At 44.5% G+C, this 144179-nt stretch overlaps 1 protein-coding gene across 1 annotated transcript; it reads right to left on the minus strand.

Annotated features, from left to right (window-relative positions):
* Positions 1 to 59872: 59872 nt before the first annotated feature.
* On the minus strand, positions 59873 to 116910 carry LOC309551581 (squalene synthase-like). The gene is made up of 7 exons (XM_082252218.1): positions 116806 to 116910; positions 116295 to 116478; positions 93145 to 93273; positions 86474 to 86665; positions 82390 to 82566; positions 61819 to 61971; positions 59873 to 60055 (listed from the first exon to the last, which is right to left on the minus strand). Exons 1-7 carry the CDS (start codon positions 116895 to 116897, stop codon positions 59945 to 59947), a joined length of 1038 nt encoding a protein of 345 aa, XP_082108344.1. The 5' UTR covers positions 116898 to 116910; the 3' UTR covers positions 59873 to 59944.
* Positions 116911 to 144179: the final 27269 nt, after the last annotated feature.

The following is a 144179-nucleotide window of genomic DNA, read 5'->3' on the forward strand; positions in this document are numbered from 1 at the left end:
ATTGAGGGAACCATGAATGGCAACATGTACTGTGATATACTGAAGCAAAGCATGATCCCCTTCGGGGACTGGGTAAAGGTGATGGACTGGCCAAGCAGGTCTCCAGACTTAAACCATATTGAGCATTTGTAGCCTTACCATAGTAGCAGAGTTTGGCTGTTCCTCGCCCAACTAAGCCTGCTACACAGCTGTTTGTTAGTTAATGACTGTTTCAGCCTACCTTTACATATGAAATTGATGATTATCACCTGCTTGGTATAATTGGTTACTCATACACCTCACTCTAATCTTACAAAACCACTAACTTGTGCAAGTGTAAGAATTGATGCTGGTTTGCAGTCAAAGGATAGTCACACCAAGTATTGATTTGATTTAGATTTTTCTTCTGTGTGCTCACTTTTCATTTTGTAAACTGATAAAAATAAAAAATTAAAATATATATTTTTGAAAGCATTCTTACATTGCAATCATTTTTGGCAAATGTGAAGAAATGCTGTGCAGTGCTGTAGCTCTACCCGCACCTTTTCTAAGAAAGTCATGGACAAGCTGTCTTCAGAAATATCCCTACCTAACATACCTAACATACACACTGGATCAGAGATAAGAGGTACTAGAGAGTCTATAAAAACTCTGAAAGTATGCAAATGCCAAGGGCTAATCGGGTTCTCAGCCTCCTATTATAAAGCAGGGTACACACTAGTAGAAAATCTGCTGAAAATTCCCGCCCGATGTGAAATCGTCCGATTTTCGCCTAGTGTGTACACAACTTTCAGCAGCCGATCCCGGCATTTTCAACAAAAAATAACGGAGGGACAAACACCAAAATTTTTTTCGCCCGTCTTCAGCACGACCAATTTTCGTTTAACCACTTAAGCCCCGGAAGATTTTACCCCCTTCCTGACCAAGGGTTTTTTTTGCGATTTTTTACTGTGTGACTTTAACGGACAATTGCGCGGTCGTGCGACGCTGTACCTAAACTAATTTGACATCCTTTTTTTTCCCACAAACAGAGGTTTCTTTTGGTGGTATTTGATCACCTGTGCGATTTTTTGATCATGCGCTATAAACAAATAAAGAGCGCCAATTTTGCAAAAATAACAATATTTTTCACATTTTTTTTATATGAAATTCCCAAAAAAAATGTAAAAATCTACATTTTTTAACATTTTCGGCCAATTTTTTTTATGCTACATATGTTTGGTAAAAAAAAAAAATCGCAAAAAGCGTATTTTGATTGGTTTGCGCAAAAGTTATCGCGTTTACTAACAAAGGGAAAGATTTTTGTCATTTTTGGTGTTTTTTTTTTTAACGAGTAATGGCGGCGATCTGGGATTTTTTTTTTTTTGCGGGACTGCGACATTGCGGTGGACAGATCAGACCCTTGACTGACATTTTTGACACTTTTGGGGTTACCAGTGACATTACTGCAGTAATCAGTGCTATACATATGCACTGTTACTGTAACAATGACACTGGCAGGGAAGGGGTTAACTGTATTGGAGAGGGAGGGGTTAAGTGTGTCCTAGGGGCGTGTTTCTAACTGTGATGGGTCATGGCTACTAGTGTAAAAACAGAGATCAACGGTCCTACATAGTAGAACCGTCTGATCTCCATTTTTACACAGGGGAGAATGACAGGCGGCTTGTTTACATTAGCCGCCTGCCTTTCTCCCTTCCCGGTGAACGATCGTCGAACGATCTGACTTCTTAGGGAACGACCGGGGCGGGCGCGCGCTCACCCACTATTGGCTCACAAGCCGGTGACAGGCTACTGACGTACCGGTACGTCACTTTGCCTGGCCGGGGCTGACCGCCGCAGTATATGTACTTGCGGCGGTCGGCAAGTGGTTAATGTGTACACTAATGTGTGCTACGACCGCGCATGATCGGAAGTTACTGACGACCCGGAAGTTTATCAGAAAAAAAAACAACTAAAATGGATAATTCGTATCTATCTTCGTTGTACTTGACTTTCTATGTGTATAGCAATTCATAGTTATATTACATGTTTATTCAGTCTACAGGGGATGTGTATTCTATACAGCAATGTATTTATGTCAGCATAGAGAAAACTAGTGTTGTGAAGAATTTACATATCCATTGTCTTTGCATGTGTATTGCCAATTCATTAGTTTCAATACATGTGTATTCAGTCTACAAGGGTTGTGTATATTCTATACACTAATGTTGTTACATGATATTATATTACCATGTATGTGTGTTGGATAAATAAAAACACAACTATTAATATATGAAATAAGTATTTTTTTATTTAAACAAAATCAACAAAACATTGAACACTACCCATCTCAACAGGAAATGGAAATAAATAAATTCATATAATAACTTAACAGAACACAAATAATTAAAAAAGTGCAAATGCAAAGTAGCAAAAAAAAAAACTAATTTTAAAATGTAACTAAAATCATTACCACCTCATCGGCCTTATGATTGCCCTATTGAGCTACTTCCAGGTGCGGAGATTCCTTTTGGGCGAATTTTCCCTCTCCCCGAAGTTGAATTGGAGGCTCTACGCCTTTATATTAATGTGTCGGGATTATTGGGGGTAATTAACTAATAGAAAAAAAAAAATGGATTTTAAAAAGCCCTGTATATTTCATATTATGCATATAAGATTCTGAATGGTGCAGCGTCCATCTTGTTCAGGGTGAAAGGAAGTTCATATATGTTCTGTTGCAAAATGTCTCTTACAAGTTTACAAAGGGTCTATAGTTTCAACAGAGATCTTTGTATCTATGTAATCGTAAATAAGGTAATACATACATTTCATCAGATAAGAATTAATTGGCGAGACATCGTACTAGTCACTCATGGCTAGTCTGGCCTGTAATCTTATCTGTATATATAACAATGAACAATATAGTCAGTATATTTCTTTTAAAGGATTATTTAAAAATAAGTTTTAGAAAACATCATCATATGTAAGATGTATATTAATGATAATACATTGTATTCTTATTAATATAGAAGTGTGAACTTGATACTTATATAATATTAGATATATAATATATATACATAAGTATACTTTTCTATGATGTGTAAGGACTTGTGCGTCTTAAAAACGAATTACTTCATGTTAAGGCATGTGGTAGGAGTGTTTATATAAGAATTGCTTTAGTCTCGTCTAAGTGTTCAAGGTGTTGTAAATCCTACAGGCCAGACATCTTAATTGACAGTGTAAAACACAGACAAGTGATTTAATTGCTTGAAATAGTCTTAGGTCATAGGTCATCTTTAATAGCAGGCTATTGTGTAGGTTATGACGTGTGTTTATTCTGAATTTAATAAGTAATGCAACACTGCCCCTAGTGGTTGTTTAATTTTAATTTCCAATAATTGATTATAGTAATTAGATGCTTTTAGTGACGTGGAGATTATATGGTAATGAGATCCCCGCCCACACTTCAGGGGGGGTTTAAAAGTCCTAGTCAGCTAGTGAGAGGGGGAGAGCTGAGGATTGCAAAGATCGTGAGGGAGTTCTGAAACTCATGGGAGACCATTGATCCTATAACCAAGACAACGTGACTTCTCAGACAATAGAATTTGGCTGGTAAAGTATGTTCCTATTCTTCATATAGATATTTGATCTGCCTTATTTAGATGCACCTAACTGACCCATCACCTAATCTGTTAGCATCAAGATTTGAAGTTAAATCATTCTAACTGCAGTATGATTGGTTTAATTCTTTTATCTTGGGATTTAAGCTGATTCTGGCTTTTAGTAAAATGGTTCAGTTGTGATGTATTCTTTATGGTAGGTTAACTAAATAGAAGCATATTTTATCAATACAATCTGGACTTTTTAAGGCATGGTCCAACAATGTTGATCCATGCAACTGTATTTAAAACATAGAAATTGAATATCTGTTGGACGAGAGAAGTCACATGCCAAATCTGTCATATTGGTTGCCATCTTTTATGCAGACTGTCACTCATATTTAAAAGTCTTTGGTTATGATCATTTTATTATTCTGAGATAACATTCTTTGTTTTTATTCTCATATTACCTTTGTGATATATCTTATTGCATTTTATTGAAACTTTGTGTTTATCACCAATTAAATTTTGACATTTATTTTGCACTGAAGTATTTAATAAATATATATATTTTTGCACAGAATTGTATCCTCTATCTTCAGTTTAGTGTCACTTAAAACGATCTTGCATTTAGTATGATTTATGGAAATAAGTGAAGACTCTCCTAATTTACAGATCTTTGCTTCTTTGCATAAATAAACACTGTTATATTCAGAGCAGTATAAACATTCTGACATAATTGGAGGCCCGAGTGCGAGATAAGTACCTAGTGAAATAGGGGTTATAATTGTGCAAAATATATATTTTATTGCCATTCACATTAATTGATTGTTGCTATTGTTGGTTACAATATTGAACATGGCTGAATCTGTAGGTATGTCAGATGAATTACTTCCCCTTGGCACAGATACAGAACCAGAACCAGAATCAGAAATGGGTCTCCACAATGAACAGACTAGAGAAAAGATCAAATTTAATGTGATGTCTTATGTCAAAGATAGATTGGATGTTAAAGATGAACTCAATAGTTGGGTAGTTGAAATGAAACGAGGAATTGCAGGATATGTAAATGATATCTGGAGTGAAGGATCATGGGTAGCTTCATTTCTTTGTGAAATTGCTGTTGCTAAACATAAGAAAGATAAAGATGGACTGATATATAGATCATGGCCAGTATTTCTTTACACAATTGATGCATTAGCTGCTCAATTGAACAACAAAATTCAAAATGAACTGAGATCTCAGGCTAAGCTTGTTGAACAATCACAACATAAAATTAGTGACTGTAGAAATAAAGTTAAAAATGTGTTTGATGAAAACAAGAAACTTGTTGATCATATATCAGGTCATCAGGAGCAAAGCAATCAGACCAAAGAAATAATTGATTCCCTAAGAAAAGAACTGAGTCAAAAACATAGTGAATTGGTAACATGTGACAGACAGAGGGTTGCTTTAAAAATCAAATGTGACCAGTTGCAATTTGCTAAAGAATTAATGCAACAGGAGTTAGAGGATTCGGCTTATCTGTATCCAGTGCTGGAAAAACATACCAGCAGTGAAAAGGTTACACCTTCTATTTGGAAGGGAGAAAATGTCCCTGAATTTTTGAGCCGAACCTCTGCTGAACATAATGTTTTTAAACATCCCATAAAAACTCAAATGTCAGATTCTGAGAGTGATTCCAATAACACAGTTGAGGAAGAGATATTTAGACCCAAAAGACATTCCCAAAGCGAGGTCAAGAGCTCGTCTCACAGAAGTGAAAGAAAGACTTCTCAGCCTGTATGTGATAGCCCAAAGGTGATAAAATTCTTAAAAGAAACAGTAGGTCTGTTTACCAAGAAAGGTTCTCCTTCTATAATTAATCATTTAGAAGCCTATGAGGAGGCTATGCTGACCCTGAATTTAAACAGTGACAGGCAGAAAATCCAATTCATTTCATGGGTGTTTGAATCAAAATACAGGTTTTTCTTTAATTCCCTACGATATATGGGCAAAAATACCTGGTCTGAAGTTGTTTCAGAAGTGAAAACTGAATTCGGTCCCTATCAAACAGCCACAGCTGCTAGAAAGGCCATGTTTACTTTGAAATGTTGGCCAAATCGAAGCCCTAGGGAATTTTTGTCCATTCTCAAAAATGCCTATAGCCTGACTGAGGAAAAGCCCCACTTTGATAACCCTGAATTTATCCAATTGTTCTACGATGCTCTGCCAAATAAAATCAAAATTATTCTGGCCCGGGAATATAATCCCAAATGGGGTCTAGATTGGTTACTATCAGAAAGTACAACCCTTTTTGCTGTATTGAAAATTAGTGAGGAGACTCAGGATAAGAGGTTTAACAAGCCGAATAATGAAATTTCTGAGGTTCATAATAAAAGAGATGAGGGACACTTTGAAGCCCCCAAAAATGAGTTATGCAGATGTGGTTAAAGACCCCAATACTCCCAAATTAAATAAGGCTAAACCACATCCAGATGATAAAAAGGGTCCAGTTGTAGATAGTGCACCAGATAAAAAGCATCAATGGGTAAAAAGACGCAATCCTCCATTTAAAAGATACCTGAGAGGTAAGTATAGGAATTATCAAAATGGCCCTGAAGAAAATCAAAATAATTGTTCTGGATCAGAAGGTTCTGACAAGTCTCAGACTGCTAATCCCAAAAATCCAGCCCCCAGAGTTCACTGGAAAAATAGAAATAATCTCTATGATAGAATGGATCAGATGCAGAACCAAGTGGGAGTTATGGCAGAACAGATGGACAAAATATCCCAGCTTCTCAGTAACAAATCCAACAATCCTTTTTTAGGACCGAATGCTGCAGAAAGCAAACCCCAATAACAGAAGTTTCCAGTCATGTAAATACCTGTACTGTATCAATGTCTAAAAGTGAAATCATTGAACCTGTTGTTTGTATGCCTGAAAAGAATTTAACCCTTCCAATGCCAGAGGGCAAGGAGGAGGGGCGACTTGTCTGTGACTCTATTTTGCAGACTTCCAAAACTTCCTCTGTGAAACTGACAGGCACACAATCCTGTGTGAAAAAGGAAGGGGGGTCGAGGGGTAAGAGACAGCATGACATTCTTTTCACTGATCATTCTAAATACTTGTGTTCACTACAGGAAATTGATGACAGGTATTATCTGGAAATTAAATTGCATAATGATTTACCACAAATAATGGCTTTATTAGATACAGGTAGTCATGCAACTATATTATCTCAGAAATATTTTCAACAAATCCAGGATTTATCTTCTGAGAAATACAAGCTGAAAAGTGTTAAAGCTAACCTCATAAGTGTTTCAGGCACTGCTTTAAAGGTCAGAGGAGAAGCTTGGTTGCCCATCAACTTGGGAAATAAAATAATTTGCCATCCCACATTGATAGTTGATTTGCCCTATGATCGTTTGATTATTGGCATAGATCTCCTTAAGAGGTTGAATCCCATTGTGGATTTCATTAATAAGGTTATTTGGTCCCAAGCAAAAATGCACATTAATTATGAGCACTCCCAGTCCTATCGCAGTAAACGTAACTGCCATGTAATTGAAGAAAGACCGGACTCCATTGAGATCCATTTCAGGAATTCCCAAATTCCAGACATCTCATTCCTACAAGCCACTCCCACCTGTACAGTTGGTGGACGGGAGGATAACACCATATGTGTGTCCCCTGAAAGAGTTAAAAATGTTTGCTTGGAAAGTGATGTTCTGACCATTCACGTTCATCCCGAAGATCCTGTCCCTACTGGGTTTAGTGATCATACAAAATTCTTAGCAGGAATTGAAAGGGTGAATGATGACATGTTCTTTTCCCTACAGGTTAATGACCTGGGAAGAATTAAAAGGGCTAAACAGGATCTGCGCCAGGAACACAGTTACATTAGTAGGGATCATCTGCTAAAACAAGTGGCCACTCCTAAAGTAATTAAGTATCCTAACCCTCAAGATAACTGGGTCCATGAATTGGATGATAACTCTGATAGTCACAATGTCATTGCGAGATGCATGTTATCTATTTCCATAGGGGGTAAAACAGCCACTCATTTATTCCTGGTACTCAATGAGCCAAGGTGTCAAATGTATATTGGCAATGATATATTACTTCGGTTTGCCATACACGTGGATGTGGTGAATTCCATATTGTGGACTAGATTAAAAGAGGATCCATGTGCTTTCATGAATGAATATGAGGCCCTCAGATCATCCCAGATACTGCCATATGCAGTAAAGGTATTAATACCACAAAATGTTGTCATTCCTCCAGGTTCCAATAATTTCCTATTACCTGTTCAGGTACCAAAAGGCCAAAAATTAAAGAACCTTGATGCATTAATATGCCTCTCAAAGAGGATGCAACAACTGGGAATTTCAGTAAGTCATATCCCCATGGTAAATATTCACCAATCCAAAACTCAAATAATTGTCAACAACAGTACTCCCAATGAAATCCATTTGTCAAAAGACACTGTAATTGGTCTGGCCTTAGATTCAGATTATTATACTTTTGGATTTCAAAATGTAGTCATCGGCCTAATTCCTGAACAATATCTCACCGAGTAACAGATGGTCGAACAAACATTTAATTCTTCTCCTGAAGGATTGTTCACCATTAATTCAATTTATCCTTTTGATCCTGAAAGAGGTACCTGCCAGGTGGAGGAATCTTCCCTTACCTTTGATCATCCACTTAATGAGCAGGAAGCAAAGGAATATAGTGTGTCTATCGGTGAGACTAATAAGCCAAGTCATGACCTCACTGACAAACTTGAAGAAGCCTATGAAATAGGTCAACCTGAAGCTTTTCCAGGGTTTTTAGAAATGGTCCAGCAGGAAGTCTCCTTAGCTGATGGATGCTGTAATGACTCAGAGCGCCAGAGATTAAAAGAAGTTCTCCTGGAGTGTCAGGACATCTTTGCTAAAGATTCCTATGATTGTGGTGAAACAGATATCCACATTGCTAGGATTCAAACTGATCCAGAGGCACCTACCGTTTATGTCAAGCAATATCGTCTTCCACTAGCTTGTTATGATTTGCTAGCGGAAATAAGAAGGCATCTCAAGGAGAGAGGCATTATAAGATCGATGCACAGTTCTTATAATAATCCTATCCTTGGTATCCTCAAACCGAATGGTCAATGGCGTTTGTGTGCTGATCTCAGACAGCTCAATAAACGTGTATATATGTCCGGCTGGCCCGTGCCATATATTGACCAATGCTTGGCACAAATGCAAGGAGCCAAAATTTGGATTGTGCCCAAGGCTATTGGACCATCAAGGTAAGTCCTGAAGACCAATATAAACTAGCATTTACATTTGGCAAGGAGCAGTTCACCTGGAATCGTATGCCATTTGGTTATATAAATACAGGTCATGAATTTGCTGTATTTTTGCATAAGGCGATGCCTGATGCTACCGAAAGGGGAAATTTGACATATGTGGATGACATTTTGTTGAAAAGCACCTCCTTTGAACAGCATATCCAAGAGATTAGACATGTGCTTAACCAGTTGAGAGAGGCAGGTGCTAAAATTTCATTACAGAAAGCCCAGTGGTGTCGTACCAAGGTAAACTTCTTGGGACATGAGGTCACTTCCGAAGGCCTAAATTCTCAAAAGAAGAAGGTAGATGCTGTGTTGAAATCTAAAACACCTACCAATGTCAGTGAATTGAGATCATTTTTGGGTATGATGAACTATTCACGTAAGTTTATTGATAATTATGCAGAAATCAGTAAACCATTGTTGACATTGCTCAAGAAGAATGTACCATGGACATGGGGGGGAGACCAGGAACAATCCATGGTTGAACTTAAAAAGAGACTCACCCAAGCCCCATGTCTCATATATCCAGAGGGGGGTAAACCCTTTTACCTGGAAACTGGTTTTACAAATCTCAGCATTAGTGCTGTATTGTGTCAAAAACAAGACAAACTAAACAAGGTCATCGCATATGCCAGCAAGGCCCTGTCACCTGTAGAGGTAAAATTTAATGACTGTGAAAAAGCCCTATTAGCCACAGTCTGGGCCCTTCAAAACTTCAGAAGTTATATTCAGGGTGAGAAAATGATTGTTGAAACGGCACACCAACCACTACAATATTTACAAAGTGACAAAATTAGAGATGGCAATTTGTCCAACAGCAGAATAACTGCATGGACATTATCTTTACAAGGTTGGCCATTAGAAATTCGGTATAAACAAAATAAAAAGAGTCCAGTAGCTCAAGGACTTGCCGAACTTCATGATTGTGCGGCTCATTCTCATAAAGAGGAGCCAATAGAGGATTTCTTAGAGGAACAAATCTCTTCCCCTTACAAAGCATATGATGAGGATTACTGTCCTTTACTTCCATGTGTGTATATTGATGGTTGTGCTTATCACACCACCACAGGGGAGGAGAGAAAACTAGTAGCAGGTATTGGAATCGCTTGGACCAGTGGATTTCCAGATATTTCAGTAGGATACAGCATTGGTGCTAAGAGCAGCCAAGTGGCTGAATTAGCAGCTGTATACAAAACTGTTCAAATTGCTATAGAGCACAACATCACAGAATTTGTTATAGTCACCGATTCCAATTATGTACGTAATAGTTTTGTTGAATACCTGCCTACTTGGAAAAGAAATAACATGTCCCGGTCCAATAACAAACCTGTAAAACACGCCAAGCTATTCTGTGCCATTGATGAATTAGTCAAAAGTAATGGTCTAACCATTTATTGGAAGAAAACTAAAGGTCATTCTAAAACCCAGAACATGGACAAGGAAGGTAATGATCTAGCCGATCAACTTGCTAAACAAGGTGCCATAAATGGAACAAATGTGGATATAGATCATTTATTAGGACTGATACACATTGAAGCTGTCACTAGACAACGAGCTAGCGCTCAAACTACAAATAATGTGGCACAATGGAGTCAAGAATCCGCAAGTGAGGATCTAATTAAAAGCCAAAAAGACGATCCTATACTTGGAATCTTTTATAAACACATTGAGGATCCTATTAACAACCCCCTATCGGAGGAAGATTATGCCCAAAAGGAAGATCTCCGATTACTTGTGAGAACTAAATCTCAGTTCAAAATTCAGGATGGTTTACTAATGAGGACATCTAAGAATGGTCTTCAACAGTGGGTAGTTCCTAATGTCTAAGCTATGGAAAATCTTGGGGGTTAAACGGAAGTTGCACATTGCATACCGTCCAGCATCTAGTGGAGCAGTGGAGCGCTATAACCAGTCCATTGTCAACATCCTTAAGAAATTCATCAAAGAATCAGGTAAAGACTGGGACATAAAATTGGCTCTAGTGCTCATGGCTATAAGAGCCACACCAAGCGCTGCTACCAAGATGTCGTCCTTTGAACTGATGACAGGTAGGAAAATGATTCTTCCACAACATTTGTTGTATCGCACATCAGATCACAATCTGATCAATGCAGCCACGACACATCAATATGTGGAGCATCTACGTCAACATCTCCAACATGCTTTTGCGCAGAAGAACCTCGAGAAAACAGCTGTAAGTAACAAGACTTGTTATGATCTCAAAACCACCAAGAAGGAGTACGAAACAGGTGATAAGGTGTATCTGTACAATTTTGCTCGGGATCGAGTAAAGGAAAAGAAGTTTCTTCCTTTATGGAAGGGTCCATACACCATCATTGATAAGATCTCACCTGTGGCTTACAAGATAAAAATTGTCAAGAATGATGGTTTTGTAGAAAAATGGGTTCATGTCAATCAATTACGTGCTTGTCATCCTAGGTCCCAACTGAGAATGCTGGACGGTGAGGCTGAAGAAGAAACCTAATGTACTTAATGATTTGACATTGTGATATTCTCTCACTTAACAGATCTTGACAAGCAAAGCTTCGTTATAGTTGTGTGATTTTGAAAAATATCAATTGAGGGGAATATATATATTCATACTGTATGTTTTATCTAATAGGAGGAGATTAACCTTCCATGCCAGGTCGTTGATTGGTACAGACGATGATGTTTGCCAAAGACACAGCGATCGGATAGGTCATCTCTCCTTAAAGCCCAGCTCAGAACGAAACCCCTCATTGAATCGGATCCCTCTTCAGGAATCAAGCTGCGAGACGCCACAGATTCTTGTTGACGGAGAGGAAGATTTGTTTCAACAGATCTTTGTGCATTTGATCCGAGGAAATCCCTTAAGAGGAATCACATTACCTCCTGTTTTCAGTTGAAGGAGATGTGAGAATGGTGCATTGCGCATGTGAGCAAAACCTCAGTCTAGGTGTATGACACTCTAGGTCATGCTGAAACCATTCATTATCCAACCAACATCCAAGGTTGAACGTTCAAACAGATTTCTCGGATTCCTGATTGCCAACATTGTTTTACTGCGCTTTGAATGGTAGTTGCCAATGCCATTGCAGCAGTTAATTTCTGTCTCCATTAAAACTTTGCAAACTGGAGATGCAGATTTCAAGGAACATTTGAGTTTCTTTACCAGGAGATCAGAATTCAAAGAGACTAACAAGGAACAGTTTGTGACATAGCTAACGCTAAGCAAAGTCGCTACGAACTGACATTTTGAAATTATTTTTTTCTTTTCTCATTTTTACCGCTTTAATTAAAAGTTATGAACAATTCTCAATATAAACTATTCTTTTTTTAAGCTTTCTAAAAGCTTTCTCCCCAGGTATGGCTAGGCTGATTACCTGCATACTGGGAAGAAAGGGGGGGGGATATGTCAGGATTATCGGGGGTAATTAACTAATAGAAAAAAAAATGGATTTTAAAAAGCCCTGTATATTTCATATTATGCATATAAGATTCTGAATGGTGCAGCGTCCATCTTGTTCAGGGTGAAAGGAAGTTCATATATGTTCTGTTGCAAAATGTCTCTTACAAGTTTACAAAGGGTCTATAGTTTCAACAGAGATCTTTGTATCTATGTAATCGTAAATAAGGTAATACATACATTTCATCAGATAAGAATCAATTGGCGAGACATCGTACTAGTCACTCATGGCTAGTCTGGCCTGTAATCTTATCTGTATATAGAACAATGAACAATATAGTCAGTATATTTCTTATAAAGGATTATTTAAAAATAAGTTTTAGAAAACATCATCATATGTAAGATGTATATTAACGATAATACATTGAATTCTTATTAATATAGAAGTGTGAACTTGATACTTATATAATATTAGATATATAATATATATACATAAGTATACTTTTCTATGATGTGTAAGGACTTGTGCGTCTTAAAAACAAATTACTTCATGTTAAGGCATGTGGTAGGAGTGTTTATATAAGAATTGTTTTAGTCTCGTCTAAGTGTTCAAGGTGTTGTAAATCCTACAGGCCAGACATCTTAATTGACAGTGTAAGACACAGACAAGTGATTTAATTGCTTGAAATAGTCTTAGGTCATAGGTCATCTTTAATAGCAGGCTATTGTGTAGGTTATGACGTGTGTTTATTCTGAATTTAATAAGTAATGCAACACTGCCCCTAGTGGTTGTTTAATTTTAATTTCCAATAATTGATTATAGTAATTAGATGCTTTTAGTGACGTGGAGATTATATGGTAATGAGATCCCCGCCCACACTTCAGGGGGGGTTTAAAAGTCCTAGTCAGCTAGTGAGAGGGGGAGAGCTGAGGATTGCAAAGATCGTGAGGGAGTTCTGAAACTCATGGGAGACCATTGATCCTATAACCAAGACAACGTGACTTCTCAGACAATAGAATTTGGCTGGTAAAGTATGTTCCTATTCTTCATATAGATATTTGATCTGCCTTATTTAGATGCACCTAACTGACCCATCACCTAATCTGTTAGCATCAAGATTTGAAGTTAAATCATTCTAACTGCAGTATGATTGGTTTAATTCTTTTATCTTGGGATTTAAGCTGATTCTGGCTTTTAGTTAAATGGTTCAGTTGTGATGTATTCTTTATGGTAGGTTAACTAAATAGAAGCATATTTTATCAATACAATCTGGAAGTATCTATTTACTCAGCATAACATCATCTTTCACATTATACTGTTTTTCTTTTTTTTTTATTTATGAAAGTGTATCTCTTCCAAAAAAATTGCATTCAAAAGACCGCTGCGCAAATATAGTGTGACATAAAATATTGCAACATATTGCATAGTGTGTGCTGCTGAGGCGGCATTAAAGTAAACCCGTTGCTTTGCCTTGCATGCATTGGGTAATGTCTTCACTTGGCAAATGGCTTTATTGATGACCTTCCTAAGTAAAAATAAATAAAATACACATTTCAGGGGGTAATGTGCAAAATTCATATTTTTTTTTCCAACCTTATCAACTAAGTAACATCTACAGGTCCATTGAGTTAAACCTATGTTTGTGTCTGTTTTCTGTAATATTTCCCATAGCCCTTTATATTCTTATTCCTAAAGAAGACCTCTAAAGGTTTTTTTATGTTGACACTCTGCTGGTACCACTTCCTGGGGGAGGGAGTTCAATATTTTTACTATTCTAACAACCAAGACTCCTTTCCTCAGTCTAAATCGTGGCTGCGTGTCTGATTCAGTAACCTTAAAATAAACTGTTTATTATTAGGGATGATCGAATGGTTCGGGTCGACCATCGGCTCGACCCGAACATTGGCTGTTCGAGGTTCAGCCAAATTTAGAACTTTTTGCCCAAAAAGTTCGGAATTCGGCAACCAGAACCGATTAAAATGCAATGGGACAGGAAATTGGCTTTAAAAGCCCATGATTGGACCAGAACCATTAGCAAAAGCCAATTGAGGGGGCAGGAGAATGCTAGGAATGTGATTGGAGTGACTAGGGGGTCCATAGACCAATCATTAGTGACTACGCCCCCAGTATATAAGATAGCCCCCGCCAAATTCCTAGCATTGTTATACAGGGACATGGAAGAGAGTGGAAGCAGTTCGTGGACTTCTGCTACAAAGTGTCATTTAGCATTTATTAGTGTGAGGAAAGGGATATCTAGTGTAGTTAGGGTGCTCTTTTACACTTTAGTTAGCTTTAATTATTCAGTTTCTGTAGGGAAAGTGTTAAGTGCCAGGGTGACCGTAGTGTAGTGTAGGGTGAACTGACAGTGACTGCTATGGCAGGGTGACCAAACCCTTCCATATCAGGGTGACCGCTATAGAGAAAAGCTAGTTTCTCTGAAGTCACTTTCGCTGCAGTAATATGGCTTATTAAACAAGCAAAATTGGGGGAGCAAACCCTGAACATGTATATCTAAAGCCGGTGCAGCTATGAACCAAGCGACATGTATATTAAAAAAGAATAGCGCACACATGCATGTGTGCGCTATTCTTTAGTAATATGGCTTCGCCCCCGTCAGCATTCTTTTTGGCTGCAGGCGTCTATAGGGATTTTTTGCGCACATGTTTGGAGTCAGGCATGACATCTGAACATGTGTATAGGGGGTATATATACACACCCATGTATGTATATATACACCTGCACATACAGTGGGTACGGAAAGTATTCAGACCCCCTTAAATTTTTCACTCTTTGTTATATTGCAGCCATTTGCTAAAATCGTTTAAGTTCATTCTTCTTCCTCATGAATGTACACATAGCACCCCATACTGACAGAAAAACACAGAATTGTTGACATTGTTGCGGATTTATTAAAAAAGAAAAACTGAAATATCACATGGTCCTAAGTATTCAGACCCTTTGCTCAGTATTTAGTAGAAGCCCCCTTTTGATCTAATACAGCCAGGAGTCTTTTTGGGAAAGATGCAACAAGTCTTTCACACCTGGATTTGGGGATCCTATGCCATTCCTCCTTGCAGATCCTTTTCAGTTCTGTCAGGTTGGATGGTAAACGTTGGTGGACAGCCATTTTTAGGTCTCTCCAGAGATACTCAATTGGGTTTAAGTCAGGGCTCTGGCTGGGCCATTCAAGAACAGTCACGGAGTTGTTGTGAAGCCACTCCTTCGTTATTTTAGCTGTGTGCTTAGGGTCATTGTCTTGTTGGAAGGTAAACCTTCGGCCCAGGTCCAGAGCACTCTGGAGAAGGTTTTTGTCCAGGATATCCCTGTACTTGGCCGCATTCATCTTTCCCTCGATTGCAACCAGTCGTCCTGTCCCTGCAGTTAAAAAAACACCCCCACAGCATGATGCTGCCACCACCACCATGCTTCACTGTTGGGACTGTATTGGACAGGTGATGAGCAGTGCCTGGTTTTCTCCACACTTACCGCTTAGAATTAAGGCCAAAAAGTTCTATTTTGGTCTCATCAGACCAGAGAATCTTATTTCTCACCATCTTGAAGTCCTTCAGGTGTTTTTTAGCAAACTCCATGCGGGCTTTCATGTGTCTTACACTGAGGAGAGGCTTCCGTCGGGCCACTCTGCCATAAAGCCCCGACTGGTGGAGGGCTGCAGTGATGGTTGACTTTCTACAACTTTCTCCCATCTCCTGACTGCATCTCTGGAGCTCAGCCACAGTGATCTTTGGGTTCTTCTTTACCTCTCTCACCAAGGCTCTTCTCCCCCGATAGCTCAGTTTGGCTGGACGGCCAGCTCTAGGAAGGGTTCTGGTCGTCCCAAACGTCTTCCATTTGAGGATTATGGAGGCCACTGTGCTCTTAGGAACCTTAAGTACAGCAGAAATCTTTTTGTAACCTTGGCCAGATCTGTGCCTTGCCACAATTCTGTCTATGAGCTCTTCAGGCAGTTCCTTTGACCTCATGATTCTCATTTGCTCTGACATGCATTGTGATCTGGAAGGTCTTATATAGACAGGTGTGTGGCTTTCCTAATCAAGTCCAATCAGTATAATCAAACACAGCTGGACTCAAATGAAGGTGTAGAACCATCTCAAGGATGATCAGAAGAAATGGAAAGCACCTGAGTTAAATATATGAGTGTCACAGCAAAGAGTCTGAATACTTAGGACCATGTGATATTTCAGTTTTTCTTTTTTAATAAATCTGCAACAATGTCAACAATTCTGTGTTTTTCTGTCAGTATGGGGTGCTATGTGTACATTCATGAGGAAGAAGAATGCACCTAAATGATTTTAGCAAATGGCTGCAATATAACAAAGAGTGAAAAATTTAAGGGGGTCTGAATACTTTCCGTACCCACTGTATATTGGTGTGAAAGGAGCAGAAAACACTACTTGCGCTAATGAAATAATTAACACCAATATAGTTACGCTCCTATCACATCTATATATATCTAAGTGTAAAATACATATAAGTATGTGTGTATATATACCACTATACACAAGTTCAGATGTTTTGCCTGCCTCCAAAGAACCCAAAAAAGTGCCAAAAAAACGCTAGCGCCAAAAAAAAAAAAACGCCCAGGTGTGTTGTTGCAGACATTTTTTTGGGGTTTTTGGAGGCAGGCAAAACATCTGAACTTGTGTATAGTGGTATATATATACACACATACTTATATGTATTTTACACTTAGACATATATAGGTGTGAGAGGAGCGTAACTATATTGGTGTTAATTATTTCATTAGCGCAAGCATATATTTCTGCTACTATCACACCTATATATGTCTAGGTGTATATATACATATAAGTATGTGTGTATATATACCCCTATACACAAGTTCCGATGTTTTGCCTGCCTCCAAAGAACCCAAAAAAATGACAAAAAAACGCTAGCGCCAAAAAAAAAAAAAAACGCCCAGGTGTGTTGTTGCAGGCATTTTTTTGGGGGTTTTTGGAGGCAGGCAAAAAATGAGCGTATTTTTAACTGCTTTAAGACCGGAAGATTTTACCCCATTCCTGACCAGGCCGTATTTTGCGATTCGGCACTGTGTTACTTTAACGGACAATTGCGCGGTCGTGTGAAGCTGTTCCCAAAAAATTAAATTGATGTACTTTTTTTCCCCAGAAATAGAGCTTTCATTTGGTGGTATTTGATCACCTGTGCGATTTTTACTTTTTGCGCTATAAACAAAAAAAGAGCGACAATTTTGAAAAAATAACAATATTTTTCACATTTTTTTACATGAAATTCCCCCCCAAAAAATGTAAAAATCAAATTTTTTTTAACATTTTAGGCCAATTCGTTTTCTGCTACATATTTTTGGTAAAAAAAATCACAATAAGCGTATTGTGATTGGTTTGCGCAAAAGTTATCGCAGCTACTAACTACGGGAAATTTATGTCATTTTTATTGTAAAATAAACCTGTGTGATATAAATTGTTTTAAAAGTCAATGTTTTGATGTGATTCCAATGCGGAGTATATAAATAAATGTGTAACCCGCTTTAATAATCATACAGTGTTACCAAATATAAAGTGCTGTTTTCAACAATTTATATCACACAGGTTTATTTTATTTTATTTTACATTTTTGGATAGCACACCATACACAGTACAATCTGGATTGGTCACCAATATTGTTGAAATAGCAACTAGGCAGATTTTTACTCTTGCGCAACACTATTTATTGTATTTATAGTGTAAGGGTTATGCCCGCTTCACAGTGACAGTCTGACCAAACTCTGACAGACAAAACTCCCCATTGTCATGGACATGCAATAAATGTCTGGTAGTTTACCTGTTCCTCCTGATCCTCATGTCTGCATTATTAAGGGCCAGACTCTTCCTTCTGGCTGCTTTTATCATCTCTCCTCCCTGTTTGGCTCCACCCCAGGCCATTACAGGAAGTCTATATTAACCAGTGCACTGCAGGTCAGCTAGCTTTGCTGTTCCCTGTTGCTAGTTTCCTGTTTCCTGTGTGCTTGATCTACTGTGTACCGACTTTGGCTTGTCTCTGACTGTTCCTGTTTGGCTGTTACCCCGACCTCGGCTTACCCATCACCATTCCGTGTGTCCTGAGTGGCTGCTTCCCTTCTCTCCCTACGGAGCGTGACCTGGGGGACCCCAGGGGCCGCGACCTGGGCCCAGCTGCAGCCAAGTCCATCCTCACCACTAGAGGCTCTGGTGAACACCTGCTGGGTCTTAGACTCCGCGCCCTGGGGAATCTGGGGCTCATGTTCCGGTCCATCCGCAGCAGTCTGCTATCGGGTTTACTACCTTGCCCTGCACCCCTGCCTCCAACAGGGTGCAGTTGTCACCTGACCCATTTAACAGTCAGTCAGTCCGTCCATTTGCACAACCGCAAACTCCCCACACAAGGTTGGATACCAAGCTAGCCATGTCCCGTTCCTTGTCCTCACTGACGTCATTGAAGGTCTCTTCCTCCACCCAGCCATGTACAACACCAAGGGTCCCCGAAAGGTGACAACAAGCCCCCTGGGACGCCTGCTGTGGTTGGTCTTCCACCTCCTCAAAGCCACCTTCCTCCTCTGACTTTTCTTCTTCAGACTCCTCTCTCTGCGTTGCCACAGGTCCAGCAATCGACAACGACAAGGCTGCTTCTGGTGGTGATGGGGACCACAACTCTTCCTCTTCATGCTCATCTATGGCATGATCCAGCACTCTTCGCAGGGCACGCTCCAGAAAAAATGCATATGGGATGAGGTCGATGATGTTGCCTTGGGTTCGACTGACCAGGTTTGTCACCTCCACAAAAGGACGCATGAGACTACTGCCATTGTGCATGAGCATTCAGTAACACGGCCAAAAAATACCCAGCTCCGCAGAGGCTGTCCTCTTTTTTTTAAACGAAAGAAAATTAGCTGATTGCTTTTGGTCTGTTCACAATGAAGCAACGACCTTATCATCTGGGGTGTGCCAACATTGCCAACACACTCCTAGAGGTGATCGCTTCATTGTGATACGCAAGCCTCTTCACCACAAGATAACGATCACGAAGGGGAATTGACACATGTATGTGCCTTTTTTTTGTTTTTTTGCAGCCACAGTGTAGCACCAGAGGCCAGAAAAATTAGGCATGTACACATGCATGAAAAAGCAGGTATTGTTGCAGCCTCTGCTGTAGCAGCGGCCGGAAAAATTTAGGTTTTCAAGGCAGAAAGTGCACTAAAACATTGCGGCTTGAACCCTAGTTGGTGGCGGAGACGTCACGTAAGTCATCCGGCATGCAGAGATTAAATACAGCAGCGTGTGGACCATTTTTAGCCCAAGGCATCTCATCAGGCCTTTTTTAGTCAAATGCATCCCCCACTGTCAGTCCCTTCGGGATCCATGCCTCATTCATCTTAATAAAGGTGAGGTAATCTAGACTTTTTTGACCTAGGCAACTTCTCTTCTCAGTGACAATACCTCCTGCTGCACTGAAGGTCCTTTCTGACAGGACACTTGAAGCGGGGCAGGCCAGAAGTTCAATGGCAAATTGGGATAGCTCAGGCCACAGGTCAAGCCTGCACACCCAGTAGTCAAGGGTTCATCGCTCCTCAGAGTGTCGATATCTGCAGTTAAGGCAAGGTAGTCTGCTACCTGTCGGTCGAGTCGTTCTCTGAGGGTGGACCCCGAAGGGCTGTGGCAATGCGTAGGACTAAAAAAGCTCCGCATGTCCTCCATCAACAAGACGTCTGTAAAGCGTCCTGTCCTTGCCGGCGTGGTTGTGGTGGTAGGAGGAGGATTACTTTCACCTCTTCCCCTGTTGGATTCCCGTTGTGCTGTGACATCACCCTTATATGCTGTGTAAAGCATACTTTTCAACTTATTTTGTAGCTGCTGCATCCTTTGCGACTGCCAGTAATTCGGTAACATATCAGAGACTTTCTGCTTATACCGGGGGTCTAGTAGCGTGTCCACCCAGTACAGGTCGTTCTCCTTCAGCCTTTTTATACGAGGGTCCCTCAACAGGCATGACAGCATGAAAGACCCCATTTGCACAAGGTTGGATGCCGAGCTACTCATGTCCAATTCCTCGTCCTCACTGATGTCATTGAAGGTGTGTTCTTCCCCCCAGCCACGTACAACACCACGGGTATCAGATAGGTGACAACGAGCACCCTGGGATGCCTGCTGTGGTTGGTGTTCCTCCTCCTCAAAGCCACATTCCTCTTCTGACTCCTGTTCCTCAGACTCCTCTTCCAGTGTTGCCGCAGGTCCAGCAAGCGATGGTAAGGCTCTTTCTGGTGGTGTTGATGGTGACCACAACTCTTCCTCTTCACGCTCATCTACGGCCTGATCCAGCACTCTTCGCAGCAGTGTTAATTTTGGCAGCAAATTTCAATTTAGTTTTAGTCTTAGTCTTAGGACTAAAATGGCATTTTAGTTTTAGTCCCATTTTAGTCTTCTGCAAGTGTTTTAGTTTTAGTCGTATTTAGTCGACTAAAACTCCAGTATATTTTAGTCGACTAAAACGCCCTACATTTTAGTCGACTAAAACTCATTTTAGTCATCTATAATCAAATGGGTGTAGTTCAATTGCAATTTGTAATGCATTATTTAAGCATTTCTCTACAATTTCCAAACTCATTATATACTACTGCTGGTCCTGGAGTGAAAAATCTAATATGTTATTATTTATGCTTTGAGCATGCACCAGTGTTAATTTTTGGCAGCAAATTTCGATTTAGTTTTAGTTATAGTCTTTTGACTAAAATGCCATTTTAGTTTTAGTCGTATTTTAGTCTTAAGACTAAAATGCCATATTAGTTTTAGTCGTATTTTAGTCACCTGAATTGTGTTAGTCGACGAAAACGTTTTAGTCGGTTTTAGTCGACGAAATTAACACTGCTTCGCAGGGCACGCTCCAGGAAGAAAACATATGGGATGATGTCGCTGATGGTGCCTTCGGTGCGACTGACTAGGTTTGTCACCTCCTCAAAAGGACGCATGAGCCTATAGGCATTGCGCATGAGCGTCCATTAACGTGGCAAAAAAATACCCAGCTCCGCAGAGGCTGTCCTAGCACCCCGGTCATACAAATACTCGTTGACCGCTTTTTCTTGTTGGAGCAGGCGGTCGAACATTAGCAGTGTTGAATTCCAACGTGTCGGGCTGTCGCAAATCAAGCGCCTCACTGGCATGTTTCGCCGCTGAATATCTGAAAAATGCGCCATGGCTGTGTAGGAACGCCTAAAATGGCCACACACCTTCCTGGCCTGCTTGAGGACGTCCTGTAAGCCTGGGTACTTCTGCACAAAGCGTTGTACAATCAGATTCAACACATGTGCCATGCACAGCACATGTGTCAACTTGCCCAAATTCAATGCCGCCAACAAATTGCTTCCGTTGTCACACACCACTTTGCCGATCTCCAGTTGGTGCGGGGTCAGCCACTGATCCACCTGTTCGTTCAGGGCGGACAGTAGTGCTGGTCCGGTGTGACTCTCTGCTTTCAGGCAAGTCAACCCCAAGACAGCGTGACACTGTATCCGGCATGTGGAATAGCCCCTGGGGAGCTGGGGGGTGCAGTTGGTGTGAAGCAAGACGCAATAGCAGAAGAGGACTCAGCCGAGGAGGTTAGCAAATAGGATGGAGTAGGAGGAGTAGAGGAGGTGGCAGCAGGCCTGCCTGCAAGTCGTGGTGGTGTCACCAACTCCTCTGCAGCAGAGCCACGCATTCCATGCTTGGCAGCCGCCAGCAGGTTTACCCAATGCGCAGTGTAAGTGATATACCTGCCCTGACCGTGCTTTGCAGACCAGCTATCAGTGGTCAGATGGACCCTTGCCCCAACACTGTGTGCCAGACATGACATGACTTCCTTTTCCACAATAGAGTACAGGTTGGGGATTGCCTTTTGTGAAAAATAATTTCGGCCGGGTACCTTCCACTGCGGTGTCCCAATAGCGACAAATTTTTTGAAGGCTTCAGACTCCACCAGCTTGTATGGTAAAAGCTGGCGGGCTAAGAGTTCCGACAAGCCAGCGGTCAGACGCCGGGCAAGGGGGTGACTCTGTGAGATTGGCTTCTTACGCTCAAACATTTCCTTGACAGACACCTGACTGTGGGCAGATGAGCAGGAACTGCTGAAGGTGAGAGGCGGAGGGGCGGGTTGTTGATAGGGGGCAAGGAGGACAGCAGTGGTTGACGTGGCTGAAGATGCTGGACCAGGAGGAGGATGGTGGCTTTCAGTTTGTGTGCTGCTTTTACTCATGTGTTGATCCCATAGGCGTTTGTGATGTGAGATCATGTGCCTTCGCAAAGCAGTTGTACCTAGGTGGGTGTTGGACTTCCCATGTTTCTTTTGGCACAGGTTACAAATGGCATCGCTGATATCAGAGGCAGACACACAAAAAAAATGCCACACTGCTGAGCTTTGCAATGACGGCATTCTGGTGGTGGCAACAGCTTGCGTTGATTGGCGTGCTGTCTGGCTGACCCCGGGTGCCGAATCTACATGCTGTCTGACTGTGCCACTAGCTCCTTGCGATGACCTCCCCCTGCTTCCAACTCGTCTCCTCCTCCTCTCTGTCTCCCCATCTGAACTTTCCCCCTCTTCTTCTGCTCTTCAAGGCACCCAGGTGACATCCATGGACACATTGTCATCATCAGCCGCTTCACTTGACAATTCAGCAAAGGCAGCAGCAGCAGGTACAACATCATCATCATCATCACAATGTACGTCCATGTGTATAATGCTGCCTGACTGAGACATATCCCCGTTATCTACATCCTCTGGCACTAATGGTTGCGCATCACTTATTTCTTCCAACTGATGTGTAAATAACTCCTCTGACAGATCAAGGGAAGCGGCTGTGGTGCTAGTGTTGGTGGTGGTGCCAGCGGGCGGGCGAGTGGTAAATTGAGAGGTGCCCGAAGCTGAGCTGGAGGAGGATAGTGCATTAAGGTTCCGAGCGGAAGCTGTAGACGATTGGGTGTCCTGTGTAAGCCAGTCAACTATGTCTTCAGAATTTTTAGAGTTCAGGGTCTGTGGCCTCTGAACACTGGGCATTATTCTAGGGCCAAAGGAAATCACAGCACCACGACCACGACGGCCCTTGCGGGGAGGCCTGCCACTGCCTGTCCTTTTTTTTTAGATTTGTGGTACTATGAGTGCAAGGTGCTGTGCCACCCTATAGGAGTGTTGGGCAGTGGGTACAGTACACTCTGTGGACCTGACAGTCACTGGCAGCCCAGGAAAGTCTGCAATTATAAAAAAATATACAGTATATATATTTAATTTGCAAGCTGCTGTGCCACCGTATATATCAGTGGTGGGTGGGCAGTGGCACTGCAGTGGGCACAGTACACTCTGTGGACCTGACAGTCACTGGCAGCCTAGGCAAGTCTGCAATTATAAAAAAATATATATATATCTAATTTGCAAGCTGCTGTGCCACTGTATATATCAGTGGTGGGTGGGCAGTGGCACTGCAGACTGCACAGTACACTCTGTGGACCTGACAGTCACTGGCAGCCCAGGCAAGTCTGCAATTATAAAAATATATATATACATATTTAATTTGCAAGCTGCTGTGCCACCGTATATATCAGTGGTGGGTGGGCAGTGGCACTGCAGTGGGCACAGTACACTCTGTGGACCTGACAGTCACTGGCAGTCCAGGCAAGTCTGCAATTATAAAAAAATATATATATATATTTAATTTGCAAGCTGCTGTCCCACCGTATATATCAGTGGTGGGTGGGCAGTGGCACTGCAGTGGGCACAGTACACTCTGTGGACCTGACAGTCACTGGCAGCCCAGGCAAGTCTGCAATTATAAAAAAATTTATATATATTTAATTTACAAGCTGCTGTGCCACCGTATATATCAGTGGTGGGTGGGCAGTGGCACTGCAGTGGGCACAGTACACTCTGTGGACCTGACAGTCACTGGCAGCCCAGGCAACTGCAATAATAAAACATTTTTTTTTTCCAATTTGCAACAAGATGCTGTGCCACCGTATATATATCAGTGGTGGGCACTGCAGTGGGTACAGTACACTCTGTGGACCTGACACAGCACTCACTGCAATTATGACAGAGGAAAAAAAAAGTTATTTTTTAAAATGCAAGGTACTGTGCCTGTGCCACCCGAAATGAGTGTGGTGTGCACACAGTACAGTCTGTGGTGGGTCTGTGGCCTCTCACACACAGTGGGCAGGCAACTGCAGTGCACAATAGATATATATATATATATATATATATATATATATAAAATACTCAAATACCAGCCCTAATAAGGGCTTTTGGGGACAATAGATATAATATATATATATATATATATATATATATATATATATATATATATATATATATATATATATCACAGAACAAAAAAAATTACACAAATACCAGCCCTAAAAAGGGCTTTTTGGGGACAATATATATATATATATATATATATATATATATATATATATATATATATATATATCCAAAAAAAACCCCTCAAATACCAGCCCTAAGAAAGGCTTTTTGGGGCTCTGTCCTTACGGCAGGAGTGTACCAAGAACACTGACTAACAAGACCGGGAACACTGACTAACAACTGTCCCTAGCTATTAACAGCAGCAGCAGCACTTTCCCTGCTCTCACTAACACACTGCTTCAGAAATGATCTAAGATGGATGCTGCCCTTGCTTATTTATAGGAGGTGGGAGGGTGTGGGAGGGAGGTATGCTGATTGGCCTGGAATGTGTCTGCTGACTGTGAGGTTCAGGGTCAAAGTTTGCCTCAATGATGATGTATAGGAGGCGTACCGAACATCGCATATGTTCGCCCGCATCGGCGGACGTGAACAAGCGATGTTCGCCGGGAACTGTCCGCCGGCGAACAGTTCGGTACATCTCTACCCCCAATACCACAGATTGAAGCGGGGTGTTATCGGAGTATAATTTTATAAGTGTATTTGTGTCCGGCAACAATATTGCCTCTTTTGCTGTGTTAACTCTGATACACACAGTGCCAAAACTCCCTGGCCAATTTTTTGAACAACTGGTGTGATAAACCAGTGACCCCCCAATACCACATATTGAAGTGGGGTGTTATTTAACAGTATACTTTTCTAAGAGTGTGTTTTAGTCCTGCAAAAATTTGGCCTCTTTTGCTGTGTTAACTGTGCTACACACAGTAACAACAGTTATTGGTCAATTATTTGTAGAACTGGTGTGATAAACCTGTGGCCCCCCAATACCACAGATTGAAGTGTGGTGTTATATACCTTTTTCCAGATATACTGCAATTCTCTAGAGACTTTTGTCACAGGGTAATTTAAAAAAATACAGGCAGAGGAAGAGGCAGGCCCTTACACAGGGGTGGTAGGGGTATGGCAGGAGCAGTAGGCCAGGGCCAAAGTGTAAAGTTTCAGAAGGTGAGTTCAATTACATCAAAGGACGCACCAGACTTGGTTGAGTGGCTCACTCAACCTTCCTCTTCTGCACCCTCCTCATCCTGTCTATCTGCACCCTCTTCACTCTCTGCTGTGTGCACCCCCAAAGACACCACCACAAACACCACCACCATATAATCTCCGCTTGAGTCACTGGAATTATTTTCCGATCCATCACAAGACATTTGCGATTCACAGCCATTGTTGGCATCGGATCAGGAAGAGGTGGTAGCAACAGCCGCCACTCAACAGTCTGACGACAGTACCCAGATCAGCCCAAGGAGGTTGGTCCCCACTGTTGCCGCCTACTCCGAGATCTTGAATGTTAGTGGTGGGGAAGGTGACGTGTATGATGACGTGTCTATGGACGTCACGTGGGTGGCCACAAGAGAAGAAGAGGAGGGGAGTTCAGAGGGTTAGACGGACCAGCAGATAGGGAGGAGAGGCAGGCGGAACTTGCATTCCACAAGAGGTACAAAGCAGACTCCAATGTATCAGGAGCGAGCCATCAACCATGTACAGTCACATCTGGCGCTCCCAGGACGCCAGCACATGGCTCCGCTGTGTGGGCTTTTTTTTTAATGTGTCCGCTGCTGACAACAGTGTTGCCATCTGCAGCCTTTTCAGTCAATGCATAAGTCGCGGTAAGCCCAACACTCACCTAGGGACGACCGCCTTAAGAAGGCACCTGAACTCCCATCACCGTGCCCAGTGGGAGCAACACCGTCAGAACCCACAAAGCCACACTCCAGGCTCTCACCGTCCAGCCTCTTCTCCTTCTCCTCTCTCCTCACAAGTGTCCACCACTCCACCTTCCATGATGCCGTCGTCACGTTGTTCTGGAAAAAGGCAGGCTTCTGTGGCCCAAATGTTGGAGCGGAAAAGAATGATGACGCCGGATAACCCTCTTGCCCAACGTTTGACTGCTGGCTTGTCTAAACTGATAGCCCGCCAACTACTGCCATATCAACTGGTGGACTCGGAGGCCTTTCGTAAATTTGTGGCCATTGGAACACCACAATGGAAGGTCCCAGGCAGGAAATATTTCTCGCAGAAGGGCATTCCAGAGCTGTATGGCCATGTTCAGGAGCAAGTGAATATATCTCTGGCACACAGTGTTGGTGCCAAGATACATCTGACCACAGACACTTGGTCTAGCAAGCACGGGCAGAGAAGGTACAGTATATCACTTTTACTGCCCACTGGGTGAACCTTCTGACGGCCGTCAAGCATGTAACCCGTGGCACCCGTGTAGATTTGGTTGTACCGCCACGGATTGCATGCAGGCCTGCCTCTTCTTCTCCTCCTCCTTCTCCATCCTCCCTCTCCTCCTCGGCTGACTCCTCCTTTTCCGCTGCTACCGTCTCTTCCGCTGCGCCGCCCAAGATCCCCAGAACCTATTCCACATGTCAGGTGAGACGTTGGCATGCTGTGCTGCGTCTGTTGTGCCTGGAAGCCAAGAGCCACACTGGTCCTGCACTCCTTTTCAGCTTTGCGTTCACAGGCAGATCAGTGGCTTACACCGCTCAATTTGACAGTTGATAAAGTGGTGTGCGATAATGGTGCCAATCTGCTGAGCGCGCTGAAACAGGGCAAAATAACACACGTGCCATGCATGGCACACGTCCTGAACTTGGTCGTGCAGCGATTCGTTGCCAAATACCCTGGGGTCCAGGACGTCTTGCGGCAGGCCAGGAAAATCTCGGGCCATTTCAGAAGATCTTACACAGCCATGGCTCGCCTTGCTGACATTCAGCGGCGACACAACCTGCCCGTCAGGCGTCTTATTTGGGACTGCCCGACGCGATGGAACTCAACGTTGCATATGCTTGATAGGCTGTTCCAGCAGAAACGTGCAGTTAATGACTACCTGTACGAACTCTGTGGCAGGACAGGTTCTGGGGAGCTTGGGTTTTTTTCACCTCGCCAGTGGCTGCTCATGCGCCACGCATGCAGACTTCTGCGGCCATTCGATGAGATCACCAAACTGGTCAGTCACGGCCAGGGCGCCATCAGTGACATCGTACCTTACGCCTTCTTTCTGGAGCGTGCATTGCGTCGTGTCATTGATCAAGCCATCGAGGAGCAGGAAGATGAGGAGGTCGCAATGTTGGATGAATTCACAGGGGGTGCTACTCCATCTGAGACAAGTCAACAACAGGAGTCTGAAGAGGAGTCAGAGGAGGATGGTGCCAGGGCGGATGAGGAGGAGCAAGAAGAGCATGCTTTAAACCTTTCTGGGATCCCTGGTGTTATCCGTGGTTGGGGGGAGGAGAACGAGGACAACATTATCCTGGATGATGAGCTGGAGCCAGGCCACTACACAGCTTCCAGTTTAGTGCGAATTGGGGCCTTCATGCTCCAGTGTTTTAAGGGGGACCCCCGTATAAAAAGCATAAAGGGCAAGGACCAGTACTGGGTGGCAATGTACTTAGTACAAACAAAAAATGGCAGAAATGTTACCACCATCACAGAGGGCGGTCAGAATGCAGCACTTCCAGGCCTTGCTGCGAGAAATGCTGCATTCTGCTTTTGCGTGTGCTGGCAGAGGAATTTCCAGTCACAGAGACAGTTGCGAGTAGCGATCCAACAGCGCCTGCAAGAAGAGGGCGGTTTGAAGATGTCTTGGTCACTTCAGACATGAGATCCTTCTTTCAGCCGACCCATCGACAGCTCTACTCCGGATCCAGCATCAGGGAACGCCTAGACCGGCAGGTGTCCGACTACATCGGTCGACACTTACTTCATCCTGTGAATGCCTAATGTACCTCCAGCCTCCAAATACTATGTTCTTAGCTGTCAGGTAAACCCTTGTGGGCTAATTTTTGGGGCCTATACTGGCCGACACTTACTTCTTTATCCTGTGAATGCCTAATGTACCTCCAGCCACAGAATACAACATTCTTTGCTGTCAGGTAAACCCATGTGGGCTAATTTTTGGGGCCTATACTGGCCGACACTTCTTTATCCTGTGAATGCCTAATGTACCTCCTGCCACAGAATACAACGTTCTTAGCAGTCAGGTAAACGCATGTGGGCTAATTTTTGGGGCTTATACTGTCCGACACTTACTTCTTTATCCTGTGAATGCCTAATGTACCTCCAGCCACCAAATACAACGTTCTTAGCTGTCAGGTAAACCCATGTGGGCTAATTTTTGGGGTCTATACTGGCCGACACTTCTGTATCCTGTGAATGCCTAATGAACCTTCAGCTACAGAATACTATGTTCTTAGCTGTCAGGTAAAACCATGTGGGCTAATTTTTGGGGCCTGTACTGGCCGACACTTACTTCTTTATCCTGTGAATGCCTAATTTTTCAGACTGAAATTGAAAATCAATTGGTCTGTAAACGTTCTGCCAAATTGTGGAATGGATGCCGACCCATTTTACAGATGTGTGAATGGACCCTATATGTATTTGACATGTATTTACTGGCTGCTGTCAGTTCTGGCCGATTTAGTAAAAAAAAAAAATACTTTTTTTGCTGTAAAAAAAAAAAAATAATAATTTTTAGGGCAACTTTTCCAATTGCAATACTTCTGTTATGACATTGTCCATGTGGTGGGTCTATTTTTGCACAGCTAGTAAGTCTTTTGTGGCTGCAAATATGACCTAAAGGTTTTTAAAGTTAACCTCCCATTAAAGTCAAGGGGCCCGCCTTGAACTTGCGGTTCGCGGACATTTGAGAAAATTTGCGGCTGACATTCGCGAACCGCTCCAGCCGATGTTCGTCCATCAATAGTTTTAATAACATCTCACACCACCCTTTTCTCATCTATGTATAAAATAACATGTAATAATACATTTTGTCATGAACGGACATTTTAAACATAGAGATTGCGTCCTGTGAATCTGTTCCTGCATATGTAGAGTTAACTTTTACTTAGACTCAACCAGAACTTTCTACAACAAATATTTCTTCACCACAAATAGTGTTGACCAGCATTTCTTTCAATACTGTGACACCTAAGTGCTCTTAAGCCTCTCACCCCTTTGCCGTAAGGTAACAGCATTTATATAAGACTTTTCCTGGCGATCTATGTGTCTCCTCATGCCTCTAGGTCTATCCAGTTGGTGGGACTTTAACCACTTCCCGCCTGCCCTATAGCAGATTGACGGCGGGAATGTGGTTGTATTATCCTGACCGGACGTCATATGACGGCGGTAGGATAATTACAGCTCGGGGGCACACAGATCGGCGATCGGTGATGCGAGGTGTCAGCCTGACACCCTGCATCTCCGATCTCGGTAAAGAGCCTACTGACATAGGCTCTTTACCATGCGACCAGCCGTGTCCAATCACGGCTGGTCACATAGTAAACAGGAAGAGCCGTTGATAGGCTTTCCTTAGTTCGTGCCTGACAGGCACGAGTAAAGGAGCGCTGATCGGCGGCTCCCCTGACAGGGGGGGTTTGGCACTGGTAATCAGATCATTGATTACCAGTGCAGACCCTCGGGGGGGATGCCACTAGAACCACCAGGGATGCCCACCCATGACCCCAGGGATGCCCACCATGACCCCAGGGATGCCCACTATGGCCACCAGGGATGGCAATCAGGGCTCAGGGAGCCCCCCATTGCCCTCCCCATCAGTGCTGCCCGCCAGTACCCTTCCTATCAGTGCTGCCCACCAGTTCCCATCATTGTCATCTATCAGTGTCGCCCACCAGTGCCCATTATTGCCCACCAGTGCTGCCTATCAGTGCCCATTAGTGCCCATCAGTGCCCATCAATGCCGCCTATCAGTGCCCAGCAGTGCCGCCTATCAGTGCCCACCAATGCTGCATATCAGTGCTACCTATCAGTGCCACATATCAGTGCCTATCAGTGCCACCCCATCAGTGCCTCCCCATCAGTGCCTGTCAGTGCAGTCTCATCAGTGCTCATCAGTGCAGGAAAAAACTTATTTATTTACAAAATTATATAACATAAACAAAAAAACTTTTTTTTTTTTTTAAAACTTTTCGGTCTTTTTTTATTTGTTTAGCACAAAGGAAAAAACCCAGAGGTGATCAAATACCACCAAAAGAAAGCTCTATTTATGGGAGGAAAATGACATAAATTTGGTTTAGGTACAGTGTTGCATGACCGCGTAATTGTCATTCAAAATGCAACAGCGCTAAAAGGGGAAAATTGGCCTGGGCAGGAAGGGGGTGAAAGTGCCCGGTATTGAAGTGGTTAAAGTAGGTGGTATCTCCTCTGAAGTGGTCCTAGGGGCCTCTCCCGGTTTAGTTGGTATTAGTGGGAAATATAAAACAGGCTCCCCATAGCGTAATATAGTTTTGGTGAATTTATTAGGTTAAAACAACTTGTTTACTCACTTTTTACAACAAATACTATTTCTTTCCTCCACAGGTGGTGAGCTCATATGTCCATGTCACTTCTGGTATACCTCTGCTTTGTTCACGCCCAACGTGTTGCGTCACGCCCACTTGACTTCTTCAGGGAATCCGATTCCCTATGCCTATCTAACTTCATGAGGCCCTTAAATGCCAGGACAGTACAAATACCCCTCAAATTACCTCTTTCTGGAAAGTAGACAGCCCAAGGTGTTTAGTGAGAGACATGGTGAGTTTTTTTTTTTCGTCACAATATTTTTGAAAATGAAGTAAAACATTTTTATTTAAAAAAATTATCATTTTAACAAGTTATTTCTCACAAACAGCATAGTCATACCTAAAATTGCACCCCCAAAACACATTCTGCTATGTCTCTTGAGTATGGCTATACATGTGTGAGACTATTTCACAGTCTAGATGCATAGAGGGACCTAAAATCCAAAGAGCACCTTTGAGCTTTCATGGAGCATAAATTACACATCTAATTTCATGACTACCTAACAGGCCCTGGAGCACCAGGGCAGTGGAAACACCCACAAAAATTATCACATTTTGGAAAGCAAGCACCCCAAAGAGACATGGTGAGTCTTTTGAAGACTTAATTTTTTGCTACACGTTTTTAGAAAATGCAGAAAGAAATTGAAAATATTTTTTTTACACAAAGTTGTTAATTTATTAAGATATTTCTCACAAACTGCATGGGCATACTTTAAATAACACCCCAAAACACATTCTATTACTACTTATGAGTATGGTGATGCCACATGTGTGAGACTGTTTTACTTTTTGGATTGATTAGATACTGAACATTGTATCTTGTGTGTCACACAAAAAGACCAATTGTGTCAAAACCAATCTACTGTAATGGTCACCTCTGTATGAGTGGTCAGGGAATATAAAGCCTAGTGTAGCATCACCCATAGCAGTCCCCGTTCCTAGAAGTAAGAAGTAAAGAAGGCTGAAGAAAGGAAGAACAAAAGGGTCCCTGTGGTTCCAGGAGTGCAGTTGTCTGCATGGGGTGGCTAGGACTGCTGTCTCACAGGAACATAGTCAGTCGGACTTGCAGATGGGTCAGTTCAGGCCATAGGCAGGCACGTGGTCAACAAACAGGCAGTGGATCAATCCAGGCAACAGGCAGAAACATGGTCAATAAACAGGCCAGGGTCAGTACAGGCAGCAGGCAAAGACAACACTGCACTGGTGTGGTGGTGATCAGGAACATTGTTGCTGGCTTCACTGGTCTGGGGACATTGGGGCTATTGTGGCAGTAATCAGGAATACTGCTGACTGACACTGGAGCTGGTGTGGCGACAATCAGAGAAAACAGTTGCTGGTTAATACAGGTGTGGTGACACTAACTGGTGTTGCGGTAATCAGAGACCCTGGGACTGGGTGGCATTGATCAGGGACACTGGGATTGGTGTGGTGGTGACTAGGGAAACTGACTGTCAGCACAAGTCTGGTGGCATTGTACTGTTGTGGCTGTGATCAGAGATAATGGCTGGCAGCACTGACATACAGTGATATCAGAGCACCCAGCCATTGTACATGATCAGTGCCACAGCGGTATGATGTCATCATAAAGACACTGCACTAGCAGTGGTGGTATGTAAAAAAAAAAAAATATATATATATATTTTTTTTTTTTCAATTTGTTATTGCATCCTGTCATCAGAGCAGCGCAGCATTACCATAGTGACACTGCACTACTCTAGAGAAGTAATTGGGATTTTTTTTTTTGCACTATAATGACTGTGTAAGCAATAATTTCTGATATTTCTCGGCTGCATTGAGAACTAGTGTGATAGCTGTGCTTGGCTACAGCTATCACATGGCACAGGGAGTGGGTGCTTGGCCCTGTACCATGTGATCACTGTGACCAATCACAGATCACGGTAGTTCTCAATGGCTGTATGAATTACAGCCATGTTTACTACTGGACATGTGATCCCTGTCATTGGTCACAGCAATCACATGGTACCAGGGCAGACCTCGAGGTGCAATGCTGATTGGTGCTTATCCTGCCCAGCTGGGAAGTGGTTAAAGATAAACCAACAAATATAAAACATCTGTCTTATCTTTGTTGGGCTAACAATGCACAGGGAAGGGTGAGGAGATTTGCTACCATTCTGCTAATGGAAAAGGAGGCATGAAATTTCCCTACTGAGAGAATGCCTTGCTAGCTGAGAATGGAGCTTAAAGCGGAGCTTCACCCAAAAGGGGAAGCTCTGCTTGTTTGCTTCCTCCTCCCCCTCTGCTGCCACATTTGGCACCTTTTGGGGGGGGGGGGGGCAGTGGGTACCTGTTTTTGACAGGTACCCATCCCCACTTCCAGGTGACCATGGCAAAGTCCCCAGGAAGTTTGGCCCCCTCCTCCCGCCCCCAGCACAATTCGCGCATGCGCAGTGCGGAACCAGCTGTGACCTGGCTGGGGAGGCTGGATCTCTGCTTAAAGGGGGTTTGAAACCCAAAACATAATATGTGATGAACTAGGAGTGCAGAGAGAGAGAGCACACAGAGGCAAATCATACGGAACCCGACACATGGGTATTTCTTGAGGAATTTTCGTGTACAGGGAAGGATGGCATTAGGATATGGCACATAGTGGGAGATAATAAAAAAGGAAAGTTGCGCTAAGTGCATACAATATTATAGTAAAAATTCAAAAGATATTACAATGAAGAGAATAGTCCATAATCTTTAATGTAAGACACCAGTGAAGTAAAACGATATCTTCAAATGTGATCTTTCCACAAATTTATGATTGATATCACCCAGAGTGTGATTCCATCCACCAAGTAAAATTAGCCTCTTACCAGAACAGAAAGACCTATGAAGGTCAACAACGCCTGTGGTGTAACCCCACCAGGGACTCAATGGATTGAGGGGACACAAAAGGTAATCCTGGGATCGGTGTCTGCACGTCCGTTCCCCCACACTTATACGGATATCATTCCCCATGGAAAGATAATAATAGCCGCCATAGTGTAAAACCTTTTTACTTTATTTAAAAGGATTGAAACATTGTACTTACATCAGATAAGGAGAGAATGTGCATTATAATCACATAGATGCTGGCCGGCACTTCAAATACACGCCCGTCCTTCAGTGACACTTGCACACGGTGACGTCAGCATGTCGCGACCTGGCGCGTTTTGTCACAGATGACGTCGTCCTACAGTTAGAAAGCACCCCCTTGGGACACGTTTAACCCTTTGATTGTCCCTGACATTAACCCCTTCACTGCCAATGTCATTATTACAGTAACAGTGCATATTTTTAGCACTGATTACTGTAGTAATATCATTGGCCTCCCCCAAAACTGTAAAAAATGTCAGTTGGGGGTCTGATCTGTCCGCACAATGTCGCAGCCCCGCTAAAAATCTCAGATCGCCGCCATTACTAGTAAAAAAAATAAATAAATACAAATTACATAAATCTTTCCCCTAGTTTGTAGACATAATAACTTTTGTGCAAACCAATCAAAATACGCTTATTGCAATTTTTTATACCAAAAATATGTAGCAGAAAACAAATTGGCCCAAAAGGATGAAATATTTAGATTTTTACATTTTTTTTGGGGGGGGGAGTTATATAGCAGAATGTGAGAAATATTGTTTTTTTTTTTTTTTTCAGAATTGTTGTTCTTTTTTTGTTTATAGTGCAAAAAATAAAAATCGCACAGGTGATCAAATGCCACCAGAAGAAAACTCTATTTGGGGGGGGACATCAATTTTATTTGGGTATAGCGTCGCACGACTGCGCAATTGTCCGTTAAAATAATTCAGTGCCAAATCGCTAAAAATGGCCTGGTCATTAAGGGGGCAAATCCTTCCGGTCCAGAAGTGGTTAAATTGACGCCAGTAAAAAATAACATTTTTCCTATTGATAGTATGTTAAATATCTTTATCTTTGATTTTATTCATTTTCTGGCTAGCTGCTTGTGTAGCTTAGAAAGTCTTATCTAAGCTGGACAAACCGCTTCCTCCTGTTCTTCACTGACAACGCTACTTCCTAAAAGTGTAAAATAAATAAATGACCTTGTGCTTATGGTAAATAGTGGATAAACAAATATAAATAATGTGATAATATGCAATTGTAGCTGCTGCTGAAATATAAAGTGCTAGTGCCTTTAAAGTGATAAATGAACAAAGTTGATCAGCGCTGCTATCTTTGTGATGATTCTGTCATGGTCTTACCTTCTTGCTGTTCTCCTTCGTTTGACATGTGCTGGCGGCCATCTTGGTTTCTGGGTTTCTTGTAGCCTCCCACCCTGCGGCTCCTCCTTCCCACTGGGAGGAGCTGGATACCTAGCTCATATATATAGGAGGTCTGTGGCTTCAGTTCCCTGCTTGGTCCTCCTGTGTTCACATGCTACTAAGACTGCTGCTACTTCTGGTTCCTGTTCCTGGCTTCGTCTGACTACCCTGCTGGTTCCTGATCCTGGCTTCGTCTGACTACCCTGCTGGTTCCTGATCCTGGCTTCGTCTGACTACCCTGCTGGTTCCTGCCCCTGGCTTCGCAAAGACTCTGCATCGGTTTCGCCATCCGTTTGGACTTTTGCTTTATAGCTTGTTTTTCAATAAAGCTTTCTTATTTTCACTTATCTGTTGTTGTACGTCTGGTTCATGGTTCCGTGACATTAGGACCAAGCCATGAATTCTGACGGTACAGGGCCATCCTCGCTACCCACGCTGGTTGCCAGACTTGATCAGCAGGATCACCTGTTGGGTCGGTTCGCCGTGGCGTTGCAAACCCTGCTTGAACGCACGGTACCACAGGCCACGAATTCTGACGGTGCAGGGCCATCCTCACTACCCACGCTGGTTGCCAGACTTGATCAGCAGGATCACCTGTTGGGTCAGTTCGCCGTGGCGTTGCAAACCCTGCTTGAACGCACGGTTCATTTCGCTCCCGTTGCCGATGGGTCGGTTGTCGCTCCTGGGTCCGCTCCCACTGCCGCTCCGGTTGTTGCGCCAGAGTCTACCCCGACACCTGTTGTTGCGCCTGCGGTGTTTCGGGGTATGTCCGGTTCTGCCCCCCTTCCACAGCGCTTTGGGGGAGAGCCAACTCAGTGCCGAGGTTTCCTTAACCAGGTGGGCATTTATTTCGAGTTGCTGCCACATGCCTTTCCTACTGAGAGATCAAAGGTGGGCTTCTTAATCTCGCTGCTCTCGGACAAGGCCTTGGCCTGGGCCAGCCCTTTATGGGAGAACAACAATCCGGTGGTTGCCGAGTTTTCCGGTTTTGTTGCTTCTCTTCGGAAGGTATTCGATGTGCCGGCTCGTGCTGCCTCTGCTGCGAAGCTCCTTATGTCCATCAGACAGGGTTCACGATCCGTAGCTGAATACGCCATTGAGTTTCGTACCCTGGCAGCAGAGGTGGGCTGGAATAATGAGGCTCTGGTCGCTGCTTTCTCTCATGGTCTCTCGGATGCCTTGAAGGATGAGGTTGCAGCTAAGGACCTACCAGTGGAGCTCGAGTCTCTTATTTCTTTCCTGATTTTGATTGACACCAGACTCAGGGAGAGACCTTCCTTTAAGGAGAGTCTGCGGAGGCCTCCTAACAGATTGGCGCCTACCTTTGTTGTCCCACCCGTGCCTTCCTCTCCTCCCACGCCTCCTGGGGATGACTTGTCTGGGGGTGAACCCATGCAGCTGGGGTTTGCTCGCCTGTCCGAGGGGGAGAGGGTACTCCGGAGACGCGAGGGCCGATGCATGTACTGTGGTCTCGGTGGGCATTTTCGGTTGGCATGTCCGAACCGTCCAGGGAAACGCTCGCACCTGAGATCCTGTCGGGGGCAGATCTTGGGTGGAGTCTCCTCGTCCCCGGTTTCCCGTGTTGACAAACCACTGATCACTGTTGTCCTTTCCTGGGTCGGGGGCTCGGTGACGACCCAGGCGTTGGTGGACTCTGGTGCTGGTGGTTTGTTCATTGATAGTGTGTTCGCTGCCGCCAATTCCATTCCTCTGCAGGCTCGAGGTTCTCCTCTGGCTCTTGAGGCGATAGACGGAAGACCCCTTCTGCCGCCACACGTGACTCATGAGACCCTTCCAGTGGGGTTAGCCATTGGTGCCGTCCACAGAGAGTCGGTCTGCTTCCAGGTTATTTCGTCTCCACACTACTCGGTGGTCTTGGGGTACCCCTGGCTCCAGAAGCATAATCCGATTTTCGATTGGAGATCGGCCGAGATCCTCTCGTGGTCACCGCAGTGTGGGGCTAGTTGCATCCATGGGCCTGTCAAGTTGCTGTGTACTTCCTCGGACTCTCTGTTGCCCCCTGAATACGAGGAGTACCGGGATGTATTCGATAAGGTGCGCGCGGTTGCCCTACCTCCGCACCGCCCATACGATTGTGCCATCGAGTTACAATCTGGTGCCGTTCCTCCTCGTGGCAAGGTCTATCCACTGTCGGTAGCGTAGAATGAGGCCATGGAGGAGTACGTGAGGGAGGCGCTTTCACGTGGACACATTCGCAAATCCTCGTCCCCGGCAGGGGCTGGATTTTTCTTTGTGAAAAAGAAGGGCGGTGAGTTGAGGCCTTGCATCGATTACAGGGGTCTCAATCGCATCACGATCAAGAACGCTTACCCGATACCCTTGATTTCCGAGCTGTTCGATCGCCTTAAAGGGGCCACGGTCTTTACCAAACTCGACCTGAGGGCGGCATATAACCTCGTAAGGATCAAGGCGGGCGATGAGTGGAAGACCGCGTTTAACACCAGGACTGGTCATTATGAATCCTTGGTTATGCCCTTTGGGCTGTGCAATGCGCCCGCAGTCTTTCAGGAATTCATCAACGATGTTTTCCGTGACCTGTTGCAGCAGTGTGTGGTGGTCTACCTGGATGACATCTTGGTATATTCTGAGTCCATGGAGACCCACATTCTGGATGTCAAACGAGTGTTGCAACGGTTACGAGAGAACAAGCTGTTCGGTAAGCTTGAGAAATGCGAATTTCACCGATCCCAGGTAACTTTCTTAGGTTACATCATTTCCGCTGAGGGGTTCTCCATGGATCCTGAGAAGGTTTCGGCTGTCTTACAGTGGCCCCAGCCCAGTGGTCTTCGCTCCCTGCAGCGCTTTTTGGGCTTCGCCAATTATTATCGGAAGTTCATCAGGGACTTTTCCATGCTAGCCAAGCCTCTCACGGATCTGACCAGGAAGGGCAGTAATTCCCAGGTCTGGCCGCCCGAGGCCATCCGAGCTTTTGAGGCTCTAAAGTCCGCCTTTGTGTCGGCTCCGATTCTGTCGCATCCCAACCCTGGGTTGCCCTTTGTCCTCGAGGTGGACGCGTCTGAGACGGGAGTAGGCGCCCTTCTGTCTCAGCGTAGAACACCAGAGGGTCCTCTGCTTCCTTGTGGGTTTTACTCCCGGAAACTGTCTTCCGCGGAGTGCAACTACCAGATTGGTGACAGGGAGTTATTGGCCATCGTGCAGGCTCTTAAAGAATGGAGGCACTTGCTCGAGGGTTCGGTGGTTCCGGTCCTCATCCTGACGGACCACAAGAATCTGACCTACCTCTCTGAGGCCAAGAGATTGACACCACGTCAGGCCAGATGGGCTCTGTTCTTGTCACGTTTTAATTACGTGGTCTCCTACCTACCCGGTTCCAAGAACATCAGGGCTGATGCCTTATCACGGCAGTACTCCGACCTGTCCAGGGAGGAGTCGATTCCGACTTCGGTCATACCTCCGAATCAGATCCTGGCTGCCATTCGCACCAGCCTGACCTCTCCCCTGGGTGAGCAGATTTTGGCGGCTCAATCTGGTGCTCCCTCTGGGAGACCCAACGGCAGATGTTTTGTGCCTGAGGAGTTGCGCACTCGGTTGTTGCGAACCTACCATAACTCCAAGACCGCGGGGCATCCTGGAAAGAATCAGCTGTCCTGGGCTGTTTCACGTCTGTTCTGGTGGCCTTCCCTACGTTCCGACATCGCCGCATATGTAGCGGCATGCTCCGTTTGTGCCCAGAGTAAGTCCCCTCGGCACCTTCCGTTGGGCCTTCTGCAACCCTTAGCCACCGGGGAGCGCCCATGGTCACACCTGGGGATGGATTTCATTGTGGACCTCCCTGCATCCCGAGGCCATACGGTCATTCTCATGATTGTGGATCGGTTTTCCAAAATGTGTCACTGTGTTCCTCTCAAGAAGTTACCCTCTGCACAGGAGTTGGCCACGATTTTTGCCAGGGAGGTCTTCCGGTTGCACGGTTTGCCCAAGGAGATTGTGTCGGATCGGGGGAGTCAGTTTGTGTCCAGGTTCTGGCGCGCCTTTTGCTCCCAGTTGGGGATTCATCTCTCCTTCTCCTCGGCCTACCACCCTCAGTCCAATGGGGCCGCAGAACGTTCCAATCAGGCCTTGGAGCAATTCCTTCGTTGCTATGTCTCCGATCACCAAGACAATTGGGTTGACCTCCTGCCTTGGGCTGAGTTTGCCAGGAACACGGCGGTGAACTCTTCCTCTGGGACGTCTCCCTTCATGGCCAACTATGGGTTCCAACCTGCCGTGTTACCGGAGGTATTCTCTCCCCAGGATATTCCGGCTGTGGAGGATCACCTTTCCGTCCTACGTGCTTCGTGGGTACAGATCCAGAAGTCCCTTGAGGTCTCTGCGCAGCGCCAGAGACTCCAGGCTGATCGCAGACGAGCGCCTGCTCCTTCCTACCAGGCCGGAGACCGTGTATGGTTGTCCTCCCGCAACCTCAACCTTCGAGTGCCCACTCCCAAGCTGGCGCCTCGCTTTGTTGGTCCCTTCCGAGTGCTTCGCAGGGTAAACCCGGTAGCCTATGCCCTTGCGCTTCCTCCTGGCATGCGGATCTCCAACGTGTTTCATGTCTCCCTGTTGAAGCCTCTGGTGTGTAATCGTTTCACTTCCTCGGTTCCTCGGCCTCGTCCGGTCCGAGTGGGCAATCGTGAGGAGTATGAGGTGAGCAATATCCTGGACTCACGCCTGGTCCGCGGTCGGGTGCAGTTTTTGGTTCATTGGCGTGGTTATGGTCCAGAGGAGCGTTCCTGGGTTCCCTCCGCAGATGTCCATGCTCCTGCCTTGCTCCGAGCCTTCCACGCACGCTTCCCTCAGAAACCGTTCTTTACTCCGCGGAGGAGGGGCCCTTGAGGGGGAGGTACTGTCATGGTCTTACCTTCTTGCTGTTCTCCTTCGTTTGACATGTGCTGGCGGCCATCTTGGTTTCTGGGTTTCTTGTAGCCTCCCACCCTGCGGCTCCTCCTTCCCACTGGGAGGAGCTGGATACCTAGCTCATATATATAGGAGGTCTGTGGCTTCAGTTCCCTGCTTGGTCCTCCTGTGTTCACATGCTACTAAGACTGCTGCTACTTCTGGTTCCTGTTCCTGGCTTCGTCTGACTACCCTGCTGGTTCCTGTTCCTGGCTTCGTCTGACTACCCTGCTGGTTCCTGATCCTGGCTTCGTCTGACTACCCTGCTGGTTCCTGATCCTGGCTTCGTCTGACTACCCTGCTGGTTCCTGCCCCTGGCTTCGCAAAGACTCTGCATCGGTTTCGCCATCCGTTTGGACTTTTGCTTTATAGCTTGTTTTTCAATAAAGCTTTCTTATTTTCACTTATCTGTTGTTGTACGTCTGGTTCATGGTTCCGTGACAGATTCCCCAAATAAATTAAATATATTCACAACTATGCAAATAATAGATGTGCAAAATTACCAATATTAGTCCAATAATCAACGACAATCAATGGATAATGCAAAGTCCTTTGTGCAATAGTAAATAAATTATATGCTCAATAAATAAATAAATAAATAGTTCTTATGTGCATATAACAAAATAAATAGATAGTCCTTAAGTGCATATAAAAAAGTGCTGCTGTGCTCCAATCAAAGTGCTGGTGTTCCCCCTTGTGGTTCCCTACTTACCACAGGCAGATAGATATCAGGCGTTGAATTGCAGATAATCTCTTGGTGTATGTCCAGAGATCCTTATAGGAGCAGCCTTTTTGATATCAGTTGTTGGGAGAAATACTATATGATAATAGCTCATGGATCCAGAGTGCCCTCATAAAGATACAAAGCCATCCATGGTGAAGTACATAATGATGGTATGTTTATTTAAATGAAAGAAACCTACTTACATACATCTAGTTAAAATTAGCAATGCACGGCTCGGTGGTTAGCTGCTCTCGCAGCGTGCGCTCCACTGTCCGGAAATTACGTAGTTCGTGACACAGGACGCTTCAGCCAATCGCTAGACGCGTTTCGCCCTCCTCCCAGGGCGTCATCTGTAGCTGGAGATGATGCAGATCCCCTTCTGTTTTTTAAGGTGGATTGAATTGGGTTCCTGCAGGCTTCGCTGGCTGCTGCTGTCTCCCAGGTGGGTATGGCTGGTGTCTAACTGGCTGTTCTTCAGGGCTGGTACTACTGGTGGGTACTGCTGGTGGATACTGCTGGTGGGTCCTGCTGGCTGGTACTGCTGGCGGATACTGCTGGCGGGTTACGTATACTTTGAGTAGCAAATTTCCAACTCTATTTCTCCTCTATCTCTTGCCCCTCTCTATTCCTTCTTTTTTTCTTCTCTCTCTCTCTCTCACTTGTTCTTTTCTCCTCCATCCCTCTCTCTCTTTCCATCTGTCTCTTTATATCGCTCTATTTCCATTTCTCTCTCTTTCCATCTGTCTCTTTATATCGCTCTATTTCCATTTCTCTCTCTTTCCATCTGTCTTTTTATATCGCTCTATTTCCATTTCTCTCTCTCTCTCTCTCTTTCCATCTGTCTCTTTATATCGCTCTATTTCCATCTTTCTCTCTCTCTCTATATAAAAATAAAATATATATATATCTTTCTCATCTCTCTTTCTCTCTTCCTACCTCTCTTTCCTTCCTCTCTCTCTCTCTTTCTCATCTCTCTCCTTCTACCTCTCCTTCCCTCATCTCTATCTCTCCTTCCCTCCTCTCTCTCGCTACCTCCCTCCAGGGCCGTCTTTAATATGGATTGGACCCCAGGCAAACATTTTCTTGGAGCCCCCATGCAATTTTGCTCTCCACCCTAACATCCCAAAAAATCTTTGCTATTCATTCTCATGTTATTTGCAGCCATGTACACTACTCTATTCACACAACACATCCAATAGTCCATCTCAGGAGAGAGCAAGAGAGGGTGGCTACATTCCTACCTACAGTAGGACCATGAAGCCGGGAACTTGTCCACCCTCTAACAGAAAGTCAGATCACCGCAGCAAAAAAAATAAAAAAGGGGGGGGGGGGGGACTTGGAAAAAGCTGAAGCAAGAGAATTAATTTATTTTTGAGCTAAGAATTTACACCCACTTTATTAGGTACACCTGTTCAATTGCTTGGCAACACAAACTGCTAATCAGATAAATCACATGGCAGCAACTGAATGCATTTAGGCATCTAGATGTGGTGAAGACAACTTGCTGAAGTTCAAATATCCAGTGAGCGGCAGTTGTGTGGAGGAAAAGGCCTTGCTGATGTCAGAAGAGAAAGGGCAGACTGGTCCCAGATGATAGAAAGGCAACAGTAACTCAAGTAACCACTCGTTAAAACCAAGGTATGCAGAATACCATCTCTGAGCGCACAACACATCCAACCTTGACGCAGATGGGCTACAGCAGCAGAAGACCACACCGGGTGCCACTCCTGTCACCTAAGCACAGGAAACTGAGGCTACAATTACTGCTGATGGTGGTGTAATGGTGTGGGGGATATTTTCTTGTCACCCACCATACATTTATTGCAGCAAGGCGGCCCTTAATCGCAAAATCCCGTACATATACGTGATTTTGCTTTGCTTTGCCGCTGGCCCTTCTGTGATTGTCCAGGAGACCGAGAGAACGTCCGTCTGCCTATGTAAACAAGGCAGACAGCTGTTCTGCCAAACAGGAAGGGAGAGATCTTGTGTTCATAGTAAATCAGGAACACAGATCTCTGTCCCTGCAGTCAGTCCATTCCCCCCACAGTTAGAAAACACTCCTTAGGAGCACACCTAACCCTTTGATCGCCCCTGATGTTAACTCCTTCCCTGCCAGCAGAGATGTATAGTAACGAAGTAGAACTACTTAAGTACTGTACTTAAGTACCGAAATGCGGTATCTGTACTTTCCTAGAGTAGAATTTTTTTCTCCTACTTCTACTTTTTCTTCACTACATTTTTTCGATGATTTCGATACTTCTACTCAAGTATTTTTTTTTTGTGCTGCATAGTTACTCGTTACTTTAAAAAAAATTACCACTGCCAGAACAGTAGATGGCAGGTTGCATAAAGCTCAAAAAAATGTGTATAATGTCATTTGTAAATCAGCGCATACGAAAATAAAGGCTGTGTATAATAAAAGCTGCTATACCAAATCTTTCCAATAAAAAGAAAATATGAAACAAACAAATAAATTGTGCTACAGCGCTTAAAGTGCATCAAGAAACTACTAACAAACACAGGTTAATCATTTGAATAAATCATTTGAAATAATAAAAAACAATATGATGTTCATACTTTTGACTTCTTTCTTTAATAACTACATAACACAGTACTTGTACTTCTACTTTCAGTACTTGAGTAGAATTTTTTTTTCAAAACTACTGGTACTTTTTACTTTTAGTACTTAAGTAGCAAATTTTTTGAAAAAACTACTTGCAATACTTAAGTAAAAAAAATGTTGAATACTTTAGTACTTCTACTTAAGTAACTTTTTCTGCGAGCACTTCCACTTCTACTCAAGTAACATTTTGATCGAGCACTTGTACTTTTACTCAAGTAGAAATTTAGAGTACTTTATACAAGTCTGCCTGCCAGTGTAATTTATACAGTAACGGTGCATATTATTTAGCACTGATCACTGTATTGGTCCCTAAAAAGTGTCCCTTAGCTTTTTGGGATTTTTTTTTACCAAAAATATGTAGCAGAATACAAATTGGCCTAATAAGATAAAGAATTTTAAATTTTTTTTATTGGGAATGTTATATAGCAGAAAGTAAAAAACATTGTTTTTTTACTTTTTTTTTCAGAATTGTCGCTCTTTTTTTGTTTATAGTGCAAAAAAAAAAAAAAAAACAGAGGTGATCAAATACCACTAAAAGAAAGCTCTATTTGTGGGAAAAAAAGGACGTATATTATATTTAGGTACAGCGTCGCTCGACTGCGCGTTGGCTAAAGCAACGCAGTGCCGTATCGCAAAAAATGGCCTGGTCATTAAGGGGGTAAACCTTCCGGGGCTGCATCTGTTAAGCATCGTTTAAACGCCACAACCTATCTGAGTATTGTTGCTGACCATGTCCATCCCTTTATGACTACAGTGTACCCATCTTCTGATGGCTCCTTCCAGCAGGATAATGCACCATGTCAAAAAAGCTCAAATCATCTCAAACTGGTTTCTTCACCATGACAATGCGGTCACTGTACTCCAATGGCCTCCAGAGTCACCACATCTCATTCAATAGAGCACCTATGGGATGGGGTGGAACGGGAGATTGGAATCATGGATGTGCAGCCGACAAATCTGCAGCAACTGCGTGATGCTATCATGTCACTATGGAGGAAAATGTCTGAGGAATGTTTCCCGCACCTTGTTGTATCTATGCCATGAAGAATGAAGGCAAAAAGGGGTTCAACCCGCTACTAGCAAGGTGTACCTAATAAAGTAGCCGGTGAGTGTATATCCCAAAGTTTGTGGACTCTATACCTTTCCTATAGACTAAATAATATACACTGATTTGGGTTATTTTTTCCAACAACATGTAGCAGAATATATTTTGGCATAAATTTATGAAGATAGATTTGCAAAATAGTATAACAGAAATAAATAGAAACACATTTTGTTTTCAAAGGCCTCTTGCACACGATACTCCTGTTTGAGCATCTCCTTTTTCAGCCGTAATTTTTGTCTTATTGAAAAGCGCGCATTTGCAAGTATTTTCGCGCATAAGCGTTCGCGCAAATTCGCATAAATTCGCACCTCTGAATATGCAAATTTTTTTTCAGATCAACAGTATGATCGTGTGCGTTCATTTGATCGCATTTGCGCGTATTTACGCGCAAATGCGCGCATTAGACGAAAATTACTGTCCAAAAATGCAGATTTTACTATTTTGTTCTTCCTGAAGATTACGCGGCGCTCATTTACGCGCCTGTGTGCATAGGCACATTAGAAGGAATGGGTTCTATTTTAGCTCATTAAAAAAAAGCTGTACTGAGCATTTTTAAGCTGCAGGGTTCAAGGGGCCTGAATATTCAGTCGTTTTTGTTTATTAACCACTTAAGCCCAGGAAGATTTTACCCCCTTCCTGACCAGGGCCTATTTTGCGATTCGACACTGCGTGACTTTAACGGACAATATCACGGTCATGCAACGCTGTACCTAAACGAATTTGACATCCTTTTTTCCCACAAACAGAGCTTTCTTTTGGTGGTATTTGATCACCTGTGCGATTTTTTGATCATGCGCTATAAACAAAAAAAGAGCGTCAATTTTGCAAAAATAACAATATTTTTTCACATTTTTTTAAATGAAATTCCCCAAAAAAAAAAAAAAAATGTAAAAATCAAAATTTTTTAACATTTTAGGCCAATTTATTTTCTGCTACATATGTTTGGTAAAAAAAAAATTGCAAAAAGCGTATTTTGATTGGTTTGCGCAAAAGTTATCGCATTTACTAACTAAGGGAAAGATTTTTGTCATTTTTGTTGTTTTTTTTTTAACGAGTAATGTCGGCGATCTGCGATTTTGTTTGCGGTACTGCGACATTGCGGCGGACAGATCGGACCCTTGACTGACATTTATGACACTTTTGGGGTTACCAGTGACATTACTACAGTAATCAGTGCTATACATATGCACTGTTACTGTAAAAATTACACTGGCAGTGAAGAGGTTAACATACCCAAAGGAAGGGACTTTAATATAAAATAAATACCAATAGATAACAAATAAAAAGTCCCAAATCTGGATTTCCAATGGCACTGAGCGGCTCTTCTCAGAAGTGAGGAAAACTCTGGAGTGGAAAAGAAAAACAAAAAGAAAAGCGCTCTAAGTGCAGACACATTTATTATAGAAATTAGAACAAAAGCTGTAGCAACTCACAAGATGCCACAGTATTCAGGCTTTAAATCATCAGGTCATAAAGTAAAAGCTCCTCTAGGTGGTGCCATCTATCCACACTCAGGTAGTATGCACTGGGATCCATCCGTCATATCGAGGAAGAGTGCCAGCTGTCTCTTAGCGGTGTCTGGGGAGGCAATTACGATGTGGAGATGAAGGAGAGAAGAATAGGGCCACGTCACCAGGAAGCTGGAATGCTTGGTATGTACGGCATGCACGACGCGTTTCTGAGCATGCGCAGGGTCCCAATCGGTCCCAATCTTTCATCAGGTGCTTGAAATCGCAACATGATTTTGCACCATATGTAGCCCACGCATCTAAAAATGCAGCATGTTTGCAGGTGCAGGAACCGCATGTAAGGCACATGGTGCAAAAGCATGATGTGATTTCAAGGCCACTGCGTTTTTAAAATGCTGCATGCACTTTTTTGTTGTGGGAAATGCAGGCACGGCAGCCCATTTAAATGAATAAGATGTTGTGCCTGCACAAACCTGCATACATGAGAACCAGGTGTAAAAGAAGCCCATCAAGCAGTGCTGAGTTTCACAGTGTGGAAGATGTCAGCACAGGGCCACTGGTCTTGTGAGCCATGCTGCTCTCTAATGAACAGCCACACCCAGGTCAGAGTTTTAGAACTAGTCTAGTACCTATATATGCATACTTGCCAACTGTCCCATTTTTGCTGGGACAGTCCCAGCAAATAGGAGCCTGTCCCGGGTAATTTACGTTGTCCCTGGAAGCGCCCGTTAATTGGGCTGCCCGTAAATGTTACCCAGAAGTAGTGCAGCTGAATGGGAGAATTATTCCAACTCTGCTACTTTGGCCTTAAGTTTGAAATTCCCTTTTTAATTTCTTGTAATTCTCTCTATATTGAGTAGACCCTATAATCTGATAAGTAGGCGGAGATTAATTATTCAGAGTGGGCGGGGCTTCAGGGAAGTGGGTGTGGTTAGTAATAGCTGTGCTGCAAAGTGTCCCTGGAATTTTTTTTCAAATGTTGGCAACTATGTATATGGGGAGCCAGGGGAGGAGAAGGACCTACCTGGACCCTGGTCTGCTCCACTCCGATCTGTGAGCTCACACAGCACTCTGACATCGGCTCCTACCAGAGGCAGGGCCGGCGCTACACATAAGGCAACACAGTCAGCCGCCTGAGGGCGCTAGGGTGGCGGGGGCGGGGAATTCCCTTCCCACAACTCCTACATAATCATTAGTCCTGGAGAGGAGTCCCGCACATTCAGGAGCAGAGGCAAGTGTGCAGGGGCGCGCTGGTGTGGGCACCAGTGTCATCTACCCCGCAGCTTGTGCGGGGTGTTTGGTGTCCCACAAGGCAGGCTGTAGTGTCCACTCTGCACGGCACCCGGCATCTCTCCCTGAGTCCCCGCCCACCAGCCGCCTTTCACAGCGTGGACTGAACTGTCCCCCCCCCCCCCCCTCCTCGGCTGTGATGTATTCCTCTACACACTGACAGGAGGAGGAGACACTGCTGTGCTGCTGTGAATGTTCCCGGCTGATCTGAGATCTGTGATTTTTACAATGTGTAGAGGACACATGCAGGGAGGAATTGGGAGAGGGAAGTATAGGAGGGAGGGTGGAGGGTAACAGCTGGAAAAGAGGGATAAGGAGGAGGAGGGAGGGGAGGGGGGGGGATGCTAAGAGAAAACTGTATTTCTTAGGGAGTGTTTCAGTAGGAGAGAGACTTGTGCTTGGAGGGGAGAATGGATATGAAATCTGAGCACCCCCCAGCACAAGTCCTGTATCCTCCCAAAGTACACCTAGGACATACAGTATTCTCTTATTCCCCCCCCCCCCCCAAATCAAAGAGATGCTGGCTTCTACATAGGAAATAAATTGGCATTTAGGACAATGGGTACCGAACTAGAGATGCAGGGCAATCACTCCAGGTGCCTACATTAGTACTCCCCTGCCAAGCAAGTTTAGTGGAGACAGGTGGCAGAAGTTTTTGTGGCATTGGGCTCACTCCAGGACTCAGGGCCAGTTCACACCACGAATCGCACAGGAACACACTGTGCGTTCCCGTGTGACTTACATGCATTCCAGGTGCCATGCAATTTCAGCCCATTCGTTTGAATGGGCTGAAATCATGTCAGACTGCACCAAGAGTTATAAAACGCACAGGATGCGGATCACATGGTACTACTGCACCACACAATCTGATGCAGGCAAACGCATTACATTTGCAACCTAAGTTTGGGGTGTCATTAAGTTACCACTGAAGCCCACTGCTGATTGCAACTGCAGTGCATTTTAAATGCAGTTCAGGAAACACACACAGAATGCAGGCTTCCCACACTGCATGCCGGTATGAACTAGCCCTGGATTTGCACGATTTTGTCCTCATCTCCGGAAGGTCCCACAAAAAGCAGGACATTTGGGAAGTATTGATTGGTTTGCGTTAGAAAGGGGGGGGGGGGTTGTGTTTGGGGCGAGGTTTTGTACTGGGAAGGGGTTTTGGGTGGGATTTATGATGGAACTAAGCAACAAAGTTGTACTGGCTTGGGGAATTGGGAGGGAAAGCGGATTTGTGCTTGGAGAGGATTTGGGTGGTGTATTTGTGCTGGGATGTGGATTTGTGTTGAGAGGGGGTATTTAGGGGGTGAAAAAAAATTGTGCTGGGAAAGGGGATATAGGGGAGTGAATTCGTGCTAGAAATGGGGAAAAGGTTTACACTGGGAGGAAGATCTGTGCTGGAAGAAGTATTAGGGGATTGTTTTGCTGGGAGAAGAAATTAGGGGGGATTTGTTGTGCTGGGAAGGGGGCTTGGGTGGGAGAGAATTTGTACTGGAATGGGGGGTTGTGCTAGGAGGGAGCATTTGGGGGGTGGAAGAGGGTTTATTCTGAGAGGGGGTAAGATGGGGAAATTAGAATAAGGGGGGATTGGCCTGGGACTAGGGAAGGCTGGAGGAGGGGGGGGGGGAGTGTACAAATTAGTGCTGGATTTTTATTTTATTTTTTTGAAGGGGAGGGAGTGGGGATTTTTACTCTCTTTACCACTACACTGTCCCATGAATTCTGTGCATTACGCCCCTGCCCCCTGCATTCTGGGCACTGCACTCCTGCCCCCTGCATTCTGGGCACTACACTCCTGCCCCCTGCATTCTGGGCATTACACCCCTGCCTCCTGCTATCTGGGCATTGCACCCCTGCCCCCTGCATTCTGGGCATTACACCCCTGCCTCCTGCTATCTGGGCACTGCACTCCTGCCCCCTGCATTCTGGGCATTACACCCCTGCCCCCTGCATTCTGGGCATTACACCCCTGCCTCCTGCTATCTGGGCATTGCACCCCTGCCCCCTGGGCATTACACCCCTGCCCCCTGCATTCTGGGCATTACACCCCTGCCCCTTGCATTCTGGGCATTGCACCCCTGCTCCCTGCATTTTGGACATTGCACTTCTGCCCCCTGCATTCTGGGCATTACACTCCTGCCCCCTGTATTCTGTGCATAACATTCCTGTCCCCTGCATTCTGTGTTGGGAGGTATGCATTACTTAAAGCTGCGCCCTCTCTTCTATTGGGCTCAGCTTGGAGATTTTAGTTTGCCTCACCTGCCCGCTTTCCCAAATTTTTAATGCTGTGTAATGTCATTCACGCTTCGCTCCATCACAATACGGGCACAACATAAAGGAGGTACCAGCGAGGCTGTAGATAGTGGGGGGGGGGCACCAAAATGCACCTTCGCCTGTGTAGACAAAAATCCTTGCACCGGCCCTGACCAGAGGCCTCTCAGGTCCTGATGTACAGGCATAGCAGGGGGCGTGGTCAGAGTGTCATTGGAGCTCACAGCCCCGCCTGCTCCTTCCTCAGCATGATAATGTTGACTGTCACCTCTGTGGACTGGACATGTTTTTTTGCAGCGCCGATGGGGCTCTGGATTTTCAGAGATGACCCTGCCTCCCTGGACCCTCATCTGCAGAGCCAATGCTTCTGTTTTACTTCTGTCACAGGCGGAGTACATTTGCTATCACTCCGTCTGTCACAGGAGCCGGCACTATATAGGAAGCATCTGCTCTGCTTCCTTCTGTGCGGCTCCTTTCCTCACACTGTACTCGGGGATGGCGGGTCAGGAACCCGCAATCTGGGCATACGTAAGATGGGCATACGTGAGATGGTGCCAGGCGCTGGGATCGTGACGGGGGATGCAGCTGCTAACGGGAATGGTGTTCCTGCTGTAGAAAAAGTACAGGAACGCCGTTCCCATGCGTTCCCACAGGACTCGAGCCCTGCCTGAAGAGTATTGTCAGGCTTATTTGCGGAGGTTAAATTAAAAAAAATAAATTAAATGTTATATTTTGTCTATATAGAAATATGAAGCAATGACATCCATTTTTGTTAGGTTACTGAAAGGTTAAATCTCTTTAACAAAAAGTGCCTATTCAACAGGTTTACCCCAAACATGCTGTGTTGACCTAAGGAAATAATTAACTTTCTTTAAGATAAAGTCTAGCTGACGCTATACCAAGGTATCTTGTTTGTGTGGTAGTCATAAACCTTAGTCAGTATTTTCTGTATTTAGATTCATTTAAAAATAAGATTTACAGATACGTTATAATCTTAAATATGGAGATATCATCATTTAATTTTAATATACTGGTCAACCAAGAGGTGTCACCCAATGACATCACCAGTTAATGGATAAGTTATCCCAACCAATGGGGATAATGTCACTCCTTCTGGGTTTAATTTATGGTAATTGTAATAGTCCTTTGTTCTATACCATATAAAAAGGCAAGCCCAGATGAGAGAGGGACACACATCACACATGACATTTGCCCATCATACATCACACATACAATACACACGCTACTACAGCTATGCATAGACTCATCTATACAGACTCCATTTTGCTCCATCATGTATCTGAAACTTTGAGGGACGCCAAACGAAACTCCTCCCTAATTGGCCACCATCTTGGAAAGGCAGCCATCTTAAGGACTCTGGTAACGACCATTCTAAGCTAGCAGCCATTTTAAATATGGTAAATATGCCTTGCTAATTATTTGATTATTATTCAATATTGTTTATGTACCTCCTTAAATGTTTTACATTTCATGCTAAAGGGTAACGAGAGTACAATCCCAGCCGTATAAACCATATGTAGATTTTTCTCTAAAAAGCTGATTTTTGTTTTTATAAAATTTTTATTAATATCAGATTTAGCGCATATTGGCGTATTAGTCTCACGTTTTGCATAGCCTATTCTCGCTTCATCTGCAGTGGAGTGACAATCAGACTGTGCATTGCGCAGACAATTGTGGTCTGATTATATAGAATATTAATTTATGGTTTATACTATACCTGGAGAAAACGTAATCTTGCTTTATTTTTACTTTCATTATTGAGCTACACATCACATTGCATTTATAGTTTGAAGTTCATATTTTATGTAAAGTTCTCTTTTTGTGTCATCTCAAGTTTGATCATTTATCGTGATTACATGTCTTGTGAATAAATATTTTATATATTCCATACTGTAGACTGTTTTCACTAAGATTGGTATATGCTTTTAAAAAGAAATTAATCAATAAAAAGAATTCGCTACATATTGATTTGTGGAAATAAGTTGAGATTCTCCTTCCGCACAGATCTTTGCTTATTGACATAAATAGACACTGTTATATTCAGAGCAGTATAAACATTCTGACAGTATATTAAAGTGGGAACAGTTAATCTATCTTCACTTCAGTGGCAAGTTGAAGCAGCGTCCTTGCCGCATTCAACAGTCAGTTGTCCTCAGGATTTGTGCATAGTTAACGTTGGAGTATCCCACTCATCCCTTCTCCTATCCCAGTTCTAAATAAAACAAACAAAAAACACATCCCCTGGACTGATCATTGACTGAGCCAAGGACTGTATTTGATGTTCATCTGCTTTCAGTTGCTAGGGGTAACCCAGGGGAACACAAGAAGTGTAATTCTCATCAGCTCTCTAGGGGACATTTTTCCAATACAATATGGCGGGTCTTGCCTGTACAAGTGCTGTGAATAGGAGCGTCAACCATGCAATGCCTGACAGTGGGACAGTTCTACTACATAGCAAAGAGGGCCAGCTGGCTCAGAGTGATGAAGGCGTAGCTGGGGCTCTGGTACAGACAAGGATGGCAGATGTGTGCAGACTGAGAGGCACGGTCTGCTTTACAGTAACTTCCATGCTGGCTGAGCTGAAATGGAGTGGCAGCGGAGGGATTACTGTACCGCGTGGGAAAGCGCGCGCTGGAAAGATCTGCCTAGCAGGAGGAGCCACCACCAATCTGGAGTCATGGGCGGGGACGCCGCTCAGGCAAAGCCAATCCAGGGAAGGAAGGAAAGTCTGTAATATAATTCTGCCTTCGGGTGGGGCCGAGAGGGAGACACGTGTGTGGAGGAGCAAGATGGCGAGTACCGGAGCGAGCTGGAGTACAGAGGTTATCCCACATGCTGGCGGAGAACCTGCGGGGCAGACCAGAAAGCCGACAACATCAACCCTGTGGGATACAGGGGTGCGGATGGTGCCCTACGGAAGACTGGCATTGTGCATAGGAGAAGGAGTGGAGCACTTAGGCCTGGTGTCTAAATGTGACCATGAGGATGCAAGTGTGGGGCCAGTGCGGGAATCTGCTGCTGCAGGCGGAAGAGAGTGGAGGTCGTCCCAGAAGATTGAATGTGTCTTGGGAGACCGGGGTCACTCATGCCCTGTCGGCTGTGGAGTCGGGACCTTTCATGGGTCAAGGAAGAGGAGTGCTGAGGGTCCTTATGCAGCTGGACTCTATGTAATCCGTCAGTGATCCAGGATGCAAATGGAGAGAGGCCCGAATGTCCGAGCCAGGATGCATGCAGGTAGTGCGGGCCGGGGAGCTGCCACCTGGTGCATTGAAAGCTGCAGTGGCAGAGGCAAAGTCTGCTCAAATACAGGCAGAGGGGAGAAGATGGCCAGCAGTGAGTGAGGCTGCAAGAGTGAGTGTAAGCAGCGAGTAAGAGGCCGGGGTCATTGATGTGGGGTCTCCCAGCTTTCAGCCTCCTTCATTCAGAGAAAGGAAGACCCTATACTCCCCACCTTGGCGAGGGAACCGTCAAACCCTTCCCAGACTTTCCTGGATGCAAAAGGATGATCCAGAAGAAGGTTGCATTGGAGTTTGGGTATGACTACCCATATGCTCCATGGGAAGTCATGCTGGAGATAGAATCTAAGAGAGAGTCATGGTGTGATGAAGCCGTGGGGGATTTCCTTTTAGTTCCGAAACCCCACCGCAACCAATCCAGAATGGACTTATGGATGACCTTCCAGATGGTGAAGGCTAACTGGAACTGGAATAGACTGGGTGGAAGTCCACCACCCAGATGGGTCTGGCCAGTCTTGGTCAGTCCAAATGCAGGACAAAGAAGGGAAAATGGTGCGAATTCCTTATCCTCATTATTATTATTGCTAAAAGGACGGACTGCTGAATCTCTTCAAGGCTGGCTAGCCTGAGTTCAAAAGTCGTGAACTGTCTGGAGATATTCAAGTTGAACTGTTGTTGGGGCTCAAACCCTGCTTCCATTACCCTTTCCTCTTCTCCCCTAAAGGAGGGGTTAAGGGACTTACAAAGCACCACTTCAGAATGGACTCACCTCAGAGGCCGACCCTCTAATTCTTAAAGAGAGAGCCTGTAAAAAGTTTGCTATTAAGGAGATCCTTAAGGCCATCGGGCCAGGGTCAGAATGTTCTAACCAGTTAAAAGAATATATTATGGACTGTTTTGGGCCAACGGGCCAAAAGTGGGACTATGTCGGGTTGCCAGCAGAAGAAAGGGTGGGATGCAACTGGAAGAATTTTTGGTGGGGGCTGCTCTGGTGGCAGGGACCCCTGAAGAAATTGTTGCCCTCGCAGGTCGGACAGGTTGCTCAGACTCCAGCAAAAGATTCCTGTCAAAAAGAGACTGGTTGTCATAGTGCTGCAGGCAGAGAGAACGCTGCAGGCACTGGTCATTGGACATCACATGTCTCCTTGACCTCTGGGCCATGATCAAAATAGGTAGCCAGTGATAGCACTAGTGTCACCTTGAAGGAGTGATGTTAGATCTTCGTGTCAAGACTGGCGGAGGAAGAAAGAGCTTATTGGATCCCTTAGTTAGGGAAGTGTGTGAGAAGGTAGCCTCCGCAGAGAGGATCTTACCAGTGCTAGCTAGGAAAAATGCCAAGTCCCAGAAGGAGGGTGACGGCTGTCTCCTCTTCTGAAGGTGTGGAAGGTGGTCACTGGCAGTCGGGCCTAGTGGACCAACAAAGTGTGGCTGAACTCAGAGGTCCAGTAGAAGCTGACTGAGGAGGTGAAGGCAGGGCAACTCTGCAAAAACAGTGTCCATGATATAGGGAGCTTGCCAAAGGGTCTGCCCAGGAAGGGGACCACTCCAGTGGCTAGAGTCAATGGACGGGAGTCAGCACACAGGCAGTGAGAGTAAAGGAGGTGCCAAGTTATTAACCCTGAAGAGTATATTAAAGCAGGAACAGTTAATCTAACTTCACTTCAGTGGCAAGGTGAAGCAGCGGCCTTGCCGCATTCTACAGTCAGTTGTCCTCAGGATTTGTGCATAGTTAACGTTGGAGTATCCCACTCATCCCTTCTCCTATCCCAGTTCTAAATAAAACCCCCAAAAAAAAACCCTGGACTGCTCATTGACTGAGCCAAGGATTGTATTTGATGTTCATCTGCTTTCAGTTGCTAGGGGTAACTCTGGGGAATCCAAGAAGTGTAATTCTCAGCGGCTCTCTAGGGGGCAGTGCTACACTGTATATGGGCCCCTCCCCCAGCACAGCTATACTGTACAGGTCCTTCTCAAAAAATGTGCATATTGTGATAAAGTTTATTATTTTCTGTAATGTACTGATAAACATTAGACTTTCATATATTTTAGATTCATTACACACAACTGAAGTAGTGCAAGCCTTTTATTGTTTTAATATTGATGATTTTGGCATACAGCTCATGAAAAACCAAAATTCCTATCTCAAAAAATTTGCATATTTCATCCGACCAATAAAAGAAAAGTGTTTTTAATACAAAAAAAGTCAACCTTCAAAAAATTATGTTCAGTTATGCACTCAATACTTGGTCAGGAATCCTTTTGCAGAAATGACTGCTTCAATGCGGCGTGGCATGGAGGCAATCAGCCTGTGGCACTGCTGAGGTTTTATGGAGGCCCAGGATGCTTTGATTGCGGCCTTGAGCTCATCCAGAGTGTTGGGTCTTCCGTCTCTCAACTTTCTCTTCACAACATCCCACAGATTCTCTATGGGGTTCAGGTCAGGAGAGTTGGCAGGCCAATTGAGCACAGTAATACCATGGTCAGTAAACCATTTACCAGTGGTTTTGGCACTGTGAGCAGGTGCCAGGTCGTGCTGAAAAATGAAATCTTCATCTCCATAAAACTTTTCAGCAGATGGAAGCATGAAGTGCTCCAAAATCTCCTGATAGCTAGCTGCATTGACCCTGCCCTTGATAAAACACAGTGGACCAACACCAGCAGCTGACATGGCACCCCAGACCATCACTGACTGTGGGTACTTGACACTGGACTTCAGGCATTTTGGCATTTCCCTCCCCCCAGTCTTCCTCCAGACTCTGGCACCTTGATTTCCGAATGACATGCAAAATTTGCTTTCATCCGAAAAAAGTACTTTGGACCACTGAGCAACAGTCCAGTGCTGCTTCTCTGTAGCCCAGGTCAGGCGCTTCTGCCGCTGTTTCTGGTTCAAAAGTGGCTTGACCTGGGGAATGCGGCACCTGTAGCCCATTTCCTGCACACGCCTGTACACGGTGGCTCTAGATGTTTCTACTCCAGACTCAGTCCACTGCTTCCGCAGGTCCCCCAAGGTCTGGAATCGGTCCTTCTCCACAATCTTCCTCAGGGTCCGGTCACCTCTTCTCGTTGCAGCGTTTTCTGCCACACTCTTTCCTTCCCACAGACTTCCCACTGAGGTGCCTTGATACAGCACTCTGGGAACAGCCTACTCATTCAGAAATTTCTTTCTGTGTCTTACCCTCTTGCTTGAGGGTGTCAATGATGGCCTTCTGGACAGCAGTCAGGTCGGCAGTCTTACCCATGATTGCGGTTTTGAGTAATGAACCAGGCTGGGAGTTTTTAAAAGCCTCAGGAATCTTTTGCAGGTGTTTAGAGTTAATTAGTTGATTCAGATGATTAGGTTAATAGCTCGTTTAGAGAACCTTTTCATGATATGCTAATTTTTTGAGATAGGAATTTTGGGTTTTCATGAGCTGTATGCCAAAATCATCAATATTAAAACAATAAAAGGCTTGCACTACTTCAGTTGTGTGTAATGAATCTAAAATATATGAAAGTCTAATGTTTATCAGTACATTACAGAAAATAATGAATTTTATCACAATATGCAAATTTTTTGAAAAGGACCTGTATATGTTCCCCTCCCCCCCAGCACAGCTATACTGTATATGTGTTCCTCCCTCCAGCACAGCTATACTGTATATGTGCCCCTCCCCCAGCACAGCTATACTGTATATGTGCCTTTCCCCCCTGCACAGCTATACTGTATATGTGCCCCCCCCCCAGCACAGCTATACTGTATATGTGCCCCCCCCAGCACAGCTATACGGTATATGTGCCAACCCCTCCCAGGACAGCTATACTGTATATGTGCCACCCTTCCTCCCAGGACAGGTATACTGTATACAGGTATGTGCCCTCCTCCAAGAACAGCTATACTGTATATGTGCACCCCTCCCCCCAGCACAGCTATACTGTATATGTGCGCCCCTCACAGCACAGCTATACTGTATATGTGTCCGCCCCCTCCCAGCACAGGTATACTGCATATGTGCCCCCCCTCCCAGCACAGCTATACTGTACATGTGCCCCCCTCCCAGCACTGCTATACTATATATGTGCCCCCCTCCCAGCAAAACTATACTGTATATATGTGCCCCCCTCCCAGCAAAGCTATACTGTATATGTGCCCCCCCCCCCTCCCCAGCAGAGCTATACTATACTGTATATGTGCCCCCCCTCCCAGCACAGCTTTACTGTACATGTGCCCACCTCCACAGCACAGCTATACTGTACATGTGCCCCCCCCTCCCCAGCACAGCTATACTGTACATGTGTCCCCCCCTCCCAGCACAGCTATACTGTATATGTGCCACCCCTCCCCAGCATAGCTATACTGTATATGTGCCCCCCACCAGCACAGCTATACTGTATATGTGCCCCTCCCCCCAGCACAGCTATACTGTATATATGCCCCCCCAGCACAGCTATACTGTATATGGGCCTCCCCTCCCAGCACAGCTAAACTGTATATGTCCCCCCCCCCTCCCAGCACAGCTATACTGTATATGTGCCCCCCTCCCCCCAGCACAGCTATACTGTATATGTGCCCCCCCATCCCCCCAGCACAGCTATACGGTATATACAGTATCTCACAAAAGTGAGTACATCCCTTACATTTTTGTAAATATGTTATTATACCTTTTCATGTGACAACACTAAAGAAATGACACTTTGCTACAATGTAAAGCAGTGAGTGTACAGCTTGTATAACAGTGTAAATTTGCTATCCCCTCAAAATAACTCAACATAAAGCTATTACTAAACCGCTGGTAACAAAAGTGAGTACACCCCTAAGTGAAAATTTCCAAATTGGGCCCAAAGTGTCAATATTTTGTGTGGCCACCATTATTTTCCAGTACTGCCTTAACCCTATTGGGCATGGAGTTCACCAGAGCTTCACAGGTTACCACTGGAGTCCTCTTCCACTCCTCCAAGATGACATCACAGGGGCTGGTGGGTGTTAGAGACCTTGCGCTCCTCCACCTTTCATTTGAAGAAGCCCTACAGATGCTAAATAGGGTTTAGGTCTGGAGACATACTTGGCCAGTCCATCACCTTTACCCTCAGCTTCTTTAGCAAGGAAGTCGTCTTTTTGGAGGTGTGTTTGGGGTCTTTATCATATTGGAATACTGCTCTGTGGCCCAGTCTCCGAAGGGAGGGGACCATGCTCTGTTTCAGGATGTCACAGTACATGTTGGCATTCATGGTTCCCTCAATGAACTGTAGCTCCCCAGTGCCGGCAGCACTCATGCAGTCCCAGACCATGACACTCCCACCATCATGCTTGACTGTAGGCAAGACACACTTGTCTTTGTAGTCCTCACCTGGTTGCCGCCACACACGCTTGACACCATCTGAACCAAATAGGTTTATCTTGGTCTCTTCAGACCACAGGACATGGTTCCAGTAGTCCATGTCCTTAGTCTGCTTGCCTTCAGCAAACTGCTTTCGGGCTTTCTTGTGCATCATCTTCAGAAGAGGCTTCCTTCTGGGACTACAGCCATGCAGACCAATTTGATGCAGTGTGCGGCGTATGGTCTGAGCACTGACAGGCTGACCCCCCACCCCTTCAACCTCTGCAGCAATGCAGGCAGCACTCATACGTCTATTTTCCAAAGACAACCTTTGGATATGACGCTGAGCACGTACACTTAACCTCTTTTGTCGACCATGGCGAGGCCTGTTCTGAGTGGAACCTGTCCTGTTAAACCGCTGTTTGGTCTTGGCCACCATGCTGCAGCTCAGTTTCAGGGTCTTGGCAATCTTATTGCCTAGGCCATCTTTATGTAGAGCAACAATTCTTTTTTTTTTTTTCAGATCCTCAGAGAGTTATTTGCCCTGATGTGCCATGTTGAACTCCCAGTGACCAGTATGAGCGAGTGAGAGCGAAAACACCAAATTTAACACACCTGCTCCCCATTCACAACTGAGACCTTGTAACACTAACGAGTCACGTGTGTGTGGGGGGGGGGGGGGGGGAGAATGTGGCCGACACTAACGGGGGTGTGTGGAAGTGATCTGGTGGCTACACTGCTAATGGATTGTTTCCATATGACAGACAACACTTGGCTTGTCAAGTTTATACACAGTAAGTGAGATGCTTTCTTTGACGCCTTGTTTTCATTTACGTTTTCAGGGCAGTAAAAATGCATGGCTTAGCCACATTTACCACCACCCAACCACTCCCCTTTATGCTGCAAAGACACTGCCACTGTCCTACATAGTACAACAGTGGTGCCAGGGGGTTTTACACACATGCCCAATGGCTTAATCAACTGGGAGTGTGTAAAACCCCCTGGCACCACTGTTGTACTATTGTATGATGGTGGCAGTGCCTTTGTGGCATAAGGGAGAGTGATTGAGTTGTGGTAAACGTGGCTCAGTCATGCGATTTTACTGCCCTGAAAACGTAAATGAAAACAAGGCCTAAAAGAAAGCATCTCACTTACTGTGTATATATCTAACAAGCCAAGTGTTGTCTGTCATATGGAAACAATCAATTAGCAGTGTAGCCACCAGATCACTTCCACACACCCCTGTTAGTGCCGGCCACCTCCCCCCCCTAAACACACACACACACACACACACACACACACACACACACACACACACACACACACACACCTCAGCCATGTTTCCTGGGCTCCATGCACCCATTGGAAGACCTGGGACTGGCATGGCAGGTACCAGCAGATGGAGGGAAGGGAGATCAGCGAACATTCAGCGTGCATTCAATAGTGTCAGTAGCAGAAGTGCTGCTCTTGGACTCAGCAGGAAGAGGAATTGAAGTCATGTGACAGCACTGAATACTGCAGAATAAAGGTAGATAAACTGGGATTTTTTCATTTTGAGACATAAGGCTGAACTCCGCTCACATTAAGGATTGCAGGGGAGAATTTAAGGTATTAGGCTGGACTTCCACTTTAAGGCCTTCTCTAATATCCGCACCTTGCTCAGGTACTGCTAGCTTAGGGCCACTCGCAGCATGGTGCAGGAAAGATCTATTGGGGGGAATCTGCGGTGTCATTGGGCATACTTAATTTCCTGATGGTAGCCAAGATGTTTTGTGTCTGTTCAGATGATGGGTCTGTTGGGGGAATCTTTCGGTAGATCTGCAAAATGGAATAAAGAATGTCAAAATTAATAAATATCAAACCAGTAATACAATACTAAAGAAAAAAATAAATAAACAAAAGCCTGCGTAGGTAAATGTGCTAAACATGTAGGCAGGTGCAGTCTGTACTCCCCACTGCAGGTGGCACCTGACCGAAGCGGCAATGCAGAAGGGGAAGGAAGCTATGAGAAACCCGATTCCTCTATGACTTCCTGTGGTCACAAGGAGACAACTGCCTGATTGAACGCTGGCACACCATGTGACCCCAGTGGCCATCTTGGGTTAGGCAGAGTCTATTTAAAACTCTGGCTCCCAGGTTTGGCACCCTTTATGTGGGTGGTTAGCAAAGGGACAGGTTCCCGTCTGCAGGGACTGTGCTTTGAGGTAGGGAAAGGTTCCTGAGGAGTAGGGACAGTCCAGAGACTACATCTTTCTCTTTATAGAAAGCCTCCACTTCATTCCGCTCCTCGCTTCAGATCGCAGTCACAGTTCGTAAGTTCCTGCGGATGGGTGTGCCTACCCACCGGGCCTAATTAGGTTGCGTTGAATCTTTCAACAATATACCTCTATTGCCTAACTTGAACTCTGAGTGTTTACTGTCTGCCACACCATGCTGCACCTACCTCACAAACATAGCTCTCCATATACACTCACTGATCCTGCTAGACATTGATCTTCAGAATCACAATGGTTGGTAGAAAGTGGGAATTTGCAGCACCATTGCTGTGTATGGATAAAAGCAAGTCATACACAATGCATGCTGTGATAGTGGTAGAAATTATTCCATTATGTGCCTAAATCTAGTCAAAAGTAGAATTTATATTATATTTATACTGTAAATATGTTAACAGGGAAGAGGACAGGGGTCAGCAGGGCATAGGACAGGGGTCAGCAGGCATAGGATGGCATCAGTGGGGCATAGGACAAGGGTCAGCAGGGCAAAGGATGGGGTCAGTAGGGCATAGGATAAGGTCAACAGGGAAGAGGACAGGGGTCTGCGGGGCATAGGATGGTGATGGAAGAGCATAGGACAGGGTTAGCAGGACAGAGGACTGGGGTCAGCGAGGAAGAGGACAGGAGTCAGCAGGGCATAGGATGACATCAGTAGGGCATAGGACAGGGGTTAGCAGGACATACGATGAGGTCAGCTTGGTAGAGGACAGGGGTCAGTGGAGCATATGATGTTGTCAGTAGGGCATAGGACGGGGGTCAGCGGGGCATAGAGCAGGGTCAGCAGGGCATAAGATGGAGTCAACAGAGAAGAGAACAGGGGTCAGCAGGGCATAGAATGGCACCAGCTGGGCATAGGACAGGGGTCAGCAGGGCATAGGATAAGGTCAACAGGGAAGAGGCCTGGGGGACGCAGGGCATAGGGTGGTGTTGGCAGAGCATAGGACAAGGTTAGCATTGCAGAGGACTGGGATCAGCAGGCATTGGATGGGGCCAATAGGGAAGAGGACAGAGGTCAGCAGGGCATTGGGTGGCATCACCAGGGCATAGGACAGGGGTCAGCAGGGCATAGGATGAGGTAAGCAGGGTAGAGGACAGGGGTCATCGGAGAATATGATGGCATCAGTAGGTCATAGGACAGGGGTCAGCAGATCATGAGGTTTTTTAAAAAAAAAAAACACCCAATTCGGTACTTCTCAGCCATGCATACGTATATGTTCAAATCCATGTTGTAAAAAGGTCTTGGTTTTACAACCACGTTTAATTTAAATAATCCTTCCTAAGGGTTTAAAACCCATAAAACAATCATACCTCCTCCACATACTGACGTGTGAAGGCTCTTACAGCCTGCATATCTGTACTGTCCATCATCAGAGTCATAACCTGGTCCCTCTGGATCTTCACCACTCCTTTAAACACTTGCTGGTTGTTGTAGCAGGCGGCCAATGTAGCGATAGTAATTAACTAAAATACAAACAGTCAACAGTTATGGTCCAGCAATAATACACAAATACCTGTTGAAGCTGAACTCCCAGAAAGCAGCCAAAATACAGTTCAAATACATATATGAAAATTGTATTAACTACCAAAAGAATTCTAATTCAATTTCTTTTTTTTTTTTTAAGAAAATATATTATTTATTGAGTATAAACAGTACACGGTATAAATAACACCAACAGTAAGCATAACCAGTAGCAAGACCAGTGATAAAATTATTACAATAATAAAACTCTTAGCATCAAAAAATATCAACGTCAACAACGTACAGTACTCAGGCGGATAGTGTAACTTAGTAAAAGACCAAACATGTGCATAAGAAACTTATAAGAAAAAACAAGCAGTTATCCATTCACAGAAGTATCAGAATCATGCACACATAACTGTATGACACATACCACCATATGTGATCAATGACCCACCTGAAGTACAGAATACAAAAAAGGAAAAGCGTTGGCAGAAAACATAGGGAGAGGAAGAAGAGGGAGTAGAGATAGAAAGCAAAGACAAAAAAAAAAAGGGGGGAGGAATAAAGGAGGGAGATGAGAGAGAGAGAATGTAGAGAATAGCAGGGAAAAGGGGAAATAGAAAAAAAAAGGGGGGGGGGTGGAGATATACCACTGCATATCAGGCCGTCAAGATAACAGCATCCTACCCTAAGAGCAACCTGTCCATGACCTGTCTGTTGAAGAAATAGCTAAAATTACAATGAAAGGAGAAGTTATCATTATGGGAGATTTCAATCTTCCAGATATAAACTGGAAAACCAAAATAGCAAGTTCTACCAGGAGTACAGATATTCTAAATTCCCTACTGGGGTTGTCTCTGCAACAAGTGGTTTAGGAGCCAACCCGGAGGGAGGCCATTTTGGATTTGGTATTTACAAATGGGGATTCGGTATATGATGTCATTGTAGGCGAAACCTTGGGATCTAGTGATCACCAGTCAGTGTGGTTTAATATAAGAACTGTGAAAGAGTCACACCACACAAAAACAAAAGTTTTAGATTTTAGAAAAACAGACTTTTCAAAAATGAAATTAGTCATGAATGAGTCCTTATCAGACTGGAACGGATTACATGGAGTCCAGGAGAAATGGGACTACTTAAAAGGTGCATTATTGAAGGCAACAGAAAATTGCATTAGACTTGTCAGTAAAAGCAAAAAAAGGAAGAGACCACTGTGGTACTCAGCAGAAGTGGCCCAAATCATTAAAAATAAAAAGCTAGCATTTTGTAATTATAAAAAAACCCAGAGCAATGAAGATAAGGAAATCTACAAGATTAGGCAGAAAGAGGCCAAGCAAGTTATAAGAACTTTAAAAGCGCAGGCAGAAGAAAAACTAGCTCAGTCTATGAAAAAGGGGGATAAGACATTCTTCAGATATATAAATGAAAAAAGGAAATTAAAACAAGGAACAACTAAATTAAAAACAAAGGACAGAAGGTATGTGGAAGAGAATAAAGGGCTAGCCGACTGCCTTAATGAATACTTCTGTTCAGTTTTTACAGAAGAAAAAGAAGAAGGACCTCCACTTGAAAGGATGACTAATGAATCGTTTGATGCATGTGTCTTTACAGAGGAAGACGTTCTAAGATTGCTGTCTAAAGTGAAGACAAATAAGTCACAGGGTCCTGATGAGATACACCCAAAATTATTAAAAGAGCTTAGTGGTGAGCTGGCAAAACCATTAACACTTTGAATGACAATTGCTCAGTCATGCTACACTGTAACCAAACAAAATTTTTATCATTTTTTTCACACAAATAGAGCTTTCTTTTGGTGGTATTTGATCACAACTGGGGTTTTTTTTTTTCGTGATATATGCAAAAAAAGAGCAAAAATTTTGAAAAAAAAACACTTTTTTTTAGTTTCAATTATGAAATTTTGCAAAAAATAAATTTTTCTTCATACATTTGGGCCAAAATGTATACTGCTACATGTCTCTGGTAAAATTAACCCAAATTAGTGTATATTATTTAGTCTGTGTGAAAGTTATTGAGTCTAGAAGCTATGGTACCAATTACTGAAAATTGATCACACCAGATGTACTGACTGCCTATCTCCTTTCTTGAGGCCCTGAAATGTCAGGACAGTACAAATACCGACCAAATGACCCCTTTTTGTAAAGTAGACAGTCCAAGGTATTTAGTAAGAGGCATAGTGAGTTTTTTGAAGTTGTAATTTTTTCCCACAATTCTTGGGAAAATGAAGAAAAATTTTTTTTTTCTTTTTTTTCCCACAAAGTTGTCAATTTATAAGCTATTTCTAACACATAGCATGTACACAGCAAAAATTACACCCAAAAATACATTCTGCTACTCCTTCCGAGTATGGCGATACCACATGTGTGAGACTTTTACACAGCCTGGCCACAAAAAGAGACTCCACGTCCAAGAAGCACATTCAGGCGTTCTAGGAGCATAAATACACATAAAACTTTCTTACTACCTATCACACTTTTCAAGGCCCTAGAGCACCAATACAATGGAAAAGTCCACAAAATGACCCCATTTTGGAAAGCAAACACTCCAACGTATATTCTATGAGGCATTATGGGTCGTTTGAACATATCATTTTTTTCCACAGGTTTTTGGAAAATGTGGGAAAAAAATGAAAACTTTTTTTTTTTACACAAAGTTGTCAATTTATAGGATATTCCTAACACATAGCATGTACACAGCAAAAATGACACCCCAAAATACATTCTGCCACTCCTCCTGAGTATGGCAATACCACATGTGTGAGACTTTCACAGCCTAGCCATATAGAGGGGCCTAACATCCAAGGAGCATCATCATGCATCCTAGCCACTTGCCTAGGCCTATTTTTGACATTTGGTGTTTACAAGCTAAAATCAGTTGTTTTGCTAGAAAACTGCTTAGAACCCCCAAACATTATATATTTTTTTTTAGCAGAGACCCTAAAGAATAAAATGGAGATTATTGCAATATTTTTTATCACACCGTATTTGCGTAGCGGTCTTCCAAACGCAATTTTTTTGGAAAAAATTCACTTTTTTTAATTAAAAAATAAGAAACCAGTAAAGTTAGCCCAATTTTTTTCCATAATGTGAAAGATAATGTTACGCCGAGTAAATAGATACCCAACATGTCATGTTTCAAAATTGCGCACGCTCACGGAATGGTGACAAACTTTGGTACTTAAAAATCCCCATAGGCGACAATTTAAAAATTTCTACAGGTTGCCATCTTTGAGTTACAGAGGAGTTCTAGGGCTCAAATTATTCCCCTTGCTCTAACGATCGCGGCGATACCTCACATGTGTGGTTTGAACACCGTTTACATATGTGGGCGGGGTTTCTGTATGCATTCGCTTCTGCGCGCGAGCTAACGGGGACAGGGCGCTTTAATTTTTTTTTTTTTTTTTTTTACTATTTATTTTATTTATTATTTTTTATTTTTACACCGTTTAAAAAAAAAAAAAAATTGATCATTTTTATTTCTATTAAAAGAAATGTAAATATTCCTCGTAATAGAAATAGGCACGACAGGACCTCTTTTTTGTGAGATCTGGGGTCAAAAAGTCCTCAGATCTCACAAGTACACTAAAAAGATAGAAAAAAAATAAATAAATAAATACTTATAATATAAAAAAAAAAAAAAAAAAAATGGACCTTTAAACCGGTTGCTAGGCAACAACATTTTCCGTAGCTCCGGTCCTCCAAGACCATAGAGTCAAGTGAGGGCAAGCTTGCCCTCACTCGACATCCTGTCTGTGAGGATTCGGGACCGGATCGTTTTCCCCGCTGCTGGCGGGTCCGGTAAGCGGGGAAAAGGACCGGAACGCGTCGGGAGGGGGGGGGCGCCTCTTCCGCAATCCCGGAAGGGTGATCCCACGGCGAATCCGCCGCTGGGACCACCCTTATCGGAAAGCCAACCGTCCACCGTATAAAAAAATACCAGGGTTATGGCAGCTATCTGCTGCCATAACACCGGTATTTAGGTTTAAACGGAGGACGTATATAAACCTTTTTGGACTTGGACATGGTGGCTGTATGAAGGGTGACAGGTACTCTGGTACTTTGTTGGGCAGGTGACAGGTACTCTGGTACTGATGAGCAGGTGGCAGGTACTCGGGTACTCCGATAGGCAGGTGACAGGTACTCGGGTACTCTGATGGGCAGGTGACAGGCAGGTGATAGGTACTGATGAGTAGTACTCACTGACTGATAGGTGATAGGTGATACTGTACTGATGGGTACTGATGATCAGTACTGATACGTGATAGGTACTGATGAGTACTGATGAGTAGTGATGGGTACTGATGAGCAGGCGGCAAGTACTTGGGTACTTCAGGCGTCAGGTACTCTGATGAGCAGGTGGAAGGTACTCGGGTACTCTGATGGGTAGGTGACGGGTACTCAGGTACTCTGATGATGGGTACTCCGTTGACAGGTACTCAAAGTACCCGAGTACCTGTCATCAGAGTACCCGAGTACCTGTCATCAGAGTACCCGAGTACCCTTCATCAGAGTACCCGAGTACCCGTCATCAGAGTACCCGAGTACCCGTCATCAGAGTACTCGAGTACCTGTCATCAGAGTACCCGAGTACCCGTCATCAGAGTACCCGAGTACCTGTCATCAGAGTACCCGTCATCAGAGTACCCGAGTACCTGTCATCAGAGTACCCGTCAGAGTACCCGAGTACCTGTCATCAGAGTACCCGAGTACCCGTCAGAGTACCCGAGTACCTGTCATCAGAGTACCCGAGTACCTGTCATCAGAGTATCTGTCATCAGAGTACCTGAGTACCTGTCATCAGAGTACCCGAATACCTGTCACCAGCCCATCAGAGTACCCAAGTACCTGTCATCTGAGTACCTGATGGGCTGGTGACAGGTACTCGGGTACTTTGATGGGCTAGTGACAGGTGCTCTTTATTGGGGGGGGGGGCAATCAGTGTGTTTAGGGTGCACTGTAGTTGGTAACTAGCTGTTACCACAATCTCCTCCTCACACAGGATCAGTGTGTGAGGAGGAGAACACGGTGACAGCTAGTTACCGTGTTCTCTGTTGACATTTGTGACCGGCTGTGATTGGACACAGCCGGTCACGTGGTAAAGAGCCAATTTCATTGGCTCTTTACCTAGATCGGGGATCGACTCTGTCCGAGGGACGAGCCTCGTCCCCGATCGCTGCTCTGCGCGCCCCCGGGGGCGCGCATTGCAGAGAGAACGAGCGGCTCGTGCTGGAGCCGCTCATGTGATCGGCTGTGATTGACACAGCCGATCACGTGGTAAACAGCCAATTTCTATTGGCTGTTTACCTTGATCAGGGATGGGCTATGTCCGTGGGACGAGCCTCATCCCTGATCGCGCCGCTGCGCGCCGCCGGGGGCGTGCAGTAGCAGCTAGAACGGGCCGACGTCATATGACGGCGGCCCGGATCTAGACAACCACTTTGCCGACGTCATTTTACATGACTCGGTATGGAAGTGGTTAACCAATTATTAGTAACAGGAGTCGTCCTGGAAGATTGGAAATCGGCAAATGTCGTGCCCATTCACAAGAAAGGTAGTAGGGAGGAATCAAGCAACTATAGACCAGTGAGTCTGACATCAATAGTAGGCAAATTAATGGAAACCCTATTAAAGGATAGGATTGTGGAACATCTTAAATCCCATGGATTGCAAGATGAAAAACAACATGGGTTTACTTCAGGGAGATCATGTCAAACAAATCTTATAAATTTTTTTGACTGGGTGACTAAAATAATAGACGGTGGAGGTGCAGTAGACATTGCATATCTAGATTTTAGTAAGGCTTTTGACACTGTCCCACATAGAAGACTTATTAATAAACTGCAGTCATTGAGCATGGACTCCCATATTGTTGAGTGGATTAGGCAGTGGCTGAGTGACAGACAACAGAGGGTTGTAGTCAATGGAGAACATTCAGAACAAGGTCATGTTACCAGTGGGGTACCTCAGGGATCTGTACTGGGATCAATTTTGTTTAATATCTTCATAAGTGATATTGCAATAGGCCTCGATGGTAAGGTTTGTCTTTTTGCTGATGACACAAAGATATGTAACAGGGTTGATGTTCCTGGAGGGAAACGCCAAATGGAAAAGGATTTAGGAAAACTAGAAGAATGGTCAGAACTCTGGCAACTGAAATTTAATGTGGATAAGTGCAAGATAATGCACCTGGGGCGTAAAAACCCAAGGGCAGAATATAGAATATTTGACACAGTCCTGACCTCAGTATCTGAGGAAAGGGATTTAGGAGTAATTATTTCAGAAGACTTAAAGGTGGGAAGACAATGTAATAGAGCAGCACGAAATGCCAGCAGAATGCTTGGATGTATAGGGAGAGGTATAAGCAGTAGAAAGAGAGAAGTGCTTATGCCGCTGTACAGAACACTGGTGAGACCTCACTTGGAGTATTGTGCGCAGTACTGGAGGCCATATCTCCAGAAGGATATAGATACTCTAGAGAGAGTTCAGAGAAGAGCTACTAAACTAGTACATGGATTGCAGGAAAAAACTTACCAGGAAAGGTTAAAGGACCTTAACATGTATAGCTTGGAAGAAAGAAGAGACAGAGGGGATATGATAGAAACTTTTAAATACATAAAGGGAATCAACTCGGTAAAGGAGGAGAGCATATTTAAAAGAAGAAAAACTACCACAAGAGGACACAGTTTTAAATTAGAGGGGCAAAGGTTTAAAAGTAATATGAGGAAGTATTACTTTACTGACAGAGTAGTGGATTCATGGAATAACCTTCCTGCAGAAGTGGTAGCTGCAAATACAGTGAAGGAGTTTAAGCATGCATGGGATAGGCATAAGGCTATCCTTCATATAAGATAGGGCCAGGGACTATTCATAGGATTCAGATATATTGGGCAGACTAGATGGGCCAAATGGTTCTTATCTGCCGACACATTCTATGTTTCTATGACCAGTTGTGGTGGAGCCAAGGCCGGATCATCCAGCCAGGGCTGCCAGATTGAAGCAAATTTCTTGTGAGCCTTTCGATGTTGGTACCTCAGTTTTTCCCTGATCAGAGAGGCATTGACCTGTGCAATCCACTGGCCCCTGCTCGGTACCCCGGAGGAGATCCAAAATCTAGCAATGAGTTTGTGAGCAATATATAGCAATCTTAAGACAGCCACATGGGCATTCGGGGTCAGGGTGTCCACCTCCAGAGCACCAAGCAAACAAACCACAGGATCCCGCAGCAACTGAAAATTGTACACTCTAGATATCGTGCCAATCACCTCCACCCAGTATCGAAACAGTTTGGGGTCTAATTCAATTTTTAAATGTGTTACAATTACCCCCATCAGAAAGTATACCCAGGATTCTAATTCTCATAGCATTCAACATGAACAGGGTGGTAAAGATCACACCCCCAGCCTACCTTGGATTAGACAATGAAGACATCACTTCTGCTTCTATACCTCTGCTAAACAAAGCAACAAGGAGAGTACACCGCTCTTAGCATGATGAATTGGCAATAAAAGAGCAGCAACACACTGATAAGTTAATAACTCTGCTCTTATCTCCTATTGGTCAGCACATGTGCACTGCAGCAGCCCCTGATTGGCTCCTCATACTGGCCTCACCTCTCCCAGTCTGGGTTTATTGTATTGGAAAGTCAGGAGACTGATAGTCAGGTACTTACTTGTATTTAAGCGTATATTTAACAATCTTAGTGATAATAAACTCTCTGGGTTTTTTATTTAGGTGCATTAAGTTGTGGATTTATTCATTCACTTACTGAATTCCAGCTTTTTATCTTAAGACTTAAGATCTTAAAAACTTAGCCTAAAAGAATCATCATCAAAGTGACCATGTCACTATATAAAAAAAGGAATCAGGACATACCGTACTACTGACCCCTGTGCACTAACCTGAATAATACTGACATCTGTACACTGCTCTACATCCTATTAACCTCTGTAAACTGCTCTACATCCTACTGACCTCTGTACATTGCTTTACATACTATTGACCTCTGTACACTGCCCTACATACTATTGACCTCTGTACACTGCCCTACATACTACTGACCTCTGTACACTGCCCTACATACTACTGACCTCTGTACACTGCCCCACTTACTACTGACCTCTGTACATTGCCCTACATACTACTGGCCTGTGACCTCTGTACACTGCCCTACTTACTACAAACCCCTGTACACTGACCTACATCCTACTGACCTCTGTACACTGCCCTAAAGCCTACTAACCCATTTACACTGCCCTAAAGCCTACTAACCTCTGTACACTGCCCTATATCCTACTGGCCTGTGTACACTGCCCTACTTACTACTGACCTCTGTACACTGCCCTACTTACTACTCTCCCCTATACACTGCTCTACCTACTACTGACCTCTGTACACTGCTCTACCTACTACTGACCTCTGCACACTGCCCTACATCCTACTGACCTCTGTACACTGCCCTACATCCTACTGACCTCTGTATACTGCCCTACATCTTACTGACCTCTGTACACTGCCCTACATCCTACTGACCTCTGTACACTGCCCTACATGCGACGAGCCAGAACCGCAGGGGCGACACGTGAGGTGCACGGTGGGCCGATGAGAGACAGCAATAATACAGTTCATCGGTTTACTCACGGTTAGCAGAAAGCCTCCCTGGGCTGGTCGCACAGTGAAGAGGAAGACAGCACGAAATCCTCCGGGGCACGCTCTGTGATAGGGAATCGCCAGCCAAGATGGTGGTTGAGGTGCCCGTGATGACAGTGGGGTTTAGAGTGCTTGTGGTGGCTGGGTCCCTTGATGGTATTTGTCGTGACGCCAGTACCGTTAATGGTGGTACAACCAGTTGTAGTAGCAATAGTGAAGAATGAGGTAGACAGTGGTAGGATACAACTCACAACTTTTACTGTGACTGGTTTTGATTGCAGCATAAACATTCAGATAGAATACAGTCTCTGGGTAAATAGAGGAATTCTGCTGATCCACTGTTAATAGGTTTTGGTAGGTCTTGACTCAGGCTGTGGTTCAGTATAATGCTTACTTGTTTCTGGTCCCTTTAGAATCCAGTGAAATTTGGTGAGGTTGCCAGTGGCTAAGGAAATCCTTCACCTTTATTCTCAAAGGTCTTGCTGCCGTTTGGTGGCTTTTACCCTTTGATTTTAGCAGTTCCAATTTGTCCCTTCTCTGGACTGACCTTCACTAACCTTCTACATTCTCCTCTGTACACTCACTTCCTGAACTGAACAACTGACCACAGATAAACCTGAGCTGGGATAGATATCCCAGAGTGGTGCTATCCCCATCTTGTGGTGGGAAGTATGAAGCACACTTGACCAGCCTATGAACAGGGATTAAACAGGTGTAGCAATGCAAAATGACATGCAATACAGCGATGACAAAGAAATAATACATTTGCAGTTCCCACGTGTCCTGAGTGGGACGCTGCATACCCCCATGGTAAAACGTGTGTCGACCTCGACACATTTTTGACTCGATGTTGTGTCTTCCTGTAAGATATAAGAGAAAGGGAAAAGCATGCATGCATAGGAAATAACAATATAACCCCATTCTTGTACTTCTTGTATCTGCAAGTAAAATGGGTTAGGCAAACATATCTCAGGCAACAACGAAATGTGTCAAAAGGTGACAAAAAGGGGTGTAGCTTTTCCTCTGAAGACTGGTGATGTATGGCAAAACCAGAATAGTCCACGATGAGATGGAAAAAGGAAAACAAAACAAAAATAACATCTCAGGAGGCTCACAGGGTATGAGTCCGTTCCCTGGGCACAGGAAAATGTCAACAGATGAATATCACGGAGGCTCATGTACGTGAAAGTCTATCTCCGGGTGCAGGCTTGAACGTTGCAAAACAGTAGGTAAGTAGTCCTTTTAAAAAGTCCTTTAAAGGAAATGAACATGACATCACAAGTAAGTCTTCTTCTCACTTTGGAACTTCAGACGATGTAAGGATGCATTCAACGATGAGATGGCAGGGCTGGTAGTTGTCTTCTCGGCTGCTGGTGTAGGAAATCCTTAAAACGGACAGGTGGTTGTCCTCTTGTAGTCCTGTCGGATCTTCGTAGTGGCTGAGTTTCTACAGGCCTTGTTTCAAGGGAACTTGGTGTCTCTTGAGCTGTAGTAAACACTTCTTGAGATAGCTCCTCTGGTTGAAGTGCGTTTGTATTGGTCTTGGCAGGCACTAAGATATTGAGCCATGGTGTAAGGAACCATTGTAAAGGATCAGAGTCTAATAATGCTTTTCCAAAAGACTGTAGTGGACCCTCTGAATCAGATGATTTTGTAGGCTCTGGTTCTATGGATTGTGTCTCCTCTTGGACCGCTTCTTCTTGAAGAGTTTCTTCTTGAGTACTTTCCTTGAGACATAACTTAAGGCGATTGCGATGTACTACACGTGATTTGTTTTCTTTGGTGATCTCATAAGTATGAGTCTCTGGATTGCGAATAGCTGTAATGGTGTAAGGTTCTCTCTCCCATTTGCTATCTAACTTGCTGGTGCGATGGTCGTTTTTTAACCACACGTGGTCACCAATTTTGAGAGGTTCTGCTTTGGCAGATTGGTTATAATCTTTTTGTTGCTTTTCATGAGCATGTTCCATGCGATGTTGAACAATTTCTTGTGCATCAATTAGACGTCTTTGGTGCTCACTCACCCAATCAGTCTTTGGTAGAGGGTTGATTGCATCAGGCACTTGTACGCCCAAAGTATGGTCAGCAGGTAGTTTACCTTGTCGGCCAAACATGAGATAGTAAGGTGTATACCCAGTAGAACAGTGAATGGTGTTGTTGTAGGTGTACATCAATTGAGGCAATAGAGTAGGCCAATCACTTCTTGTAGCAGGTGGTACTGCTCTTAACATCTCAATTAAAGTTTGGTTCATTTTCTCGCAGAGTCCATTCCCTTGGGGGTGGTAGGCTGTGGTCCTGATCTTCTGGCAATTGTGAAGTGTACAAAGTTCTTTGAAGATTTGCGACTCAAAGGCAGATCCCTGATCTGTAAGGATTCTTTCTGGGCATCCATATGGCAATAGGAAATGTTTCCAGAAGGCATCTGCAGTTGTCTTAGCGGTCAAGTCCTTGACAGGTACGGCTACAACAAATTTGGTATAATGATCAATGATGGTCATGGCGTATGTGTAACCTGAGCGACTTGGTTCCAGCTTCACATGGTCAATTGCAACTATTTCTAGCGGTGTTTGGCTTACAATGGGATGTAAGGGTGCTTTTTGGTCATGTTTTTCATTTCTTCCAACAGCACAGGTGGAACATTCTCGACACCACTTTTCAATGTCTCCTCTCATCCCAATCCAGTAGAATCTCCTACGGATGGTGGCTTCTGTCTTCTGCACGCCAAAGTGTCCCGATTGGTCATGGTACATTTCAAGAATGATTCTTGCATCTCGGCGTGGTATTAAGATTTGGTATAGACGATCCCAGGTAATTGGGTCTAAAGTTCTTCTTAATAGTAGGCCCTTCTGTAGGAAGAGATGTTTTCTGTGTCTCCAAAGTTTTGACAATTCTGGATCAGCATTTCTTCTGCGAATTCTTTCAGGTGTTCTTCCGCTGGTGAAGAAATCTTGCAGTTCTCCCAACACTCTGCTTTCATTTTGCAGCTTGATCCACCTTTCATTGTCCACTTGGGATCTTGGATCCACTTGTTGTTGAAGGTTAAGAACTTTTCTTCCTTTGATGGTGATAATGTCTTGTTGGGCAAAATTTTTGTAAAAAGCTGGCATTTCTACCTCTTCCCAAACATCTTCCTGTGTAGTAGGGTCTTCTTGGGTAGGCAGACGGGATAATGCATCCGCATTTTCATTTGCTTTTCCTGTTCTGTATTTTATGGTGAAATCGTAGTTAGCTAGGCGTGAGGCCCATCTTTGTTCCAATGCTCCCAACTTGGCGGTATTAAGATGTGCTAGCGGGTTGTTATCTGTGAAGGCCACAAATGGTGTTGCAGCAAGGTAATCTTTAAATTTTTCTGTAACAGCCCACACGAGTGCGAGGAATTCCAATTTGAAGGAACTATAGTTTTGGTCGTTTCTTTCAGTACCTCTAAGAGATCTACTAGCGTAGGAAATAACTCTTTCTTTACCTTCTTGTACTTGCGACAGGACAGCTCCCAGACCTTTCTTACTAGCATCTGTGTAAAGATGAAATGGCTGCTGGTAATCTGGATAGCCTAGGATTGGTGGTTCTGTTAACTTCTTCTTCAGGAGCTGGAAGGCAATTTCTCTTTCTGTGTTCCATTCAACTGGTATTGGAGACTTTTGGTACCTCTTAGGATGTCCTCTCAGAAGTTCTAGTATTGGCCCCGCAATTTGGGCAAAATGAGGAATAAAGCGTCTGTAGTATCCTGCGAAACTGAGGAAACTCCTCACTTCTTTCACTGTAGTAGGAGTAGGCCAATTTCGGACTGCGGCTATCTTCTCTGGATCCGGTTTAACACCTTCAGAGCTTACAATATGCCCTAAGTATTTGACTTCTGACTTCAGTAGATAGCACTTAGATGGTTTGACTTTGAGTCCATGTTTAATGAGGACTTGAAAAACTTCGGCCAAATGTTTCAAGTGATCTTCATAAGATTTGGAGTAGATGATGACATCGTCTAAGTACAACAGGACGGTTTCAAAATTTTTGTGTCCTAAGCAACGCTCCATTAATCTTTGAAAAGTTCCGGGCGCATTGCAAAGTCCAAAAGGCATGCAGTTGAACTCAAATAGGCCCATAGGGGTGGTAAATGCAGTCTTCTCACGATCTTCAGGTGCCATTGGTACTTGCCAGTATCCACTGGTTAAATCAAGGGTAGAGAAGTAGGCTGAAGATCCTAAAGCTGTCAAAGATTCCTCTATGCGTGGTAAAGGGTAAGCATCCTTGTGGGTGATTTGGTTAATTTTTCTGTAATCCACACAGAATCTGATGTTCCCATCCTTTTTACGTACAAGGACTAGAGGTGCAGCCCATGGACTATGGCTGTCTCTAATGACATTGGAGTCCTTCATCTCTTGGATCATTTGCTTTACGGATTGGTACATAGTTGGTGGTATAGGCCGATATCTTTCCTTGATCGGTGGGTGTGAACCTGTAGGGATGGAGTGCTTGATGATATCCACTTCTCCATAGTCTGTAGAATGCTTACTGAAGGCACGGTGAAGCTCCTTCACAATTTTTAGTACGCCCTCAATTTGGTTTGCTGGTGTGGAAGCATCTCCCACATGAAGTTTTTTCCACCAGGATGTGTTTACATTTTGGTCCTGTGAGTTCTGTCTCTTGGTAATTTCTTCTGTGGTAGCTGTAGCCACACTGATGACATCTTGAAAAGTGACTTGGGTTAGCTGTGCGATAGGACGGTGTTTTGTTAGTGTTACACTGCTATCACTCAAGTTTAGGAGTCGTATAGGCACTTTACCTTCAGAGACGGTTACTAGGCTCCTTGCAGCTCTAACTAGAGGATAGTCTTCCAAAACAACAGGCTCTACCAGGGCTTGGTAGTCTTGACCTTGAATTCCGACTACAGCTCGGCACCACAGAAGAGTTTCGGTGTTGGGTTTGAGGATCACAGGTTGCTTATCCCGGATGCGGGCACAGCAAATTTCTCCTTTTTCGTTGGTGAATCTCTGTTGCGCATTTAGTACACGGATGGTTTGTTGGATAACCTTCTTAGAATCAGGAGAGGCAGTAGGCACTAACTGGTGCAAGGCTTCTAGCATCTCAACATAACAGTTTCTGAGGACATTCATTCCTAGGACTATTGGAGGGTTAGGGTTATTGTCTCTGACTCGTACCACAATAAGGCCTTGTCGAGGTAGTGTAGTTCCTCCTACTTGAATGGTAGGTTCCCAATAACCATGGACTGGTACGGGTTTGCCGTTACTGGCTATGAGACTCAGCCAGGATTCTGGAGGCTGGGTAAGCTGATTTTGATCCCAGTATTTTTCAAAGGCTGCTTGTTGGATGGTGGTGACTTGGGATCCTGTGTCAACTAGGGCAACAAAAGGAACTCCATTTATTTGAAGTGTCACTTCAGGACGGGATCCAACGTATCTTGGCATCCAGTGGGGATCTTCTGGACCTATTGGTTTAACTCCCGAGGGGTGGTCCTTGGCCTCGGGGGTTTCCCTGTTTAACTGCCAGCAGGTTGCTTCTGTATGGCCTGGCTTGTGACAGTACGTGCAGATTGGCCGCTTAGGGGTACTAGTGCGGTCAGGGGGGCGTCCGCCAGAATTTCTGGAATAAGTCTCTCTATAATTAGAGGGGAAGAGTCTTCTGGACACAGGTTTCTCATCCTCTAGCATTAATGGTTTCTCCCATTGTTCCAACTTTTGGTGGACTTTCTCCAGACTTTTAGTCAGGAAATGGACTTGCTCAGTCAAGGCAGCAACTGCGTCAGGAACTGGAGCTTGGGTTGCCTGACTGACTATAGGTAAAGACTTTACAGGGGTAACCAGCTGTGATACAGGCACTTCAACAGATCTAAAAGGTTCTGTTGGTGGGCTTTTTCCCAGTATGCTGATAGCTAATTCTTTAAAATCTAAGAAGGTAGCTCCTGGATGTTGGGCGGCTAACATTCTTAGTTGGCTCTTTAGATTGTCTGTATTGACGCCTTCAATAAATTGTTCTTTTAGGGTTTTGTCCTGATTCTCTGCCTCACGGGGGTCTACTTGGACAACAGCTCTAAGGGATTCCTGCAAAGATAATGCAAAGTCTCTGAGTGACTCACCAGATTGCTGTTTCTTGCTGAAGAACCTCATCTTGACCTCTGACACGGTTCTGGGTTCAAAGGTGGTGTAGAGACGTTCAAAAATCTGCTCCATGGTCTTTCTCTCTGAGCTTGGCCAAGATTTCACTTCTCTGAGCGCAGCTCCTTCCAATTGCGCAAGAAGAATCTCCATCTGTTGCTCTGGGGATACAGGGTACAATCTGAACACAGCAAGAATTTTTTCTTTAAAGTCCCTTAAAGTATGAATTTCTCCAGAATATCGTGGGAACCAGGGGGCCCCAAAATAATAAGGCATGGTTAAAGGCATTAAGCTTGGTGCTGCAGCGGTTCGTATTGTACTGGGACCGACTGCGGCTGCTGCAGGGGGTCCGCTGAGGTCAGGCTGCACGTCATCTTCCTGCACAGACATGGTGACAGCAGGTGAATTATAGTTAGGTAAGTCAAATGCGTTTTTAGACACTTTTTGTACGGCGTTGCTATGGGCAACCGCTGTCTTGCGGGTGTATGGCCCTTTAAGAATTTTATTCCAGCTGAATACAACGCTGCAGCAATGTTGATTTTGGGTCTCTGGCAGAGTTCCTGCTATTAGTGCTCCTTATAGTTAGTAGAGGCAAATGACAGGTTGCGATTACTGCTCGGACGGCAAGCAATGCAATGTTTTCTCTTCTTTTGCTCGCATGCAAAGTCTCACGACTTCTGGGGCATGCGCTTGTCACACTCTCCTCCCAGCATTGACACAGCAAAGGTAAGGCGGGCTGGCTGGACAATTTTGCATAAATGGGTGGCACCAAAATTTCCCGCTCTTCAGGGCGTGTCACTAACTTATCCACAGTGATGGCACAGACATTTTTGAACAGGAAGGCCTCCGGCAGCCATTTTAAGTGAATAGAAACAGTCAATTCAAATACAGCAAGCAGTTTGTTGACACACAAATGTCTGATTTCCTCTCTTTGGATGCTGCGATTTTTATGCTGATAACTGGGATAACAATTCCATGCGACTTTGAAACAGTTTAAACAGTTCTGTGGCCCCACACAGTGTGCAATAAGTAAACAGTCTCTCAATAAAGCAAAGGGGCTTATTCTGATGCGACAGTCTTTTAGATAAGGCGCAGGGGTTAATATCCTGTTCGTGACGCCAAATTTTTATGCGACGAGCCAGAACCGCAGGGGCGACACGTGAGGTGCACGGTGGGCCGATGAGAGACAGCAATAATACAGTTCATCGGTTTACTCACGGTTAGCAGAAAGCCTCCCTGGGCTGGTCGCACAGTGAAGAGGAAGACAGCACGAAATCCTCCGGGGCACGCTCTGTGATAGGGAATCGCCAGCCAAGATGGTGGTTGAGGTGCCCGTGATGACAGTGGGGTTTAGAGTGCTTGTGGTGGCTGGGTCCCTTGATGGTATTTGTCGTGACGCCAGTACCGTTAATGGTGGTACAACCAGTTGTAGTAGCAATAGTGAAGAATGAGGTAGACAGTGGTAGGATACAACTCACAACTTTTACTGTGACTGGTTTTGATTGCAGCATAAACATTCAGATAGAATACAGTCTCTGGGTAAATAGAGGAATTCTGCTGATCCACTGTTAATAGGTTTTGGTAGGTCTTGACTCAGGCTGTGGTTCAGTATAATGCTTACTTGTTTCTGGTCCCTTTAGAATCCAGTGAAATTTGGTGAGGTTGCCAGTGGCTAAGGAAATCCTTCACCTTTATTCTCAAAGGTCTTGCTGCCGTTTGGTGGCTTTTACCCTTTGATTTTAGCAGTTCCAATTTGTCCCTTCTCTGGACTGACCTTCACTAACCTTCTACATTCTCCTCTGTACACTCACTTCCTGAACTGAACAACTGACCACAGATAAACCTGAGCTGGGATAGATATCCCAGAGTGGTGCTATCCCCATCTTGTGGTGGGAAGTATGAAGCACACTTGACCAGCCTATGAACAGGGATTAAACAGGTGTAGCAATGCAAAATGACATGCAATACAGCGATGACAAAGAAATACATTTGCAGTTCCCACGTGTCCTGAGTGGGACGCTGCATACATACTAAGGACCTCTGTACACTGCCCTATATCCTACTGACCTCTGTACACTGCCCTACATTCTACTGACCTCTGTACACTGCCCTACATTCTATTGACCTCTGTACACTGCCCTACATCCTACTGACCTCTGTATACTGCCCTACATCTTACTGACCTCTGTACACTGCCCTACATCCTACTGACCTCTGTACACTGCCCTACATTCTATTGACCTCTGTACACTGCCCTACATTCTATTGACCTCTGTATACTGCCCTACATTCTATTGACCTCTGTACACTGCCCTACATCCTACTGACCTCTGTACACTGCCCTACATTCTATTGACCTCTGTACACTGCCCTACATACTACTGACCTCTGTACACTGCCCTACATACTACTGACCTCTGTACACTGCCCTACATGCTACTGACCTCTGTACACTGCCCTACATTCTATTGACCTCTGTACACTGCCCTACATTCTATTGACCTCTGTGCACTGCCATACATCCTAGGGCTAGGTTGACACTTGAGTGGGTTTGAATGGGCTGTTGTGCCTGCGTTTTCCACCAAAAAAATTTGCCTGCACCTTTTTCAAAACGCAGCTGCAGGGAAATCGATTTCCCTGCAATTCCCGCACCCACAACCACCCGCTACAGTGTGAACCTATCCTAATGCCCATAAACTCTCCTAAACTCTTGTGCAATATGAGCCACTATACAGTAAGCATTTTATATTCCACTTTTTCTGGCAGAATTTGTGGCATTTTTTCTGCTTCTAATGTGCATGTCCCCTAAACCCTGGTCCACACCAGTGTGCCTTTTTTCCTGAGTACTGGTTGGCAATGAATAGAAGTCTTCATGGATCAAAAGTGTCCCCATTTAAATGAAAGCAGGAGCCCAAATAAGCAGTGGAGCCATTTAAATTGGCTGTGGTAATTAATTCTTCCAGCGTGTTTGATCTTAGCTTCTGATTATCTGGAAAGTGAACGTGAATGATGGAGGTATCCAGGGCGCTTTATGGTGATATAGCGTGTTATTAAAAGCACTGGTGGAGGTTTCATTAGAGAGGAACTCACTGCTCAAGGTGGTATGAAAGCCTGATGACACACACCGGTGCACGCCCTGGCTCGCCTCCGTGGATAATCATTAAAGAAAAGAAACGGCTGCACTCCAGAGGAGGTCAAAATCCAGATTTAATGACTGGACATCCCAGTGTGGCAAACAGTGGCAAGGTATATGTCCAGTCATTAAATCTGGATTTTGACCTCATCTGGAGTGCAGCTGTTTCTTTTCTTTACTGGAGGTTTCATTTAGCAGTGAATTTTTCACTGACACCGATTTAAATGGATGAACCTTTTCACTGACACTGGTTTTAAGGTTGGACTTATCATGGAAATGCTTTTCTGTTTAAGAGGGATATTTTAGTGCAACACTTTTCTATTTAAAACTTTTTATGTACACCATAGTATTATGTATATTTGTGAGTGCTGCTGTATTTATTGATGACTGATTAGCTCTGAGCGCAATTTACTTTACACTTTTTTTAGTAACCTATAGCAACCAATCAGTGAGCAGCAAGGATCTGCAGTAAGTGAGTGTGGACCAGTTCTTTATGGTACATTAACCACTTTCAGACCGGAGGATTTGGCTGCTCAATGGCCAGGCCCTATTTTGCGATTCGGCACTGCGTGACTTTAATGGACAATTGCGTGGTCGTACCCTGTACCCAAACAACATTGACGTCCATTTTTTTCCCCCACAAATAGAGCTTTCTTTTGGTGGTATTTGATCACCTGTGCGATTTTCATTTTTTGCGCTATAAACAAAAAAAGAGCGACAATTTTGAAAAAATATATATATATATATATATATATATATATATATATACATACATACATACATACATACATACATACATATACATATATATATATATATATATATATATATATATATATACACACACACACACATACACATATATATATATATATATATATTTTTTTTTTTTTCACATTCTTTTATATGAAATTCTCAAAAAAAAAAAAAAATTTTAAAAAAATCAAAATTTAACATTTTAGGCCAATTTGTTTTCTGCTACATATTTTTGGTAAAAAAAAAAAATAAAAAATAAAAAATTGCCATAACCGTATTTTAATTGGTTTGCGCAAAAGTTATTGCGTTTACTAACTACGGGAAAGATTTATGTAATTTTTATTGTTTTTTTTTTTTTTTTTACTAGTAATGGTGGCGATCTGAAATTTTTTGTGGGACTGCGACATTGCGGCGGACAGATCGGACCCCCAACTGACATTTTTGACGGTACCAGTGAAATTACTACAGTAATCAGTGCTAAAAATATGCTAAAAATATGCACTGTTACTGTAAAAATGACACTGGCAGGGAAGGGGTAATCCTATATAGCAGGATCACATGACATCACTTCAGGGAGAAGTACGGACTGCTGTGTTTACATCAGCCGTTCGTCCTTCTCTGCCAGTGGTGGTAGATCGCAGGTGGCCGGCGGCCATCGGAGCCGCCTCACACCCGCACTGGCTACCCCGCTGAAGGAGTGGGAGTGCGCCTCCGGCGGCGCGCAATTGCCCCCTAGCTCCTCCCAGGCTAGCGCCGTACATATACGGCGCTTTGCCTGTACGAGCCAGACTGCCGCAGTACATCTGTGGCGGCTGGTCGTAAAGTGGTTAATAACGTTTTTTGAGATAAGTCTATGTGCGTGTTTATTTGTTTTTTTGGGATGTTGGGGTGGAGAGAGAAATTGCATAGGGGGGCCCAAGAAAATGTTTGCCCAGGGTTCAATCCATATTAAAGACGGCCCTGTTGTATGTGCTTGATTGGTTGATCAGGCACCCACTGATGTCATATGGGGGCGGGGAGAAAGTCCAGAGTCTTGTGTAAGTTATCACTTAATTTGCCCATGCAGCATAAATGCATTGGTAATTTCTAGTGCCCATGATGTGCAGAAGTCGCGTACAGCCGCCCATAGACAGGAGATTACATCCGTGTGCATGCCCTACATTACAGCCACCATCACCCATTTATGGGTGTCTGTATGCAAATTCAGGGCATCCCTGGCTCCAGAAATACAGAGCGTTTACGTTGCACGAGTGAATGCAGCATGTGCATGAAGCCTAAGCCTACTTAAAAAAAAAAAAACACACACACATTTTACATAAATACCTTTTTTCCCCCCCATCTTTGGTTGGGTCATGCGATGGAAAGGTTCCTCTTTCTTCACTTCTTCCTCCGGGGATGGACAGGTCCTAAATACTGCAAAGAACAATGCCATGTAATGACCTGCACACTGTTCTCTGCAGCATTATGTGCTAGTCCAGATCACAGGAGGGTAGGTTCCTCCCTCGGGTCCCAGGAAATGGGTTGAATGATGCTGGGTGTTTATCAACCCAGAAGAGGGCCAGCGCTGAATGGCTGAGCTGAAAGCCTGCAGGGTGGCCATTGCAGTTTTCTATTTTACCTTTTGCAGGGCATTTTTTTTTTTCTTTTAAGGATGCAGTTGGGCATTAAATAAATGGTTGAAGAAAATCCATTTTGATTCACCACAAAATTGCTTAGACTACCATCCACTAATATTTTTGCACCAGTAGGTGCACTTACCATCTTGACTGCACAGAATTTGAACACGCTCTGGTTTTGCAGTCGGGACAGGTACAGCAAGACATCAGGCATATGTTGAAGGGCATTGGTGATGAGCTCGTTCAGACACTGCACGGCTGGCACACTATTTTCCGGCTTGGTAAAGTCAGAGAAGTTCTTCCCATACTTACTCCACACCTGGTACAGACAGAGCAACAGACATCAGATTCTGCTCATAGGTCCTAAACCTATTCCACCATCAAAATTAGTACTGCATCTAGGAGATGGACAAGAGCCACCTCCAGTATTGTATGTGACAGGTAAAATCACATACAGTACATCTCTGCAATACATACACATTTCCCCACATTCAGTCTCTTTAAAACACTGCAAGTACAGAAAAATCCCCGCTGATCTGCCAGAAATCCAGTGAGCTCCTAAATCAGGTCTCACTTGAGCAGATAACACAGTGACATAAATCCCATGCTTCATACAATCTCCATAATTCTTACTATAATGGAGTTATCTACATAAAAAGTGGTTACAGTAACAGTAATGTTAAAGAAGATACAAATTAGGCACCAAACACGTCTACTTTACAAGGTCCAGAAGGCCAATAAGACATCAGAGCTAAGAAATATGCATAAGATCTATATTACATTAGTGTGTAAAAAATTGTTATTTAAGGTGGAACTTCACTCTTCTAATCAACATAAGAAAAAAAATGTAATCCTCATGCTGTCTTAGCATTAGTAAATAGATATGAAAGTATATCATTTTAATAGTTTTAAACTTTTTTTTTTTTTTTACATTTCTTTAGTTACTTCCTGTTTTTTTGCCTAAGCAAATGATGTCATACATCCAGGAAGGGGGTAGGAGGGGTTTTCTCAGCTAAGCACACTCTCCGGCATGCATACCTTATCTAAGGGCAGATGGATTCCAGGAAGTAAACACTACATTAATCATTTGCCCCTACTTAAGATGGCCACAGCCAGAAATGCAAGGGGGGGGGGGGGGGTTCAAAGTAATTTCTCAAAAAAATAAAGCATAGAGAAACGGATGAATAGGGTGTTTGCTTTGAATATTACAAATTAATTAAATAGCACTTTTGGTTTGTGGTGTTCAGATGCAGTGAAGATCCGCTTCAATTTCCTAAATAATATGCTGGTTGTTGGATTGTGAAATCTTCTCATACAAATAAAGGATGTCTGCTGGAGCATAATAATAATAATAATGATACTCCAGCACATCTACATTAAACCTACAAGTCTTAGCATTAGTGCCGGAATGAGTAGCTCCATAAAGTAGCAGAAAATAGCAGACTGGAATATGGAGCATATCCAGTTCCACAACTAAATATAACGTAGACTGACTCAGGGCTTCACACAAGAAAATTTAAGCTATAAGTACCATTTTACACTTAATGTTTAGGTGGGGCACAATCTCAAGGAGGGTGGGATGCACCCTATCCATCTTCTCGTGGAACCTTGTTGGGCACCAAACTATCCCTCCATACTCCAGTCTTACTGCCTTTTCCTTTGCATAACAACACAATCCCGGCTAACTTGCTTTTTTACTTCTTCCCCACAGTCCAGTCCTAGTGCACTCCCCACCCTCTACTCAGAGAAATGGGTCTGTATCCATGGGGCTACATATATGTACTACTGTGTCTGTGCTGGGATTGTGCTGCACAGCATGCTCCCAACACAGATTCCGAGCTGTCACCAACAGTTCTGAGTCTCGTTCTAATGGTCCCTCTTCCTGATCCCATGATCACTGTGGTGGGGGTGAGTATACGCTGTTGCACTAGAAAAAATATGAATGTGTAACATGTAATACCATATATAGAAATAAAATAAAACTGCAACTAGAAAAGTCATGTGACAAACACTCCAAACGAATAACAAAATATCAAGGGCAATAATAAAGTGTATACCACCAAATATAAATGTAAATAACAGAACATAAGCGCCGGTTCACATTACCGCGACGCTACTTCGGGTGGCGACCTCCGAGGTCGCGGTGCGAGCAGCGTGCCGCGACCTCGGAGCGGCCGCCACGGACTTCATAACATTGAAGTCTATGGCGGTCGCCTCCTGGTCGCCCCAAAGAAGCTCCGGACCCTTTTTCTAGGTCGGAGCGACTTGTGTCGCTCCTATTAGAACGGGTCCGCAGCTTCCCTATGGGAGGCGACCTGCGGCGACCTGTGAGGCGACCAGGACGCCTCACAGGTCGCCCTAGTGTGAACCGAGCCTAAAGCTCTGCAAATACCAGTGCTGAAACAAACAGTGCAAGTTCCTCAATTATTCCAACTGTAAACAGTCAATAAAGAATATGGGTCTGCAGGAAAAGGCCACCACCTTTATTCTCTTCTGGGCATTCTCTCTCCATAACACGCTTCCAAAAGCAGACTTCCAGGACACATTCCAGAAGTGGTAGGGACGCTGGGAGCTCTATATTGCTATGCAAGGGGACCATTTGATAGTGTATAAACATAGATTAATAAAGTACTTTCTTGTAAACAGAGCTAGTCTCTAAACCTTTTGATACCACCTCGTATTACAAAGATCAGCCCAGCCAGTTCAGGCAGATCATCTCCAATGATGGACATATTAGTATCCACTCCAGGCTCAAAGAATGCATAAATAAAATGGAAAATATAGTGCTCACTGCTAAACATTTTTTAAAAGAAAAGGGAAAAAAACAAAAATAAAAAACACAACAACATGTAATGAGATGAGAGCCTAATATAAATCATATGATGCAGCGCTGCTGCACTAAGAAGGGGGTTGTGTGTGTCAGTGGATGGATGAGAACCAGTAACCTGCAGACAGCCTCCTCTGTCCTCTTTATGGAGGGTTTAAGACCCCGTTCACACAGGAGCGACCCGACTTGCTGGGGCGACCTGTGAAGTCGCGGTGCAAGCTGTGCACCGCGACCTCGGCGCGACATGCACGGACTTCATATAATTGAAGTCAATGCAGGTCGCCCCAAAGTAGTACAGGACCCTTTTTCTAAGTCGGAGCGACTTGTGTCGCTCCTATTAGAACGGGTCCTGTGCTAATCTATGGCAGGCGACCCACCGCGACAGTGTGAATGGGGACTTATATTCTGTTATTTACATTTATATTTGGTGGTGTACACTTTATTATTGCACTTGCTATTTTGTTATTTGTTTGGAGTGTTTGTCACATGACTTTTCTAGTTCCAATTTTATTTTTATATATGTACGGACCCTATAGCGTACATAGCCTGTTTAGACCCGGTTCACACTACTCCGACTTGGGACGCGACTTGTGCAACCTCAAGTCGCCCCAAGTCGCTTGTCATTACAAATTCAATGTAAATGAATGAGAGCCATCTTAATATGCACTACTGAAGTCGCTCCGACTTCAGAAAACATTCCTGTACTACTTAAAGGCGACCTCTATCCGACTTGTGCACATAGACTTCAATGGGAGTCGCCTCTAAGTCGGATCCTTATCTATTTTCAAGCGACTGTGATCAGACTTTCCAGGAAGAAGAAAATGGTTACCCAGGCATCCCCCACAGACAAAGTCGCCTATCATTTAAGTCTCTTCAAAGTCACGCTAAAGTCGCGCTAAAAAGTCGCTCCTTCATGGGGCGACTTTCTGGTCGCGGTAGTGTGAACCGGCTCTATATTTTCCAGTTGATTGAAGTTTCAGTACATTTTGACTGTTTTATCATTACAGAGCCAGAGAATGAGATTGAAACCTGACATTTTAACAGGGGTGTGTAGACGTTTTATATCCACTGTATGGTATTACATGTTACACATTCATATTTTTGGTATGGAGTGATCTATTTTTTGCTTGCAGCTTAATTCACGGTTTATAGCTGGAGGGTGGGATTTTTTATTTACATGATCACTGTGATAGCCTGTGATTAGCTATCACAGTGATCGGTCACTGTGCAGACCACCTGTGTTTTTTTTTTAATCTTGCTCTCCTTGCTAGAGGAGAAAAAAAGGAGTAAAGCAAAGTAAGTGTGTGTAAAAATAATAAAAAACTAAATCTAGAATTTTTTTGTCCACACTATTTTGTGCCAATTTTTTCTTTGGCAGTGGGAAGAAGAGTGTACTAACCTCTTTTGGCCAGAACTCTTGGCCATTCAGCTGGTCTTCCAGGAAATCACGGATGATGTTGGGTTTCTGCAAGAACATACCAAAAGAGCTGGAGAGCTTCTTATCCTCTCCTACAATGGGATCCTCCAGCCCAGTGTCAGAGAATATAACTGACAGGCCACGTAACACCGAAGCGGATACAAGGTCACAGTACTGTGGAAGGAAATATGAAAGACCTTAGAGGAAACAAATAGTGATTTTTATGCATTTTTTTTTTTTGGGGTTCAATAGTTTTTATTGAAAGATTTTAGATACAATACAGGGGTAAAAGGGAATAGGGAAACCTGCCACTACAGGAAGGACAACTAAATAAGTATGTGACATCTACACAGACAGTGATATTGTGTGCCTCACAGGGCAAAAAAACATTATGCTTATGTACATTGTTGCTTATCAGTTTTTATTCTTACACCAAGGTGTCCATGGAAGCCACGCCTTTTCAAAAGCCTTGAGTTATTTCTTTTAACTAATATTTTTTTCAGATGCATAGTGTGATAGGATCATGGTTAGAACTTCAGAGAGGTTTAGTGCTATTCCTCTCTTCCAATGTCTTGTTATTACAAGTCTGGTGGCCAGTAAAATACGGGATATCATTTCACGATAAGTGAACGTATAATTATCTATACCTATGTTTAAAATAGCCAGATCTGGTGTACGATCCTTCAGGATTCCTGAGACATTGGAGAGAAAATGAAACACGCCCCTCCAGAAGCTCCGTATGTTTTTACAATGCCAGAAGATGTGTGTAATGCCTCGTACACACGCAACGATTATCGGCCGACCGATTGTCCGACTTTTGTCCAGAGTGGTGTTTTGTTGGTTGGAATGTGCCTAGACTGCACATAAATTTTCTCGGCCAACAAAAATCTACTTCTGAAGTGATGTCATGTGCTGGTTTACTTTCCGTGTGTTTTTTCTTCTCTGAGCATGCCCAGTCTTGCTCATCAGATTTTTGTCTGCCGAAATCTGTACTGACTGACGGAAAATCGGCCGCTGTGTTGACGGCCAACAAAAATTTTATAGCCTGCACACCAGATTTTATTCGGCCGAAAAGTTAGAGTCATTGTCGAAAGCATCATACTAACAAGCCGAAAATCGGCCTATCGAACGTTGGCCGAAAATTCCCGGCCAATAATCTATGTGTGTGTACGAGGCATTAGGTTGCCAGCTAGGCCACAGCTAGGCCAACACAGAGGAGACCCTGTCGCAGAGAATTGTGCTATACGGTAGGGTGTGAGGTACCACCTGGTTACTATCTTTTGTGTCAGCTCCCAGTGATTTGCACAGTGTGATATTTTGTATGCATGGTGGAGAGCACTGCGCCATTGCCTAATTGTAAAGGATTTCTGTAGGTCCTTTTCCCATGCTAAAAATCGGTGATGTTTTGGAAAGGGACCTTTTGTTTTGGAGTAATTTATAGAAGAAGGATATGCCTTTCCATCTAATAGGAGTGTCTTGGTAGAAATTTCAGATCTCTGTGTGTATGAGGAAAGGATGGAGGGGTTTGGATGTTAGAAAATGGTGGATACTAAGAAGTTGGAAACATTTGATTTTGGGTATGTTGTGTTCCTTACTTATTGCATCTACACTCTTTAGTTTCTCATCATCAGATAAATCCAAAACCCAATTTAGGTTATAGATGGGCCAATTTAGATGTTGTAAGTAAGGCATAAGTGTGTGTGTAAAGGGGGTGCGCTGATAGATGGTTAAAGCTGCTACCAGTATTCAGTGCCTAGTGAATGTGTGTGAAAATATGTATGTTAATTGGTGCGCTAAAACAAATATTTAATGACAAAATCAATAAATAAATGACATAAGAGTGAAACTAAAATTCCACAAATAAGTGACACAGGTGAAAATTCTTGTGTTCAAATAAACATCAAAAAAAGTTCATAAATTGTCCATGAAAAGGTGATGACTCAAACTTTTGAAAGGTGAAAAACAACAGTGCTTTCCAAATCCAATGTGAAAGACCACCACCTAGTGAAATTCCTCCTTCCAGACAGAAAAGATAAGGTGCCAAAATGTTGCAAATAAACTGGAAATAAACAAAAGATCCCACAGTGCTTCAAACCTCCAAGTGCAAACACCCAGGTAAGCCTCTTACCGGACTGCAAACAAAAACCGCTTATTATTCACTCCCAAAGGACACTTCCTTTTACTCCTCATCAGCAATCAAACACTGTTGTCTCAAAGGTATGACTGACGATGGCTCTCCAACATATAACATAAAGGATAGAAACAGCCGATAGCGTAATACCTCTTAGACTTTATTACACAAACAGTATTGCACTTACGTAGGACGTTCTTGTTGCCAGCATATGGATACAAATCATGCAGGGAATTTCTCAGAATACTCGGGTCCGGCTGCAGCGCAGACACCGAGTGACATGTGTGACGGGTACGCCTCCTTTCTGACCCGTTTCCTCCTATGGGACTTCGACTGAGACAGGAGGGGCTTGCACACCGTCACTTGTGCAAGCCCCTCCTGTCTCAGTCCAATAGGGTCAGTCTGACTCCCCGCATCTCCGATCTCGGTAAAGAGCCTACTGATGTAGGCTCTTTACCATGTGACCAGCCGTGTCCAATCACATGCCTGAGGATCGATCTGCGGCTATCCTGACAGGGGGGGGGGTCGGCACTGGTAATCATTGATCATTGATTACCAGTGCAGACCCTCGGGGGGGGGGGGTGCCACTAGATCCACCAGGGATGCCCACCCATGACCCCAGGGATGCCCACTCATGACCCCAGGGATGCCCACTATGGCCAGGGCTCAGGGAGCCCCCCAGTGCCCTCCCCATCAGTGCTGCCTCACAGTGCCAATCATTGCCATCTATCAGCAATGCTGCCCACCAGTGCCCATTATTGCCCACCAGTGCTGCCTATCAGTGCCCATCAGTGCCACCCGTCAGTGCCCATCAGTGCCACCTATAAGTGCCCAGCAGTGCCGCCTATCAGTGCCACCCCATCAGTGGCTGTCAGTGCAGCCTCATCAGTGCAGGAAAAAATGTATTTATTTACAAAATTGTATAGCATAAACAAAAAAACTTTTTTTTTTTCAAACTTTTCGGTCTTTTTTTTATTTGTTTAGCAAAAAAGAAAGCTCTATTTGTGGGGGGAAATTACATAAATTTGGTTTAGGTACAGTGTTGCAGGACCGCGCAATTGTCATTCAAAATGCAACAGCTGAAAATTGGCCTGGGCAGGAAGGGGGTGAAAGTGCCCTGTATTGAAGTGGTTAACATACATAAGTAAGGCATAAGTACATTCAAAATAGAAAGGGGGATTTTAATTTCCTTCATTGACTCCATTTGTATCTGGGAATTCTGAAGTGCCCTCCAAGTCAGTAGGGAGGCCATGATGGTGGGAGGCAAGTTTTTAATTGCAGTGGGAACCCATTTGTCAGCTAATAGTAGTAGGTATAGGTGTCAGGGCTCTGGTGGCAAGCCTGACGTGCAGAGGGTAGCCTCTAGCTCACCAGAGGATGGAGCACAGATGAGTCACCCAGGCAGAAGACACAGGCTAACCCTGATTAAGCACAAGATGTATGTGTGAAACGTGTCTACGAGACTTCATGCTGGTGTCTTTGGTGTCATCACTTGCAACTTTTGGAAATAAAGGTATTTGAAACCTATTGGAATCCCTGGATGTGCGGCTAATTCTTTTCCTACAAGTGTTCCCACGGAGGCGGGCCGGGGGCCAGCACTCTACTGGATATCCTATCTCCTGGCAATCACCACACACTATACACCTGGAGCAGTGTCTTTCCTTTCTTCAGTATCCAGGCTAACCCGAGGTGCGGAATCGAAGTGCCAACCGGTTTTCACCAGAGCCTCTGATGGTGATGATGGATTTTGCTGCGTGTATGGCACAAGGTCGCGGTCCTCGGGGTTGCCCCGCCAGGAGGTGAACAGGTCCGGATCCGGTGGCAGATGAACAGAGAGGGTTGAGACAGAAGAGTGGTCACAGGACAAGCCAAGGTCAGGACAGGCAGCAGACAAGCGAGGTGAGGGACAAGCCAGGAGGTCAAACATGAATCAAGCAGGATACAACAGGTTTCAGGTTCAGGAACATAGGAGGAGCTGCAGACTAGACAGCAAAGTGTAAATGTACCAGCAACCCTTAAATAGGCCATTGGGCGCCAAAACCAGAAAGGTCATTGCATGCGCATGCATGTACCCCTACCTGCCCAGGCAAATGGACACGGTTCACGGCCTTCACGCATATGCGTGCACATTGGCGAACGCCCGTTCGCCATTGAATGGGCAAAGGAAAGGCTCTTGCCTGCGCACTTAAGTGCACACAGGCAACGTTCCTGACAATAGGTTTTTCCCAGGGGCTAGAGCGCTTTCTATGTCCACCCATAAGGTGTCCGTAGGGGAGATGAACCAATAGCGCATGTGGTCTTGTAAAGTAGCTTGGTAGTAATCTTTAATATCTACTAATCCTATTCCGCCTGCTAGTTTATGTTTAATTAATTGGTCGTGGGAACAACACGCACGTTTGTAGTTCCAAACAAAATGTCTAAGGAGCGCCTGCAGCTCCTTAGAAAGGCTCCCCCTCATTTCTCCCTAGTCACTGCTGCCATCTTCTCCCAGTCTTCTTTTGAGTAACAAGTCTACTTTATTGACTGGGCAGGGAAGATGCATCCCTTGTGTATTCCAACTCACAAGGTGGTTTTTCGGCTTCACAATTAGTATGCTGGGTGGAAGAATTTACTGCTTAAAGTGACCCTGTTGCTATATTAAAATAGTCCAGACTAGGGATCAACCAATTATCGGCAAGGCCGATATATCGAGGGCCGATATTGACTTTTGCCGATATATCTGTATCGGCCCCCGGAACTGGCCGATATTGCTCATGTAAGCGTAAAATGATGTCACATAGCATAATTGTGTTTACAAATGTTATTGAATATGCCACTCACATATGTACAAATTAAAGATATAAGCAATTCCACATTATCAGATCTGCTGACAGATCGGTATCTCTCACCCACTTGCCGTAAGTGATACCTGGGTGATACCGCTCCGTTCGGCATCCACTCAATACTGCTCTGTCTCTCACCCACTCCATCTCCCACCCACGCGATACCTACCCACCCGGGTGATACCGCTCCGTCCGGCATATGATCTCGGAGGTCACGTGCATGGTCGAGCGGTATCACCTGGGTATCACTTACGGCAAGTGGGTGAGAGATACCGATCTGCCAGCAGATCTGCTAATGTGGAATTGCTTATATTCTTTAATTTGTACATATGTGAGTGGCATATTGAAGAACATTTGTAAACGAAATTATGCTATGTGACATCATTTTACCCTTACATGAGCATCACCACCTAATGGTTGGAGGAGGAGAAGACTAGTTTCAGACCCTGACATAGGATGTACAAAATATCAGCCCATATTGGCTAATACCGATATGCGATGGCCAAAATATTGGTATCGGCAACGAAAAAACGATATCGGTCAATCCCTAGTCCACACAGTAGAAGAATGTAAACAAAAATTATGACAATTTACCTCCCCGTTGGGTGGTGAGTGAACATTTTACAGAGTGCTTCTTCCTAGAATATTTATCCTAGCTACAGAGTCACTAACTCCAATGGAGAAATGTGAGCTCACCAATCTGGCTGAGTAGTCTGCCAGGAGTGCTTGAATCACAAGACTGTCTGAACAGTTCCAAATGCTTTGCCAAGAAAATAGTTCACATTAACCGTATGTGTTTCAACAGTTTCATGCTTCATGCTTTAGGGGTATTGCGGCGTCATGCATGATGTGATGGCACGGGGTACCCTTACTCCGCACACCACATCAGGCATCATACCGCAGAATGAATGTATGTGATTGAATGTATTTATTAGTATGACCGGAAATGTATTGTAATGTAGTGTATTTATGCGCTGCGTCGCAGTACAGGGGAGAATGTACCCCGACAAAAGTATTGTTTTTTTGTATATCTTTTATGCAAATAAAGATTACATTTTCAACCAAAAAAAAAAGTATGTGTTTCAACAGTCAGATGAGGAGCTTGCCCTAAGGTTTTTCTTTAGATGGATGTATTCATTAAAACTGGCTGCAAGTCAATGTATATACCTTTAAAATGTTTTCCAATAGTGAACTATTCTGTGATATACAGCTGATTACATTTCACAGATGAACTGAGGGTTGTGTGAGGTCTGAGCCTTTATCTGAAATGAGCAGTTGGTAATGATTAAGCACACAGTCAGTGTGTGAAACGCGTCTACCTTGTCACAATTGTCATAATTTGGATGTCCAGTCAATAAATCTGGATTTTGACTCAACCTGGAGTGCTGCCAATTCCTTTTCTTTTATGAAATGAGCAGTGCTGACATTGGCTGGTTAGGAAAGATGTTGGTCAATACACATAACTGAATTGATATTTAGGTCATCAACTCCAATATATCAACGAAACTAAAATAAGATTTCACACAGCCCTCAGTTTATGAAATTTAAAAAGATAATGCCTGTGAAACACTGAAAACACGTCTCCTCTATGACTACATCTAACTGTGTGGGGGCTGAACTCATTTAGTGATAAAACAGATGGGATGTGGAAGGAATCAAATACTGGAAGTGTCCTTTGCACTAGTGATGTCATTTCTTACCTTGTCATAATCTTGTACAGACTCTACTTGCTTTTGTAGGTACTCCACCATCCCAGCCGCTATCTCGCAAGAAACATTGACAATCACCTCCTGGTAGGCCACAGCCAAGTTCCTAAACTCCCGAGAGATCTGAGAACAGATCAGAAGAAAACAAAGCAATATTAAATAATAAAGGATGTTTTACTTACTTGTAAAATTATTATAAAAATTATTATTATTATTTTTAGAGTACAGTACAGGACTCTGTTAGCCAGTGTCCTCAGCTGAATGACCCAATGCCAAAGTTGTTAGGATATCCCATACAACCCCTTCCCACTCCCATCAATATTCAGTCTTTTAGAAGGCAATTAGAGGAAAACCCCAGGACAGAGGGAAGGGTGTCCTGTACTATATTCCAAAAAAAGAACAGAACACAGCTGAAGATGACATGGGTAGAGGCCTTAAAAATAGATGCCTGGTGCTGAGAAGCCCAAGAGGCACTGGCTGAATGAAGACAGTGAGCCTTAACAGGGAAAGGAGGATTCATTTCCTTCAAGGTGTAAGACTTACTCACAGGAGGCGGCTCTCTAATTAGGCAAATTAGGCGGTCGCCTAAGGCCTCGCACCCAAGGGGGCCTCGCAGCCACCTAATTTGCCTAATGCACTGCAGGGGGGGGTCGGTCCACCCCGCGTGCCAGACATGGGGGGGGTGTCAGGGAGCAGAATGCAGGGGACAGGGGTGGACTAAGCGGACGCCTTAGCGCTGGCTCCGGTTCCGCCCCCACATAACTAGTACTGACTGGTTGCTAGAGCCTCCTGGCGTCTAGCAACCAGTGCTTCCTTCCTGCCCAGCATTGAAAGCGGAGGATTTAACTTCCTCCTCCGCACGCCGAGGGTGCTTCCTGGGGCCAAAAGCGGCTGCCCCTTAAGTTGAGCCCTTTCCGCCGCTGCGGCACCTTGGAACAGCCCTGGACTTGAGAGGGGGTGGGAGAAGACCTCACCGCCGCCGACCGGACCTGAGCAGCAGTGGGCGCAGCATCCCCAGCAGGCCACCACCTCCCAGTCATAGCCTGCACTCCTTCCCCAACTTCCGCTGCCAGCTGTCAGCTGTTTCTCTTTCTCTCACCCTCTCTCTCTTCCACCCCCCTCTCTCTCTTCCACCATTCGCTCTCTCTCACAAACTCCTCTCTCTCCCACCCCCTCTCTCTCTCTTCCACCCCCTCTCTCTCCCATCCCCCTTCTCCCCTCCCCCCCTTCCCTCCCTCCCTCCCTCTCTCCTCCCTCTTCCCCCCTTCCCTCCCTCCCTCTCTCCTCCCTCTTCCCCCCTTCCCTCCCTCTCTCTCCCTCCCTCCCTCTCTCTCACCCTCCCTCCCTCTCTCTCTCTCTCTCTCACCCACCCCCATCTCTCTCTATCCCACCCCCTCTCTCTCTCTCTTCCACCCCTCCCTCTCTCTCCCACCCCCTCTCTCTCTTCCACCCCCTCTTTCTCTGTTCCACCCCCCTCTCTCTCACCCACCCCATACCCTCTCTTCCACCTGCCACTCTCTTTCTTACCCACCCACCCTCTCTCTCTTCCACCCCCCTCTCTCTCCCCTCCCCCTTCCCTCCCTCCCTCCCTCTCACCCTCCCTCTCTCTCACCGCCTCCTTCCCTCTCTCTCACCCTCCCTCTCTCACCCTCCCTCTCCCTCCCTCTCACCTTTCCTCTCTCCCTCTCTCTCTCACCCTCTCACCCTCCTTCTCTCTCACCCACCCTCTCTCTCACCCACCCTCTCTCTCACCCTCCCTCTCTCTCACCCTCCCTTTCACCCTCTCTTCCTCTCACCCTCCCTCCCTCTCATCCTGCCTCCCTCCTTCCCGCTCATCCTCCTTCCCTCTCACCCCCTCCCCCTCACCCTCCCCCTCTCTCTCTCTCTCTCTCTCTCACCCTCCCTCCCTCTCTCTCTCTCACCCTCCCTCCCTCTCTCTCTCTCCCTCTTCCCCCTCCCCCTCTCTCCCTCACCCTCCCTCCCTCTCACCCTCCCTCCCTGTCTCTCTCTCGCTCTCTCACCCTCCCTCTCTCACCCTCCCTTCCTCTCTCTCTCTCCTTCCCTCCCTTCCTCTCTCTCTCTCTCTCCCCCTTCCCCTCTCTCTCTCTCCTTCCCTCTCTCTCTTGCTCCCCCTCTCTTTTACTCTTCTCTCTCTTTCTCACTCCTCCTTATTTTTCTCTCACTCCCCCCTCTCACCAACTTTTCCTCTCTCTAACCATCCTCTCTCATCCCCCTTTCTCTCTCTCTTACCCCCCCCCCCCGTCTCTCTTTCCTGTGAACTGGACTAGTTAATCCTGGAGGGGGTAAAGGAGCAATTCATTAGCAATTTCGTTAGCCAGTAAAGTGCAGCAAGAAGGGGTTAATGTTCTGCCACTGGTGCATTAGTGACCAGTGACAGTTATTTAACCCCTTTGTGCTCATTAGTGGCATCAGTTTCAGTGTTAATTAACACTGCCAGTGACCACTAATGCAGCACAAATATTTTAAATAACTCTGCCAATGCCCACCAATGGGGAGGGATTAAAGTTGAATTTCTATTTTAAACCTAACTAGCCTTAGAAAATTCTCCCATCCCCCTCCTAATGACTATGCTAGTTAACCCTTGTAGAAAATATGTATAAACCTGTTTTCAGACTTCTCCAGTCTGGTCACGTTATTCTTTGTGTGCTCCAGTGGTATATGCAGGGGAGAGAAGGGAGAGCCAACAACAGATGGGAGATGGGAACTTATGGGTGATTTCACCGTTCCAGGCTTTACCGGTCATTGTCAAGTGCTCTCTCCTCTCCCTTGCAGCCACCGCTGGCATAATCAGGGGGTACAAATTGCTTGTCTGAAAACCCATGCTACGCCCCTACACATAACCCAAGTTTTGAGGGACAAGGAACCTTAATGCTGCTGTGCTCAGGCAGTGTTAAGAGCGTGTCTCACTTAAGCGAGCCTCGCAAAATTATTTTTCCAATTTTGGGCATGAGTCGGGCCTCATGTCTAAGTTTTGTCTAAGGCCTCACAAAGCCTAGAGCCGCCTCTGCTTACTCATAACCTGCACAAGCCACCTAGAGATGGGATAACCTGCACAAGCCACCTAGAGATGGGAAAAAAAAATACAGGACAGCTCTTACGAGAGCCCACAGGCGGGACAAACAGAGAATTTGAAGAACAGATGGACACAGTGGCCGAGAGATAACTTGCATAGCATTTTCTACCTCTAAACAATGTAGAGAGGTCTCTTTGGGATGCTTTTGGGCAGTACTAATGAAAGTAAATTTAAACCCGAGCTAAATAAATCTAGTTTTGTGCCAAAATAATAAAATGTGATAAATAGGAGTACAAATAAAATATACTGAATAAATGAATGAATGGTGCAGCTGCTGCTCACCAAGTAAAAACTTGAACAGACAAGGACTCAATGCTCAAGGTGGTGTAATTGCCTGATGACTCACACAGGTGCATGCCCCGGCTCGCCTCCGTGAAAACTTGATAAAGGAAAAGGAATTGGCAGCACTCCAGGTTGAGTCAAAATCCAGATTTATTGACTGGACATCCAAATATGACAATCGTGACAAGGTAGACGCGTTTCACACACTGACTGTGTGCTTAATCATTACCAGTCAATAAATCTGGATTTTGACTCAACCTGGAGTGCTGCCAATTCCTTTTCCTTTATCAAGTAAAAACTTGGAAGAAATAGTAAAACCAGATAGCACAGCGCTTGCAAAATAAATATTATAAATAACCAGTGGTAAATTTTTTTAAAAAAGTGCAAAAGATTTCATGCATAAAGTACCAAATGTGACCATAAATAGAATTTACTAATAATGAATAAAGTGTCCAGTGAATTGATAAAGTCCACAGATTAAAAAATGTTTGAATTTCAAGTCCACTAAAGTGCAATATAAATGAAAATTATTGGCATATGAACAAAGTGCAATGAAGTGCTCCAGTGCAGATACAAAGGTGCTTAAAGATGATCACTCGTGTCAGGTGACTTGAACCCCTTCAGGAACCCTACTCACCAGAAAGGATAGACCCTTATTAAGGGTCAAAAACGCTTGTATTTTTGTGGGATCATCTAATCTGTACTTATAGCTGGTAAGGTTTATAGCATGCCAGATCTTCTCCTTAATAGGATAAGCTGAATGGTATACCTTCAATTGGGTATCCCTTCAATTAACGTCTGCTCCAAACTCTTCTTCAGGCTGGAACTCCGCTTTTAAATATGATTATTGGTGGGCTGTGCCAGCAAGTCATTATTCCAAACCGAGTCAAAGTTAGCTCTCCACAGACCCAATATCCAGGGCCACCCAATTAAAGGGATACCATTCAGCTCAGGGGCGTAACTACAGGGGTTGCAGGGGTTGCAATTGCAACTGGGCCCCATGCTCCAGGGGGCCTGTGTTGCTCCCCTGTACATCTGGATAGGATAGGATGTCACAATAGAGAACCAGGAAGGGGTCGGTAAATATGTAATTTACCAGCTCCTTCCTTTTCTGAATGGACAGAGTCATAGTCAGTGACATTGTAAAAAAAAAATAAAATAAAATGATAAAAAATAATGCAATTAAAATACCAAAAAATAAAAACTATTGACACCAGTGGGTGAACTTCCAGGATCGCAAAGGTCACACTTGCGACCGGGCCCTGGCATTCCACCACCGTGGGGAGGCGCCAAGATGGCAGGAAGGGGGCCCACTGCAGAACTTGTGAAAGGGTCCCACAATGAGAGTAAAGGGCCCCAGGCTTAAAGGGAAGGGCCCCGGGCAGGAGTTCGGGGGGGCCCTTCATGGTTTCTTGCACCGGGGCCCTGAAGGTTCTAGTTACGACTCTGATTCAGCTTATCCTATTAAGGCGAAGATCTGGCATGCTATAAACCTTACCAGCTATAAGTACAGATTAGATGATCCCACATAAATACAAGCGTTTTTGACCCTTAATAAGGGTCCATCCTTTCTGGTGAGTAGGGTTCCTGAAGGGGTTCAAGTCACCTGACACAAATGATCATCTTTAAGCACCTTTGTATCTGCACTGGAGCACTTCATTGTACTTTGTTCATATGCCAATAATTTTCAGTTATATTGCACTTTAGTGGACTTGAAATTCAAACATTTTTTAATCTGTGGACCTTATCAATTCACTGGACACTTTATTAATTATTAGTAAATTCTATTGATGGTCACATTTGGTACTTTATGCATGAAATATTTTGCACTTATTTAAATAAATTTACCACTTGCTTGGTTATTTATAATATTTATTTTGCAAGCGCTGTGTTATCTCGTTTTACTAAAGGCAGGACTAAGTCCTCAATAAAGGTGGAAGGAGGAAACCACCTAAGGAAGAAAACATGCCAGAGGCCCCAAAATCTCCTCGTCTTTATAAAGAATAAGGAAAGACTCTTTATAGGAAAAAGGCCACAAATTTTGGGACTAGTCTTGCTGAAGTAATAGCCACGTGAAAAAACACCTTGAGAGTAAAGTAAGCCAAGGGGATATCCCAAGTAGACTTAAAGGGAGGCTTCTGTGAAGCCACCAAGACCAAAATTGGGATACCAAGGCTACACAGATGTATAACTAGGGAAAACAATGCAAGCCATCCCCTGAACAAAGCCCTTATCAAAAACAGTGAGGCCAGTGGTCTCTGTAAGAGGTTGGCCAATGCAAATATTTGCCCCTTAAGGCTGCTCAAGGCCAAAATGTTGCTCCATATCAAATTGTGAAAAGGACAATACACTTTCCATGAAGTATCATCTAGGGAAACTTCTGTAGTGCTACCCCTGTAGGAGGCGCTGTATAGGATAGGTCCTTTGCCTCGACCTTCTCAAGAATTTCAGCCCCCCTGACACACCAGGTTGAGTGTACAAACATACAATATCCCAGGAATTCACAGAAAAGCAACACTTGGTACCCAACAGTGCTATATCAAAGAAAAAAACAGGAACCAAACCAGATAGTTAAGGCAAACATAATATTTTGTCACCCAATAGTGTTTGTAACTTGTCAAGCAATTAATGGATTAACCATGGTACACAATTTAGCATACAAAGTGATTAAAAGTAGGGACTAGGCATAGCACATTTGGTGTCAAGATCACTATAAACAAAGTATCAAGGCCTTCTCAAGTGCACCAGTGAACAGTAATAAAAGGTTAATCTACTGAGTGCTGGAACTATACTGGCAGAGCACATTGATGGCAGCAATGCTAGTCCTAGATTGATTGGGTATGCACTGCCCAAAAGAAAAGGAAGATGGTAGTGGAGAAGGCAGGGGAACAAAGGGCGACTTGCAGAATAATTACAAGAGGGGCAGTCCTTTGAAATATTCTGCTGGCTATCATTATGGCCCTTTAAGAGTATTGGTGCATTTAATGACAGTCCTAGTTAACCTGCATGCAGTATAGGTACTGTATAGTCTTGGCACAGTTGCGAACTAGATGCGTTTCAGACACGGTTAAGGCTTGGCATAATGTGGTACAAGGTTGGTAAAGGTGCAGTCTAGGTTTGGAGTGAGTGCAGTATGGATGTGGTATGGATTGGGTACACTTGGTGTCCTGCTCTTAGTGACTCGGTCCCTGCTAGCAGTATCAGCAATGGGCAAATGGCCATCTCACCAGTCTCCGGGATGCTGCGGTGACCTCTTGCTGTAGTAGGAGGCCCACCTCGGTCTCTCCCCAAAAGCCTCCAGTGAACAGTGGTGGGAACCAGAGGGCAATTGGATGCTTTGGTCTCCCTGCGGCAGCTGTGCAAGTGCTCTGAAGCGGACATTGCTGCACTGACCCAGGGTGTCCATACTCCCAATCTCAGGCTCGAATCTCTGATTGTATGGTCTGGCAGGCGAATATCCAGGCAGAGGTGTGCCATGAAAAATAACTTTCCCGGGCAGTTTAATAAAAGTATCTCTCCACTCCTACTACACAGTGATTTTAGGATCTGTAGTTTAAAGAGTCCCATTATATTGCTGCTGTCCCAAACTACAACTCCCAGGATTCTCAAAGCTCTGCATTGAAGACTTTGGGCTTGTTTGGCTTTAGGTCTCCCCCTGCTGGCTAGAGGGGAATGGTTTAGCATTACATCAGTATGGAGGGAAGAATAAAAGGCAGCGTCTCCTTTTCAACATTGCTGTAACAAAGCACCTGGCTACACTTCCATGGTTGTACCATGTGAGATAAACCTTTCAAGTGTGATGACAGACTTAGCGAGAGGTTAATTTCTTAGCTTTATACAGCGTTGGAATAAAATAGAAAAATATACCCAGATCTCTCAGGACTTAGGCTTGCCCTCTATCCTGATTATGCAGTTAAGGAAAAATGTGAAGCAGAGGGAAGGTTTATCAGCCGGAATTAATCCCACTGGGTCATGTGTTCACTGCAAAGGCCTTTGGATTCCTAATCCTAGCCACTAACTTGTCCACCTTGACAGATGTCTTGAAACACCACATGGTAAGAATACCGTTTCCTCACATCCAGGTGCTGATGATTGAGAAGGTCCGTATGCTAGTTTTCTATTCCAGGAATGTGGACAAGGCTAGAATGTGCCATTTGGCTTAAGCCATAATTAGGTCTGATATTCAGGTGCCACCCTGATGATTAATGCTGTGGCATTGTCCGACAAAACCTTTGTCCACTACCTTGAGGCTGGTTGGTCCAATTCAGCAGGTATAGGCAAACAGCCCTCAGTTCGAGAATGCTGATGGGAAGTCTGGACCCCTTTTATGACCATGTTCCTTGGGCCGTTTCTGTCCCTAAGTCACCTCTCTGCTCAACAGGTTCGAATCTACCTTGAGAACTGTTCAAGTTAATAGGTGAAAGGACTTTTTCTGATTCCAGCACTGTGCTTGTCAGCCACAAGGTCAGAGAGATCACTGCCTCAGGTCATTGGCATATGAGCTTGTCCAGAGACTGAGGGAGCTTGTCACACACAATCAGCATGTTGAGCTGTGGAGGCCCGGAGTGAAACTGAGAAAAGATCACTGCCTCAGCTGAGGCCTAGAACCCTCATACAAGAAAGGACCACAGGAAGCTTTTTAGAGCCCTATGCTGTACATGAAGTCTGAAGGTAAACAATCTTTCCTGCTCTTGGTCTGTTTGGTCCTTATTATATTGACCGCCAAAAGGAGTGGTGAAGAGTAGGGATGAGCTTCGAGTTCCAGTCGAACGTAAGTTCGACTCCAACATTGGATGTTCGCTCGTTCGTCGAATGACGAACAAATGGGCTTCTTCGCTGGAACTTCGAGTTCCTGCATTATCATGGACTCTGACCCTATGATTCAAATAAATGGGTCACCTGCTGGCCAGGGGTTCTGATCCCACAGCTATGTCAATTGCAAGCCTGGTATTCTACCACCTACGCCACCGTCAAGCTGGCTTAGGCTGAACACATTCTCCCTAACTTTTATCTTATCCACTGTGTGTAGGGTGAGATAGAAGTTATTTATTTAGGCAGGGAGGGTTTGCTTAGCTTAGGAATGCTTGATGGTGGCGTACATGGTAGAATATCAGGCTTGCTAATGGCGAGGTTGTGGGTTCGGATCCCTTGGCCAGCGGGTGAATCAATGGAATTCTATAGTTAATATACATTGCTGATGAAGAGAGAGACTTTTGCTTTTTACAGTTTGTTGAGATCAGATAGTGCAGTGTATACTACAAAGTTTTATATATATATATATATATATATATATATATATATATATATATATATATTTTTATATATAGGCACTTCAGATTATGTCAGTATTGCTGACAAAAACGGCGTGGGGTCCCCCCCCCAGTCCATACTAGGCCATTCGGGACAGGTATAGATTTTAAGGGGAACTCTGCACCAAAATGTAAAAAAAAAAAAAAAACGGCATGGGGTTCCCCCTAAAATCCATACCAGCCCCTTATCCGAGCACACAGCCTGGCTGGCCAAGATGGGGCACCCCCCCTGAACCATACCAGGCCACATGCCCTCAACATGGGGGGAATGGGTGCTTTGGGGCAGGGAGGGCTCTGCCCCCCCACCCCAAAGCACCTTGCCCCCATGTTAATTGGAACAGGGGTCTCTTCCCCACAACCCTGGGCTGTGGTTGTGGGGGTCTGTGGGGGGAGGCTTATTGGAATCTGGAAGCCCCCAGATCCCACCCCCCCCCCCCATGTGAATGGATATCGGGTACATCGTACTAGTGATCTATCAATATTGTTTTTTTTTTTTTTTTTAAACAGTTAGGTTTTATTGAGTGAAAAGCAAAAATAGTACAAAACAAAAGCATTTCAGTACCTCTAGGAGAGAGGGACGAATAAATGTTGAACAGGCACATTTTCAAGTGGTACAATGAAAAACAGTTTTGTAGTGTAAACCATTCAAGAACAAGGTAACAAAAATAGCAAATTCAAATAAATTACATTTAGCGATGAAGATGGCAAAATGCAAAACAAGGAAACTATATAAGTCCTCGGTCCTGAATGAAAGGAATAGAGAAGACCTCGACCAGTACCACGTGACCATCGAAGTCATAATGTCAAAACTGGTTCCATTAAGTTAACTTAAGTAAAATAAAGTGAGCAGTAGAAGATGCTAATATCGAGTAAAGTGTATGAATGAGAGGGGGGGGGGGGGGGGGAAGGGCGAGAAAGGAAGAGGAAAAAGTAGAGAGTGGATTGAGGAGGGAATATAAGGGTAGAATGTGGAAGTTGAAGGGAAAGGGAGAGGGAAAAAGTGGGATGTTTTTGAGCGGAAAGTGCTGAACAGTAAAAGTAACTCCCAGTAGGACGTTGCTCCTTATTCAAACTTGTCATGCATTCAGTGGTAAAGTTCTACATACCATGGATAGTATCAACACAGGTAAAATAGGCTGTTCAAGTAGAGAGTATCTCATGAGTCAAGAGTCAAGCAGGCATCAGCTCCGAGTAACGGTCAGATAAAGTAAACAACTGCCAATTGGCCCATACATTTCTGAATTTGGCAAGGCTGTCGTCTGACATGGTAAGGGTTTTTTCCATTTCATGGACTCTTCCGATTTCCACTAACCACTCTTTTATGGTAGGAACGACTTGTGACTTCCATTTCCTAGGAATTAGGATTTTTGCCGCATTTAATAGGTGTCTTGTCAGGGTGTTCCTATATTGTGAGACAGTGTGGGAATGGACATTGAGGAGGCAACGAGCAGGGTCGTTGTGAGTCTGAGCACCTGAGATTTCTTGTATTAGATTGCAGACTTGCGTCCAATAATCAGCTATTAATGGGCAGGTCCACCAAATGTGCAGTAGTGTTCCCTTCTCTTGACCACATCTCCAGCATAAGTCGCTTGTCTGCGGGAACCATTTTTGTAATTTATCTGGCGTAGCATACCAGTGCGTAAGTAATTTATAGGAGGATTCCTGCATTTTTGTACTAATGGAACATTTGTGTGCCAGGACACAGGCTGTGTTCCATTGTTCGTCAGAGATTGTCAAGCTTAGCTCGGATTCCCAGCGCTTCTTAAAATTATCCGGAGATTCATCAGGATGTGGTCTTTCTAATAGGATTACCTGCCAGGCAAATCTTTTCAAGGGCAGTGAGTTCCTGTGAAAATTGAGATTTTTTCTTATGTGTGGTAAGGAAATTGTGTATCTGTAAATAGGTCCAAAACGGGATATTAGTGTTATTACAGATAAGTTGCAAATCGGATTTAGTGATAATTTTGGAATTCGTCAGACAGTGTTTTATCCGTAAGGGTTTGTTATTAGTCGTTTTTAACGGGTGGGGTGAGGATAGGCCTGGTTGGAATTCAGGGTTTTTGAAAATGGGGGATAATGGGCCAGGAACATTGGCTAAGTCAAATTGTTTTGCCAACTTATGAAAAATTTCCAAGGTGTTGGAAATAAGTGGATGACCTGTCATTGTGTCCGAGTAGAAGGATTTGGTAATCCAAGGTGAAAGGGAAAGGGGTAGGTCTGCGTGTGAGTGTTCTAAATTGACCCAGTCCTTGTCGTTAGCATGACAATTCCAGTCTATGACCCTGCTGAGTACGATTGCGTAGTAGTATCGTTTAAAGTCCCGTAGGCCCATGCCGCCAGAAGTTTTTGAGCGGGTGATAAGTTGGAATTTTATCCTAGGTTTTTGGTGTGACCAGATGAAGGACCTTTGGAGTTGTTGGAGCTTTTTGAAGAAAAGAAGAGGAAGTTTGATCGGGAGAGCACTCATACAGTATAAAAGTCTGGGGAGGACTACCATTTTTATAATGGCAGCCCTTCCGAACCAGGAGAAATGTTTTACATTCCATCTCTTGAGATCTGAGTCAATTTTGTTTAGCAACGGGGTGTAGTTTTGCTTATATAAATCTTTCCAATGTGGGGTCAACCATATGCCCAAGTATTTAAGCGAATCGTGGACCCAACGGAATTTACAGTTTTTTTGTGCCCTGTCTTTGTCCTTAGTTGGCAGAGAAATATTCATGGCTTCTGATTTAGTATAATTTATCTTAAAATTGGATATAAACGCAAATGTCTTAAAGTCTGATAGCAAATTTGGAATGGATATGTGTGGGTCGGACAAAAAGAATAATAGGTCGTCGGCATAAGCAGCAATTTTGTATTCCTTTTCATTCAACTTGAAGCCATGTATAGAACTGTTGGAGTTGACTGTTCTAATTAGGGGTTCTAGGGAAATTATAAAAAGGAGAGGGGAAAGAGGGCAACCCTGGCGCGTGCCATTTTTAATGTGGATGTCTTCTGATAGCGAACCATTTACCTTAATTTTGGCGGTGGGATGGTGGTATAGCGAGGAAATTCTGCCGAGCATGTGTGGTCCAAGTCCTATGTGAGAACACACCGATAGCATGTAGTCCCAAGATACCCGGTCAAAGGCCTTCTCCGCGTCCGTCGAGAGGAGAAGGCCCTTGACATGTCCCTGTTGTGCTTTGAAGATGAGGTTAAGAGCTTTGGAAATATTGTCCCTCGCCTCCCTGCCTGGCATAAATCCCACCTGTTCAGGACCCAAAATTCTTGCCAATAAGGGGCGGAGCCTGTTCGCTATGATTTTTGCAAACAGTTTCACGTCGTTGTTCAACAGCGAAATCGGCCTGTAATTAGAACAGTCAGATGGGTCCTTGTCCTTCTTGGGGATCACAGCTATATGAGCCCCGAGAAAGGAGGGAGGTATATCCTGTTGTGTGGAAAGGGAATTAAAGGTGTCACATAAGGGTACCAAAAGTAGGTCTTTGAAAGATTTAAAATACTGGGACGTTAGACCGTCAGGACCCGGGCTCTTCCCTGGTTTTAAACTTTTGATGGCACATAATAATTCTTGCGTCTCAATGGGTCTATCAAGCAATTGAGTCTCCAATTCAGAGAGATGTGGTAGCTTGCTATTTGATAGGAATTCCGAGATGGTAGTCGGTTTATCATGAGGGACATGGGCAGGTTTGTGTTGTGCAGGTAGGTTGTAAAGTTTGGTGTAGAATTTGTGGAAGATGTTCGCTATGGAGCGAGTATCATGTTCCACTTCGCCTTTCTCATTTTTAATGCCGAAAATGTTCTCCACTAGTTTGGCCTCCTTCAGAGCCCTGGCAAGCAATTTGCCACTCTTGTCTCCCTTCTCGTAGTAAACTCTTTTCCTGAAAAAGAGGGCCCTCTTGTAGTCTGCGTCAAGAAGGTCGCGAAGTTCCCTTCTTGCATCATTAAGTTTCGACAGACTGATTGAGGCCAGGGATTGTTTATGAGAGGCTTCGAGATCATCAATAGTGGAGGACAAATCCGTAATTCTCTTAAGTTTTTCCCTTTTTTTCCTAGCTCCCCATTTGATTAGTTCTCCTCTAACAACACATTTATGTGTTTCCCATGTGAGGATATGTGAGGTTAACTCTGCTGGGTTTGTCTCAAAAAATATTTTGATTGTATTTGAGATGTCAGTAAAGATCTCTGGGTTTAGTAGAAGTGCGGGGTTTAGTCTCCAGTTGTAAGTTTTATCCTGCTTTTCATCTAAATTCATGTGTAATGAAGTAGGTGCGTGGTCAGATAGGGTCTGGGTGCCTATATGAGCGTCTTGCAGAACCGGGAGGTCTTTTTGGGTGATAAAGATATAATCAATGCGTGAGTATTTGTTGTGTGGGGGGGAGAAACAAGTGAAATCCTTACCGGAGGGATTAAGGATTCTCCAAGCGTCCACCATTAGAAGGGATCTCAACGCCTGCTTGATTCTTTTAAGGACCTTGCATGCGATTGCCGTTTTGCCATCTGATGTGTCCTGAAGGGGACTCAATGGAACATTAAAATCCCCGCCTAAAATTACACACCCCGAGGTAAACCCCTTCAGCTCGTCAATCACTCTGTTACAAAAAGAAATATGAGACTTATTAGGAAAATATACATTCGCCACTGTCAAAGGCTTGCCTGCCCATGAACCCTTCAGAAACAAGTAGCGACCATCTGGATCTACCAGTTGATCCGTTATCATGAAATTTGCATCTCTACTTAGCAGAATTGAGACCCCCTTGGTTTTAGCCAAGGGATTTGTAGCGTGAAAGGCTTTAGTGAAATAATTATTTGTGATGTTAGGGATGTTGTTTGATTTAAAATGTGTCTCTTGCAAGAACACTATCCTGGGGCGGATTTTCCTGAGTTCTCTCAGGACCTGTGACCTCTTTTCTGGGATATTGAGACCTCTAATGTTATGTGAAATTAGCAGAGGGTCTCTGCCCAAAGAGGTGGAGTAGGCCATGGCGATAATAGGGGTAGGACCAGGGTTGGCGAGGAGACAGATAGACAGACAAAAAAAAGAGAGGGGGGGGGGGGTAAACGTAGGAGAATAGACAAGGGGAGGTGCAGGAAGTTAAGGAAGAAGAAGGGGAGGAGGAGGGGGATTGGAAGGGGTTGACTAAGAAAAAGTCAGGGAGTTATATTAACACAACCTTTGACCAACTGTGTCAATGGTTAAGTAGTTCAAAACCACAGAAAAGGGGGGGGTTAGTGGGAGGTGACAGTAGCAAGGAAGGTGTATTGTATAAACCTTAGTAGATCCCAGGTACGGCGTATAACAAAACTATGAATATGAACACATACCAGGTAACCGATCAACGGTTATATAGAGGAACTACTATAAGAACACCAACATAAGTCACGGGATGTTATCCCGCTCACGGCCGCAAGTGTTGAAAAAGGCAGTGAGCGGTTCAACATGCTTGTATTATATGAGCAGTAATAAAACTTTTCATGAACCTCACGTATGCCCAAAACAGTAAAAAAAAGTGAACCCTGTGGGAAAGAAGTAACTTCTAGTAAAGGCAAAGTGAACCAGCTAAACTCTGCATTAGATCGCACATTTTCTTATGCGTGCACTCTTCTCATGTGTAACAACTCCAAACAAACAGTAAAGTTCTGTCAGCAACATGTGGAAAAACTATGAGAGAGTGCAAACAACTAAGAGGCTCGGTTAGACTCTGAAGTTCCTTAACACTTTGAGGATGAATCTCTGGATGAGTGCGTAGTGACCCTTGGATCAGTCAGCACCCAAGTCACCCCAAAGTGCCGAGCCCGCTCCCCAGTTGACCTCGTGTGGGGCGGATGATCTCACAAATCTCCTTAGTCGGAGAACGTAGCGTCCAAGTTCTCTGTGTCGCAAGCTATGCACCACAGGGAGGAAGCAGAGTGAGACCTCTGGGTGGGTCATCCTTAGCGTCGGTAGTCATGTAAATGCAAAGTGAGGTGAAAAAAGTATTCTGAAGGGGTATCGGCACATTGTAGAGGGTTCAAGAGCTTCATCAAAAGTCCTCCTGATCATCCCTGTATCTGGGTTGTTTGGATTTAGGAGAGAGGAAGCTCGGGTTGTTGTTATGCTGTCTATTTTGTCTGTCCTTTTTACGTGTAGATTTAGGGGTGGTCATCTTCCCTGGTGATAGTGCCTCTCTTAAAGCTGGTGCGGGTAGCTTAAATTCTGCGTACCATTCCGGGACCTCGACATTCTGAATCTGTAAATTGTGGCAGAACTCTGCTAATTCATTAGGCATTTTTAGGGTGTATTGTCTACCCTTAAAGGTGGCTTGTAAGGCGAATGGAAAGCGCCAGCGATAAATTATGTCCTTTTCCTTGAGAGCACTCAGGAGAGGGCGCAGGGCTCTCCTATTGTTAAGAGTGATCGGTGACAGATCTTGATAGAGGAAAATAGTCTCCTCGTTGAATGTGATGAGTTCATTTTGTCTCGCCTTTCTGAGGATCTCTTCTTTTAGGGTGTAGCTGGTGACACAGCAGATAACATCCCTTGGTGGGGCATTGTCGGCCGACCTAGGCTTAAGGGCTCTGTGAGCTCTGTCCAGTTCAATGGCTGCGTCCTCTGGCCTCTCTAGTAAGTTATTAAAGATAGACTGTAGGGCCGGTCTTATTTGCTCAGCATTGACACTTTCGGGTAATCCCCGGACCCGTATGTTGTGCCTTCTACCTCTGTTGTCGAGGTCCTCAAGGTGTCTGTTAAGGGTGATTAGGTGGGTAGAGTGCGATTCAGTAACCTGCATTAATCTGGATATGGCTCTGTCCCTTTGCACTCCTATCTTCTTATGGGCCGCCATTTGTTCAGACAGTGCTAGCAGGTCTGATCGCAGATCGGTAATAGCTGAAGTGAACGATCTTTTAAGATCTGCAGCAATGTGTGTCATCTCGGTTAGGGTAAGTGGAGTCTCGGAGCGGTCAATGTCTCTTACCAGTTCCTCCGACGGTGCTAGTGATTCGTCCCCCGAGTCTTCCTCATGGCGCGCCGTCGCCATCTTGCCTGCAGATATAGTGTTCCTGCGGGTCTGTTTAGTTTGGAAGATATCGGGTATATTCCGTTGGGAGCCAGAGCCAGAAGGGCGCTGTGGCTTTGTGCTGGTAGAAGGCTTAGAGGGTCTTCCCATTTTAGGCTCACAGAAAGCTTCAATTGCGGCCGTGAAGCGAGTGATCTCCCGGAGCTCCTTCTCTAAGCGTCCATGCCGTCTGCGCGCCAAGCCACGCCCCAATATTGTTTTTTATTGCCGATACCAATAATGATATTTTGATCATCGCATATCGGTATCGGCCGATATTTTTGTACATTAAAAAAAAACTTTTTTTATTTATTTATTTTTTCTTACAGCTACTCTTGTGGGGGGATCTGGAGGGTCTTAAAGACCCCAAACCCCTCCTCTGCACTTAAAAGCATTCAAAATGCCAAGTTTGGCTGTTTTGAATGCTGTCTTTTGTTTGAATTTGGCGCCGAGTACCCGGAAGTGATGTCATGACATCACTTCCGGGTTTTTACATGGAGACTTGACCAGAGCCAAATGCGGCTTTGAGTGGGTCTTCGGCGGCCTTAGAGGCTGGTTGTCCAGGTCTCCCGGTGGGACGAGGGGTAACGTCCCCTCCCTCAGCCACATCGGTTGTCATTACAAGACAGCCGACCGTCGGCTATGGACGCCAATACCGGGGTGATGCCTCTAGCTGCCACTCTGGTTACAAGCACTTTCCCGAAATAACGGCAATATTGGTAACTGGTTGCTGACCACTTACAATATTTACTGCGGCAGTGTGGCTCTCCCAGGCAAAGAGGGGCCTGGTATGGACTGGGGGGGGGGGTCCCACACTGTTTTTTTCAGGTTTTTTATCTGTATTACCAGGAGCCGACAATACATTACAGTAAGTTTAAATTACATTTTTTCCTTTAGAGGTGTCAGTATTGCTGCAACAGGCTACATACAACGCACAAATGTGCCACTTTACATGTCCCCCAGGGCAGTACCCGGGTCCCCATACACTTTTTTTGGGCCAATAACTTGCATTTAGGCCTTTAAAATTAGGACTTTTGATTTTTCACGTTCATGTCCCATAGACTTTAATGGAGTTTGCATGTTCGCTAGAACATTTCCCCTGTTTGAGATGTTCTGGTGCGAACCGAACAGGGGGGTGTTCGGCTCAGCACTAGTGAAGAGTGATCCTTCAGTAGAAGGGTGTCCAGATAGCAAATGATATGATATCCCTGTGAACACAACAGTATGAGAACGGGGGCTCTGGACAGGCCAAAAGGAAGAGCCACAAAATGGAAGTGCTGATAATCTACCACAAATTACAGGAACCACTAATGTGGGCAAAAAATAGGGAATATGTAAAATATGCATCTGTGAGGTCTGTTAATGCCAGGAATTTCCCTTATTGCAGTTGCAGACCTGGCAAATTCCATCAGGATTTTTTGGACCTACAAAAAGGTATTGAGGACATTCAAGTGTAGAATGAAGTGAACGTCGCCAATTGGCTTTGGAACCAAAAACAGGTTCCAAAAAAAGTCCTGAAACCATTCCTTCGGGGGGTGCTTGGGTACAATCACTTCTGTATAGAGAAATTGCTGTAAGGTAGTCTGGAGGGCCCACGATCTTGTTGAGTGGGTGGGAAGGTTTATGTACATAAAGCAGGAAGGTAATAGGGAGCAAAACTACAGCCAGTACCCCTAGTCTAGGATACCATGTCATAGATATGAAATGCCCTCAGCCCAATATAGACCCTTAGCGAATGGCTGGTTTGGAAATTCAGGACTTGTGACAGAACACAGTGGAAGACAGTTTTTAAAGCAGAGGAAAGGAATTGTTTTGGAGCCCGGAAGCTGAAGACTTTGCCGTGGGCACCTTAGCTTTCTGCCCATAAAATCCAAATCAATTGCATCTAGTGACTCTCCAAACAGTCACTCTTTGTCAAACAGGATTTTGAAGTGATTCATATAAACTGTCTCCAAGACGAGTTCCACAGCCAGTGGATCCTGCACATCTGTACTGACATGACAGCCAGGCAAGAATTTTGGCACAGGGAGTCTGTCAAACCATCTACGCAGTAGTGCAAGGCTTCTAGGAAGAGCTCCAATTTTTCAGTACAGAAGAATCTGTCAGGATCGATATGGGGTTTCCATTTTGGCAAACAGAAAGAGAGCAAAAGAAACTTTAGGGAGTGCCTCAAACCTTTTCTCCACTGGGCCTTTGAAGACTGGGACAGTCTCAAAGGAAACTGTAAGGGATCTGTTGGGGATGGAGGACGCAAGATCCACCACAAGCAATTTCCATTTTTCTGGTAGGCTTCCACTGGGTACTGCTACATAAACCTCTTGATAGATGTATACATTTTGTCTGACTCAAGTCAGTCCTCATACAGCACATCCTGTACTAGTGGGTGAACCAGAAAGGACCTAATAGGTTTCTTAGTTTGGGAAGAAATTTCTTACTGGTGATCTTGGGTTCAGCAGATGATTATTCTAGCGCCAAACAAAAGTTCACCAGCACTTAAAAGGTTTATTTTAGGTTGGTAGAAAGAGGGCAACTGCCTATCCTGCCGAGAAGAGTTCAGGTTTCAAGGATTCAACTTCCACTTCATCATCTTCCTCCCCTTCTTCTTGGTTGGAAAGAAAATGCTAATGTGATCCACAAGTTGGACAATTACTCAGCACGGGACACAGACTGGCAGCATTTACACCTTGAATGTTCTGCAGTCTCTATGAGAGCAGAAACTTTCCCCATCAAGTATGCCATAGAGGCTGATAATTCTGAGGCTGAAAAAGTTTAAAAGAAGGAATGGGGGTTACCTAAGGAGATAAGGGGAGACTGAGTCTGAAGTGTGGAGAGGTCCAAAGACTCAGAAGTTTTTAGAGAACCCCAGATACCCTCACCCTGGTCCTGTGCACCATGTGCTGGCCTGCAACTTCATCCCACTTTCCTTCTGTCTGATGTCTGCCATGAGGGTGAGGGGATTCCTCGATCAGTGTAGAGATTGTTGTTACAGGGCAGAAAGAGTTCAGCTGTCTTATGTACCACTACTGAAGCTGCTGGTAAAGGCGTGTGTGGAGACCTAAGCCACAATCTGGAGCAGAGTTGCAGCTGGAGCTGTAGTGTGCAATCTGCAGCAGAGTAATATGCTCATAATGGCACCTGGAGCAAGTGGGAGGGCTGTTTACCTCCTACAGATGGTGGGAGTATACACACAGAATGGACCATTACGTACCCATATGTGTCAAAGCACTTATGCCAAAATCCCCTAGCTATATGGCGCATGCTATGCTCATGGCCGCAACAAACCGTTTAGAGTGGCACTTGCTAGGCCATGTTCACGATAGAAGTGTCGCAGCCACCCTGCAACACGCTATTCCTGGGCTGAGGTGATCTCGATGCCCACCCATAGTGACCAAGGCAAGAGCCCCAAGTTCAGGGACTATCCCCAGGATGGGGGCATGGGTGTAATGGTTGAGGGTGACCACACAGAGAAAGGGGCAAAGGCCTGGGCTTACCATGCGAGGGTACAGGCACCTTCCCAGGGGAAATTCCTTGCTTTGCCTACCTCAGAAGGGCTTACCCTCTCCTTCATGAAGAAGGTCTTCAGGGACTGGAGCTACTGGATATATAGAGTACTCTGCAGCTAACTACACCATGTTACACTACTGTACTGAGGCTGAGTGCCACATGCAGAGGGGTGATCATTTCAGAAGCTGCAATCCTATTGCCTCAGTGGTATCAGTGCATCCAGGTGGAGACAGGACTTCTACATGCAAAGAACCAAGCTTCAAATCTTCAATCTTCCAGTATTATCAGAATCATAAGATAGAAACCTGATCTCCGTAGAGAGGTCAACCATCATCCTAGGACACTAGAAAAAAATGGAGGATTTCTCGGAGTGGAAGTTTCATATGGCCTGTCCGAACAATTTTGTTTGCCACTGTCTTCACCTGAATGTGGCAGCATAACTCATGGTCAAGACTAAAAAATGCCCATGCCCTGTACTGTACGATTATTTGCAAATCCTATATAAAGTTGGCCAATATGGAAAGTTGCTCATACTTTAAAGACTCATGGTGTAGGAGTTGAAAAGGTTAAATTTTTTAACTTGCAGCTGAATTAACAATAATTTACAGACTAGTTGTTTTGTAAGAATACACTGACCATCAATGAAAGGGAGCTCTACACTGACAAATGTTAGCAGACAGTACAGTATACTTTACTGACCACCAATGTTAGAAGACACTACACCATAAATGTGAAGAATGCACTACACCAGTAACAATTAAGGGGCCCTTCTTTACTGACCAACATAAGGGGAGTCTTAAATTAATAGTTAATGTAGGAGGGGCCCTTTTCCAATGACCAATATAGTGGGGGCCCTTTTCCACTGACTACCAATGTAAGAGAGCCCTTTGCTACTAACCACCAACGTGTGAGGGGAACATTTCCACTGATCATCAAAATAAGGGATTAATTCACCAGTGACCATCAATGTAAGGAGTCACTACACCACTGATGAGTAATGGAAGGATCTAAGGGGACATGCCCCCACTGGCCTCCAATTAAGAGGGTGCTATTGTAGCGGTCAGAGGGGTAGGGGACCGCAATGCAGAATTCAAGTACGGTACAGCAGACAATGAGGCTGAAGCAGATACCGGCTTTATTAAGCAACAGAGTATAATGGCCGGAGAATGATGTTAACAGTAATAACAGATTACATAGGTTTGCAGCAAAGTTAACTGCAACGTGATACATAAAATGGCGCTCCCGCCAACGCACACACAGAAATACAGGCTACTCTGCTATATGATCCTATCTGATTCCCACTAACCGGGACACGTTGCTGCAACGCTCTGTCTACAGAAACCTGCTCTATGCCCTGCCACAAGTTAGCACCGGTGCACACTCACAGTTCTGTAGGTACAGCTGCTTTATCTCAGTCTCTGTGATGGTGGATGCAGTCAGGTCTCTGGATCTGTCCCTTGCTGGCGGATGCTGCAGTCTCTTATGCACTGGTCTGGGTTTCTTTGCAGGTTGTTTATCTTGTTCTGTCACTTGGAGGTCACTGCAGTCTGGCCCCTTGCTCTGTAACTTGCTTGAGGTGCTCTGGGATGTTCTCTCCTCTCTTTCTCTGGTTCTCAGCTGCAGTATACAGTTCAGCTCTGTCTCCTCTGGCAAGATCCTGTTGCTCTGTCCCTGGATTATACAGTCTATATCCCCTCTCAAGGCCACAGCATGCAGTCCCTTTCCTCAGCTCAGCACAGCCATAGCGAGACGAACACCACACCCTCCCAGGAACTTCCTGCTCCTTCCTCCTTTCCAGAAAAGATCCCTTCACTTAAAGCAACAACAACAACTGTGGCTTTTTCTCATTAACAACAACAGTGACATCTTGTGGCTGAAAGATGCATGACAGTCTGTGGGAATTTCTCAATAGAAGTACAGTGTAATGAAGTTTAGTCATTCAAGGGGCTGACCCCCTACACTATACTAACCACCAATAGAAGGGGGGGGGGCTTCTCCACTGACCACCAATGAAGGAGGTTGTTACAGCAACACCCCTTAGGAAGGTGGTGCAGTCTCACCCTCCACAGTCCAAACACAGTTTAGGCACCAGATGATTTTCACCAAAGCACTTCATAATGGAGATGGGCCTGGAGCCCTACTGACCCCCAGAGATTTTGCTGAAGGCTGGTACCAGGTCGCAGCCTTCTGGATTGCCCTATCAATGTGTGAATGAGGACATGGAGGCTACAGTGTGGAGACTGTACACAAAACATTTGGCAAAGGAGTTGTCAGGTCTAAACAGAGGTTGTGAGTAGACAGGAGGAATGAGATTGGTCAAGTACAAGGCTACATTTGTGGACAGTCAGCAGGTATAGCCAGGTCAATCTGGGTCAGCAAAGAAACAGGCAATCAGTGGTGTTGTATAGCCTTTTTGCACACCACAGGGTATCTAGCAAGGGGGACACAGCACCAGCCACTTCCAGGGCAGGATCTGAAAAACTCTTTTGGTCAGAGGACATGCTCAGTGTCATTTCAGGGAACTTGAAGTCCTGGCAGGAATTTTGCATGTACCACTGAAGTCCTAAGAGGGCATTTGCGAGCACCACTGGAAATCATGGCAGGGATTCTGTGTGCAAGAGTTCTGGAAGTCCAGCTGCGAGCACCATAGGAAGGAATGGCAAAGATTCGAGAAGTCCTGGCAGAAGGTCCTGTGGACCTGGAGACCCTGGGAATTCTGTGTAGCTCCCCAGTAAGCTACCATTGTTGAAATGTATAGTTTTTTGGCCTCCCTGTAGCCAGGGAAAGCAATGATCTTTTAATAGTGTCTGTTCTGGGTCCTGTTGGTGGAAGCTTGGTTACATTCTCCTGCATCCCACAGTACTATGGGATATAGTGGGTGAAAGAACCTAGACCCTGGAATGCATATTAATACTTCTCCAGCTAATCCCAGGTCAGGGGAATGGAGGAGCCAGCAGGGGGGTGAGAGGGGTATAAATGGGCTAGGATCCAGAACAGAGGTCTCTTGTTCCTGGAGGAGTAAGATCCAGCCAGAGGGCTGTGGCATACCTTGGAGACAACCTGAAGCTACAAGAATCCTGCTTGGGGGTTTGTCTTGGGGACATCTGGCCTAGCCTCCTGAAAATTGCTAGGGATTCAGGACACAGGCAAATCAAGTACAGAAACTGACTGATACTGCAAGCAGCTACACAGTACACGGTATTCAGGAAACAGCACCAGCCTATTGGACTTGGAGATTTTCTTTAGCTTGATTTGGGAGAGCCTATTCCTTGTATATCCAGGGCTCTTCTCCTGTTGAGGAGTCTCTGTTTAGTACCACCATACCCTAATTTTAAAAGGGGGTGACTTCTCCCTGAAGGAATAGTTTAGATTTAGTGTCCTCTACTGCAAGAGTATGCTTAGGCTCACCCTATCCCAGTTCTTTAACAAAAATAAAACCATAAAAAGAAATGTACAGACTGTTCCCTCGTTTGAGTGACTGTGGATTATCATGTGCCTATCAAGGAATAGAACCTGGGAGCAAACCGCCAGACCAGTCCTGGCTCTGTGCTACACCTGAAAATGGAGAGATGGGAGGTATAGAAGTGTGTCCTGGAAATGCAGAGATAGGTGGTGAGACAGATCTCCTCCTCCACGGACCACCAATGTAAGAAAACACTGCAATGACCATTTATGGGCACTTCACCACTAGCCACCAACAGAACGGGGAACTTCACCACTAGCCATCAATATAAGTTAATCCTAGTGACCATCATTGTAAGGAGGCAATACACTGACCACTGCTGTAAGTGGAGAACAACCAACAATAATTCATAGACAGTGCTGATGGGATCTACTGAATAGTCCAATAAACATGCTTTGAAATGAAAAATAATGCCATGGTAGCATGGTTTACATAAATGAGTCCCTATCTTTACTCACAGTTGGGAAATCCTCAAGCACTTGGCGAGTATTATTCTTGCTGTCCATGAACCTCCATTCAGGCTGGTACAGTAGGTTGTGAAAGTTTTTTAGAATGGGGATCTTGGTCTCCAGACTGATAGTCATGTCGTCCTCCACAGTGTCCATAGCTTTCATAACCAGATAGAAGATACAGAATATGTGCCTAAGGAGTACAGGCAGAAGATAGCTCCTTACAATTCAATAGTACAATTTCTGCAACCCAATGCAATCCACCCTCCAGTGATGCCCACTAATGTTTAAATCTCTAGTACATGCTACTTCGGTTCCTGGCATCCTAGGGTGCTATTCCAGCTACTTAAAAATTAAATACAACACCCATAGGCTAGATTTATCCCATCAGGTGACATCCCATCAATGCTAAAGCACTGATGTTTATGCAACTCAAACAAAAAGAAAAAAATAATAAAATTCCCAAATTTTCCAAAAACAGTATCTTCTAAAAATCGAAATTAACAGACAATACACTCACCGAATCTCCCCTTCCAACATTTGGGTGATTGGCGCGTAGCTCCTGCCAGTCTGATTCAAGTATTTGTAGCAGGTCTGCAGACTCTCACTCATGGGACCCTGTTGGGAAAGAGACAGGATGAAACCTACAGAGCAATTGTACACAGTCTTCTATGAGCAGCCCCCTCTCTCACACCCTGATGACTGCCAGGAGTGACCGCTGCCTGCCCAGCATCTGTGCAAGGGAAAGGCATACAGCTCAATTCACAAAACTATAAAATTTACTACACCGAAAACAAAAGGTGTTCAAAATCTCCTTAGAAAGCAGCCACAGCCCGAGTAGAAATGCCTGTCCCCTGTGAGCATGCTGAAGAGAAGGCCCATTATTCTCTGTGGGGAAGCAGTGGTCTCTCAACAGAGGTCCCACACACCCCCAGCTTCTTTCTGAAGAAAGAAAACGGTAAGTCTTTTTGTTTTTATGCACATGGAATGTATTTAGAGCATTTAAACTTAAAGGGTAACTCCACTTTCGTGAGGGAAGAAATGAGAAAATAAAGAAAAAAAATAATATAGCATATACAATTGTCACAAGTCATATTGTAATTGAATGGTATTAAAAATGACCTTTCCTTTTCAATCTGCAGCACTGTAAGTTTTCTGAAAATGCAATGCAATATGGCTACCTGGAGCTGTTCTGTACACAGAATGTGTACAGAACGCCCCCCTAAAAACATAATTTTCTGCTTGTGTGATTGGCTCACTGATTTTCCCAGAAGTCTGCACTAAGGTGCAAGTCAGATTTCTGGCATCCCCTGCAACAAAAAAATTTCATTTTTGATGAGATACTCCCAATAGAAAAAGGTCTAAAGGGATGCAGACCCAGCAGCTTTTCTCATTACAGCCCTGCAGGTGCACAGCTGATTGATAATTATGAATCCTTCCCATAAGACTCACTTTCTCACATGGGCACAGAGGATTTCTTCAGAACAGCAAAAGGTAGGAATCTGCAACAAAGTTTGTTAAAATCCTTGAATTTAACATAGATCACCCAGAGGGGAATGTTTTTTTCTCAACAAAAGTGGAGTTATTCTTTAAAGTGTTACGAAACCCACAACAGTAAAATCAGTCTGTATATGCAGTAAAGCATGCTTGTTATACTTACTGTGGAACTTAAGGTGTTAATTCTCCGCACTGTGTATAAAGGCTGAGTGATCTTGTATCCACAGATCCTCCTCTTCTTCCACGGACTCCAGACTATTTCCTGATAAAAGAGAGCATTAGGGGACAAGCTGCACATGCTCAGTTTAGTGTGTATTGCTAGAAAGTTTGCTTTTTTTTCTTGTGAGAGTGCATGTGATCAGCACAGGGCCAATCAGCACAGTCCAGACAGAGGGTCACTCCTCCTACAAGCTTTAACCAGGCACTGATAGAAGTCACATGACTGCTATACATAGCTCCCAACTGTCCCAGATTTGGAACATAGTCCCTCTGTCCTTCTTTCCTCCTCATTTGTCCCTCATCCATATAGTTGTATATAAAATGCACTATTTATCTTTCAAAAAGTATTTCCCAGTGCTAAACCTTTCATCCAATTGTAGCACCCTCCTAGGTAGGTGCTAGGAAAAAGCATATATTGCTCCTTCTGCTTATCAGGGGAGCCTAAACTGTTAGGTTGCCTGTTGCATGTCTCCAGGTGTGATTCACTGGGTCTGAGGGAGTGTCCCCACTGTATCCAATGAGGGAGCTTGTTGGACAGTGGAGGAAACCCAGTCAGTGAAAAATTAGCTTTTATGGGAGTCCCAGTGGGAGGGCATTCTTGCAATGCATCCTGGGATTGCTCATAAAAGTGGAGAGGGCATGTGACAAGGCATCTTTGGCGGGAAGCAGAGTCCCAGGAGGAGGCAGACGGTTGGTGGTCTTAGGCAGTTGGCCTAGTGAACCAGGTGTGGAGCTGAGCTGCAGAGGATCTAGTGTAGCCGACGGTGGAGTTGCTGGCAGAGTCTCTCAAGAAAAACAGTGTACTCAGGGACTTGCCAAAGGGTTGGCTCAGGAAGGGAACTACTCCAGTGAGGTCACGGGATCAAGGAGCTAGCTCATACAGAAAGAATTACAGTATATTAAAGGGGGTGCCGTGTAGAACCCTGAAGAATAGGAACAAAGGGGGTGACTAGGTGGGCCCTGAAGAGCGATTCACAGAGTAATACAAGTCCAGTAAACTTCTTCTTCACTGCTAGTGACAAGGTGAAGCAGCGGCCTTGCCGCACTCAGTTATATCTAAATCTCCCAGCAAATTGTGCATAGTTTACTCAAGTTGGAGTATCCCACTCATCCCTTCTCCTATCCAAGTTCTCAAATAAAACCACAAAAAAACAAAACCCCTGGACTGTTTCTTGACTGAAACAAGCACTTCAAAGTCGCTAAACTATTGTGTTGTTCAGTGGCGGCCGGTCTATAGGGGGCGCAGGGGCGCCGCCCCCCCCCCCCAATCTCCGTGGGCCAATAAAAAAAAAGAAGAAAACAAAATACAATTTTTAGCCCACTAGGGGCGCCGGACTAACTATTGGCTATGGGGGGGGGGGGTTTTGCACCCTATGTGCTTGAAACAGAGCCGCCGATTGGCGGCCTTCTGGGAGTCATCGGGGCGCAGAGTAATGCGCCACGACACTCCCCACTTTCCGGATGTGGACCAATCATAGAGGACATCCCGGGTGACGTCGCGTGGGGGGCGGTGCGTGCGTTAGTCACACACCGTCCCGACGTCAGAGAAGAGGGCAGCGGGCGGCGGAGGAAGAACCAAAGTGGACGTCCGGTCTGGCGGAGCGCATGGAGGAAGAAGTCGACTCCCGGGCAGCACGCCAGGGAGTCGGGACGGTGACAAGCGGCGCGCATGGAGGACTCGGACTCGGAGGAAGAAGACAGCACCAGAGGTAAGTGAAGTCTCAGGGAGGGGGGGGGGCACGCACATGCACGCTGGTCTCTGCTGCATTGAAGGGGGCATATATACTGGTCTCTGCTGCATTGAAGTGGGCATATATACTGGTCTCTGCTGCATTGAAGGGGGCATATATACTGGTCTCTGCTGCATTGAAGGGGGCATATATACTTGTCACTGTGCATTGAAGGGGGCATATATACTGGTCTCTTCTGCATTGAAGGGAGCATATATACTGGTCTCTGCTGCATTGAAGTGGGCATATATACTGGTCTGTGCTGCATTGAAGGGGGCATATATACTGGTCACTGTGCATTGAAGTGGGCATATATACTGGTCTCTGCTGCATTGAAGTGGGCATATATACTGGTCACTGTGCATTGAAGGGGGCATATATACTGGTCTCTGCTGCATTGAAGGGGGCATATATACTGGTCACTGTGCATTGAAGGGGGCATATATACTGGTCTCTGCTGCATTGAAGGGGGCATATATACTGGTCACTGTGCATTGAAGGGGACATATATACTGGTCTCTGCTGCATTGAAGGCGGCATATATACTGGTCTCTGCTGCACTGAAGTGGGCATATATACTGGTCTCTGCTGCATTGAAGTGGGCATATATACTGGTCACTGTGCATTGAAGGGGGCATATATACTGGTCTCTGCTGCATTGAAGGGGGCATATATACTGGTCACTGTGCATTGAAGGGGGCATGTATACTGGTCACTGTGCATTGAAGGGGGCATATATACTGGTCACTGTGCATTGAAGGGGGCATATATACTGGTCACTGTGCATTGAAGGGGGCATATATACTGGTCACTGTGCATTGAAGGGGTATATATACCAGTCTCTGCTGCATTGAAGGGGGCATATATACCGGTCTCTGCTGCATTGAAGTGGGCTTATATACTGGTCTCTGCTGCATTGAAGTGGGCATATATACTGGTCACTGTGCATTGAAGGGGACATATATACTGGCCACTGTGCATTGAAGGGGACATATATACTGGTCACTGTGCATTGAAGGGGGCATATATACTGGTCTCTGCTGCATTGAAGGGGGCTTATATACTGGTCACTGTGCATTGAAGGGGGCATGCATACTGGTCACTGTGCATTGAAGGGGGCATATATAATGGTCACTGTGCATTGAAGGGGGCATATATACTGGTCACTGTGCATTGAAGGGGTATATATACTGGTCTCTGTTGCATTGAAGGGGGCATGTATACTGGTCTCTGCTGCATTGAAGGGGGCATGTATACTGGTCACTGTGCATTGAAGGGGGCATGTATACTGGTCTCTGCTGCATTGAAGGGGGCATATATACTGGTCTCTGCTGCATTGAAGGGGGCATATATACTGGTCACTGTGCATTGAAGGGGGCATGTATACTGGTCACTGCATTGAAGGGGGCATATATACTGGTCACTGTGCATTGAAGGGGACATGTATACTGGTCACTGCATTGAAGGGGGCATGTATGCTGGTCACTACATTGAAGGGGGCATGTATGCTGGTCACTACATTGAAGAGGGCATGTATACTGGTCACTACATTGAAGGAGGCATGTACGCTGGTCACTGCATTGAAAGGGGGCCTGTACTGTGGGGTTTGTGCTAGGGGGTCTGTACTGTGGGATTTGTGCTAGGGGGTCTGTACTGTGGGATTTGTGCTAGGGGGCCTGTACTGTGGGATTTGTGCTAGGGGGTTTGTGCTTGAGGGATTTGTGCTGGGGGGGTCTGTACTGTGGGGTTTGTGCCACTCTCAGTCAGTGTATCCCATAATGGGATGTCTCTCACAGTATATCCCATAATAGGGCCCCTGCTCCCTATTATAGGATATACTAGTACTGATGGACCCCTTAATATGTGATATATTGGGAGAATTTGTTCACGCAAGCAAAATACAGGGGACAAAATGGGTGGAGTCTATAAGGGGTGGGGCTTCTTAGAAATGGGAGGGGTCAAAATGGAAGGGCGGGGTCTTGCGCCCCACCATCTTAAAACTTCACCACCCGCCACTGGTGTTGTTGCTATAGGTAACCCAGGGGAACCTGTCACCAGCAGCTCCCAAGGGAATAGTGCTACACAATGTATATGTTTTTGCATTTGTAAATGTCAACAGCCAATATAAAGGAATGGTAGTGGTAAAAAAAAAGAAAAAAAAAAAGAAAAAAAAAAAAGAAAAAAGCACTTGTGTGTTTAACCAATATATATATAATTTTTTTTTTTTTTTATAATTCTCCTAAGGGGGCGAGACAGGGGGTGTGTCCTATGCCTACATACATTTGCTAATAGGTGTCCCTCATTCCCATCTCAAAATGTTTGGGAGGTATGCTGCTATATACTGCTGATGAGAAAAGTTATTTAGCAGTTTATATTTACTAAAATAATTGCATTTCTATGTTCTGTGGGAGATCAGATATAGTAAATGCAGGGTCCGGGGTTTAGTAACACTTTAACTACTTGCCTTCTGTGCACTTAAACCCCCTTCCCATCCAGACCAATTTTTAGCTTTCAGTGCTCTCACACTTTGAATGACAATTGCGCGGTCATGCTACACTGTACCCATATGAAATTTTTATCATTTTTTTCACACAAATAGAGCTTTCTTTTGGTGGTATGTAATCATCTCTGGGTTTTTTATTTTTTACAAAAAAAAAGGAAAAAGACAGAAAATTTTGAAAGAAAAAAAAAGTTTTTCTTATTTTCTGCGAGTAAATTTTGAAAATAAATAAATTTTTGGCCTTCACTGATGTGCGCTGATGAGGTGGCACTTATGGGCACTGATGAGGTGGCACTTATGGGCACTGATGAGGTGGCACTGATGAGGAGGTACTAATATGCCGCACTGATGAGCACTGATAGGCGGCACTGATGAACACTGATAGGCGGCACTGCTGGGCACTGACAGGCACTGAGAGGTGGCACTGACGGGCGGCACTGATGTGCACTGGCGGGCGGCACTGATGGGCACTGGCGGGTGGCACTGATGGGCACTGGCGGGTGGCACTGATGAGCAGCACCATCAGTGCCCACACTCAGTGCCCATACTGCTGCCAGTCAGTGCTCATCAGTGCCTAGATGAGCAGGCACTGATGGGCACTGAGTGGCAGCACTATGGGCACTGATTGTGTGCACTGATGGCGGGCACTGTGGGCATTGATGGTGTGTTTGGTGTACCTTGTGTAATCAGGGCACTGGTGATCAGTGCCCTGATTACTTTTTTCTGTGTCCCCGGCGCTGGGCAGCTCTCCCTCCTTCCTCACACTGCAGTCTCTGTGTGAGGGAGGAGCGCTGGCGATGAGAGATGATCTCATATGTTTACATATGAGATCATCTCTCATTGGACAGTCCGATCACGTGGTGAATGGCCGCTGTGATTGGCCATTCACCACGATCTGTGATCGGCTGTGTCCAAGGGACACGGCCGACACAGATTTTCCCTGATGCGCGCGCGCGGGGAGACTGTTTCTGGGAGGCCGTTTAAAAACGGCCTCCCGAAAATGTGAGTCCGCGCTGCAGCCGTACTTCGGCTGTAGCGCGGATGGGAGGAGGTTAAAGCAGGGTTTCTCAACCAGGGTTCTGTGGAACCCAAGGGTTCCTCCAGAGGTTGTTAGGGGTTCCTTGAGCAATGAGTAATTTCTGCCTCTCAGATAAGTTCCCACTGACACTATTGATCTTTTTAGCTATCTGGAAGCAGGAAAAATTCTTCACAATGACCATCAGTGTAAGGAGCATGAGTTGTAGATATAGTGATTTTTATCAGGGGTTCCCTGGAACCTGAAAGTTATTTTAAGGGTTCCTCAGTGTTGGAAAGGTTGAGAAAGTCTGCTTTAAAGTGATTCTAAAGGTTCTCTGCATTTTATCTAACAATCGACTTCTATTGAACAGGGATGGCCATACGAGGATGGAAATTTGGCTGATCCCTATGGAAGCGGCTGAGGTTCGGTCCATCTATTCCCCCGCTTTACTCATCATCATCTATTATTATTATACAGGATTTATATTGCGCCAACAGATTGTGCAGCGCTTTACAAAATGAACCTAGGTAGGAGCTGTTAACCCTTACAGTCCTGCATTGTACATGAGTACACAGCAGTCACAGAAGGAGAGCGCCAGCTGCTGATGGTGGAGCGAGGAATAAGATAAATATATCACAGTTAGCCCTGGCATTGTGGAGAGGGATCCACCACAAGGATAATGTTTTGTTATTCTATGGAATTTGGCTTTAAGTCCTCTTTCCCAAGTGCATTAGCCTATGCTGCCTATCTCACAAATGGTATGTGGTGGATTGCTTTTCAGAGGGCATTTGATGACGAGGAGATGAGATGTCACTTCCTCACTGCCGGTTTTAACCCTAAAAAGGCTGACAACCACATAATGATGGCGGTTGCAGCACAGCTCCCTTCACCTAATTGGGTTGTGTTTAGCGGCGGTACTGCCTGCCAAATGTGATTTATTTTCATTTTTTTGGAAGCAAAGCATAGTGGCCGTGGCATGTGTACAGCCCTGAGCGGCCGCATGCCCTTCTTCTTTAGTTGGGTAGAAAATATTGCATCTCAACCACCTGCTTTAATCACCCCCCTCCCCACACCCATATGAATGAGTCCTAAAAGTGATCAGCGAGCATAATAATAAATACAGCAACTGTAATGGAGACTCCATGTGGAAGAAGAGAAATCTAGATGTTGGGTAATTGGGGGTGAATTTGACTTGAGTGTGTATCGCACACATTTTATAAATGCAACAAATCTGGTGAAAAAAGTGTCAAATAACCTGCTAATAAACGATTGTCCTCTTCCTATATGTGCCCCCCTCCTAGGATCGGTGTACAGGGGTCCCCTCTGCCTCTGCTCAGCCTTACCTGCTCCACCTTGGCCAGGAAGCCCATCTTGTACCGGATCAGGTTGTAGATCTCCTTGGGGTAGAAGAAGGACCTCAGGAACTCCATAGTCGGGGATGATCCGCTCTCTGCGGTCGCCGCATCTACATTCTCCTGCCACTTTTATAGTAGCGGCGGCCGGCCCCGCCCTCACCTGTCACCAGCGGCCAATCGCTGTGCGGAGGGACGATGTAGAGGCGTGGCGTGCTGCTTTCAGTGACAGCTGGTCGGAGCTGTGCAGGTGCAGCCATACAGGAGACTGGCAGGGAATGCTGAGCCTTGTGGTGCACACACCATGATGGGGGAGGAATGGAGGTACTCCCAGCTCTGTGTAGCTGCATTCCTCATGTCTGGAGAGAGGACAGCACATTGATGGCTATGGGCAGCACCAGCTCACCTTTTATTATGTGTCCTCATGGTGTGAGACTGGAATGGTTAGGTTGGTTCCATAGACATTAAAAAGAGAAAATGATTTTAAAAAATAAAATGACACTCAGATTTCTCAAGGAATTTCCTAATTTATTGAGCTGATAGATATTGGATGTGTAGCCAACTGCTTGGCTAAGAATGAAAGTGAGAAAACACTGGCTGCAGCTGCACCCTGTAGCTCCTGATCTGGGTTGTTGAAACGGTTAAAACCCATTCATACCTCAGCGCAGAGGCATAACTAGAACCTTCAGGGCCCCGGTGCAAGGAACCATGAAGGGCCCCTCGGACCCCTGGCCGGGGGGCCCTTCACTTCAAGCCTGGGGCTCTTCCCACTGATCCTGGGGTCCTTTACTCACGTTGCGGGGCGCTTTATTACAGTCCCACAGCGGGACCCTTTCACAAATTCTGCAGTGGGCCCCCTTCCTGCCATCTTGGGGCCTGCAGCTACAGGAGGAAAAAGGAGGACAGTGATTTCTCTACATGCTGCCCCCGCCACCTCTCCTATCCAGGTGTACAGGGGAGCCGCACAGGCCCCCTGGAGCAGGGGGCCCGGTTGCGATTGCAACCCCTGCAACCCCTGTAGTTACGCCCCTGCCTCAGCGTTTTGGAGCTTGAAGCTCCATAGTACTGGAGGAGAAAAAAAATCAATGATTCTCTATTGAGACGGTTCACATCTCCAGTTCTCCACTCCCAAGTCGCCTGAAACCAAACACCTGAAGTTCTGGAGCTTTTTTTGTAACTCCAATCGGCCAGATTTGGGCATTTTTGGCAAATTTTTATTCCCATAATAATAGAAAAATGCCATCTGCACTTTCTTTGCGCATACACGTGTTTTGTCATGCGTTTGTGCGTGATTTTTTTGCTCAAATTAAAAATTATAAAATAGTAATAATATATGAATAAATAAACGAAAAACTAAATTCACAAATAACTAAAAATCATCATAAATAAATAATAATATGTAGTAATATATAAATAAATGATAATGAACCACTAACCTTAATAAATATTAAATAAATTATTATAAATAATAATAATAAACACTCAAATGCGAAAAAAAATATTATTAATAACAGTAATAATATATATATTTTTTTTTGTTAGTGTTAGGGCTCTTTCACACGGTCCGCCTCCGTAGGCGGATCCGTGTTGCTCAGCGGGGATCGATCCGCGATCCCCGCTGAGCCGGCGGATGACAGCTCCGTCTCCGCTTGCAGAGCGGAGAGGGAGGTGTCTCAGCCCCCGCTGCCCTCTATGGGGGATCGGATGAAAGCGGACCGCCTGTCCGCTCTCATCAGATCCGATCCGCTCCGATTACTGAACGGATGGAAAAATAGGGTTTCCATCCGTCCAGATTTCACGGACAGGATCGGATGGGGATGGCAGCGGGTGTCAGCGGAGGTGTCTCCACTGACACCCGCTGCCCCATAGAGCTGCATGGAGGAACCGATCAGATCCGCCTAAAAAACTGACAGGCGGATCTGATCGGATCGCCCGTGTGAAAGAGCCCTTAGGGTGTTTAGTTTCTTATTATTCATATTTTCTTTTTCTTTTTTAAGAGTTAGGGTTAGGGACAGGGCTTTTTTTTTTTTTCTTATAAAATAGGTTCAGGAACTCAATCACGACCCCCCCTCCCCCAAAACCCCCCTACCCCCACTTACACACAAACACCCTCCAAACGGCAATAAATAGTGGGTGTGGTCAAATGTCACTGTAGGGGGGGTCCTACAGAGGCATTAAAACACACTATTCCTGTAGAAATGGCTGTGTATATAAGTGGGTGCTGAAGCGACCATCAGCTGGAACTGTGACAAATCAGAGCAAGAATATATCACCAGCATACCAAGGATCTCCAGTGCAAGTCCGAAGCTTTATTCAGCGATCACATCCTTACAACAGATTGCAATGTTCTGGAGCCACACAGAACCCCTTCATCAGGCATGTGACGTGCTTAATGAAGGGGTCCTGTGGGGCCCTGAAACGTTGCAATCTGTTGTAACGATGTGATCGCTGAATAAAGCTTTGGACTCGCATTGGAGATCCTTGGTGTGCTGGTGACATTCTCTTGTTCCTAAAGGGCATTAAATACCAGGAGTGCATAGTACAGCACATAGTAAGTACAGAGTGCAGAGCTCGGAGGGGGGGGGGGGACGACACACAAAGAGCAGAGTTGAGAGTTGCACAAAATTCAGAGTTCGGGGGTGCACTACAGACTACATACAGAGTGCAGAGTTCAGGGGTGCACTACACACAGAGTGCAGAGTTCAGGGGTGCGCTACACATTACACACAGAATGTAGAGTTCAGGGGTGCGCTACACACTACACACAGAGTGCAGAGTACAGGGGTGTGCTACACACTACACACAGAGTGCAGAGTTCAGGGGTGCGCTATACATAGAGGGCAGAATTCAGCACCTGCATCTTCCTTGTCCGCATTCTGCACTCAGTGGGAGTAACTCAGGGGAATCAGATCTGTAGGAGCCAAAATGTCACTTGTAAACACAGAAGCCAGACACCTTTGATCCTTATACTTCTGTCACCACATTCAGGGGTGCTTGGACCAGAGCCTGCAGGGAATGTCCTCTCATCAAATTGGCCTCCAACCCAGGTACATGACACCATAACCCCTAATTCCAATCCTAACCCCAACTCAAAATCCTAACCTAACCTCCACTCTAACCCCTTACCCTAACAAAAAAAAAAATAATAATAAATGAATAATAATTAAAATAAGAAATAAAAGCTAAGGGAAAAGCTAGAAAAGCTTAAATACCTAGCAACAAATCATGCAACAGATGATAGTTTTCTCTATTGTCTAATACAAAAAATTGCATGCAATTCGCGCATAAAATGCCAGAAAAACTCCTAAAGACGCTACACTCAGGTGTGAATGCAGCCTTAAGGAATAAACACCTTTGGTAAGGTTATATGTAGTACCAATATTTAACATCCTACTTGACTCTTTAACATCCCTGGAGGACAATTCCCTAGGATGAGGAGAAACTGTATGGAGGATGATGATTTTTATTATAACCAATTCAGCTCCAGAGTAAAAATAAATTTTAGTGCAACATCACACCATATAATACCCATTTTTCGTTAAAATATAAAAGATTAGGTTGCATCGAATAAATAGATACCTAACATTTTATGTTTTAAAATTGTGTGTGCCCGCGACATTGCCGTTATAGCTCTCTTGTATTAGAATTATTGTTCTCACTCTGATGTTCGTGGCGATATGTCACATGTGTGGTGCGACCACGGTTTACATACACGAACACACCCTGGACTTGTGTTTGCGCAGGTGTGCATTGCAAAAGGGGTTTTGAGACATTTTTTTTTTTTTTTTTTTTATTTTAATGTATTTTAATATTTTTTTTTTACGTGATTGCTATCACAAGGGGCTAATAAAGGTAATTTGAGGTCATTTAAACATGCATATTCTAGGGAGCTTGTTGGTAAGAGTATTCAACCTTTGAATTATTCCAGCATAGAGAGGTGCAGATTGCTGAAGGTAGTCCCAAAAGGAAATGCCAAATTAGTGTCTACAATCCTAGGACAGGCAATGCGGATACATTAAGGTAATGTAGTAGGCAGAGGATGATAGTCAGAGATACCGCGGTTTACTGTATACCACAGCTTGTTGTGGTGTTCTTGAGTATTATGTCCAATATTCAAAGATTATGGAGTAAATTGACATTAATATGCATGGACTAAGGAAGACAAGATCTAGTAAACCTGTTTTTAGGATGCCCATCAGCGTGGCCTATCGCATCACTCCTGTGGTGCCGGTACAAGGCTCTGCAAGCTCCAGGAAAAAAAATAAATAAATAACTGCAATTTTTTTAACCTGCAAAAATATATGCATTTATTTTTTTTTAAAGATGAACTTAGCCTTTACCAGCTATATCAGCAAGGGGAGGGAGCTTTTGAGCAGTAAGAGTTCTATAGACTGAGTCAGGAAGCACTGCACTGTAGTTTAGAGGAGAGAAACTCTACTGTAATCCAGAGCTTTTGAACTGCATTTCCCAGAGGATGATGGTCTGGGTAAGAGCTGCATTTTCTCAGACTTTACAGGACACAGCTTCCTCTTGCTGTGAGGGAGACTGGAGAGTGCACATAACTATTCAGTGTGCACCATCACCGTTGCATATTGGCAGCCTGAGTGGGATACAGAGCAATGAGTTCTGGGGTGCTGACAACCAGAGTCACCGAGCTGCAGAGCAGAGAGTGGACAAATCACTGTCTGTGTCCAGATAGTGAGCTGCAATATCGATGGGACTGATGAGCTGCTGCTTTGGGGATTTCCCATCTTCTGCGAGAGAGACTAAAGGGCCATACACACTATAAGATTTTCTGAAGACTTTTTCCTTTAAATTTACCAAAACCATATAATATGAGGTCAAACCTAAACACTTTCAATTTGTATGCAATCTGGCAGGCCCTTGCACTACATCGAAAAGGTAAATCTGAAGGAAATCTAACCACAAAAGTTGGATAGTGTGTATCTAGCTTTAGTCATTTAGGAACTGACCATACAGCCATTTATTAGCCTTATTGCTGCCTGCAGACTTGAGTGGGACTATTCTCATGTGCACCAACAGTTCAACTGGGTCCCAATGCTAGCCAGCTGAAGAGTTAAGACTAAAGACTATCCCTTTACAGCTGCTACACAGAAACCTTCACCCATTGCTTATGCTAAGAGGTACTTCTCAGGGGACATTGCACCATATCCTAGTGATTCTCCTGGAGTGCAGTTTAGATTAGGGATGGGCCCAATGACCCCCTGTTCGGTTTGCCGCAGAACCTTCCATCATCGCATATTTTCGGAAACCGAATAACGAACTCTATTGAAGTCTATGGGACCCGAACTGGGAAAATCAAAAGTGCCCATTTTCAAGGCTTATATGCAGGTAATTTGGGCATACAATTGTTATGGGGGTCAGGGGACTGCCCTGGGGGACATGTATTAATGAAAAAACATTTGTAAAACATAATTTTTAAATGAGTAGTAAATAACAATTAAAATTAAAAATTCCTTTAAATATAATGTCGGGGGGGGGGGGGGGTGTCCCCATAGTCTGTCTGTAAAGTAGCACATCTGTATCATGTATAGAACCTGCTGCAGCAATAATGACATTTATAAAGCCAAAAAACTGACAGACATTTTCCATGCAATCTTTATTTTGTAAACAACAGCTTGGGGAGCCATTCTGTGTCATGAGGCCACAATTTAGTGCACTCAAAACTCAGAGATTTTTTGCATAAATTCTGGTGTCTCTTTCGCAGACTTTTGATAAAAGTAACAGGTGCAGAAAAATTGGGCTTTGGGTGTCGGTGGTGCCTTCACACTGTAACCTTACAGGGGTACTATTGATGAATCAAGTAATGGCTGTGCATTGTCAAGGAGCAAGTGTTTGATGCTGTGTTCAAATAACTAAGCTGACTCCTCCATGCCTGATGTTGGGGCTATGGCAGGAGTAGCTGTGGAAAACGAGGCAGAATAAGCCACTCTGCAAGCTGCAGTGGACTGCACACTAGTCTCTTCTTGGGTGACGGAGGATGAGGATGGTTTAGTAAGCCAGTCCACCACCTCCTCTGAATGCTACGTCGCTCGCCTGTGAGGCTCTAGGGGGCGAGCGCGCACCGCCAGAGGCACGCTCCCGCCCCCCGCTCGTTTACGGACCCCCCCGCGCGTGTGCCCGGCAGACCCGATGTCCGCCGGCACTTGGGATTGTCCGTTACAGCGGTAGAAAGGCAGGCGGCTAATGTAAACAAAGCCACCTGTCATTCTCCCCTGTGTAAGAATGGAGATCATACGGTTCTGCTATGCAGAATCGTATATCTCTGTTCATACACCACAAGCCACATCCAATCACAGTTAGAAGCACGCCCCTAGGGACACACTTAACCCCTCCTTCTCAAATAAAGTTAACCCCTTCCCTGCCAGTGTCATTTTTACAGTAACAGTGCATATGTATAGCACTGATTACTGTAGTAATGTCACTGGAACCCCCAAAAGTGTCAAAAATGTCAGTCAAGGGTTCGATCTGTCTGCTGCAATGTCGCAGTCCCGCAGAAAAAAAAAAAAAAATCGCAGATCGCCACCATTACTGGTTAAAAAAAAAACAACAAAAATCTTTCCCTTAATTAGTAAACGCAATAACTTTTGCGCAAACCAATCAAAATACGATTTTTGCAATTTTTTTACCAAACATATGTAGCAGAAAACAAATTGGCCTAAAATGTTAAAAAATTTTGATTTTTACATTTTTTTTGGGGAATTTCATATAAAAAATGTGAAAAATATTGTTATTTTTGCAAAATTGACGCTCTTTTTTTGTTTATAGCGCGTGATCAAAGAATCACACAGGGGATCAAATACCACCAAAAAAAGCTCTGTTTGTGGGGAAAAAAAAGACGTCAAATTTGTTTCGGTACAGCGTCGCACAACCGCGCAATTGTCCGTTAACATCACGCAGTGCCGAATCGCAAAATAGGCCCTGGTCAGGAAGGGGGTAAAATCTTCCGGGGCTTAAGTGGTTAAGGAAAGAGGAGGATATTTTATAATCTTCTTCTAGTGTCCTACAACCTTACCAGGTTTCAAGCAGGGGCAATGCCTCTGGTATGCCCGAATTAAGGGACTGGATTTTCTGACATTTGATGTTTCTGCAGCTAGAACTCCTGGCCCCTCCATGTCCCTGAGAAAATAAGGTCTGAAATAAAAGTGATACATGTATAACTAATATCACAAACATAGAAGATCATACATTGTGTGTTACTGATGCACAATACCCGAAAATAAGATGTAGACAAAGGACATAAGCATAGACAACAATGTTATATATTTCTGAAGTGCAGCTAGATAGACCAACCCAGAAAAGACACAACATAAACTTCAATGTTGTGTATTTTAAAAGTGCAATAAGCTAGGGCTATATCTATATTAATAAAAGACAAGTGTCTCTGCGTCCATTCCACAGCGTCCCTGTGTCCGTGGAAATGCGCTACCGTGCATGTGCCGCACGGACAGCCAATGGGACGCACAGCCTGGCGCTGGGTGGGCGTGTATATGACCGGATCCCCGCCCACCTTTTAAAATTCCCTTCAGATGTGGAAAGAAACGTACCTGTGGTGGAGAAGACCACGGCTCCGGTATGGAGAACACCACGACTTCTGTCTGATAATGCCCTTCTGAATTCGTAAGTGCTGGGGAGGCGGGAGCGGAGTTCCGATCAGTTGCCTTAGATTTAAAAATGGCGCCACCCGGCGCCAACATGTCACTGCGCATGCGCCGCTGCTCGGTAAAAGCCGTACACGTTCGGCTATTCCCGGGAATAGCCGAACGTATTCAAGCTTTCCCGAGCGGCGGCGAATGCGCAATGACGTGTTGGCGCCGGGTGGCGCCATTTTTAAATCTAAGGCAACTGATCGGAACTCCGCCTCCCGCCTCCCCAGCACTTACGAATTCAAAATGGCCCTCACAACGCACCATTATCGGGGGTGACCCCCAACACCCGGGACCCGGCCTCTGACACCGAGGAGCTCCTCCATCCTACACAGGTCAGACTTACTCCCCAGCACATATCAGGAACAGGTAAGTGAGACTCCTCCACTGCCACACTGCCTGCCATTATGCAGGGCTGCAGGCATACTACAAGAGATGCAGTGCTGCAGGCATGGTACTCCTGTACCATGCCCGCAGCACTGCATCTCCTGTAGTATGCCCGCAGCCCCACATTCCCCTGTACCATGTCCGCAGCCCCACATTCTCCTGTACCATGTCCGCAGCCCCACATTCTCCTGTACCCATCCTACACAGGTCAGTGTGTCTTACTTCTGGGGCCCCTGACATGGTGCCCGCCCCCAGTCCCAACAGCTGTCCGTGGGGCACATGCGCAGTAGCGCAATCCAACAGACACAGGGACGGACGCAGAGAAACTTGCATATTATTAATATAGAATAGATATCCTACATACAGCCCAGTCGAGCGGCCGGCCAAAACTTTTGAAGCGGCGGGTGTGCTCGCACTCAAGAGCCGCTCAGTTAGCTCTGCGCGCGTCTCTGTTGCTAGGGCAACAGGGATGCTATGTGCAGAGCTGGCTATGTCATGCGGCTCTCGCGTTGTTAGAAAAAAAAAAAAGAGAGATAAGCGAGAGCCGCTCAGTCAGCCATATGTTCTAGCGCCCGTTAATTTAACGGGCTTAATGTCTAGTAATAAATATAAATAAATAGGAAGAAACAAAATGTTTTCACTGTTGAGTATTCAGATGCACAGCCAAATGTAAAAACAAAAAAGACACAAAAACATCCATGTTGTATATTTTTTAAATGTAGCAAGATCAGTAATATAACCAATATAAAAGACAGAAGGGACACACACTTCCATGCTGTGTATTGCTGATGCCTGACAAGGTACAGTCATAAAACCAAAATGAACAGAAAAGATACAAACTTAAAGTTTGTGCATTCCTGATAAGCCACAAGGTATAGTTATATATCAGAAAGACACTAAAACCTCCATGTTGTGCATTTCTGATTGTCAACAAGGTAAGTCATAACAGAAAGACACTAACAACATCAGTGTTGTGCGTTTTCAATTAGCAACAAGATATAGTCATTAGGGATAGATCGATATGTTTTTTTCAGGGCCGATACCGATATTTTGGTCACAACATATCAGTATCGGTCGATATTTTGTACATTTGTAACTTTGTTTAATGCTTAATGGCTGGCTTGCTGGCACCCTGTGGTGGGTGGCTGACTGGCTGGCACCCTGTGGTGGGTGGCTGACTGGCTGGCACCCTGTGGTGGGTCGCTGGCTGTCTGGCACCCTGTGGTGGGTCGCTGGCTTGCTGGCAACCTGTGGTGGATGGCTGGCTGGCTGGCCCCCTGTGGTGATGGTGGGTGGCTGGCTGTCTGGCACCCTGTGGTGGGTGGCTGGCTAGATTGCACCCTGTGGTGGGTGGATGGCTGGCACAGGGGCTGTGGGTGGCTGACTGGTATAGGGCCTGTGGGCGACTGGCTGGTACAGTGCCTGTGGGCGGATGGCTGGTACAGGGCCTGTGGGTGGCTGGCTGGTACAGGACCTGTGGGTGGCTGGCTGGTACAGGACCTGTGGGTGGCTGGCTGGCTGTCTGGCACCTTGTGGTGGGAGGCTAACTGGCACCCTGTGGTGGGTGGCTGGATGGCACAGGGGCTGTGGGTGGCTGGCTGATACAGGGCCTGTGGGTGGCTGGCTGGCTGGTACAGTGCCTGTGGCTGGCTGGTACAGGGCCTGTGGGTGTGGGTGGCTGTCTGGCACCGGGCTGCTGTGTGTGGGTGTATGGCTGTGATACACTCCTGCGAGACTAGTCCTGACTCCAGATTAGGCTGTCCAAGAAGAGGGAGGCGGCCTAAGAAGGCAGAATGACAGGGCCGATACCGATATATCGGGAAACGTTGATATCGGCCCTCTGATAATCGGCTTTGCCGATAATCGGTCGATCCCTAATAGTCATATAACGCAGAGACACTGCCAACGTCAATGTTGCGCATATCTGATTAGCAACAGGGTACAGTCATAAGACAAACAAGAAAAGTCATTAACAAAACTTAAATGCTGTGCATATTTTTTTTTTAACATAAATGTTACTAACAAAATCTAAAAGTTGTGCATCTTGATTGGTAACAGGGTAGTCTTAACCACTTGCCGACTGCGCACAGTATATTTACTGTGGCAGTCAGCCCCGGCCAGGCAGAGTGACGTAGATCTACGTCGCTAGCCTGTCACTGGGTTTTGAGCCAATAGCGGGCGAGCGCGCGCCCGCTGAGGCACGCGCTCGCCTCGGCTCGTTCACAGAGAAGTCCGGGCGTGTGACCGGCGGACCCGATGTCCGCCGGTCACACTATGATCATCGGTAGAGCGGGAGAAAGGCGGGCGGCTTATGTAAACAAGCAGCCTGTCATTCTCCCCTGTGTAAAAATGGAGATCAGACGGTTCTACTATGTAGAACCGTTGATCTCTGTTTTTACAATAGGAGACCTGTCCCACTACAGTTAGAATCACGCCCCTAGGACACACTTAACCCCTCCCTCTCCAATAAAGTTAACCCCTTCCCTGCCAGTGTCATTTTTACAGTAACAGTGCATATATATAGCACTGATTATTGCAGTAATGTCACTGGTATCCCCAAAAGTGTCAAAAATGTCAGTCAAGGGTCCGAACTGTCTGCCGCAATGTCTCAGTACCGCAAAAAAAAAAAAACGCAGATCGCCGCCATTACTCGTTAAAAAAAAAAAAACACCAAAAATGACAAAAATCTTTCCCTTTGTTAGTAGACGTGATAACTTTTGCACAAACCAATCAAAATACGCTTTTTGCGATTTTTTTTTTACCAAACATATATGTAGCATAAAACAAATTGGCCAAAAATTTAAAAAAAATTTAGATTTTTACATTTTTTTGGGGCCAATTTCATATAAAAAAAAGTGAAAAATATTATTATTTTTGCAAAATTTACGCTCTTTTTTTGTTTATAGCACATGATCAAAAAATCGCACAGGTGATCATATACCACCAAAAGAAAGCTCTGTTTGTGGGAAAAAAAGGACGTGAAATTCGTTTAGGTACAGCGTCGCACGACCGCGCAATTGTCCGTTAAAGTCACGCAGTAAAAAAAAAAAAAAAAAAAAAAAAAAAAAAAAATCGCAAAAAACCCCCTGGTCAGGAAGGGGGTAAAATCTTCCGGGGCTTAAGTGGTTAACAGTAATGTCACTAGCTGTCTTTAATGTTGTGCATTTCTGAATACTAACATGGTATAGCCATGTGACAAAATTTTAAAGTTGTGCACCTTGATTAGTAACAGTGTAATCATAACAGAAATGTCACTAGCAATCCTTAATGTTGCGCATTTAAGAATAGTAACATAGTACAGCCATGTAACAGAAATGTTACTAAGAAAACTTTAAAATTGTGCACTTAGTAACAGTGTAGTCATAACAGAAATGACACTAGCAACCTTTAAGTATTTCTGATTTAGCAGCCCGGGTACGGCCATATGACCAATTGAGATGTTACAAAAAAAAAAAAATGTAAATGTTGTGTATTTTGATTAGTAACAGAGTAGTTACACAACCGCAATGTCAGTAGCAACCTTTAATGTTGTGCATTTCTTATTTAGCAGCCCGGGTACAGCCATGGGTTACTAAAAAATTCAATGTGGTGTACTTCTAATGTACAGAAAAATAAGGTATAATAGAGACACCCACAACTTTCAATGTTGTGTATTTCTAGTAAGCAAAAGAGCCAAAATACATAAAATAAACTTCAATATTGTGCATTTCAGATGCCCAACAAGGCACAGTCAACCCAGAAAAAGACAAACAACTAATGCCTCGTACACACGCAACGATTGTTGGCCGACCGATCGGCCGTCTTTTGTCCAGTGTTGTTGTGTTGGTTGAAATGTGCTCTAGACTGCACACGAATTTTATCGGCCAACAAAAACCAACTTCAGAAGTGATGTCATGTTCTGGTTAACTTTCCGTGTGTTTTTTCTTCTCTGAGCATGCCCAGTATTGCTCATCTGATTTTTGTCTGCCGAAATCTGTACTGACTGATGAACAAATCGGCCGTTCTGTTGACGGCCAACAAAAATTATATAGCATGCACACCAGATTTTGTTCGGCCGAAAAGACGCAGTCGGTTGTCGGAAGCATCATACTAACAAGCCGACAATCGGCCGATCGGACGTTGGCCGAAAATTCACAGCCAACAATCGTTGCGTGTGTACGAGGCTTTAGTGTTGTGTATTTCTGATGAGCAGCAAAACAACCAGAAAAATAAACTTCCACATTGCGCGTTTCTGATACACAGCCAGACAAGGCAAAAAGTCATGGTGAATTCAACTAAGAAACAGCCAGCAAAGGCCAAAATCTATCATAGGCATAGCTTGGACTCTAGATACTAAATCTTCATCCACCAGAGGAGAACCAGGGTAGTTCCAAATAATGAAAGTCTGAGGTGGGTGCAAACACCACAGTAATAGTAGCTGTTTCCCTACCATTGCATAAGTATGAGTAGGTGTAGTTAGCCTCCAAACAGGTGGGAGTGAGTCCAAGTCTCCCAGTATCTAAGGTCTTAATGAGCACAGACCTGGAGATCAATTAACCACATTAAGATTTACTGCGGCAGGCAGCCTCTCCTGCGCGAACCGACTTAGCCCTACGTTGGTCGCACGCGTAGTGCTGGGAGACAAAAGCATGCTGCCGGCCGTGCGCTCCCGCCCCCACTGGGCAGCAGGGATGCCAAAGCACTGGGCCAACGGCCACAACCGCCGCCAGCCACCCGCTGAGAGAGAAGAATGGTCAGCTATTGTAAACACAGCTGACCGTTCTTCCCTCTGAAATGATCACAGAGCACCTGTGATGCTTCTATATAGGATCACAGGTCTCTATGATCATTTCACAAGCCCACCCCCCCCACAGTTAGAAAACACTCCCCTATGCTCACACTTAGCCTTTGATCACCCCTAGGTTAACCCCTTCCCTGCCAATATCATTATTACAGTAACAGTGCATATTTTTAGCACTCACCCCCATAAGTGTAAAAAATGTCAGTTAGGGGTCCGATCTGTCCGCCGCAATGTCGCAGTCACGATAAAAAAAAAAAAAAAAAAAAAAAAAAAATCGCTGATCGCCGCTATTACTAGTAAAAAATAAATAAATAAAAATTACATAAATCTTTCCCCTAGTTTTTAGACTCGATAACTTTTGTGCAAACCAATCAAAATACGCTATTGCAATTTTTGGTTTACCAAAAATATGCAGCAGAATACAAATTGGACTACAAGGATGAAAAATTTAGATTTTTACATTTTTTTTCTTTTTAGGGAATGTCATATAGCAGAAAGTGAAGAATATTGTTTTGTTTTGTTTTTTGTTTGTTTTTTTTTGTTTTGCAGAAATGCCAATCTTTTTTGTTTTTAAAAAAAAAAAATCACAGAGGTAATCAAATACCACCAAAAGAATGCTCTATTTGTGGGGAAAAAAAGGACATTAATTTTATTTCATTACAGCAACGCACGACCACGCAATTTTCCATTAAAATAACGCAGTGCCGAATCGCAAAAAATGGCCTGGTCATTAAGGGGGCAAATCCTTCTGGTCCAGAACTGATTTAGTCAACCTCAAGAAGAGATGGACACAATCTTAGCTTGGAGGTAATCAGACAACTGAAGGGCTTAACAAGCAAATATTAAATACAGGTTAGTATATGTAGCTCTTGTATAAAGGTTTGCACCCAGAAAACCATCAATCAGGGTTGCAGAAAAACATATTATGTTTCTAGTTCATCAAGGAGTGGGCAGTAGCCCAAACCACCAGGGGTCCCAATTAACTCTTACACACCAACCGATCTAACAGCAGTGTAAGGAGAAAATAATAGGTTTGGAGCTTGTTAACCACTTTAAGACCGGAGGATTTTCCTGCTTAATTACCAGGCCACTTTTTTCAACTTGGCACTGTGCGACTTTAACTGACAATTGCGCGGTCATGCAATGCTGTACCCAAACGAAATGTACGTCCTTTTTTCCCACAAACAGAGCTTTCTTTTGGTGGTGTTTGATCACCTCTGCACTTTTCATTTTTTGCGATATTAATAAAAAAGTGTGAACATTTTGCAAAAAAATTGACATTTTCTACTTTGACAGTTAAAAAAATATCCAATGTATTACATTTTTGTCATATATGTAGGCCACAATGTATTTAGCTACATGTCTTTGACAAAAAAATTCTCAATGAGTGTATTTTTAACCATTTAAGACCGGAAGATTTTACCCCCTTCCTGACCAGGCCATATTTTGCGATTCGGCACTGTGTTACTTTAACAGAGAATTGCGCGGTCATGCAACGCTGTACCCAAATGAAATTGACATCCCCACAAATAGAGCTTTCTTTTGGTGGTAATTGATCACCTGTGCAATTTTTAATTTTTGAAAAAAAGAGCGACAATTTTGAAAAAAAAAAAAAAAAACAATATTTTTCACATTCTGATATAACATTCCCAAAAAAAATTTACAAATCAAATTTTTTTTACATTTTAGGCCAATTTGTTTTCTGCTACATATTTTTGGTAAAAAAAAAAAAAAAAAAATTGCAATAAGCGTATTTTGATTGGTGTGCAAAAGTTACTAACTACGGGAAAGATTTGTCATTTTTATTGTTTTTTTTTTTTTTACTAGTAATGGCGGCGATCTGCGATTTTTTGTGGGACTGTGACATTGCGGCGGACAGATTGGATCCCTAACTGACATTTTTGACACTTTTGGGGGGACCAGTGACATAACTACAGTAAATCAGTGCTAAAAATATGCACTGTTACTGTAATAATGACACTGGCAGGGAAGGGGTTAACACTGTTGGTGATCAAGGGGTTAAATGTGTGCCTCATGCTTACTGACGTGTGGGGGGGGGGAGGGGGTTGTGTGACACAGACACAGATCGCAGGCTCAGCTATGTCACTAGACCCAGGGCTGCCACCTTGCTGCAGCAACGTGAGCGGTCCTAAAGTGGTTAAGATGTTACACATAGCAAGCAACCCCATAAGAAGAACTAGTTCCCCAAGGGTACCCCCTTACTGTGTCTGTCCACCATATGTGGAAAAACTTGGAGGCAGGCTTTAAAGAGCAAGAAGACTCTACATGAACCATCTTAGAGGTACGTGCCAGAATCATAGCAGCTAGCACAATATATTGAGATTATCTGCTGTGCATTGCTGACCATTGAAAAATCTAGTAAAAAGTAAAAAAAAATACAAGTGGTATTACTCATGGAATCTCCAGGTTCCTGCAGACCACCTTACATCCCTTTCGATGAACCCTTTAGGAATGTCTAACTTGCTTAGTGGCAGAAATAGCCTGTAAAGCCCCGTACACACGTACCGATCGTCGGCCGACGGAACGTCCTACAAATGTTCGCGGCTGGTGTGTTTGTTGTTTGTCTGTTGAAAAGTGCTCTAAACTTGCCCAGGACATTTGTCTTCCGACAGAAAATGACGTCACTACGTTCCACGCACGTTCGCCGCTACAAAAGAGGAAGTGAGTGTTTGGCCGTGACCCTTCTGGGCATCTCGCGCTGATTTCGGTAGCATTTGTTTGGTTGACGACATTTCGCTATTTTCCGAGACATCGTTCGAGAATTTATTATGGCGACCGTGAATTCGTCCGTTGCTGTCGTTAGTGTTGGAGTTTTGGCTCTGAGACGACGTACGAGCAATAGGAAGAAGAAGCGGACCTCCTGGACGAAAAATTGGTTGCTTAACCGTGATCAATTTTCTCATATGTCCTTGCTGAGGGAGCTCCAGGAAAATAATCCTGATGACTTCAGGAATTATTTGAGGATGACGGATCCCATCTTTTACCGTCTTCTTGCCCTGGTGTCCCCCTATATTCTGAAGCAGGATACTTGTATGCGGCTTGCAATTACTCCTGAGCAAAGGTTAATTGCGACGTTGAGGTATCTTGCAACAGGGAGAAGCCTGCAGGATCTGAAGTTCACCACAGGCATCTCCCCCCAAGCACTTGGAGTCATCATCCCTGAGACCTGCTCTGCCATCATCAAGGTCTTGCAGAAGGACTATATCAAGGTATGTTTGATTTTTTACATTACATTACATGTATTACTAGTTTCACCTGAATTATGATGTTTTTGGATGTACAGCAATTGACACAGGCCATTATTTGTAAACTACCCTCTGTCCGCATGCACATAGTAGTAAAGATGTAGATTATCTTTAACCATTTGTAAAATTACCCACTAACCACCCCACCATTCTCTCCTATGTGTCCCTAAACGCATTGCCTGTTAACAGTATGTCGAATTTATCTAATTTTATTGCTTTCCCTCAAACAATTATTCCTTGGCCAATGTTTTAGTACCTAGTTAATGATTTATCTAAAATACATCAGTCCATCCATTCCCACCTATGATTCTGTATGTTTATGTAATGATGTTAAAACCTTCACTGACCACAAGCCCTTATTGATGTATAAATGCCCAGTTTTACTTACCCATCCCCCACCCACATGCTAAATCTCAAAGTCAGCATATACCAAAGCTCAAGTTCAGAGGTCTTCAAACTATGGCCCACCAGTTGTTCACGAACTTCAATTTCCATCATGCCTAGTCATGTCTGTGAATGTCAGAGAATTACAAGGCCTCATGGGATGTGTAGTTCTGCAACAGCTGGATGGCCGTAGTTTGTAAATCTCAGCTCTAGCTGGTGAGTATAATGGGCCATACACACTAGAAGATTGTCAGAACAATTTATCCTTCCGATTTACCAAAACCAAATAATATAAGGTCCAACAAACACTTTCAAATCCTATGCAATCTGGTAGGCCCTTGCACTACATAGAAAAGGTAAATCTGCACGAAAAAGTCTTCAGAGAATCTTCTAGTGTGTATGGCCCTTTACAATATAAGAACAATAGGAGGTTGAAAATAAATGTATGTAGATGTTACATCCCCATATCCAAACCTTTGCCTTCCTGTTGTATATTTTTTTAGCAAGTTGCATAAGCATTTAACAGACAACTGTGTGTGTAATTAATAATGTGATGTGCTCAAGCACTAATTTTATTTTTTTTATTTTTTCCCCACAGTTTCCTTCAAACGCAGAGCAATGGCTGGAGATTTCTGATCAATTTCTGGAGAAGTGGAATTTTCCCAATTGTGGGGGTGCTATTGATGGGAAGCACGTCCGCATTGTCCCCCCTCCGAATTCCGGCACATTTTTTTATAATTATAAAGGTTTTTTTAGTATAGTCATGCTAGCCATAGTTAATGCAAACTATGAGTTTATTTTTTTGGATATTGGCAAAAATGGCCGCAATTCGGATGGGGGAGTTATTGATCAGACGGAGTTCGCTCGTCGTCTAAAGAACGGCACTCTGAACCTGCCATCCAGGGAGCAAACTGTTGAGGGTATGAGCTTTGTGTTTATCGCAGATGAGGCTTTTGCGCTTGGGGAGCATCTCATGAAGCCCTACCCTCAGAGGAACCTCACCCCAGACCAAAGGATTTACAACTACCGGTTGTCCAGAGCTCGCAGAGTTGTGGAGAATGCCTTCGGGATAATGGCCAACCGGTTCCGGATATTCCTGACGTCCATAAACCTGGCACTGTACAAAGTGGATAATGTGGTCTTGTGTTGCTGCATTTTGCACAACTTCCTACGCAGGAATGCACAAAATTATGTATTGCAGCAACTGGATACTGACCCTGCTATGCCAGGTACAAGTGGAGAGGCCCAACCTTCTAACCAAGTGGAGTCCATGCCGTCAATGGAAGTTGGACGGTCAGCATTGGCATCACACAGGGCCCGTCAGATCCGCCAGGAATATCTGGACTATTTCGTGGGGAGAGGAGCTGTGTCCTGGCAGCAATCACTGTCACACACCCATTAATCTTGTTAAAGATTGGACACACAAGATAAATGTCAGAGATATATTATTTTTCAACACATTAAACAAAAATTGCAATGATTCTGTATTGTGGATTATAATCATTTGGGCACATATGCCAAACACAATTATTTGGGTTAATCATGTGTTATATATGTGTGACTTTGGAAGGGTTAATACATTCATCAGTGTGTTTCTTGACTGTAGTCTCTCACCAGCTGATCCAAAGTGATGATGGCCATGTGTTATTTTTTAGCCAGTGGTGTAAATACAAGGGCCTTCTGCACCCCACAAAATGTACACAAACCCTGTCACATTGAGAACTAGGTCACACCCAAGGTTCATCTAATGTCACCTTACATTGGTGTTCATTGTCCAGAAGTTGCCCATACTATATATTTCATATAATACATTAGGGTATTAACAAAGTACCTACACCTGTTATGTTGTGTTCATTTATGACATCCTTCTCACTGCCCACCAATGTTAGGATATGTCAGTGTTATGTGAAACTTGATCATTGTTCATCTCAAAGTGTTATATATATAGGTAATGGAAAGTGAACTAGAGCAACGAACAAGCAATACACTATAGATTACACTGATCTCCCTACACTGATTGCTACTGGCAATATCAATGCCATATTGAATCCTAGGACTGCTAGTACCTTGAGTGTTGAGTCACACTTATGCGATGCGGGAAGTCTGCGACTTTGCAGCCTTCCAGCATTGCATAAGGGTGACCCGCCACTTACTTTTTGCACAGGATTGTATTCCACAAGTGTTAAGCACTGTGCGATCCAATCCAGATACATCAGAAATAAAGGGTCATGTGCGACTTGTATGCGTGTTCAGTACGAATGTAGCCATACAAAGTGTATGTCTCAATTCACACTGCACATCTGATGGCATGTAATATCGTAGCGCACTGCTCCTTTATTACATGCGATCAGATGTTCATGCGAAAATCAGCTATACAGTTTGTATGGCTCAATTCGCACTGCACTCGCACAAAAGTCGCACATGATGCATTTATTCAGCCGCATCAGGATAGGATCGCACAATCGTTCAAACTTGTGTGATCCGATCCTGTGTGAAATGTCAGATCGCACTGTGATATGCGTTAAAACTGGGGGTATCTTTAACATTTCATTGACACCTCCAGCAACTCGCATATGGCAGTGTCCAAAATGCTTTCATTAACATGTAAATATGGGAATAGGACAGCCATCATACATTTAGTGCTTCTTTACACAGCTTTAGACCTCGACCCCCCAACGAAAGTCTAATAAAGAATTGAACACACATTGTTGAATGTAAAAACGTTTTAGTATCAAACATTCACAGGGTTAGGGTTAGGGTTAGGGTTAGGGTTAGGGTGTTGTAAAGTGCTTTTCCCAAACTTGGGTACACTCTTTAACATCTGAGTGTAATTAAAATGCCATAAAACATTATAAAAAATTTGTAACATCAGGAACATCCCAATACAAACATTAAAAACGTAGTAAAATTGTGGCTTAAAATTTGCCAATCATGTCCACAAAATTGCGCATTTTGATTTGTAATGCCGTTGCAGTCTCCTTTATTTGTTCCAGGTCTGCGCAGCATTGGAGAGCCTCACGGGTCAATTTGGCTAATGTGCAACTATGTAAAACATGGTCTGTAAAAAATAAAAAAAAATGAGTCAATGTGAATC

The sequence above is a fragment of the Pelophylax lessonae genome, assembly GCF_965119305.1.
Source record: "Pelophylax lessonae genome assembly, chromosome: 3".
Classification (NCBI taxonomy): Eukaryota; Metazoa; Chordata; class Amphibia; order Anura; family Ranidae; genus Pelophylax; species Pelophylax lessonae.

What these genes read in the sequence shown, in the direction of transcription:
- LOC309551581 (XM_082252218.1), bottom strand. Translation starts at nt 116,897, where the DNA reads ATGAGTGAGAGTCTGCAGACCTGCTACAAATACTTGAATCAGACTGGC. An exon ending in ATGTTGGAAGGGGAGATTCG is followed by an intron (nt 116,479 to 116,805) that starts GTGAGTGTATTG and finishes TGTACTCCTTAG; the next exon opens with GCACATATTCTGTATCTTCT. An exon ending in TGCTTGAGGATTTCCCAACT is followed by an intron (nt 93,274 to 116,294) that starts GTGAGTAAAGAT and finishes ATCTGTTCTCAG; the next exon opens with ATCTCTCGGGAGTTTAGGAA.